Consider the following 108,895-nt stretch of genomic DNA (forward strand, 5'->3'; position numbering starts at 1 on the left):
CTCCCACTCTCCCCAAAGGAAAGAGAGTGCCTTTATGCTGAATTTTCATTTGTTTCTCTCTTCAGATCTCACAGACTTCAGAGCCTTTCTTGCTCAATGAATCCCCTAACAGCATCATCTCCTCCCAGCCACAATAGCACTATTGTCACAGCAGCAGCACAGCAGCTGCGTGCTGAGGCTGAGGCCATGATCCTCCGCTCCTGGAAGGAGCGTGTGTTTGTTAACCAGCCTGAGGAGGAACTTGCCCAGGCAGGAGGTGACAGCAGCAGTGGGCCTTGTATCTCTGCTGGGCACACAGGTCTGCAGGCAGCATCAGCCTGCGTTCATGCCTGTGTGTTACACAATGCCCAGCAGAGCGACCTCAGTTTGCCACATAAAAGAGCAATGACATCCCAAAGAGATTTCTGCAGAATTTAGAGGGATGGTGAGCAGAAAAGCGTGTTTCTCTGACCCTTTGTGACCTTTATGGATGGATGTGTTTTGGATCTGTTGCTGGATGTGTTTTGTCCACAGAGATTGAGTGACCACTCTGACCCTCTACTCAGTCACAAAGAAAAGAACAGGATGCACCCAAGGACTTTCCTGGGTTTCCATTTCTCTGCTCTTCTCTGGAAACAGCACAAATAGAAAGTGTTTAATTTGTTTGTTTGTTGGAACCATTGGCACAACATCATGTACATGGCTAGGATTGTTGCAAAGCATCTTATGAGGATCAGAGTAATACCACACCACTCAGAACAACTGCAGATGTGCACCACATGTGAGGCTGCAAGGCACAGAGAGGGGCAGCAAAACTATAGGGGGAGCCCAGGAAGCAGGAGGAAGGCTTGCTGTGACCACTGCTCTGATGAGCAGGGGGACAGGTATGATGGAAAGCCACAAAGTGAGAAAATGTCCTCTCTCACAGTGATAAGACAGAGGCTTCAGCTAAGATGAGGAATGGACACAATCAGTTCAGGGAGAGAAAGATGAGGCGTGATGAACTCAACACAATGGAGACAACATGTAGGTGACCTCAGGAAATTAAAGCAGTAGCTGAGGAAAATAATAATAATAATAATAATAACAACAATAACAATAATAATAAAAGCTATTTCGTCTTAGATGTAAAAGGGCTGAATTTGCACCTCAGAACAAGCAATGCAGCAGAGAACTGGTGGGGATGCTATCATATGGGCTGAGTCTTTGTAGACATCCTTCCCATGTTCAGGACCTTTCAGATATTGCCAATCCCCATGTAATTTCTTCTACGTTTCCTCTTTCTTGTAAATGCAGGAAGCTAACTATAGGAAAGGAGTGTCCCAGACTGATTTCTGCCTATTATAGCTTATGGAAAGGTATCATAACACAGGTGTGCTATTATGGGAACATGACAAAACAAGGTGGAAGCAATGACCGAATACCAAATGTGGAGGACAGTGGAAGGTTCAGCAACAGGAGGTAAGGGCAGCAGATGCAGAGGTGCTTTGCCTTCAGATGGGTGTCCTGCTCTGTGAGAATTCCCACCAGGGCAGACTAAAGGTTTGGGCATCCTGTGAGTCGTGGCCTCACTAAATTCAGACACTTCTCCTGTCTGCCCAAGCCTCCTGTTCCTGTCTGCTTGGTCACAGAGAGTTTGTTGTAATCCTTTCCTGTTGCCATCCCAGCCAAAGCTCAGAAGGGGAGAAGAAAATAAAGGGAAAACTAAATTTACTCAAACCTCAAAAAGCTTGTTTTTTAACTTGGGTTTTCATCTTATTTGGCTCTGGGTTGGAGGGAATGCCTTTGATCCCTTTATCCAGGCTGGCTTGTCCATCTGCAGAGGGTGTCACTGGAGGCTGCAGCTCCCAGCTTCATCTCTGAAGCACTGGCTGGCCAGCAGCTACACACAGGTGTATATCCTCTCTCCCAAAATCTCTCTGCAGGTCAGACACTCTAAGCAGGCAGTGAGAAGTATATGCAAATACCAGAAGATAGGGCTTTTTAGGGCTCTGAAGGGAACAGGACACTGATAATATTGTCTGCGTGCTTAATCCCTCCAAAATCCCCTGGTTGAAAGACAGCCGTGACAGGTGTGTGCAGATGGGTGAGGGAGCACCACAGAGTGCTTAGATAGAAAATACCCGAGAAAGAAAAGAGCAATGGAAAGGATAGATCTGCAGTGAGGAAGGGAAAAGACAGCTTCAAGCACTCTGATTTGTGCTTATTGCATGGCATAATTAGAGAGAAAAACAGCCAATGGCCCTGGCAGTCTTTTCTATAAGATATTTCACCCAAAAGGAGGGTAGGCCTAGGCCAGCAAGCAGAGGTACATGCTCAAGCCTAAACCATTTTAGCTCTGTTGAAAAACAGGACTGCTTGCTGTTTGCCTGTATGTCCCTGAATAGAGGACTTATGCTAAGGTGGAAGTGGCAAAAGGCTGGATGGACAAAGGAGGGACAACAGACGCAGACACAGAGTGTCTCAACACTCTGACACTCACCTGCAGTATGAAAATACATGGATTTCTCCAAGAAGTGATGTTACCAGCTCTGTGCAGGAGGAGATCGCTGGGTGCTCCAGGTCTCACAGCTGCAGTGAGTGCAGGAATCACAACATCTCCCACTGTGGAGGAGAGCTCTGACAACTCTTGATGAGAAAGATTGTTTATTGCGACAGTCATTAAAAAGAACAGGGGAAGAAAGAGCTCTTTGAATTCAATGTTACAGGCTGAAACAAAGTAATTGTCCTTGTTTTCCAAGAACTGAGTGACTCAATAGAAAAGTTAAAGTGGTGGAAAACTATTTGTCCATTTATAGGGCTGTTCATTCATGCAGCGTGCAGGGACAGTCCCCAGAGAGCCTTGCCATGTCACCTTGGATTATGAAGGATATGAGCTTAGCTCCGCTGGATCAACAAGCAGGGCAAGAAATGGAAGCCTCAAACAGGTTTGCTGAAGGAGGAGAAAAATCTCTGCTCCCTGGTACATGCTGCTCCTTGAGACACGGGAGTAAGAAGTAATAATAGCACAGAGGAGGAACACAGGACAGTGAGCAGCAAAAAGAAATCCAAATCAATGGGACAGATTCTCCTCTGGGGCAGGCTGACTTGGGGGATGAAATTTGTCTTACAGCGCATTGCTGAAGCTGTAGGTTTCTTTATGTATGCCCAGGTGGATCTGGGCTACGGGGCTGGCCTGCAAGAGGAGAGTGTTCGCTGCTAGAATAATGATGGCTTAAGAACATAAGTAGCTCTGCAGAAAGTACTCTTTTTGTAATGCTAATGGAAAGTACCATATATGTAAAGCCAGCCAGAATATTTTTGATTAAGCGTTTTTATTGAAGTGCAGTGTTTTGCCAAAGTTGAAACATTTCATGGAACCACTATTTATAACCAAGGGTTTCTTTTGGCAGGAAGATCTCTAAGAGGCAGTCTGGACCCTCCCATCAGGCCAGGAAATAAGCTCTAGTATGAAAATAAAAATAAAAATAAAAAGTCCTCCATAAGCTTTTTCAGTTTGAAAAGAAATGTCCCTACACAGTTCTTTTATGGTGGAAAAAGCATTCACAGGACTTTTTCACACCCCTCAAATAATAAAAAATAAATAAAATAAAATAAAATAAAAATAAAATGAAAAAGTTACTTCTGAGGCATTGAAGGTGGCCTTAGAAGAGTATTCTCCGCCTCCAGCTGCCTTTGTATACATTGGTCCATGTGCATCTTGAACCCAGTACTTCATATTCCTAGGACAGGCCATAGAGTAGCAGCAAAGCTCCAGCCCTCAGTAATTGCAATGCCTGTGAGGATAACTGAGGTGCAGTAAATGATGAGAATAAGAACCACATGTAGATATATGCAAGAGTAACAATTCCCAAAGAAAGATAACCTGCAGGACACATAAGAAAGTGAAATTTGGGGCTGAACTTGAGGACAGCCTTTGTTCACAGCTACCAGCCTTTTACAGCATCAGCAGTGAAGCACGCCCATCATAGCAGTGACATCGGGTCTTGAAAAATCTACTGCAGGTGCAACTGGAAGTTGTGTTGCTGCCTCCAGGCCCTTTTAACTATTCCTCAGTCTCATCTTCTGACACACTCTCACCTCGTCCTTCATCCTGACCATTTTTCCTTCTTGTTGTCTGTTTGCTCTGAAGTCCTCCTTTTGTTATGTATCTCTTTATTTCCCCTGAGTTTAACACAAACATTTAGAACAACCTTGAGCAACCAATACAGCAAATAGACGGGATGAGATTCATCAAAGGGAAAGTGTAATACCAGAGATGTGTTATACCCTGGTGTGCTTGCCATAACAGCACTGCTGTTCTTTGGATATTTTCTTAGAATGTCTGGACAACACAAAGCATTGCAGTTTGCATTTCAGCATGAACATCTGAGGTTACTTTGGAGAAGAAAAACCTTTCTCCCTTATTTTATTACACAATAGTGTTCATTATTCCAAAGATCAAACAATCACAAAGGTTGTATGAGCATGCATTGTATTGAGATCCCATATATAAAGACAGAGGTTTCCTTGCTGGTAACTACTCTCAAAACTTACATTTTAATGGCTTGGACCCTAAATCTAACAGGCATGAATAAAATGAGTACAAGTGTTGTCAGTATTGCATTTTGTTTAAGAGACATGACTTGCACTCTCTTCTTCAATCTTGTCACAAAGAATTTCTGCAACGTATGAGCAATGCAGGGACCAAGGGATGCAGTCGTGGCAATGCATATGCAGGATGGCTCTCTGCTTGGAAATCAACCCCATTCTACATGAAGAGACAGATTATACCATGGTAAATGATTACTGCAGGAAGGCTGGGACCCAGGTGCTCCCAAGGACTGTCAAAGCCCGCTTTCTAATGCCAGCAGCACAATTCTAGTAGATAGATAAATAGATAGATAGATAGATAGATAGACAGACAGACAGACAGATAGATCTGAAAAGGAGAAAGGAAACTGCTTAATAACTGAGGTTAAGTTACATACATACATATTTTAATGGGATTTATCCCAGATTTTCCTCTAAAGTACTTTTCTTCAAAAGATGACAACAAATTCTTACTTACTACTAGGTGAAGCATACCATCAATATACACCCATGTACAGTAAGTGTCCAAATCCCTATCTGGAAAAGAGGATGGGAATAAATGCAAACAGTCCTGTTTGAAAATACTGTCCCCGGTATCTACTGAAATATCATACATGGAGATGCCACTTCGAGCAGAAGGAAATTAAGAGGTCCTACAAAAAGGGAATTCCACCTCCAGAGCCGGGGGCATCCCCCAGCACCCCACAAAAGGAGTCTGCCCTGTATTTTGGACACAGCCTTCACCACTGCTGGATTGTGCCTATGGGAGAGGTCCCCAGGAGATGCCCAGCACCACTGGAACCCACAGTGCTGACAGGCGGCTGCCCATCCTGCTTCTCTGTGCTCACTCTCTGCAGAGCAAACACTTCAGGCTGGTAAACCATAGCCTGCTCACAGTCCCTACACTAGTACTATCTCAACTATTTAGCTTATTTTTTTCTGTTTAATCCTCTTAACTATGTTCACTAATTCAGCTTTTAATCATAAGCCTATTTATGTAGATACATTTTTTTCATCAGCATTCCTCCACTAATCTGAGTTCTCCAAAATACCTTCTTATTCTACTTAAATAACTCTCTTCATTCCTAATGACTTCTATCTTCCCTGCTTTAGTTCTTTACCATTATTACTATTAGTTCCAAAAAGAGTCTCTTGCCAGGTCCTTTCTAATAGCTCTTCTGCAATAAGCATCTCTGTAGGCTGAGCCCTTCAGCTTGAGAGAGACCGCTGAAGACACTTCAGCGATCCACAGGATCCAATTTGCTCCTGTCCAAGGCAATCCATTAAAAACATTATTGCTATTTGTGTGTACAGTAGCGGGGCCAACACAGATGATAAAATCCCCTCTTGAAAAGCACTGACCACTGTACCAAGACAGGAAGGTGCAGCAGAACACCTTGGGGTGCCTGAGGAAGCAGGGAGGCAAAGGCAATGGTGCAGCACAGGGAGAGGGTAAGGGGACTTCTGTGGCACTGTAATGATAAATAGTGAGGGCAGCATCACTATACAGGAAAGATGTCAGAGAGCAGAGGGGAGATCATGGAAAGCAACATAAAAACATTCTTAATTCACACTTTGGGGTGGAATATTTGTATGTATCTTCATTAAAGCCAGCCCAAAATAGAGCATATTCCTTGAGACAACTTTCAAGAGAAAGAATGGATATTCATTTTTATGAAAAAACAGTCTTCAGGACATTTTCTGTTTCTCAAACTGCTTTTTATTTAAATTGAAGCAGGTAATTTCAGTCATATTCCAATGGGAAAAAAATAATAATAATTTAAACATCTGTACTATTTTTCCTTTTTCATTGTTTTATCCCACTAAAAATGAGAGGGAAAAAAAAAAAAAAAAAAAAAAAAAAAAAAAAAAAAAAAAAAAAAAAGAAGAAGGAAGGGGCATGACTAGTCACAAGACTCCAAGCAGTACATCTTACTAGGTCCTAGGATTTCCCTTTTTACTGGTAGGGAAACTGCCCATGTTCACCACAAGAACCTCAAGAGCCTGTGGTGGAAGCCCATGCCAAGCCTTCAGCCTCCAGAGAGCATCTGTGGACAGATGCTGAGCTGATGCCACAGAGCAGAGTCCTGCAGCAGCAGACCCCTCTATGCCACCACTGTGTCTTGTTACGCCGGAGCACAGCCGCTTTCCAAACCATGGAGCTGGAACCACAGAATTCCCAGAAATGGCCAAGGTTGCCCCAAAATCACAATCCAAAACATTCAGCTCAAGGAAGCTCTCTGAAAACCACCCCTGGATCCCAGTCCTATGGCACAGGTCTCTGCCTAATATCAGCTGATCCCTCTGTTCCCCAGCATTAGGACATGATGCAAGGCAGTGGTGCCTGAAAAATAAGGGAGCAGGAGAATCCTGGCAGCACATCCAGCAGCTGCCATGGAGCCATGCTGCATGGAGGACATGGGCACAGCAGCTTCTGTCTCAGAAACACTGCAGGATTCTGCTGCTGGAAAATGTCAGTGATACCAAAAGGTAATTGTACAGAATCTGAGGAGACCGACAATATTAACATTTTTTTTTAATCCCAATCAGGATTTTTATTTTTCAAAAGTAAAATTAAATTACTCAGTCAGTTTTATTAAATATTATGAAATTCTGCTTAGTCTATTCTGCTGTCAGAGAGAAATATTTCTCAGGAAAATAAACACAGGAAGAGGTACAGGTGGAAAAACTAAATAGCGTGTTTCTCGTGGAGTCTTTAACAAACCATCACCACAGTGTATCACTGCAGACAAGGGGCCTGCTGCTGACACAGAGGCGTTTCAAATGAGACACAAATCCCACGTTTTCTTACCTCTTTAGTATCACTAAAGGCACTTTTCCATGAAGAATATTATTTTCACGAGCTTTCCATGCAGCGAGTTACATTATTTCCAAGCTAAGTTGCCCAGCCAGTTCACTGGATAATCTGTTCTCCTTTGCTTGGACTATTGAGCAGCATTTGCTAGACAATTGTGATTCAATTACTTAATTTGTGATTATATCTGATTTGGGTTAATCGTGCAGCACTTGTAGGACAGGCTGCTAGGAAGGGCAAGGTATACACAACTTGCATAGCCAAGGAGGTGCCTGGTACAGTCTTTCTCTCTGTGTACACAGTTTGTAGGGAGACCTTCAAGAAATAAAACAAACTGCTGAAATGGCAGATATTTATTATTCTCTGAATGTGTTTTGTATTCTAACAAGATCAGAGCCTGTTTTGTTTGCTGAATTGATCCTTCATATTCACCCAGTGCAATTAGGCTACCATTTGTTTCACTTATGCACCACCAGCACTCCGAAATACAAGTGCAAATAAATTCTAACCCTCCAGTGGATTACAATTTGTTGTGGAATGTATTTTAAGAAAGAATCACATCCAAGAGCAAGAAAACCATATGACTTTCCTTTAAGTTGATCCGGTAGAAGCAGACATAGTTAAGCCTTAAGCTCTGGTGCTAAATCTCCATCATCCCTGGGTTTGAAGTGGTCATCTGCACCACTACAAAAGAACATGAAGTGCTACTAAATTGTCTTCTTTAACTGGTGAGGAAACCCTCTCCTTTCCAAAGCCAGATTGCTAATGCCACTTTGGACAAAGACATAAACCTACCAGACTAGAGGGGTCACTCATGCTTCCATCCACTATCGTTTCCCATCAGCTTCCCACTCAGTAAATCCCCAGAAATAGCACAGTTCTTTCCCAGAGCAGCACTGAGAAGTGGGGCAAGAATCCCACCTGGCTAACTCCTCCAGCAGACCAAGTTATTAAATTCTGGTTGTATGATGCCATCGCTGCAGGCTGGAAACTAGTCTCTAGTTTTATTGTCAGCTTGCTGGTGGCTGTGGAATTGATTGAATCCATCAAGGTTTTCTTGAGATGGGAAGGCAGGACTAACTGTACAAGTACACACCAATCTTCCCGTGCTTAACATCTCTTCTAAGAGAAGTGTTGATTGTTTGTGCACATATTTTGCAATGGAGCTGCAGAGGGAGGGCACCTGCAGCGCATCCTAGAGTAAATAATTACAGTGCTTGACAGAAATGTCCAGGCCCTTGTATATGTGCAAGTCACCCTTTGCATACACAGAAAGCCTGACATACCCTGAGATCATAGGTATCCTAAGCAAGATATGTGTGTGTGTGTGTGTGTTTGCATTTCAATCTAAAGCCCAAGGTTTCAATAAAGTTTATTAAAAAGAGGAAGCTTACACTGCAACTGCCCACATCAGCTACTCGCAGGTAGGTGATGTCAAGCAACAAAATTCTTGTGAAAACAGGCTCTGCTAACCACAGGGAAAACAGAGGTTTGTTCTGAATTCCTGAGTGGGTATTATATTGACCCAGGAGTATAATAGAGGGCATTGATGGGTGCCCATCACCCACTCTAAGTCACTGCTGAAACCTTCCATGAGGCTTTGTAGGTAACATCAGTGCTTCCTTCCCCCAGCCAGTGAGATGGGCAGCCAGATCCTCAAGGAGGCAAGGAGGCACGTCCCACTCTCCTGCAACGAAACCCCCAGCCCTTGCAGAGATTTGTTTTGAGGCTTCTCTTCGCTTTTCCACTTCTCAGGCAGTGTTTAATGGAAACTAAAAAAAATAAAAAAATAAAAAAAAATAAAAAAAAAAAAGATCCACTTCGTTGCTTTTCAATTAGATAAAAACTCCCATTAGTGATGCAATTAAGGCGCCGATTTCAAGACTGTTGCTTAACAGCCTCCTTGACATTTCACAGAGCTCATTTGTTTTGCTTTGTTTTTTCCTTTTCACAAAAACAGATGCAAAAAATGATTCACTCGCAGAAATGCAGACAAAGCAGAAAGACTCAAAAGAGTGGGAGCAGGGCAAGGCAGGCACTCTGCAAGAGTGAAGAAGGAAAAAAGAGAGGAAAAAAGTATTGCTTATGCTGTCCTGTAGGATAAGCCCTATGTAGGAGGAATCGGACAGAGCAGAGGAAAACAGAGTTCTCCTGTGATCCTAAAGGGCTGGTAGTTGCTGGATAATAGCACAGGTGCTGAACTTGCAAAATACAATAGCATAGAATAGGGCAGAAACTTTGCTCAGTAAAACTTTCCATTGCATTTCTTAATTAGATTAAAAGTTAAACAGGATGAAAATGCATCAAAGCAGGTTATATTTTTCTTTGAATATATATATGTTTTAAGACCAAATACTGTAATTCCATTTGAAATAACATTTTTAAAAAATACAAAACACTGGTCTTTGCAGTTGAATAAATATCTCTAATCACAATATATATATACATATATAAATTATGTTTTATGAAAAAAATTTGAAAACCAAATTGAATCTGAGGCTTGAAAGATGAGATGTCTTGGAAAACACTTACAAATCACCCTCCACTGAGATGCAGAGGAGGGACAGGAGGGCAGAGCCTACCCGAACAGCAGTACCACAGAGGTGAAGTGGAGCAAGCTCATTGCTCTGTGGCATACAGCACTTAATGCAACAGCGATCGAGAAGCATGCCCCTTACTGCTCAGGCATACCAGACTTTTTACATGTTTATGCTGCTCTTGCACCCCCATCTTTCTGATTGTCATTATCTCCTGCTTTTTTTCTTCATGCAGATGTTTGAAAAGCATTTATTCTTGTCATTCAGAAGGAATTATTTTGCATAAACTATATTTGAGAGCTGATACTTGCATCCCTCTGGGGAAAAAAGGAGAAGAGCCAGGGTTCAGCACCTGCTGCCTTTGAACTTCTCCGGTATTTAAGCTCAATCAGGCCAAAAAGCAGCAAACACAAAAATCCTATTCTGAAAATAATTTTTTTTAGAGTCATAGCCCAGCATCGCCAGAGCAGTTGGTGAATATAACACAGAGCCACCTAGACACAGATCTGTAAGATGGACAAGCAGCTCTCATCCACTTCATGACCTATGGTCCAGGAGCTATGAGGAAAAATGTATTTGTGTGCCAGGAATAACATTCCCCTCTTAGTTTTGCCACTCATCCTTGCTGGTTCTGTGCATGAAATTCCTACCCCAGAAATGCTAACATCCGCTGCCTTCAAAACCCTTCTTAAAAGTATTCACACTTTTGCAAATCCTAGATGGGCCCCGACCCACCTCCAATGCTGAGACTTCAAACCCCAGTGCAGCTCTGGTTCATCTCTCACTCTGGTTAACATCTCAGTGCAAAAGAGCCATTGAATCTGAGCTCAACTCGATGTGGCAAACCTGGTGAGCAGCCCGAGTAAGGAAACAGCCAATGTGCTCTACTCACTGCCTTATTCATTGTCCGTCACTGCAGGCAGATAGTGTTTCAGTGCTGCTGTTAGTAGTTTCCTGGGTGATCTATAACAGACTTGCACCTTCCCTCTCTTTCTACTCCAATCATGCAGCATTCTGATATCCTTCTCTGATTACCAGAAATAGCTGCTCACAGAAAAGGGTCCCCAAATCCCCAGGTGATGGGAGTGGGTGAAGTACTGTGCAGCTGGAAGCATCTCTCTGTTAACTTTTGTGCCTTTCCTGACCAGCAGTGCTAGGAATGCTACAGGTGGGACAAGAAAACAAGCAAACAAACAAACAAAAAATGCCCTCTTTGGAAACAGGAAACTCCTTTGCAAACACATCACCTCTCAGAGAGGGGCTGCAGCAACACAAGGACCTGAGTGAGGCTGCTACATTTCTTTGCATTTGCAGTCTGTTCCTCTGATTTCTCCCACCTCTTTTCCACCTGCAGGAGCTTGCTCCCCTCCTTGTGTTGGCACACAAAGCCCTAATCAGCAGCCACTGCCATCCTCCTCCGCCACCCCAGGAGAGAGGCTGAGGGGAGCTGTGGGAGCAGTGACTGGAGGCATTCCCACCCCGTGGCCCTTTTATACACATGTGTAGCTGAAAGGACTGATGGACTTCTCAAGTGCAGTGCAGTACGTTTGCTGAATGTTTTGCCTGAGGGGTCTTGCCAAGCTTCACTCTATCTGGCTGACTAAATCCAGATTAAAGATGCATGGCTCTGCCAACTGCTGCTTTTCAATTTAGATGCTCACACTGTATTCTTATTTATTTATTTTTAGAATATTGATTTTTTCAGGAGGCAAAGCAAGGGATGTAGGAAAAAGTGATAAGTCCAACAGTCAGCGGTGTTAGACTTTTAAGGGGCTAAGGAGATTTGTTTCTTAAATACAACTGCCAAACACTCCAGTTTATCTAAGCTACAGCATCCTGAGCCTGCTTTCACTCAAGGTCAGTAATAAAGTGTCTTTGACTTTGTTGGGAACAAGTCTGGGGCATGAAGGAGCTGCCAATGAGGGACACCCTGGCAGGAGTGAGAGTGAATTATCCAAGTGCTTGGCTGTTACTTTTCTGGGGTTCTGTCTGGCAAATGTTGTGTCAGTATGGTATCCCCATTAGCTCCTCTGAAATGAAAAATCAGTGTGGATTTGTTGCAGATGTGTGCCTGGTGGTGGGAGGTAACCCTGCGTGTACCCAGGGCTGCCCTCCACAGCAATGCAGGCAGCAGACCCAGCGTTATCAGCACAACTCCAGCCACACAGCATGAGCTGGGGACACCTGGGTCAGTTTGGAGGGGTCCCAAGGTGGCAGGACAAGGAGTGATATGATTAAAGTAGTCCAGTTCTTTTGACATGTACAAGATAACAAGATAAAGAGCACCATTTTACCAATCCCAACAAGCAGCACTATTTTACTTACACCTTTTCTAGCACTAATTGTACAATTACTTCCTTAATCCATCAAGAGCAAAAGAAAAAGTACTTACATTTAGCAGACAGTTTGAATCAAGGTTGTGGGTCTTTTTTCCTTTAAACCTTTAAAACTATATTTGCTTGAAGTGCTTCAAATGTTTTATTGCTCGTACTACAGTACATAACAAAGTAATTGTGTAATTAAGAGATAATGTCAATGCAATAGAACATTGTTGACAAGATAATAGCCTCCTGCTGCTATAGAAAAGCCATGGCAATGCTAAAGAGTATGCAGGAAAAATATACATAGAGAAAATTAGATGGGATTGTTTGTTTTTAAACCAAACTGGCAAGCTCTGATTGGCCCAGCTGTAGTTTAGTATAGGTTGGACTCCCTCTACAGCAAAGTGCTAGTTTGTTCAAAAGAGGGCTCAGATCTTGTTCAGCAAGAGGGTGAATACATCAGAGAAGTGAAAGGAATCCACCCTGGGGTCTGATCTCCCAGGAAGCATTAGCAGAGAGACAACTCCTGAAGCTCCTGGAAGGTATCTCCCTTTGCTATCCTGTTGAGGCTCTGTGATACTGGAGACCACTGGATTATTTGGCCCCACATCTTTCATGCACCTGCAAAGAAACAAGGACAGAAAACACCTAAACTTCAGTTGAATTGCATCCGAGTCTCATTTAGCCTTGGAAATGAACACTGAACCTTGGGCTTAGAAGTTCACTGCCTCCTGTTTGCTAGTTCAACATGTGAATACATGATCCTATAGATACCCAGGGGTGAAGGGGAGAGGGGTTTGGATACAGAGGGTACACAAAGTGACTTGGGAACGAATATTATATCCAGGAGTACTAAACAGGGCCACTTAATGCACAGTACTCTTGGCAAGGTTGCACCAGCACATCACTACCAGCCACATGACTTCCAGCATTCATCTTTTATGTAACAGGACCATTTTCTTCCCTTTTATATATATATATATATATATATATACTTTGGGTACCCAGACACAAATAGAGTAGCTCTTTGAGTTGTGTCTGGGTACAAGAAGGTTAAAAAAAAAATAAATCACACTCGATGAATTAAAAGATGGTAAAGTTACAAGCTCGGAGATAACAATAAAAAGAGGTCTGTGCAACCTTGCTTCAGGTCTCTGTGGGCAAAACATGTGGCATGGTCTTTAATTTCATGCCCACAAATGCCACCTCCAATCACCCTCACCACTTGGAGTGCACAGAGGATCTGCTCCCCGTAGAAGTGGCTGCTCAGTAGTTCATTTCATCTTCATTTTTCTATGTACAGCCCCAGGCCTTATTTATGTACACTCTGAAGACCTAGTCTGAATACAACATTAATCATGAGTTCTTTACAGCATTCATCGCTGTAGCATCTGAGTGGTTTGTAAAAACTGGTTAATTGATATATGCAGCAAATCTTGAGAAAATAAGTGGTATTGTTACTTCCAATTGGATTTGGCTAACTGATGGACTGAGAAATTACCTCTGAAATGTCCACCAGTTCTGTGTGTTTCATATGTAATGCCTGATTTGGTAGGGGACACCAGGTTTTGTAGTACTTTAATTGCTTTGGAGTCCAGTTGCTGATTTCTTTCTTGTATTTTGAAAAGCAGACTCCACAGCTCTCATAGTGTACATGCAGGATATGGAAAACACAACTGTCTGCCTGGGATCACACAAGAGCCTTGTGTCTGCGGCACAGACAGCATCCAGTCCATTCTTCCAGGCATTGCACTGACTACCCAGGTTGATCCTGCCCACCATCTCCTGCAGTTCCCTATGACACTTGCTGTGAACTTTCCTCCCAGCTTCTGCAGCAGAGAAACATGGAGCTCATGTAAGCTGTGTTTTGCTTTAGCTGAAGAGGCACTCAAACCCCTGCCCCCCTGATTATCCACATCAGGCACATTTTGGGGAAATATAGCAATTTTCTTCTTTGTTTTACGTATCAGGGCATGAGAAGGGATGGATATACAACCAAGTCTTTCCCTAATCTGCATTCTAGGCACAAAGTTTATACCCAGACTCTCAGATTCACAGGCCATCTGAGAAAATATACCCAAGGGAACCCCACAAGGCAGGCCTAATCACACTCACTGATGAAGTAGAAATCCAACTGAAAATCACAGCAGACCAGCCTACAATCCATCCTAATGCACAGATGGACCAAATTAAGATTGTAAATCACAGCAACCCTGAATCATTAGGGTATTTTGTCCATAATATTCTTAAGTTTTCATAGGAACTAGGGACATAACTCAGACTCAGGCAGAGTAAATCATGGCAGCTAGAGCCAGCAGACCTCAACCAGGCTTGGGAAAGTGCAGCTGCCTAGGCCAGTGATGATCGGCTGCCAGAGAAGACATGCAGGAGCTTACTGAAAGGACAGGTGATGCCAGCTGTCATCAGTGTCCTACAGGGACATCTGTGTGTCTTGAATGTGAGTTATTCCTGCATGCAGACCAGGCCCAGCAAGCAAATGTGGTTCTTTCCAGAGCAGGGAGCAGCAGACAGTGAAGAGAGGCACAGTAGCTGTGTCCATTCTCCCTGCACAAGTCCCATGCTGGCCACCAGACCTCGTCCAGGATGAGGAGCACGTGGCTTGGCAGATCACAAGTAATAGCAGCTGTCAGACATGCACTGGCCTCTCCTTATATCACCTTCCACTGCAGACCAGTGTCTCTGTAGTCCTTGATGGGAGACACCTCTGTTTATTACTCTCTGCCTGATTTTAACTTCCTTCACTTTATAGCACCACCAGTGCCTATATCATAAGCTGTGTGCATCTAGACAACCTGTCCTCGATGACTGCATTGAATTCTTATTAGAACAACGCAAGAGGTTCATTAGTCTGACTTCCTCCTTGGCACACACTGACTCCTGCAGTTTGGCTCCTAATTAAAGAGAGCAAATGCCTCTCACTCCAGCAAATGACTGAACCTCTTCCATTCCCAACAGTTCACAAAAAGGAGGTGCTGATATTTGTGACCAAGGAAAGATATATGCAGAGTGTTCATGGGACCACAAAAAAAAAAGTATGAAAAAAAAAATAGCATAAAGAAAAAAAAAATAGTGTTTTTAACTTTTTTCCTTTTTCACTTTTCTTCACTTTTTAAATAATTGTCAAAGTTACATTGTTTTTTGATTGCTAAAGTGCAGCAGATCTTCCAGTAGATAAAGAGATTGTAAATAAAGCTGAGCTGGCTTTTCTGCCAAATCCCGCTACGTGAAACACCCACATGTTCAAACTGTAAAAGGATCATCATAAAGCCTGTCCAGATTTCAAAGGTGATTTCATTTCCTTTGTTTTCTTTTCCTTAAGAAACTTATTGCTCTAAATCAGCAGTTCTCGAGTTTCTTAGGTCAGGTCTTCCTACCTTAGCTCTATTATCAGTTTATCATTTTCCCACTTTAAAACATTTTACAATCTCTATAAATATAAACTGGGCAGATATCTAACACCCAGGCTGTGCCATTCAAGTGCCTTTATGACAATAGGCAAAGCCCAAGCACAAAGAGACCAGCAATGCAGTCACAAAGAGCTTCAAGCACAAGGCAGAGCACAAGATGGGAATCCCACAGTATCTGGGGATGGGGGTAGGTTGCACTCACACCAGCTACATCCCTACTTGATGATGGGTATCCCCCATCGCTGTCTCGAGCTGAAGGTCCCATGAACATCCCCTTGAGTGTTGTAATTTTTTCCAGGGGCCTGCTCAGCACGCAATGGGATGCCCAAAGTCTGGCACCACACCTCTGCCACCATCCCTTGCTCACAGTTGAGGAGGTATGGGAGGACAAGAAACTTAACATCAAAGGTGCAGCAGCCAGTGTTCTTACAGGGCAGCCAAGGTACAGTTCCACTTAACCAAAGAGGAAAATCTATTCTAAACGAAGATTGCACTCAGGACTACCTCTGTTAATAAATGTCATCATTCTGTTGTTATGGATGGTACTTCCTGCTTCATTATTTCATATTTAGATTGGATTTGTAAAAGGTCTATTAAAGCAGTAATGAATTAAGTGCCAGTTCAGCTTAACTCCAAAGAGTGGGCTGTAGCAGGATTTAATCATATATTTAAGGGCTCTATTAAGTAGGGATGTCCATAACTGCACACCTAAGTTAGTGTTGAATCAGGAACATAATCACATTTTTTAAGGATATAATAATTATTGCCTTAGAAGTGGAAAAGACCTTCAGATTATAAATTAACTAACCTTGGAACTGACAGATTCATTGCCCAGCCTTTGTATCTGTTTACGGGTTTGCAATTTTGCTTGTGTCTGTCAGAATACAGACTTTAAAAGATGTGCACTTCAGGGACAGAAAGCTCCTCCTGGAGAAACCTTCTTAACAAGGACATTTGTGGGGGTTGCAGCAACATGCAATAAAAGGTGAGGACATGAAGCACTGACAGTAACTCTCTCAGGAGGCGAGCCAGTGAGAGGAACTTCTGATTTGTGTGGCAGCAGCTCAGTGACACACAGCTATGCTGACAACATCTTTGCAAAGGCGGTTAGGGGATGTTAGATCAGCACATTGCCTTGGGCTTCTCAGATGCTTTGGAGATGTTCTTCCCCAGTTGTTCACAATTCTTTTTCCCACTGAAAACTTTGGGGGAAGTTCACTGGCAGTTGGTTCAGACACCATTTCAAAGATAATAATGATGTTTTTGTTTATTAACCCACTGGACACAGCCAACTAGACTACTTTGCGTCCTACAATCAGAAACCTGCTTAGGAAGAACTAGCAAATACAACCCAAGCTTCCAAGTTAGACTATGTCATACATTTCTGCAGTTACCAGTTATGCAGTGTAATTTAAAACAAGACAGCAGGGGGAATATCCAGTGGGTGAGCAATACTTTCCTCCCACATCAGCTGCCATTTTGTGATGTGTGAGACTTTTTCTGTGGCCGAGATGCATCTCAAGGCAGGGGTTTTCAGTTTGATACACTATTAGTCAAGCCGTGTGTCATGGCCAGCGTAATCATGTTTGTTTGATAAATGTGAAGACTACGTGCAGTGGTCTCCATCAGCTCCAAATGAGTCAAGAACTTTGGTGGGTTTAGTAATTAACCTTGGGAATCGTTCCAGTCACTCACACATACACACTTGGACATGAGTAGACACATAGCCAACAGTGGCTAAATATGTAAGCAGGGATTTTTTGAAGAGTGCAATTTACTCAGTTATAACCTTATACTCAAGGGGAATGTCTTAGACTTATTTAGCTGTGTGTGTTATTAACCTCTCCAGACCTCTCTGTAGTCACTCAGGAAGACAGTGCCTCTGCAGACCTTGACTATCATCTTTCAGCTCTATCTCTGTTTCCATCATGAAACTTTCCAGGACAGATTAAGGCAGCAATGTGTGCAAACGCCCACTCCACAAGCTGTGTGAGTGTCTTGCACAAGCAGGCACAGAATCTGCCAAGACACTTCCATCAAACATCTTAGCACTTCCATCAGATCTCTCATACAAACTGGATGCCTGGAGCTGTCCATTTCTTCCAGTCAAATTTATCATACTTCTCCATGACTGAACAAGGGGTTAATACTGTTACCCTTTGCAACCAGCTCAATTGGTACACTAGCTTGCATAGCACAAGGTTGTGCTTATATCATTAACAGTGCAAGAATTAAGAAAAAAAAAAAATAGCAACCATCTGTTACTACCCCATAGCTCCAATCTTCTTAATCTTAAAATTGGATCTTCCCACGAGGCGATCAATACTCTATAGGCAAATGCTGTCTTATGTAATAAGCCACCATGGCTTTTAAGGATTATTTCACTCAGCTCAAGCAGAGGCCCAAATTATCACTACTACTTTCTGGTTGCCTGACTATTTCTTTCAATGAAAACTGGAGAAATGGAGAAGATGTCATTAACCAACACAGGATAACATGAACTAAATAGAAGTTTATTTTGCACATCTAAATGCCTCTTGAGATTTGCACTTGTGCCACAACACTACTTGTATTTTGATCAATATCACCTCTTGACACTGAAGTCACTGCAAATGTGTCATTTATGTTGCTCAGAGCAAAAGGAGGCTCTGTCTTTTCATTTATACATAAACCACTGAGACAGTTCGATCTTCTTGCTCACTTTTCTTGCAACATAATACACACTGATATGTATATTTCACTTTCAATGTTCTCTGAATTGCATCTTTCGCTGTTTCATTACGGAGGCCTTGATTTGATAAACATGTCGATTGCTATGGCAACCCCACCAACCTGGCTCTGCCTGAGGCCACAGCAAAAACACTTCCCCTCTTCTTTCAGATCTGACATGTGGAAGCCCAGGCTAATGTTCCCATTCAATTTCAGGAGATTATTTCCTCATTCTAGGTGGCTTCTTTAGGCTGTCAAGCATCTGTTACCTAAAAGCATGATGCTTTCCAACTAGAAACAAGGCAGGGGGCCAGGGAGGAGCTGGGATCATCTGCAGTCACGACAGAGACTGAAGAGGAATGAAATATTTTGACAGCACACACTGGAAACAGAGAAGAAAATGTCACGAGGCGAATCACCAGAGAAAGAACAGGGATTGGTTTTGCCACTTTTCATAAAACCAGTGTTTTACTTCATGCTCCAGCTCCTGGAGTCCAGAGATGGATCTTTTTTGTTGTTCTTCTTCTAGTCTGCCTAGCTCTCATAGTTGCTGAGATGTGAAAATATGGCCCTCGGTATACACATACTGCTCAATAAGCAGTCCACAAACTATTAAATATCCCCAAAATATATAAGATTTTTTTTAGCAGTAAATAAAAATAATGATTTTAGGGTTTGGATTTTTTTCTTAAAATTTGGAGCCACCCTGGAGAGCTAGAGCTGACAGCCCTCACACAGTATTCTGTAGCTGAAGAGCCAAGAGGAGTTCTGTAGACCTAACTGACAAAGAGACTACCCAGGGCCAGCTTCATTTTTGAAAATTAGCACAGTGTTGGATCTCCATAGTTCCCTTTAAATAATGTTTTCTTGTCAGGCTGCTACAGGATCCTGACTACATGCATTTTACTTATCTGCAGACACACCAGAGATAATTCAGGACACATGCAGGTACCAAACCTACGTCAACCCTACATGTTTTTCTACTGCTTCATTTGGAGATTTTAAAATTCACAAGGTCCCAAAGGGAATGTTGTGATTGCCCAGCATGGTTTCCTGCAAGACAACACACAAGCACAGCCTGGATGTGATGATGGGATTGCTGGGTACCAGTAATTTCTGTTTGGTATAGATCTTTTTAAAGAAATTTATTCTCTGTTTATTCTCTCTTATTTTTCTACTGCTTCTGTGCTTCTGGAATCCAACAGGGACTGGAAATACTAAAATGCCACAAGAAAAGCTGTTCTTCTTGTATTTTCTGGCTAGATTTGAAAAAGGAAGCTCTGGATATCTCATGAGAAAGTCTGTTTTGGTTCCACTGCTGTTGGCTTGGTGTTATAGACATGGGAGCAGAGCCAAGTAAACAATTCACAACAAATAAATCATACAATGAATGTTGCCATTTCTGGGCTTATGAATTGTCCAGGGGCAGATTGGAAAACTCTCAGATGTACCTGCTATTCACAGTCATCCACGAACTTTTTTGGTGAATAATTAGCAGTTGGCAGCTCTTTCCAGTTGTAAGCAGTGCACCGTTAAATTCACAATTTGCAACTCATGCCCTAACTTCCATAATCACATACAAAAGTAGGGCAAGGGTGGGCAGGAGGAGATGCTAAGGAAGGCAGACCATGTTTTGAAGCTAAATTCATAAAGTTTATACAGCATTTTGGAGGTATGCAATAAAAACTGTTCAGAAGCATTAGGAAATACCACTGTGAGCAATAATCATTTTTGTAAACAAAGTAAAACTCATTTTGCCTGCATGGATGCACTGATTTCTCTGAAGGTACTATCTTAGTGTCTAATGCCAGGGTCTCCAACACTAATCCATGAGCCATGACCCTCTGATATAAAGGGTTTATTCCACTGCCATTAAGATAACAATACTCACAGTTTTGTTTTCCTGGCATCGGGTCATTCAACAGACAAAGACACATATGGCCACGGTAAGCTCATGGCATGACTCCAGTGGTCTCTAAGGCATGTCTCCAGTGGTCTCTAAGATCACCTGCAAACCGGCAAGTAGGGAGATGAGCTTACTAATTACTCCATCCAGTCCTATGCATAAGCCTGCCTCCCCTCTGTCCTAGAAGCCACAGCTAAACCATACTTCACCCCTTATATCACACATTTTTATTATGTCCAAAACCACTTGAAAAGCAGTACAGGGAAGGCACATCAGCCAACCCCCATCACTTCTTCCCTCACACCACTAATGAGAATTAGTAAATTGACCCAATCATCCTGCAGCCTGGTTTTGATTTTCTGATTAATGGAGTGATTAGCTGATGCTTAAACAGCAATAAACTGCCTTATCACCCTTTCCTCCCAGTTCCTACAGTTCCACTCTATTGTATGATTTTCATTTGGTTTCCTCCTTCCATCCTTCCCCCATTTAACATCGAGCTGCATCACTGATCCAAGAATGAACCCAAATAAGTATTTTTCTTCCTAATCTTCAGTGAATTCTTGACTAGCCAATCAGGCCAGCAGGTATGTGTAAATAAGTTTAAAGATGGCACAGAATCTTTGAATACATAGATTTCATGGGGTTAATCCCTCATTTCATGAACAAAATTTTAAGGGTTTTGCATGCTCATAAGAAAACATTTTTTTTACATCCCCGTACCACTCATTTCTAGGCAGTCCTAACACAGTTCAAAAGCTTTTCACAAAATAGAGGCAGCACAAGCAGCACCGGTGAAATTATCTCCTCCTTATCCTCTGTGCAACATATTGCTTTTGTAATAGCAATCAGAGGCAATAAGAGGATCATCTCTCTTCAACGATCCAGGCTCTGTATGATTGCAGGAAGCAGTTTCTGTCCAGAAATGTGACAGAGAAATCCAAAGCTAGAAAGAGACAGAGCAACTAAGGGAAATAGGAAATGCCTGTGCCAAGAAGGTGATAAAAGCTCTTGGAATCTCAACGCACTCAACTTGCCTTGCCACAACACATGCAGCATGGCAGAAGCAGTTCTTAGTGACAAGCCAATTGATTCTCAGTCTTCCCAGAAAGCCTACCACTAGGACTCACACTTAGGGAAGTATTTACATGAACCAATTCAGCTGATTAATCCATTTAGGCCCCCTAAAGAGACCACAGAGAGACAGAGGCTTCTCCATTGGGCAGTGCAGAGCCTTCTAACACAAGAGGTCCCTAGGGAGATTAGCAGACAAATTAATCCCTTATAGGAGGTGTGGCCCTAATGATGTGAGCATCCTCCCTCTTGCCCCCAGTGTATACTTCTGTGGTGCAGTTTGCTGCCTGGATTTCTCTCTTATCCTTCCTATCCCTTACAGTTCTGAGAAGCAAAGAAGTTGTCAGATTGGGCTGAATCTGAATGGATGACCTTCAAGGTGAAAGCCTTTGTTCACTTCTATTAATCAGGCCCTCGAACCATCCACTATTATGGACAAAGATCCTTTTCCATGGTCACGGCTTACAAACCCTCATTTACAAAATGACTCTCACAAAAAGCCTGCCGGAAGGTTCAATAAAGAAATCTGTCATAGCCTGGCTTCTGGGCCACGGCACATGGAATACAAAATCAGATTCATTAGTTCCCCAGCTTTTTCCAGGTTCCCCACTATTCTCTTTAACAGGAAAAATTATGACACTATTATGTAAAAAATGTTTTAAAAATCAATGTTGATTAATAAAAGTAATTTCAAGAAGCTGTACCAAAGAGTATTCAATTTTAAATTCATTTCCCCTGCTTAATTGTCTGAGAATATCTGAGTGATGGTATAGGAATATGAATGTGTTGCTTATTCAGTCTTGGATGAGCCTGTCTTCTCTGATAGCAAAAGCCCCTCACTGGTCACCAACCCACCTCCAGTTTACAGCTGGTTCAGGGCATCTGACACGGACAATAAGAATTTGTTGATCCTATTTTAGTTGCAGACATCTTTAAAACTCACTTTTTAGGTGAAGCTCTAGATATAGGTATAGTTTTAAAACATCCCATGAGAAACAAATGAATAAGCACACCTGATAACTTTGGAAATTATAGTTACCCTTAAAGGGTAACTCTTATCTTTAAAACCCTTAAAATCAAAAGCAACAAAAAACAGGCATGGGCCATTTATTACCAAAAGACCAATCTATCAGTGAGTTTCCTATAAAAAAAAATAAAAATCTCCAGCCCTTCCCTAGTACTATGGCAGGTTCTTGTACATGGTCCTTCTGAATGACACGGATAGCCCTCGAGCACTGCCAAGGACCACTGTACCAGCTACAGCAATTATTTCCATAGAAAAGAAATGCTGTGGAAATACTCAGTACCTTTATTAGATTTTCAGGATATTAAAAAAAAAAAAAAAAAACATGAGAGAGAAAGGTATCAACATGAGATCTATGCACAACACTCATGTACAAAGCACCATCAAGATCCTCAGTGTTGAAACCATCCAGAAAGAGTCTCCAAATGTGGACACTGGAGCCAAACATCAAAGTTTTGGAGTTTCTGTCCAAAGATTCAGCTGCTTTTTACTCTATTGTGTTATAGATTTAGTAACATTTGGACTCAGAAGTGCATTCAAAGTCTAGGTCATTCTGGCACAGTTTTATCTCCAGAAATAACTTCTAAAACCTCTCTCTTTTTTTTTTTTTTTCTTTTTTCTTTTTTCAAGAAAAGCTTTAAAATGCTCTACAGTCATTGATACACAGGGACAATTTCACCAGCTGAACCATACCCCTTCAGGAAGGAATGTGTTAGCTGTTTAACAGTACATCAGAACAGTACAAGAATATAAGATAGGAAGGGAAAAATCAGGGAGGAAGCAGAGAGAAAAAAAAAAAAAAAAAAAAAAAAAGCTTTCTGGGGAATAAGGATATGTAGCAAAAGACCTGAACTTCAGTCTAGAGTTATCCTAGAGTTTTTCATTTTCCTCTTTAGTGCCAAAGTTTTCCTCTGTACAATAAATACAACAGTATTATTTGTTCATATTTGCACAATAATGTGAGATCTACAGAAGAAACATGGCTCTAAGTGTGAAGTCTTATTATGATCAAAATCAGCTAAGATAATGATGGTGAAAAGGTTTGCATCTTTTTGTTAAATGTGTTTTAATATATACATGATCCATTGCAGGTGGTACCATCTCCTTAGGGCAAAGTTATAGACTAATATCTGTTATATTTTTCTAAACAGAAATTTGGTCAAGAAAATAAGTCTACCAAGATAAATACAGTTTCAGCAGAGAGTTCATGATCATATGTCTTCAGGAATGGGTCTTATTTCTGAGGTCTGTTCAGTGATGGCCAAAACTATACACCACATGGAAAAGAAAAACAACAAAATCTGCAGTCCTTAAGTTCTCTCTGCAGTTAAAGGTTTCCTGTGTCATTTGGGATCATGCCTGGCCCCTTAGTCTAGCTACAGTGTGAAGCACTGTGTCTACAGAAATATGATCACTTTTCCTGTGCAACAGCATGTCCCTTAGCGTGGCACTTTGTCCATAAGTAATGGGTGAAATGTTGCTTTCAGCACAGGCAGGCAGCTTTTCCTTGGATTGGAAAATGATGCTCCAGATTCTGTTACCAACAGCTTTCAGCCATCTGTATGGGGAGTGAGGGGAGGAGACAAAACACTCTGGAAATAAAAAGCTCTGCTGTACTCTAGTTATCACTCTTAGCTCTTCTCTTCAGATGAGAAATGACTTGAGTGGTTCCCCTTGCCATTTTAACAGGGAATGCAGAAGACAGACAACACCAAAAGGAGTCAGTACAATGCAGCATGGGACCGGATGAGAAGGAAAAGCAGGGCTCAAAGGTTACTTGTGATTGTCAGTGGCATGATGGGGGGGTCACATTTGTGATGAACAAGGTGCCACACTAGCCACACTGTTATGATTGCCCATGCATGTGTGCACTCAACTTTAAATGAGAGGCAGCTCATTCCCTGTGGTAAGAGGGGCACACCCTTCTGCACACACAAAGGGAAGATATCCTATGCATAGGCAGCTGCTGTGAAGTTACTGACGTATGGCAAGACGTAAGGTGTTTGTGTGCCCCTAACCTTAATCTCCGGTGTTCAAAAGCAAAAGCAATGATTTGCTTTGCAATCTGTATCCTTCGGAAGGCTATACAATAGCCCCTTGAAAATTTCCATATGGGAAACTGAACACATAAACCCTTTGGTTTTATGCAGCATCCTTGACCCTCAGAATAACGAGACGCTAAACAGAGAAACAAAAGCTGAGCAGGAGGAAACGTGGGTTCAAAGGAGAGATGAAAGTGCCTGAGAGGGAAGAGGCTACCCAGTGATGAATACCATGTACTGAAAATTTTTCTCAGCTGTAGATAAATTCAAGGACAGAACAGGTGAAGGCATGGCCAGGATCAAAGGATAAGGGGAAAGCAGGAACACAAATAGGTGGCAGTGTTTAGAGAGAAAACTGAATTCAGGCAATGCAGCTGGGCCTCTTCAGCAGCAATTATCTAATCAGAACTTATTCTGGAAAAAAAAAAAAAAAAAAAAAAAAAAAAGATATGTTTTTTTGTTTGTTTCGTTTTCTTACTTTTTTTTTTCCAGCTCCCACTAGTCAGTCTTACCCCCATTCCTGTGCAAGAAAGCAGAGCTCTCCAATCTCCGCCACCCAGCTGCACGTGGGAGGCTGCCGCAGAGCAGTCGTGGCTCGAGAGCACTCCCAGACGACATTATCTGCACCACACCTCCACTTCTGTGCTTGCTGAAAGGAAGAGACAGACAACTATGGAGCTAAACATTTGTGGAAAAATGATCGCTACTGCATCGACAAATTTCAGAAGGGACCGTTTTCATGGGTTCTTGTATTCTTTATTTACAGATGAGAAACAGTGAGACAAAGACTGGCAGTTCTCTGGGACTTCTGCAAATGTGCATAAATCACAAAACACTGAATTTATTTCTGGATTGTTTTAGTCTGTTTCTTTTCCAAGAGTCCAGTGGTACTGAGGTTCCTAGGTTTAATTGCATGCCCTGAACCTCTGGTCATTATTTGCAGTGAAGAAATGTGTTAATAATAATAGCAGCAGGAAAAGCAGTATACCTGAAGTGACATGGCTTGCACCAGAGCAGTAGCTCAGGTTTTGCCTAGGTTCAGAAGACTTTCACAGGTGCAAATTGCAGTGATGTGGCTGCACCAGACAAAAACCTCAACAAAGATACCCTGCAGAGGTGCAGAAAGACGATTGCATTCAGTGTGTCTCACACGATAATTTAATAGTCCAAGTTGCCAGAGTTTTTGCCCCCATCATATGCCAGTTTTGTTCATTCATGCAATCTGTTCCCCATATTTATATACATGGATATAAGAGATCTTAGCAGAGGGGTATACCTCTTACAACACCCTGTAAAGCTTAATCAAATCAAGCTAGGCCTTGGGACAGTGACAGATGTCCTAGTGGTTCAGATTGCAGCAAGAAAGAGCCTAAAACCATGAGACAACATAGCTTTCAGTCATTCATAATATTCAGAAGTTTTCCAATTAAGATTTCCAGGCCCATTTTCTGCCTATGGGTGGCACTTCTATTTTATTCTTCATTAGAACTCCCTGAATAAATTATTCAGCAGTTTTTGAGGCTGAAGAAAAAATGGACAGTCCCTAATACATAGAAAAAGCTTGAACTACAACATTAAAGAGAATTATACTGAAAATTAACTACTAACATGAATCACTCCTTTTGGGTGCAGAACAATTTTGAATCCAAAAGAAGTAAGAGCTTGAACTTTGAGATATTTTGCAAACACTAGAACCAGAAAGAAAACACCTTGATCACCCAGTCCAGCCTTCCACATTACAGGGCTTTCCTGATTCATTTGTTTGGTCTGGTCTTTAAAAAAACACCCAATCTGTATTGCAGTAGTGACGGAAGCACAAGCCTTTCCCATAGCATGTGGTATTTGTGCTTTACAGCTCTTGCTGGGAGAAATGTTTGCTCCATTTTCATATCAAACCTTTGGAGGTCCCAACCTCAGTGCCATGGGGTGCCTCCTGCTGAAGGCTCTGAAGAAAACTTGCTGAGGAATGTACCCTGGATCACACACCAGTGGACAAGGGCAGGCAACAAGCAATAAAAGCTATGAATGTGTGGTTTTCACTAAAGATAAATTTACTTCCAGGAGCACTCAAATCCCATTCTTACTGTAGCAGTATCAGTGTTTTGCAGTCCTGGAGAAATGCTTGCAGAAACATTACTGAAGATCAGTATATTAAGTCTCCCCCCATTTTGTGCTGAAGATGAAGTAGTAAGTAATATTTTTCATTTACTTTCCAACAGACATCAAACAGTGCAGCCTTAAACTGCTGCTATGTGCCACCATAGAGGTGGCTCTGTGCTCCCTTGCTCCCTGAATGCAGTCTGCAAACCTCTCTGGAATGCTCTGGGATAAAAGGAGCCTTCCAACAAAGTTTATTGTTTTTAATTATTGATTGTTTAAAAGATTAATAAAATATGACTCCCAGATCTAGTCATGTTAGGCAACCCAAGCAAACAAAGCTGTGAATCTGAGACTGCCATGTTCAGAGCTGTGACAGGTTCTGATAAAACTGCATTGAATATCTGAGGTAATAATTCCTCCTGGAGACTTGAGGCTAAGAAGAGTCTTGTGCCTGGATTTCCCCTGCTTTTATTTAGGAAAGAGGAAACATGAAAGAGTCCATTGTATGTCTTTTGGGGTACATTAGGACTTCTTTAGATTTCCCTTGGGGCATCAAGTTCTTGTACTAGGTCTGAGATACTAGGCTAGATGTATCTCTGAAGGTAAATCGTTTGTTCCTACATCCAGTACATTTAAACCTACCAAAAATCCTTCCATTTACACACTTAAAGGCATCAAATGGGATCAGAGAGAATTCCCCTCAGTGTGTTGTGCATCTGGTTGTAAAACTAGCTTGTGCATTACAGGCAAATCTGGCACCTTTGAAGCCCATAGGAATTTTGTCACTGATTACACAATTGGCATTTCAACCCTATGCTTTTTTCCCACAAGTATCTGATGCACCTCCTAGGGAAAAGAAAGTGAGTTTTATGTCTGCGTTCGCTTTCTGGCAAAATGCACCTCCTCCCTGGTAAAAAACAGGAGCTATTACAGATCAGCAGTGGTGAGTAGCAGTAGCCTGCTGATGAAAATAACTGCTTCCATCTCACCCTGTGGGGTCAGTAGGAGGTATGTATCTATTGGGATAGGCACAAGTGTCTCAGTATTAAAAGAAATGCATTCAGTTGATATTTTCCTGCTTAAGTATGGTTAATATTGGTGCCAGCTTCCACCTCCACAACCCTGCAAACTACGGAAAAGCAAGAGTAGACCAGAGCAACCTTTGCCATGTTAACCAGCATTCTGCAGCTTGATTCTTAAAGGATGATCTCTAGCAATGAGACGGGAGGTCAGGCACCATGGATCTCTCCATCCTCAGTACCTCCAAGGAGCCTGCTCATCAAGGCTCCTCATCAAGGTCAGGTAGTCCTGTTTCTCCTGATAGATTCTGCAGAGAACATTTGAATCCAGGACAAAAGCAGAAATCAGAGTTTATCTGGTCAGTATCAGCAAGTACATTCAATCAACCGCTAAGAAAAAGCTCTTTCAGTCACCCACCAACTAGGTGGGTGACTGAAAACCAACAAACCTGTATGCTCAGGCTCACACATGGCTTCATTTTTCTGGCTTCAGTTTGGAAGAAAAGTCACACTGGTTGTACAAGACAGGACTCTTAAGCAGTTAGAAGGTGCCTGATTTATTAAGGCCTGATTTTAAAGTGTGTGCTCAAAGTGCACCACCATGTGACCAAAACACCGAGCAATTCTGCAAATCCTTCCTTCTGCAGTTGTACAGAGTCTTTACAGAAATGTTGCTTCAGGACACCAGAAGAGCTCCCAATCGATATGGCTGTGCCCTACAGCTCCCAGATGAGTAAACAACTAAAAACACTTACCAGTGTGGCTCATTTGTGGGACTGAGGGTCAGCCCATCATTTAGAAACAGTGAATCCAATAATGTCTTGGTTTGTCGTTCTGAGTAATTTAGTCCCAGTAAGCACACTGAAAAGTTGCATTTGCATTTGAAACACTTCCTGAGCAGGACTCCACAAAAATCATAGAGCATCATTTAACAGTCCATTTTCCTGGTCTGTTTTCTTCCTCCCCCCCCACCCTCCCCCCAGCTCAGTTTTACTTTTTGGTAAACACATAAATCAGCATCATCTATATTCATTAGGTTACCCGACTTGTTCTGTGCAAAATTACCCGTTTTGCATGATTTTTTCCCCTTCTGATTAATATAAATGCCTTAAGTTAATTATGTTTCTCTTCATAGAAAAATGTATTTGTCAAACTGTGAGAGCATCAATAAAAATAAACATGTAGATTTTACACGGGGACAGATGTGCAAACAAGATCCACATGGATGCGTCCCATCCCCAAATCTTATTTCAGGGGTGGTAACAATCCCTTATCTCTGCCAAGGAGGCCTTACGCTCACTTAGTTGAGAACACTGCTTTGACCAGAGATTTATGAGGTCAGCAGAAAATAATTAACCCTCTCAGTTCTACACCATTAGGCTGGAGCTAGCATTAGCCCTTTGCCTTCCCTGCCTTGCATTAGATCTACAGGAGCTTTAACCTGGAAATCTCCCTGAATCCTGGATAGGTCTGAGGCATCTACAAGGTCAACTTTATTTCTTTGTTCCTTGTGGTTCTAAATCTAGATGACTCCTGAAGCTGTCCCTGGAGGCTTTCTCAGCTACAACTACCTGTTCATTTTTTACTCTCAGGGATACCCCATAGCACAAAGGAGAAAGCATTACAGGAAAACAGTATTTGAGCTTCCTCTAAACTGTTCTGGCAGTTCTCATTCAACATTCCTTTTTCATCTTTCTGAAAAATAAAATAAAATAAAATAAAATAAAATAAAATAAAATAAAATAAAATAAAATAAATAAAATAAAATAAAATAAAATAAAATAAAATAAAATAAAATAAAATAAAATAAAATAATAAAATAAAATAAAATAAATGAGAGGAAAACTACTAATAGACTAAAATGGTAGAATTCCCATTTAAAATTGGGGAGCAGGGAACAAGTCAACCATGGCCAAGTGTCCCTGTGTCAACCCAAAGACAATTCTTCTCTCCTGAACACAGGTGTCAGAGGAGGGCTGGTAATATGGGCTGCAAATATGACCCATGCTTGCCTCCAGATTCCCATGAACTGCAACATAGGAAGAAAAAAAAGTGTATCTGTGTTGCTTAAGAGACATCTCTACATCCTCAGCCCCTGAAAAACAAAGGAAATTAAGCTAGGTTTGTTTGTTTGTTGTTTTGTTTTTGCAGGATAATATGAACAGCTGCATCAAAATCCTTTTCAATATCCCATTCCCCAAAGAAAGATCACCCCAGATTGTAGGTGCATCCCAGTAAGAGTTATGCCCCGTGCAGCAGCATCCAGTGTAAGCTGGAGACTGCAGAACCAAGCACAAAGACACTTTCTTTTCACAGCTTTCACAAATGTGAAAATCAGTACCCAGACCCCATCCATGCACCGAGCAGCATAAAGTTGTGTGACCAGCTCATGAATCTGTTTCTCTGCTTTGAGGGGCAGCACTTGCTTAAGAAGCACCAATGTATCTGCCCACCTGTGGCCCCATATGGGACAAGAAACTTGTGAGGAGCCTTTCAGCCCACAGGATATGCAGAAAAGTGTTTATTCATCTGAAGACTCCTGTAGCCTCCAAACCTTGTCGAGCCAGGCTGATTATTAAATCTGAGGGCTGGGACAGTTTCTATTTGTTCCAGCCTGGTTCTCCCACCCTTGCTTTATTCCATCTGGCCAAAGCAGCTTTACAGTGTAGGAAGCCAATGTGTCTGACATTGAATTTACTCAGCCTGAAGCCAAAATAATTATTGAAATCTATTAAGGGAAAAAAAAAAAAAAAAAAAAAAAAAAGAAAAGTAGGAAAGTATTGGCATCTGATTGACTTAATCTCTGTTCAAGCAAAAAGTCTGCAGACCTGTGTTTGGAAATCAGCTTTGTCTTCTGAGGGAACAAGACCTGGTGTGAGTTGTCAGTCAGGGTCTTAAACAGGAGACTTTTGGTCCAGAAGTGCTTGTTGTAATATTTTAGCATCCCTGAACAGCTAAACGTGGAAGACATAAAGCTCATATATCTGATAACAAATGCATTGTAACTGCTGCTGTCTCAGACATAGGTTTTCCTTTTTTACCATGAAGTGACACTTCTCCATCTCTGCTTGAATAGCTATTCATCACAGGTGTTCAGTGTTTACTGCACACAACTGCTTGCCTTTAGCTGCTCTAAAAATAACACAATAGCGCTGGTTTCTTTTATTATTATTTAAAAAAAAAAAAAAAATCCTATTTCCTTGTGCTCTCATAACTGAACCCAGGACACGATTAAACTGCACACACACCTACCACTGCCACCACAGGCAAAAGTGGGGGCCCAATATATCCCACAATGATTGTATTTCATCTGTACTGCTCCAGTGCCAGACATGCCAGTCTCATTGCACATGTGACATCTGTTCTGGATTTCTGGATGGATGCTATTACAGAATGATGGACATAGAAAAGACAGGAGACCACTGGCCGCACCAGTGGGCTGGGATATGATTTGTAGAAAACACAATCTGGTTTCCAAATCAACATTTACCCAAAATACAAGTTTAGAGCAAGAACTGTCTGACTGGTAACAGGAAAGTGTCTGGGCTGGAGCCAGGAAATGACACACTGAACTTTGAAACGCTACAGACTGGGATTTGAAAACAGATGTTCCAGCTTTTTACCCCTAGTCCTTGTACACTGTTTTCTCTGTACCTCCTGAAGTGTGTTTTGGAGAAAAGTGGATAGTATTACAGCATCTAACAGTGGTGGGACTCTAGGGCACAGCAATGCAGGATGTATTTTCAAAATTACACCTGGGACTGATGCACCAAATTCTCCTTGACTTTCACCTTCCCAGGAGTGACAGGTCCAACCACACAGAGAATATCAGCTTCACAGCTACTAACAGGATCCAGCATCCCCTGCTCCCTGTCCAGAAACCTCTCCACAGGACCATACTCTTCCTCTGTCTGGTTTCTAACACGATCCATACAATGTGTCTCTGCAGGTCTTAGCATCCCTTCAGCTTCTGATGTAATTGATATTAATCTCTCAGTATTGTAGACACTTGCAATGCACCAGATGGGCCATTGTTTAATTAATAGTGCTGCTTTCATTCAGTCTGAGCTTGATTAAATGAAAACTCCATCTGTGGGGAACCAAAACCTGCAGGCAGGATGCCGGAGAGTGATGTTGCTATTAGCTTCGATGATTTTGAGAGAAGAGGTTGTATGGGGCAAGGCTACATTTCCAAATGTTTTGGGGTAGGAATAAGGGATATTCTGTCTCTATATTGACATTAAAAACTTGGTGTTAAAATAGCCTGGGAAAGAGGCAGAAAGAGTGGGTGGCTGGTGTTGGAAGAGAAAAACAATACGGCAGGAAACATTAAGCTGTGCTGTGCCTGAAGTGAAGTGATCCACAGAATAGCTGGGGACAAATAAAGCCAGAAGTCACCTTTGTGCCTCCAACGTCTGGAGGAGATTGTTGAATGAGCACGACCCTGAGCACAACTTACGGAGCCCATTTCTCACTCATCCTTGGCCATGCTCCTTAACAGCCACTGCAGACCTGTCCTAGGGTTAGGGTTCCTTGTCCTGGCAGCACACCCTGCCACCCATCTCAGACACTCCCATCCTTCAGGAGAAGCGTAGCATTACCCTGGCTTCTTCCACACTCAGAAAACCAACCTGAGGCCACCACAGGGTGTGAACACCAGATATCAAGAGAGAGCAGGAAGGAGAAGGTCTGCCAGAGAAGGAGGCAACTGCTGAAGGAGTAGACCTGAGAACACAAGAGCCCCTGCATTATCTGCCAGCTGGGGGAACAGGGCACCTTCTTAGGGTCAATCCATGCTGCACACCCTGCAGTGTGTGGAAGTTGCTCAGACGCTTAGTGCAGCACAACGTTGTCCAGATAGAGGTACCGATTTAGTTGCCTAAAAGTAGTCCTCTAAATGCCTACGGTATCTGAGACATCTGCACAACATATCTGTTAGCTTCATGTGAAAGTCTTGAGTGCATCAAGCAGTACTAGGAAAAATGAATCATGCCCATCAGTGGGCTTTGGAAGTAGCTTTCCCGTAATGCAGAGCACACTCACGGCTTCAGTATCTTTCCTTCTGACCCATCTTCTTTGTTGCAACCTCTTGGTACTCTTCTAAAACAAAACCAGTTAAGCTCTGAGAAAGAAATTAATGTAAGGTGTGTATTTTTTCATCCTCTGGTAACTGATCTGCATTGCAAATCACAGCAAACTAGCGATGCCAGCCCTCAGAGAGACTTCTTTATTCCAAATTACACAGGTCTTCATCCTGAGGCTGATTCAGGCTTGTACCCAAGTCTGGCAATCCAGGGAAAGGGTTGTTGTACGTACTGTCTTGCACTCTTCCAATTGCAGGCAGAGTTTATACCTCAGTGCATACTGGTGTAAGGTGTGCATCATCCTTTTCCATGGGCAAATGAGATGGGACCTCTTTTGGATCTTACTCAAAACTTCTGTCCACCTTGCCCAGACTCTAGATGCTTTAGTCCTATGTTCTCACTTAATATAAGCATATAAAACACTCATATAGCAGGACATTGATATCAGCTGGATTATAATTATAGGGCAGCTTGACAAAACAAATGGTCCTGTCCTAAACTTGAAATATTTTTTCCTGTTTTAAGAAAAACAAGAAAATCTGTTTTATGGTGAGGAACTCCTCAGGACCCTCTGGACACACCATCTTCCTTAGCTCCCCACTACCAGTTTTGCCCTGCTACTTGGGCTAAGGGTTGCCTCAGCTTCACCAGTTCTGGAGAACAGGCAATTTCTTTCAAACTCTTTGTTCAAGACATAATATTAACTAATAATCAGGATCTTTCCCTGATGCTGCTCCCCAGAAGACCACATTACCTGTCTGCATCTGTTTGGTGTTTCACCAGCAGAGAACCCAGCAAGTGAGGATTTCTGAAAAGGTTTCACAGCAATATTGCAAGATCACAGGATCTGTCTGGTGACACTTACAATTCAAGAGGGGAAAAAAAAATGTTCAAAAATATATTGAAAAAGTCCTCACTATCCAAACATGAACTGTTACCAACAAGACAAGAGAGTTACCAAAAAACACTCAATTATAAAGAGAGGTGTTATGATTTCTTAAATTCAAATGAAGTTGAAGGTTTCTAAACCGGCTAGATATCAGAATGATTTAGAGCCAGACATGCTAACATATGTGCAACATGAACAACCAGGAGGTCAGGAGAGAGGCTATTTGTCAGTGTAGCAATTTCCAGAACCTGCTCTGCTTCTGTATCCTCAAAACCTTCTTTTAGAAACCAAACAAATGAAAGTTGCTGCCTGAAGATGATAAACATGGCACAGATGCCTGTACTTCTGTGATGCCTCCCAGGCAAAGCAGGCAACTTAACCTACTACCCCAAATGTTATGCTGAGATCTTTCAGAGCAGCCTCGGTCCTCCCCTCAATGTGTGCAAGGATTTCCAAAAGAATTTGAAATTTCAGGCCTTAGCAGAAAAGTGGCTTCAGCCTCCATTTTGCTTCAGGCAGTTCCCACCTCATGTTGAGCATACTGCTGTACCCAGGCTATCACGTGCTGATATTAAAAAACAGTGAGACATGGAAAAGCAACAGGGAAGAGCAACAGTAAAAATCCTTGCCTGAGCATCTGGAAATATGCAGTTTTGTCTTAGATCTGTCATGAACCTTTCACACAACTTTGATCAAATCTCTTACAAACCTTCTGGCTTGTTTTCTACGTGCACAAAGAGCATTTTGGCTTATTTTTAAACCTCATTCCAATCTGAAAAGAGCTCCAAAGGTGTAAAGCATGTTACAAGTGTTAACCATTATTCAAAAAGATAGAAGAACTAAAGTGAGCAAAGCTCTTTGTTCAGACAGTGCTCGTTTTCCCTGTCCCCTTCAGGTCTGCACTGAGGAGTAACAGGGGTACTTCCAGTGGTAACCCCATGGTCAGCGTGTCCATGGGGTTTCCATAAGAGCCAGCAGGCTACAAACCCCCATGGTTTCCTCAGTACCATCTGTGGTACAAGCACCCCTCAGCAGGCTGCACAGAGGGACTAACAGGTTGGTTTTCCTCTGCATGCTCCCAGAGTCATCCCCTGGGCTTCCCAGCTGGCCTAGTTCCCAACTCTCCTTCATCTTGTTTTCTTTCCCCCTCTTGTGGAATTATATTTCGAAGAATTAATTACTGTCATCTTACATTATCCTTGACTCATTACTTCCAGATGGTTCTATTTCTTTTTGTATTATTATTATTTTTATTTTTCCCCAGCTATACCCAGAAGTGTTGTGGCCTTCATTGAAATGGAAACAGCAACAGGAGGGTAAACAGTCACTCATCATTGCAACAAAAAAGTTAAAGATGGAAAAGCCTTGACAGCTTTTATCCACCTCTTCATTTTGACTTCTGAAAGGATGTTTCTCTTTTCTGTATGTTCTCTGTTCTGGCATTTCCCAGTGTTTTCCTCTGACTGATCCTATACACTGCAAGCCTCCGGTTTCCCTATCTTTTTTGCTTCACTGCTACACTAATTATTCATAAGGTGCTCCCTGATATTATACTAACTACTCCTTAGCTTGCTTTTCACATAGTCTTTTTCCTCTCGCTTCCCAAATGATGGGTAATTGACATTACCTTCATTGTACAGGTGGGTTGGTGAAGACATCATCAGAACAAGCTAGAGAAGAGAAGCCACCAGGGTCAGCAGCAGATATCACAGCTCCTGACCACCAGCAGTGGTATTCAGACACAACTCTGCCACCTCTCACTATCAGCCCTGTTACTGCAGCTGCACAGTGCTGTGCACAAACCACAGCCCTCTAACAGCAGCCTCCTGCCTCATATTCCCTGGCAGCTAGGATGGTGCCTTGTCCTCTGTCTTACCTCGGTGGCTGCCCTCCCACAACACAGTCTTACACACCACTTGTGTGCAAGGGGAGCACTCTGTTTTGCACAATCCCTTGTGGCAGATACATCCCCAACACTGGACTCCATCTCATAAATTAGAAGAAGATGCATGAGATGTTTATCAAATTTCTAGTTATGTCTCTGCTCAGATGTGAATGTAGGACACCTCCTGACCCTCATTTATTCCCATCTCACTCCAGTCCTGCTGGAGAATTTCTGTGAATCAAATTTGGACTGCAAGGACATGAAGAGATTTTCTATCTGGTCAGCCTGACATTATTTATACAAGCTATGAGTGAGGGAATACTCCAGCATTAAAGGGATTGCTGTGTCCCATCCCAAAGTTCATGGGAGGCTCTTCCTGCCTCCAACAGTTCCTGGGTCACTTCTACCTTTTCCTGAAAACAATGAGTGAGTTTGCGAAGAAGAGATGTGATACAACTGTGTTGCAACAGATATACATGAGCAAATGGGCATCCACTGTAGTGCTGTGCTGCAAAACTCTCTGGAGTGTATGGAGGTTCAGAGTGCTGCTGCATGAGAATTGGCTCCTTGGATGATCTGTCCTTCAGGGACTAAATACATCACTAGCTAGTCCTGGGAGCAGAAATAATATCTGAAATTAAGCTTCCCTTGAGACTTGTAGCAGCTACACCTCTCTGGCAATTCCTCTATGTACCTTGGGTTCTGTTATGTCTTAAGGAAAATGGTGGTTAAATAAAACCCATGAAAGCAAACATTTTCCCAATTTTGCTCTGTGTGTGCGCTTGTGCTGATGAATCATTCATAAACTAGTCAAAGCATTCAATATTCATAAGCAGGGATTGAAGATGGGAAACTCAAGTGAAGGAAACATTCTCAAGCTCTGCTCCTCTAACAGACTCATCCTACTTGTAAATCACTGCTTGCTCCGTCTTTTCCTGGTCTTTCATGTGACCATCCCCCATGCACACATTTTATGCAGTCTTTAATAAACAATGAAATACTAACTATCAAAGTGAAATACTACTTTGGTCATCACTGTTCTTATGCTTTTGAAGTTTCACATTCAGGGTTCAACTGAGATAAATGAGATAGTTCATGTGTCTTGCAGAGACGGGGTTATTTGTGAGTTCTGGAATACATTACTGCATTGGCTATATTCTGCTCATATTTTGAAGCGTTTTCTCCCAGTGTCTCAGGAAATAGACTAAAATTTTATGTGTTTATATATCATGTATCTTAATGGAAAGTGAAATTCTTGGACAGATGAAGAAAGCATTAGGGAAAAGCACTGACTTGTTCCAAACATGCTTAGTTCAACTCATGTTTATAAATCTTTGCCAGTTAGTACAGATAAATAATTTTCAAAATGTAATTTGTTCACAAATGGCTCACTTTGATTCCCAGTCACTCATGATGTGTGAATAGTCATATGGCATAACTTTTGCTCTTAGACTCAACGGCTGAGATTTGTATGTGAGATATGTCTCCAACCAGGAGACCACTGAATAACAAATAGCAAATAACTCATTTCCAGAATGTATTCTTGAACATTTACTATTTGCAAACATTTTCATAAATTCCCAGCAACCACTGGGATATTGGTGAATAATGAGTTGCAGTGCCTCTGAGACTATTCAATGAATCTCATTCAGGACAACAGATTCATACAAGTTTTCTCATTAGTCAACCAGCCATGCCACATAATAGCTCTGGAGCTAGCCACTAAATTCCAGAGGCTGATTTAAATTTTACTGGCAATGATGTGCAAAAATGTCTGGGTTAAATTATCAGATGCTGGTTCAACTTAAAGAGGTTGAGCCCAGTTCTCTGTGTTTGGAAAATTAATTTGCAAAGCAGAAGTCAAACATTGCCAGATCAAGCCAAAAGCTTTTCACACTCACAAGTGAAAAGGAGGTAAAAAGGCTTTTTTGAGTTGAGCCTACACAAACTGGCTGTAGAAACCAATGACAGTTGTTTTTGTAAGCCTTTTACTTTTTACATCTACATGTAGATGGTGATAGAAACCCATCATTTTTTCAGAGACATTCTTTATCCTTTAGAAAGACATAATATATTTTGGTTTTTCTCCCTTTTACATAGGTGGGAAGTGTCCTGAATGCACCTTCCTGTTGAGCAACATTAAAATGGAAAATACAGACCCTTTATGAAATAAGGAAGTTTGAACATCAACAAAGAACTGATGTCCAGTGGAAACTGAAAAATAATGATAATGATAATACCTTCACTGACAAGTGATTGTAAAAAGATGAATGTGTTATTATAAAAACATACACACACTAAATCATATTCCCATATCTATCCCACAAGAGGCAGAGGCATCAGGATGCTCCAAGCTTTCTGGTAGTGCTTCCAGAAATTCACCAGAGGCTGATACAACAGCAGTGTTTATTTAATAACAGAAGCACTCAACCAACTGAGCTAGACAGGGTAATTAGCACAGAAACAGCTGCAATCACAAGAGGGAAGGTAGAATCACAGGAGAATGTGAAGCTGCGGTTGTGGTGTTCTCCATGGGACTCCAGGAGGTGACAAGATAAGAATTACAGCTTACAAATATAGGAGCGGAAAAAAAAAGGGGGGGGAGGGGGAGGGTGGGGGTGGATCATTATTACTTGATACTACAGAGACTGAAGAACATCAAAAGTTATTTTGCTAAAGGAAGTGGAGCAGGTGAGTGGACTAACATCACTATTTCCTCTTTTTAGCACTAGAAATAAGAATGGGATGGAGAAAATGGTGCACATCCCCCATTGGAAATCAAGGTGTTTGCAACTGAGCTGAAAACTCCCAGCCTTGTGCCATCTCTGGAAAAAGATGGCAGGCCTGAATGCTCACACCCAGCTCAGCTCTGCTGCACAACTGGCACAGGAAAGGGGATGTGGCACTGGGAGCCACTTATCTTAGGGATATAAAAGAGACAACATGGGCTGTCTGTGCAGGAGGTGGTGAAAGGCCAGTAAGTCCATGGGGTAGCTCGCATCAGCAGAAGTAGACACCAGAGAATGCCCTCACCTTGCCCAGTGTGATCCTGGAAATACTCCAGGCCCTTCTCTGTTCCCATCAGCACCAGCAAACACAATCCTTCTCCACACCCACCTGTTTTTGTAAGTGGAGAAGAGACATCCCAAACAACCCAGCTGTGTATACACATTTTGTAAGCCAAACTTTTCATAAGGGACTCATGAATTTTACATTTCATCTCATGAACACTTTTCTTGCGGTTGTCTGAGGTGCCTCGAGTACCCAGCAGCTGTGGTCTGCAAGTTCAAGAGGTTCTTGCCCTCTTGCAGGCTTAGCCACAGTGCCTGGGGAACTGACGCAGCAGCAGCAGCCTTGAGGCCAGCCACCAGGATGCTCTAAGCTGACATGAGGCTTTTTAAACCACTGGCCCTCCGCAGTTTACACTAGATGGAGATGTGACCCCATAACCTTATTAATGTCTGGTTTCCTCCAGCAATTGTATCTATTATATTATCTGCGGCAGGAGGAGTGTTAAAAGTAGGCTCTGTCGAATGCCACTGTGTGCACTGATGCTCTCTGAGTGCTGGTACAGCTGCAGCTCCTTTGTTTTTGTCAAAGCAAGCCGCTAATAAAGGCTTGACGCTCCATCTACTTCAGCTGTGCAGTAGGGTACATCCCTGGGGTGCTCTCATTCCTGCTGCTCTCACCCAAATAACTGCTTTCACCTCCAAGGAAGAGAGCTATTCCTCTCTCGTTCTCTCCACTTGGTAAGGAGGCAGCGGGCTGGCCATTAATGCAGCTGTGTACCTGCCTGCCCTCCTGCCACACAGCTGACCTGCAGACAGAGGGTTTCATTAAGCACCCAGCTCTACTCAAGCCCAGTGAATCATGCAGTCTGCACAGCAGGCAAGACTCAGATGGCCCCGAGATGCAGGATTAACCCACACACTGGGACCGTGGGACTCACAGAGACCTAGAGAGCAGGGTCAGAATATGGTGCTTGTTTAGCTTAATGTTCAATATTTATTTATATGGTGCCTGTTTAACTTAATCTTTGGCATTTGTTTAAGAGAAGATAAATTCTTTTACAAGCAAACTAGGGGAAACAGAGAGAGAACCCATGCTGCTATACAAAGTAGGTAAGGTAATACAACAGCTACCTTTTCAGGTCTTTCTCGTACACTGTAAAGATAGGGATGGTACCATAAAATGATATTAGTGCCTTCAAAAAGTAGCTTGCATTTCCACTGGGGTGTGGATCTCTTTCATTTTGCATTAAAGCAAAAAAAAGAGAGTGAAAAATATTGTTGTAACTGAAGTCACCTTGCTTTGGGATTAATTTACAAGTTATTATTTACCCCTACTCCATGGCACTGCCTGAAGCTTCCTTTTGTAGTTCAGGAAGAGCAGCAGGGACTGTGGGGAAAGTAGGAACTTCAGTACAGAAAATAAAGCAGTTTAACAGCAGAAGACCCTGATAACTCATCATGGCTTACACTATGTTCTGCAGTGGAAAAAAAAAAAATAATAAAAATAAAAAGTTAAAAATAAAAGCTCTGAATAGCACAAGGAGTTGATCTTGTGCTGACTTGACTTGAAACAAGTGTCCATAAGATTGACAACCAGCCTGTGGGACACAACACAGGTACTGATGGATATAATGGCCATGCCAAAAGCCCTAAGCTCAGAGCATCCTATCACACTCCTAGTAAGAATGAACTCCCTCCCAGAGGACAACATCACATAAACCAAGTGGGAGCAGGCTTGTGAAGGGGCTTGAACACAACAGTGGCCACTTGCTGGACACCATTGCCACCCAAAAACTTAATACAGGCTCAAATCTGTTGTTGCACTGTGGCCCTGAATTTAGCACTATTAGTCTGAAATGGATAACGACACAATTCAACCCCTCTAGCAAGGATATGGCTAATACCACTAAAAAGTTGCTTAAACCATTTTAGAAACTATAGGCAAATGGGCACAACGTTTTTTTCTAAGAGATTATCTGCCTACATCAGTAAGGTGGGGAGAAGGTGGTTTAAATTTCTATTGCTTATGCTGTGGAGAAAGGGGCTAATTTTCCAAGATTTTCATGCTGCTGCTGTCTTCCATCCTGGAAATATTTCTAAGATTTTCTATTTGTCTTCAGGATTGAGATGAAAGGGAATACCGAGAGAAAGAATGGGAACTGAAAAACGTGCTAAGGTCCATTGGGCAAAACACCTTGAGAAGAGAAGCAACAAACCCATTGGGACTTCGTGATATAAAAAGAAAAAGAAAAAAAAAAAAAAAAAAAAAAAAAAAAAGCTGCATTTACTTTTGTCTGAACAGGCAACTTGGTTAAAGCATTGCATGGACTGCTACAGCATCCATACATGTATCTGCAGCTCACTGCCCAGAGTTTCAGCCCATGTCTGAGTGTGCCAGCTCCAAAGGGTTATTCAGCAATTCTTCCCCACTTCTGCCTTCAGTTTTAATTTCCATGTTCATCAGTTTTACTTCGAGGGACTTTCATTTCTCTCTCTGTTGTTATGTGCTACATGTTGTTTCAGAGGTTGTCAGAGGGCTCCTGGCTTTGCCATCTGCCTTCACAGGCAGGAATCAAGAATTATATTTCCAGTGCATCTGAATCAGCTTGTTTCCTGTGGTGGTTTCTCTCCCATTCTGCCTCTGCCCACTGTGTTTTGGCAGCGCCCAGCAATGTGCCCGACGGCACGGTGCAACACCTGGTGTGCTCGTGCTCCTGGGAAGAGCTGAGGTGCATCTCTTCCTCTGAGCAAGGTCAGCATCAGCCTGGACTCTGCTCCTTGCTGCTGAAGCTGGTCACCTTTCAGGTACCCTTGCTGTCCTGTTCAGACCATATACATGCACTCCACAGCAAAGTAAACCTCTCCTTTATGAGCCGCCAGCGATGCTCTGCCTGAATCTCTCCAAGCCACAGGCTAAAAGCCTGGTAGCCAGTAACCCTGACTGCTCTTCCTGGGGGTGAGCACAGCAGGGTGGTTCTATAGCCTTCTCATATTAGACTTTTTTAATTTTTTAATAGGATTCCCTTACAGTGATGGTTTGAATTCTGAGCCTTGGGGAGCACATGTGTAGTCTGCCCTTCCTAGTGATTGAAATGCAGGTGTTTACTCCACCTTGCAGATGTCAGCAAAGGCTTATAACTTGCACCTAGACAACATGAGACAGTGGCATTCAATTTTTTCTTTCTTTGTTATTAATGAGATAGCTTCCTCTCTGGGTATTGTGAGTGGCAGGAAGTAGAGGCCTGCCAATCAAAATGTTAAAAGGACATTGTCAATGTCACGCTTCCTCCTCAGCTCTCCATCGGTTTGAGCACGGAAACGATGTTCAAATTACCGCCCTGCTGTGTGCAAGGTGAGCACGTGAGGTCTGCCCCCGTGCATGCAGAACCTGGAAAAACTCAGGCAGTAGTTTTCATCTGAAAACATCAGAGAATACAAAATAAGGTTTTCTCATGACACTTTATCTTCATAAAAATATAATATTAAGCAAACAGTAGGCAACATCCTGCCACTGGTTAAATCTGCACTCAACACCTCAGCAGCTTCTTCAGCAGAAACATTTACTGGTGGTATACGGCACCATCTGGAGTTGTAAATATTTATTCCTAGGGAAAGAATGGGGTAATCCCCATCACCATGCATGTGGTTCAACAGGCTTGGAGATTTCTTACACTTTCTAAATTAATGGTTAAATGGGTCATTTCCATCACAGCTTGTTCTGCAGGAAGGCTATCCACATCCCTTTTCACAGCTTCATAGACTTGGACACATGGAGAGGAAAATACATATTAATGAAAGGAGGGTCAGAAGCCATATTTGGTGTAGTGTTCTAGACACATGGATGTGGAAAGCTCTGACTCTGGAATAAGCAACACACAGACTTGGATTTCCTCCCAGGGACAGAGATTCATGTTGGGGGCACAGCAATTCCAGCTACCTCACTCCCCCAAGGGGGCACCATGAGAAGGAAAGACTAGAACACAGTGAATGAAAAGGGGCCAAAGGAGATGTGCACGTGTTTTCCAAAAGCAATAGCACCTTATTACAGGCAGGATTGTATAAGTATGTTCAGAAGCAGCCTCCTTTTTCCCCCCTTATCTTTATAGAAATTGCTGTAATTGCTACAGGTTTATGTTAATATGATGAATGAGTTCCCTAACAACCTATTGGTTTAGGTATAGTTCCCCAAAAGGAAAGCCTGGGAGTCCCTGATTTAAGCACAGTTGAGAATATTTTCCATGCAGTTTTTTGTACAATAAGGTAGGAAAGGTACAGCATAACCTTTACGTGCTGTGGTTCAGTCCTCTATTCCAGGCTATGCTGAACAGTTGTTTCTGTGTTGGCATTCTGTGTTGACCCCTTTAACAGGTCCTGAATGGGGTTTTGCAAAGTAGTGATGCTGCCATGGTGACACCCACAGTAGATTTTGCACCAGTCTTACAATCTTGGGTAACTTCCACCCCAGCTGCTGCCGGGTCCCGTTCTTTTCTGGGGACGTGCAGAATTCCTCAGCTGCCAGCACCAGTTGTCACATACTACACACAGCCAAGTTTTCTCTGAGATTGTTGAAGTGACCTGTGAGGTAGCCACTTTACATATGACATTATTAAAAGTAATGATATTTTCTTAGCATCTACACTGCTCAGGCTCTGCAAAACTCAAGGAGGTGTAATCCTTGCCCTTCTTCACATCCAAGTCATGTATGGCTCTCGAGAACAGTTTGCAATTCCTAGCACAGACGCAGCCCTTTCCATCCTGGTGCTGTAGGTACATACCTTAAAGCTGGTGGCCCCCAGGGACATGAGCAGGGTCCCGTCAGGATCATCTTTGTTCCTGTGGGCTTTAATTTATAAGCATTTTCCCTGAAGACAAGGTACTAATTTTTTTTTTGTCTTTTTTTTTAATCCCTATTCTTTTTTTTCTTTTTAGAGTCCCCTCTTTAAAGAAGCAACTCAGCACATCACCATCCTGCAGGCATGAGTTAGTAAACTTTTCTTCCCTGCTTTGTCTCAGACTATTTTTCTTTTTTTTTTTCCCTGACCCTTATCTTCCCCTGAAGGGATTTTAAGCCACTCTGTTCTCTTGTTAGCCAAAGGTGACACACACAGTAGTGCCATTTAATGCCAAACAGCATCGTCCTTGCATTCAGTGAGGCCTATGTCTCTTGCCTATCCAAGCTTTTATGATTTTTCTGTTTTCAGCAAATCACTAGCACAAAGCACAAACATCTTTATAAATAAAAAAAAAAAAAAAAAAAAGTGGAAAGAATTTAAACAGGTCATTTAAGCTGGAGCAAAGGAAGCAGATCTTGAAAACAGGTATCTGACCTAGGAATGGTATCTGATCTTGGAATTTTATCTGTATTTGCCTCCTGCTTTCTCTCAGACCCAATTACACTTCCTTAAAACAGAAAAGTGAACTAAAAAATACAGCATCCTGACTTTCTGCAGTGAGAGAAAAAACAAATGGCATTAACAATTAGGTAAGACTGATCTCTAGGTCGAGGATTCTCATTTCCCATGTAAATCATATCTCCTCCAGCAATGGGACATGCTCCTCTGAACTCTACCAAGTTGTTATTGCTACTTATATTAAGATTTAATTACTGATCAGTCTCAGACAACATCCACCACAGTCAGTCCCTCCACAAGAAAGACTCCATCAAGGAAAAAGCATGTTAAAAGTATTGTATTTGTCAGAACAAACACTGGTAGCCTATTTCCTAAAATCTGTGTGTTTTTAGGCAACAGCATTCAAGGACTCCTAGCTTGTACAATATCGTGATTGATATAGCACAATTGTCCTTTCTCTCAAGGACAAAAGCAAATGGGCGCTGGAGGAATCCTGATGGAGTTCACCCAGCCTGACCACAGTGTTTTTGCTGGTGATTCCCATCCCACACTACCCAGAGAGCATTTGAGAGAGAGAGGGAGGAAAAAGAAAAAAGCAGGAGTGACAATGCTGGTTATATCTGAGGCGGAGGCAACCAGAATGTTGTGAGTTTTAGGTAAACTGCCATGGAGCAGGAACTTCCAGGATTATTTCTTCAATTAAGTCACCGGTTCCTACTGCCCGGCACTGAGAACTTAAACGTACAAGTGTACCGTGTTATCTCCCCTGCTCCTGTGGCTGTCACCTTCCCGGACTCCCAAAGACAGAGGTGAAAAAAAAGAACTTCAGCCTTGCAAGATATGCCAGGTGGAAAGGCAGATTTTGCTCCAGGCTTGTGCTTGGAAATCTACTATTATTGCACTTTGATACTGTTTCTCACTCAACAGCACCTTGGAAGGCCAAGCCTGACCACAATTTTGGGTCAGTGAGTCAAGTTCACACTAGTTTTATTGTGCTAAGCTCTGATCTACCATTTCTGGCAGTTTGGGTGGTTCTAGCAATATATCTACAGTACTCAGATGCCTCTCCTTCCCGTGTTTGCTATTTCCATCTCTTAACTCCTCATGTTGTAAAGTACTTATCCTCAGTTCATGGGAAAGAGTGGGAGCAGTTCCTTTGAGGTTAGACATCTACAGATAGATACTTACAAGTCACCCAGACTTCGTCATCATCTTTTCTGAGGGGAGAAAAAAAAAAAGTATCTTGGTTTTGGATGAGGGTTAATTTTCTTCATGGTTTCTTGTATGGTGCTGCGTTTTGGATTTAGGAGAAAAATAACATTGATAACACAATGTGTTTTAGTTGTTGTTGAGCAGCGCTTACACTGAGTCAAGCTCCTCGTGCTGCCCTGCAAGCCAGCAGGCTGGGGGTAGACCAGGAGCTGGGAAGGGACACAGCTAGGACAGCTGGCCCTGACCGACCAAAGGAATGTCCCACACCACACAGCTTTGTGCTCAGTGATAAAACCTGGGGGGAGTTGGCTGGGGAGGAACTACAGCTGCCTGAGGACAGGCTGGGCATCAGTAAGTGGGTGGTGAACAATTGCATTATTCATCTCTTGTTTAGAGTATTCTTTATTATTGTTTTCCTTTCCTTTTTTATTGTATAAAACTGTCTTTATCCCAACCCATGAATTTTAACTTCTTTCAGTTGTCTCCCCCACCCCAAAGTGTGGTGCTCAGCTGCCTGACAGACTAAACTACAACAAAAAGGGGAAAAAACATAGATACATATCAGGTGAGACAAGGGCTGTGAATGGAGAAAAAAATAACAATTAAAAAAAAAAAACCATTGTCAAGATATTATTTACTACTGCTGACTTCCCAATGGCAACAAATAGCCTTCAAGTGGTCCAGGAAAAAACCCTTCTCCTAGCTTCCTACATAGCTCTAAAACAACCACAGAAGCAAGCTGGGTCTTGCCCTTCTTCTAGACTTTCTGGGGTTAGTTCTTCATTGCTTGGCACCAGAGCTCATCCAGCACTACAGAGTGACAAAGCCCCACATACGCTGTCTAGGAGAAAGACAGTCTTGCTCTGACTTCTAAAGGTGGAGCCTAGAGAAAAGAAAGGGTGAATACATGCAATTTGGAGTGGAGATTCACAGGACCATGTTCCTACTCATTTCTGGTCTGAGAAGGAAAATGCAGAATGACTTTGTGTTTGCCTTGTACATTGATCAGAAAGAACATCATGAGTAACCACTGTGCACAGTGATAAATTTTATTGTTTCTGCTCTGACCAGTCACTTGGAAAGCTGTGGACTCATTGTGAAAGAACCATTAGATCAAGCTGCTAAAATGGGAGACGGTTTATGGGCAATTCAGAGTCTATTTAAACAATGAATATTCATGATCTATCTGGACAATTTCACATTCATGCTTAGATAATGCAGATTTATGCTCACACACAACAATGATTTGTGAATATTTATAGGTGAACACCTGGACAGTATTTGACAAATCCATGAATATTCATGATTACATCTGAAAGAAAGAGAAAGGTTCTACCTGAAGTTTGTGTCTGAACTACAGACACAAGAAGCTAATCCTCAATCTGCATTGTGCCTTAATGGCGATATGCAACAGCCAAAAATAGCATGACGGAAAGAGTCAGAGGTAGGGATCTCATCACTCAAAGGATCAGTAAAAAGCCAGGAAGCTTCTCTGAGCTGCTAGTAAAATTCCCATTGGTTTCATCTTTTGATGGAAATTAGGTTTCTGGTGCAGCACATTTTCTATGCAATAATTATCTGATGGTTGTATTTTGTTTACCTAAGACATTTTTTCCCCAGACAAAAAAGACTGAAATACTCATTGGGGAAAAAAAAACACAAAAGTGTGAGTGGATATGTGTACCCACACATGTATATGCATGTTTAAGGGGTCTTTATACCAACCTAGCCTGTGCCTTCAAGGTTCATACTTAAGTTCATGCTGCTTCAAGCCAGCTGTGAACACTGAACCACTGTGTTTGGTCCTCATAGAGAGGTTCTCAGGGCCAGCTGAGATGAGACCAGATCAATGCCTGAGGTACATGTGAGTCCTGAGAAAAATGATTTAGCTTCAGAGAGGAGAATCACAGGATACGGATCACTTTTTGTGATAAGGAGATTTAAAGGTAGAGATAGAGATTGGGACTCCAGGAGAAAAAAAAAAAAAAAAAAAAAAAAAAACATTGATAGCAGAGACACCAGCTGCTAGGTTCACATGTGCTTATTCACATGAATTATCCTCTTAGGAGATAAAAGCACCCTGGCATTGGAGTTCCCTCTAAGGGAAAAAAAGAGCCTTTTGTTGAGGGGTCACCCAGGCACTGGAAGACTGAGACCTTACCATCTAGCAGATGTGACAGCAACCAGTAACTATCTGCTGACAAAACCCATACGTGAATTCTCAGTCTTAAGCCTGGGTGCCATCTTCTAACTTCCTCTATATCCAACCTCTAAAACTAATCATGATGTCCCCATTAATAAGATCACCAAAATCTCCTCTGTTATTTCCACTGATGCTTAGCTCCTTTTGCAATATCTTATTAACAGAGGAGACATTAAATTTTCTCTCCGTGTTCACTGGGAGCAAAGAAAGCAGCAATGACCAGTTTCAGAGGCTTGCTGGCAGCCAGAGCATGGAGGTTGAGCTGTGTCTGGTCACATTTGGCCATGTTTTGTCACATTTCATCACATCAGAGACTGTCTGCACATGAAATGTGGAGCAACAGAAGTACTAATAAATGCCATCACCCTTACCCTGATGTCACCCAACAAGTGCTCTCTACAGCCTGATATTGTCTGGACTAAGCTGCATAGAAGGCTCTCTGACCTAAATTCATTGAGACAGTTGGAAATTATAGCAGTTGAAAATAAAAGCATCTCCAGACGGGTAAATAGCCCTCTTCTTTCCATTTCCTCAAATTATCTCAGCATCAGGCACTTTTCTGCTGAGACTGCCTCCCCCTGTGAGGAACAGACAACTCAGGTCTCTTGGGATACTCAAATGGAAAGCAGGCAGCACTCAGATATCAGGCCTGGGGACTTGTTCCTGTCCCAGGCAGAGATGAGTTGCCTTGGCTCCTCTCTGTATCTATGTTGGGTTTCTACTCCTGTGTTCCCAACTCACTCCAGCATTACCTCTGCTTTCAGAAAGCCCCTTAAAAGTGTCTGTTCTCAGCTTGTGCTAAATAAACAGTCTGTGAGAGGTATTCGGATAGACCATACCTCTGTGGTGGGCTCTGGAGACTGAAAATGGATGGGTGAATGGTTTTGCCTTGCACAGCTCCAAAATGGGTTCCTCTCAGCAGCAGCTGGACATGGGGCAACTGTTGGTGCCTTCCCGGCTCTGATGGGGCCAATTCACTCTACAGGACATGGCCCAGCCCTCCTACATGCAGAATACTGACATAGTGGGGAACGGCAAAGGAAGGCTGGGCTGGCTGCACCAGCTACTGCCCAGAATACAGTATATATTTATATTTAATCCTATATTTAATACTTGGTTTAATCCCAAAGGCTTAAACAACTGAAAACATATTACACAGACCTCCACAATTACCATTTCAAAGCCCCCTGACTTTTTAAAAGCAGTCTCGTTATCACAGCAGGTAAATCTCAATGTTAGCATGGTCAGCACTGGAAATAAAACACCATTTGATGAACACCATCTTCGCTGCCCCATTTCCCCACAGTTTTCCCCCATGTTTTATTTTCTATAAACAGAAACAAAAATTCTGTATCAGGCTACAGTGCCTTTTGTCCCATCTACCAAAAACACCTGCAACATCAAACAAAAAGTAATGTCTTTGGATATGTCATTATTTACAAGGAAAGTTTCTTCTCAAGACCCTTTTTGTTTAGAAAAATTAAAAAAATAATTTTCAAAAAACAGTATAGAAAAGAAGAAACTACAGTGGCATTTGGCTACCAATACTTCCATCTCTTCTTTGAGCATGTTATGCAGATTTTTAATACCATGCAGCTGGGACTGACTCTCTCCATGTGCCAGTAACAGCATCTGCTGCAGTGAAACCCCCATTAAAGATGGAAGTTCCTCATTGATAAACAGTAAACAAACAGTGGATGCCATCTCTGACAGAGTCAACTCAGGCAAATGGACAACTTTACTTTTCACCAATGTCTCTACCAGTCCTTTGAACCCTTTGCAAAAATCTATCCTGTAGCAGTTAATTCCACAGGTCTGTTGTGTACCATGGAACAAAATACATGCTTTGTTGCTTCAGTAAGTGCTGCCCTTTAGTTTCACTGTGTGTTTTCAGTGTTTCCTGCCATGAAGCTAACAATGGGAGTCCTTGTGTCTTCTGCTAAGGCATTTTCTTCAGTAAAGCCTTTCACCTGACACCTTGTAAATGCTTGTGATCACTCAGGGTTAAATCTTCACCTGGGCATGCAGCTGAAGGCTTTGTCAGAACCCTCTGTTCCAATGCTGCGTAAAGACTGTGCAGTGCAGTGTGTTAATCGTGTTTGTGGAATACAAACACCAGCAAATGCCAAACACTGCTATGCTTTAATGTTAAGGCTCTGCACCTGGGGGCTCTTTTTTTTTTTTTCCTGTTATTCTTCCATGCATCTCAAATGTAAAGAATTAGCAACATTGCTGCAATCATCACAGTATCTTTAGAAATAAATGCAAGGGGGAGAAGGTGCATTCTCATCATGATCTTATCCTTCCAATCCCACAATGTACAAACCATGACAACACATGAGCTTGCATTGATCTCTGGAGACCCCTGAAGACTAAAAGGAGAGCCATTACCTTCATCTTCCATAGGAAAGCCTGCAGAAAAGTGCTAACCTGCAACACTCATGTTCACACCAGCTGCCAGACATCACAACAGCTTCCTTCACCTCTGGCAGATGAAGGCATGGAAAGGCAGAACCACCCCTGCCCAAAGCAGGATGCACCATCCCTTTCCAGCTGCCAGTCCCCACACCCGCTGCTCTGAAAGCAGCAGCAGTTCTAGCTGGTGTTTGACCAAGAGCAGCAGTGACTATCAGCCACCTTCAGCTACTGAGCTCCTGCCTGGATCTCCACAATCACTTTTGGTCTCAAACCCTGCACATCCCTGCTGAGTAGCAAGTAAGCACATCACCTGAAGCAGGAGAAGCTTTAGTGCATTTATCTTCCTGTGACACCTGAAACAAAGCAGGCTGGAAGGCATATATTAATGACTTTGTCCTCACTACAGCTGGTCAGGAAATGTTTCAGTGCAATCAGCTTTTCATTGCAAAATACTGATTTGTCAAAAGCACTATTTTTCATGTATGGGCTTAAACTCAGTCAAGTTCTGGCCTGGAAAAGCTTTTGAAATCTAGAATTAGAGTGTCAGGAGGGAAAGGGGAGAGGGAATGGAGAAGACACAATTATCACCCTATTGATTTCCCAAGGCCAAGCCCCCTCTATGGATAAACATCTGTGTCCTGGGATGCTGACAGGGCTCATTCTGGGGACAACACCAAGCGTGGGGGCAGGATTAGCACACCATGAACAATCAGAATTCAGCCTCCAACTCTGCCAACACACTTTGCGAGCATTAAATTCATGTGCACACCAGGAGAGAGATAAAGTACCACATTTACTCACAGATTCTTAATAAAAACGCTGTTCAAAGTTTAATTAACATACTTTTTGTTTGCAGAATCACCCCACAGCTGCAGCAAAATCTGCTTCTCTACAGTATTCCAGGGCCAAGCTCTGCAGCAGGTTATGCCCAGGTGCATCTGCAGGGTGGCTCGTTCAGACCAAGCCAGTACTTACACCAGCACAGCAGCGCAGACTCTGTCCCCTTAAAGTTCATCAGATATCCTTTCCCTCCCACAGTTGGATTTTTATTTTTAGCTTGTCAGCAGCAAAGGGAAAAAAAAAAAAAAAACACACAATAAAAGCCTCATATTGCTCCAGCCAGCTGGCAGTTCTGCTTCCTCTTGTCTATCTGGCTGTGATGTACCTGTGCTTGTGCATCTGCATCCCCCTGTTCCTGAGGGCAAGATACACCAAGAAGCAGGGAAGAGCAAAACCAGCTGCTTATTGCTCTCAGGGTGCCCCTGCTGCAGTACCCAGCTGCGGCAGATCTCAGCTTCTTCAGCCCCATGATCTGCTCTGCCTGGAGGAGTAATATGAATTCAGGGAGGGGAAACAGAGCTGCTCGGATGAGGAACCGAGATGCGGGTTGATCGTTTCATCCGTATTGTCTGGGTGCCATCAGAATACATTAACTCCTTCATTTATCACGGCGCTATCATTAGAAATCTCAATTATTTCTGAATGCCACACTGACAAAATGTTTAATTAGCTACTTTGTTGCATTAATCACTTTTCGGATACAAGGAAAAACTAGAGGCACCAGTGCAGGGCCCCGTTATTTTTTATAGAAATGTGTGCAGAATGAAGGAAGCTGTAATAAATGTCCCCATTGTTACACAGAGATAAAGGTCAAACATTAACACAGCATCCATATATCTTTAGCCTTTAACAAGGAACACATACCTGTCAACTAGAGCCTTTTGTACCAGTGATGAGAACACTATGAGATGCCCAGAAATCAACATGTAGAAGCAGTTTAGGGGTTGTTTCCCCTCTGAGGGTGCTGCTGCTCTGGTCACTGGGGTATCCATAAACTGAGCAGGTAATCAGTTCAGATATTGCCATCAGGAACCCTTTACAGTTAGGTTTTCTCAGGATATTCATGGAATCTACCTGCATTTTCAGGTGACATTTTGTTTTATAAAATTAATCTAGCATGGGCCTGACAATATTAGGAGTCAAAGACTGGGTTTCTTTCTTATCTTGAAGTCACTCAATCCACTACCGAAAAGCCAACAACCATGGATAAGCCTGACCAATATTCCCACATACATTCCCAGTACAAGCATAGGATGAAGAACAGCTCTTGGATGCCCCATCAGATCTTGCAGATGTAATGCACTACCATGGAGACAAGTTTGCTTCGGAGCCCTAATTTCCAGAGTTTTTTCCTATTTTCTGGCCAGAGGCAGCAGGCATTGCAAAGAGCACAGATTGTTCTGTCCTTTTATATTATACCTGTCTAGCTGAAAATAAGACACAAGGTCACTTCTTGTCATGGAAACACATGCCTCTGAATGGAGTGAGATTATCATTTCATATAAATCACAACCATTGAGTGACTTCAGAAGACAACAAAGTACCTCAGTGCAAGACCATCTGGCCCACAACCCAGTCAGTTTGGTGGGTGGACATTTGGCATTCTAGGCACTCAACACCCTTCACTCAGCTTAAGAGCTTCAAAATCACATCTCCTCTTTGCTAGGATCCTCTCATTTCCAGGCGTCTCCTCTGTTCTCACAAAGAGGAGAGGCAGCAAAAACTCCACAGCCTGTTTCTGAGACACTTCGCTAAGAGGTAACCCAAGTGCCAGCAGTTCCCTGGTGCTGTTCATCGGTTCGTGCACTGAGTTAGTGATGAAAAAAATAATCAATAGGTCTAAGGTGACTGCCTTATGTATTCAGCAGTGGCCAGTTAAGAATTGCCTCACTTTTTTCAAGCCCTGATCATCCCCATACATTTCCAATGCATCTGTAAATGGCTCAGGTTCAAGTTGCACACAAAACTGTTCCTGATACCAGCAGTCCTCTCTCCACTGAGGCAGTAAGGCCTGCCAAACTGGGAAAGGATTTCTGGCTGGAAATGGTGTATCCAGCTCAGGATGGCTGCTGAGTGTCTGAGGAGACCTTCTACAATATGCTTCACTGCCAGTCTTCCTAATAGGTGCTTTTATAAAAAGTCCGTAGGTCCATAGTTCTTATAATCATTTCAGGAGAGGTCCCCAAAACAGTTTGCAGACAGGAAAGAAAAATGTGTTGGTTTAGCTCAAGCCATACTAAACCTTGAATCCATGGAGAAACTTCTAGCTCACTTATTGTTTCAGAAGGACAAAATAATGCAAAACTGAGAAAGAATATGCATGGGGAAAATGGGTTTTGACTTATCAGTCATTTCCACATTTCTTTCTTTAAAGCATTCTCCCTCAAACAACCTCAGAGCAAAGCCATTGAAAGCATCTGATTTCTGCAGCAGACATTTTTAATGCAGGGAGATGTTCTGGCTCACAAACTCCAATTAGTTCTAATATTAGGCCTGCCCATAAAACATACAGTCTCCCTCATTTTCCACAACCACATCGATAAACATTATTGTAAGGGGATATAAATATAACTCATTAGTTTGTTGACACTCAATGGCTTATCTATATATGTAATGTCATCCTGCCATTATTGATGCTTTTTAAATGGCACAGTATCATTAAGGAGTAATGTTGTAATTCTATTAATATCATTTGGGCTGGTTCTTAATAACTACACCAAAGTAACTGCAGCATCATCCACAGGACGTGGATGAGTGCATAATATATCTCTCAACACATCATCTATAATGTTCACCATCCTCAATGGCCAGCAAATCACAATGTCGTTAGCACTCCAGCTGCTCACTCCGGTAGATGTGGGGCTTGTAAAGGAAAATCCTGCCTCCAAGCTTGCCTGCTTGTTTCTTGAAATCCATGACATAAAAATGCAGCAGCAGATTACCACTGTTCAGTGGGCTGAGGTCCGCTGCACCACAATCAGATGTGCACAGGAACCAGCTAATGGCTGGCAGGGTGCTGCTGTGCAGAGGTTCTTTCATGGTGATACACAAAAAAGGCAGCAGCTGGGATATCTTGCTTGCCATATCCTGACTTTCCCTGTGGTCAGGGAAAACTTTCTTAATTTCTGACTCTTCTTTCCTGCTTGTCTCCTGATAGGTCCAAATTTTCTTTTGAAAATCTGTTGTTTTCTTTTAACAAATGAAATGAAATGTTGATTTCTTTTAACAAATCTGTTGTTTGCCCACAAAAAAAAAAAAAGTGGACAAGCAGCACATTTGGCTCCTCTCTTGTCACAAGTCAGATTGCACAGGACCAACTTCTAAGGTTAAGATGCCTTCATGTCCTTACCCTTCTGTGCACTGCCCATGTGTTTTCTTGGCTCCAATGCCATCCTTTGCCAGCTCAGTCAGAGAAAAACTGGAAATTGCTCCAAAAGCCTGAGAAAAACACCCTTTCTGCTAAGTCCTCTCTTAAATGCAAGAATTGAAGGTACCTCCCACCTGTGAACTTCCAGGAACAAATCTTTGCATCTAGCTGTTCACCAGTGGCTGTCCAGGACTTCTGGTGGGAACCAAGAGACATCATGGCCAGAAAGCCCACTCTTCTGCAGGCAGAGCATTCACTTCAGAATGTTTCTCAACTTCCAACAGGAAGACAAATCGAAAGGCTGAAAGCAAAAGACAATCTCCCCCACAATAACACTTCAAATTACGGGAACACAGATTAAATGTAATTGCCTACTAACCATTAGCTACTTAATTACATGCTCTGGGCAGTGTACAAAGAGGTTGATTGCTGATATCATTTACCCCACTGAGCCCAGTGAGTCATTCCTGACCTATACCAGCTTAAATTAAAAGAGTTTTAGGCCTCTTTTACTTTATCCAGGAGAAACATAAGCATCAAAAACAAGCATGTGTTGGGTTTTGTGCAAAGGGGGCTGATCAGAAAGGTTGCAGGGAGCCTCCTCCCAGCCGAGCAGAGCTGAGAGTGAGCCAGGGCACCAGCCACCTGTCAGGACTAGTGGGAGCTGGGAGATAAATCCCTGGACCCCAGCTACAAGGCTGATACTTTCCTGTCTCTACCAGGATCAAAGGCTACTACATAGTAACCTTTAAACCCACCAGCTGTAATGGCTCTGCTGAACTAACAGGTTACTGCAGTTACTTCAGCACACATGTACATGGTGCTCACCACTAAGCCCCCCTATAGCAGCTCTATAAGTGAAGTACATTTTGCATGATATTGGCGCTCAGCAGATGAAAAAAATGCTGTCCAGCCATTTAGATCTGTCATTTTTCAGTGCAACATATGGGTACAGATGATAAAATAACCTTTATTTTTAAATAAAGCTACTTTTTAGTGAAAACATCATAGCTTTATACATCACGTCATATTTCTTTTAAACTGTATGAGAGATAATAGTTTGCTCATGCTACCAGCTGGGGGAATTGCTCTTCAGTTCAAGCTGTAAGAAGATGTATTTTGGTATTACAGTCCCTGTTTTAAAACCTGTTGCTCTGCAAGGCAGTGTGGGATGTCATTAAATAAGTCATTTTCTGTCCCTGAAAGCCAGATATCCAAGCTGATATGAAGCAACAACTACAAGAAATACACAAAATGTCCAAAAAATAGAGGTGATATTTTCCAAATTGTTACTGCTTCCTATAGCAAAGCGCATTTGTAGTGGTGTCAGGCTATGTGCAACTGTGGGCTCAGTGAAGTTAAGAGTGAGCAAGCAGCCCCTGGAACAGCCCAGCAGAGAAAGAAAATCACAGAAGGCTGGAGGAGATGCTTCCCTACCCCATCCTACCAAAGAGCCTGCATGAAAGTCCTGCAAACACACCATTGGCACAGATTTGCTCACTTACACTAAGACAACCTACTCTTGATTGCCTCCACTCTTCTGAATCTGGTCTGAAGTTCCCCCTCTACAGACAGGATAGAAGATCCTGACCATGAAGTGGCCAAGGGATCCAACAAAAAGAGAGGTCATTACCTTTGCAGCTGTTTGAGGTAGCTGAAGTAACTGATCACTAACATTTTTAGTCTCACATGGCTTTTATCTCACCAGCACAGAAGCAAATGGCTTTGTAGCACCCAAGCAGTCATTTATATCCTCCCCACAGCACAGGACTTGGGAGTTTCTTTCCCTTCAGCTGCCATTGCATCCATCTGATTGGCACGTCACAGCATTTATTTACTTTACTGATAGAACCTAATTGGGTGTAATTGCTGAAGCATCTTAAATAATTCTAAATACAGGAATTGATTTGGGGATTAAATGGAATATGATAATTGCATAATTGAACAAAGTAGCTGGAGTCCTCACCCAGCTAAGTGGATTTCGTGATTGTGGCTGATTGCATCAGAATATAAATCAGCCTAATTTGCATGGCTGACATGAGCTTTCCCTCCTCCTCTCTGGAGCTGGTTTTAAGTAGGTCACATCCAGCAGAGCAGAGGGAAGAAATAAAGACCTTAGAGAGAGGCACCCTTGGTGCTGGACTGTAGAGTGCTCTGTGGTTTCCAGTATGCAGGAGCTGACTTGGGCAGGAGTTTTTCTGAAGTATTTGGGGGTGTCACTGGACAAAAGCTGTTCAAGCCCAATCTAGGACTAGGGGAATTCATTATGTTTATTTTTATCCTTACAGTTCTTAATAGTTTGGGCCATGTTTTCAAGATCACTCTGTCAAGGTAATTTTCAGCAGAAGTGACCTCACCCCAAGGGAAGCTGAGTAGCTGGTAAGGCATTTCATGAGAGTCTTTTTCTTTCCTGTGCTTCTAGTTCCAGATGGGTTCATCTGCAGCTTGGATCTGTTACCTTTCTTGTCCTGTTGGAGAACTCCAATTTTCCAGTGGGAGTTGGCCCAAAGAAAAAGCTGGCTGAAGCTGGGATAGGGCTCTTCAGCAGGATTAGCTCTGTGGACATTAGCCAGTCTAATCAGGAAGGCTGTAAAGTGTGCAGTACTTACAAGTGGCTCTACGGGAGCTGTTGAGGTTCTGTGGATTTTTTGTAAATCAGCGAAAGCACACATAATTCTAGGATGGGGGCTTTGCATTGTCAAGATCATCATTTATGTTGTATAAGTAATAACACATACACAGTGAGATTAATTCCATTTGAAAAAGCAGTATCTTTCCCAATACATTTTTCTTTTCATATTGTCTGTGCTTGTGTGTATAACTTAAGCTCCAGCTACTGGTTCACTACCTTACCGTGGCAGTTTATATCCATAACACACCCCACATAAATGTTTATTATCATATTATTGTATGATGGTACTGGCTCTTAATCATTTGTTAACATGGTAAAATCAAGTGTGTAAGATATGTACCTGTATCAGAAGTAATGTAAGGAATTGAATTTCACCTCTACAAATAAGTTGTTTTTAATATTAAGAATGGCACTAAACTCTATTAACTTTATTAATTATGTGCATGCATATCACTTTGTTCTCAGTGAAGCAAGACAGCATTTAGAGGAAGGTGGAAGTTTCTATTGGATCAATCAGTCTGAACTTGTCATTGTTCATTCCCAAGTCTTTGTGTTGAAGGGAAAATTGTCCTTCTTCTCCCCCCAGACTGGCATATTGATTGCTTCAGTACAATGAAGGCATTAATCAAAGGAAATTAAGTCTGAGGTTGTGAAGTACTGAGCTTCTCACTGCAACAATTCTGCTCCTCTTTGTGCTCATACATGACTGCAGCTCTGCCCATGCCAAAGCTGCACCAACAGAAACAGAATTCCCTCCTGGACCCCTGTGTCAGATGGTAGGAAGGACCTGATGTCCTTCACTCTGCCAGGCCTTTCTTTCCAGAGGGCAGGATGTCAAGCATTTGAAGGTGGAAGTCAGAAAAAGTGCATTATTATAGCCTTGCAAAACCATTATATTACAAAATCTCAGACAGGCTAGAAGTATGGACATTTGTAGGGGTGTGAATTCAAATAAAAAAAAAAATAACATTAATAAAATGAAATACTTTGTCTGATGCAGCTAAAATCAACCTCAATTTTTAGGGTACGCTGTAATTTGGACTTAGAAACAAAGGTTTGAAACAGGAGAGGACATGACGGCTAGTTGAGGATCTCATGGTATGCTGAGCTAGGAAGAGGACTGGTGTCAGCAGGGAGATTCACCTCTTTTAGCTTTGGCACGGGAACGGGTCACACCTTTATGTGCTCACAGCACAAGCAAGGAATGAACGCAGTGGTAGGTTCACTAAAAGCAAGCCTGAGTAGCTCTCAAAACCTGCTTGCCCAAAGTGGGAAATGCTGTCAGCAAGGGCTGGTGGCTTATGCTTAGAGAAGGCACTGCTCATCTGTTTTTAGTTATCACTGAGCTAACAGACCATGGTGAAATCTAGGGAAAGTTTCTTCCTGCTAGGCAGGCTACCTCTTGGTGTTTCTTTACATCCTGGGATATATTCATACATATGTATGTAGTAGTGTGCGCTATTTCTATTGCAATTTTTTATTCACTTGCTGAATTCCTCAGCTAACCTTTTTCACTGAAGGTCTTTCAAAACTAGTGTTTTGGAGTACTTGTTTTGGGGGATAAAATTTACTTTCCTTCTCTCAGTTCACAATTCGTGTCAAGAAGGTCAGTATATTCAGTGAAGGTATCAGCTACCCAGCTATCGTTTTTAGGCTTAATTAGGGGTGGTGGATGGGAAGAGGAGGAGAGAGAAAGGTAAATAAACCCAAAAATATAGGTTTCTTGTCAGGTTCTCTGTGGTACCTACCTCAGAGGTACCTAATCAGTCAAACATGATTAATGACACATGATCCATTGTGAAGCACTGTAGAGCAGATACTATCACCTGTTTCATATTTTTAGCTCATAATGGTGTCAGCGCTCATATAAGAGGATAAGAAAATAAGATTTGAGATATTCCAAATTTCTGCTGTGGTACACAGGGCTATTGCAAGAAATCTTAGGATTAACAAATTTCAGGCAACTCTACTAAGGTTTTCATTATGTCTAAGACTGTAGTTTGTGTAGAAACCAAGTACATAGTTTGAAAATGAAAGGGCAAATATTTTTTGGCTAATTGATGAATCTTCTTGATTTCACTGGGTGCTGATGAACACTTGTATCTGAAGGGTGTAAGTGATACTTCAAAATTTTGGTGCTCATTACAAAATTACAAAACCTAGGTTAAGAACTGGACATTTGAAAAGTAAAGAATAAGGATTCCAGTTCTGTGTTGCATCTTTTTCAGAATATGCACCAGGAATGAAGGATGATGTTTGCAAAGGCTAAAAGATTAAGAGGATTTTCATCCGTCTTTTGTTATCCACCCTTAAGTAAACCTTAACTCTAATCTTCAGCTTCACTTAAAACCTATCAATGGTCAGATGATCAATACAGGTACACTAAAAAATCCCCTTGATGAAGTGCCCTCAAATTCAGTCTATTGGACTTAAAGATTTGGCAAGAAACTCATGTTTTTAAGCTCTTACTTTTGAAGCCTTAATACTTGGTCTATGATAGCCAAAACAGAAATATACTTTCCTTCCTACCTGCTAAATTGAACTTTTATACTAAAAATAGAAACCAAAGAAGATACAAGAAGGAAATGGATTCTTCAACGTTTCAGTGTAGAAACTGCTGACTATAACTTCTATTAGGGCTTAAACAGATCAATCTGGATTTAAAAAAAAAAAAAAGGTTATTCAATTATTCCTTTTCAAAACCCTGTGTAGGACCTCCCACACAGGCCATGCTTTACAATTGCAGGGTGATCAGTATAAATGTTGAAATAATAACTCTTCCTACTCTAATTGAGGCACTTACCCCAGTGCCTCAAATATTTTAAGTGTACCATTAGGATAGTGACTATGACTCTGGAAGCAGAAGGGATCCTGTCCAAAGTGGCATAGGCTGGATCCTTGCGATACCTGATCTACAGGATTAGTTTTTGGTTTATTTTCTTGCATAGATCACCTGGAAATTGTTCAGAAGTTGATTACTCATAGAGCTGTAGTGTCTGTTTTACTGGTGTTCTCTGAAACATTTGTGATAGATGAGACTCAGGAATTTGATTAGTTTTAGTGCACCTATATTTACACTGCTTCTGGATGGTCCTACTGTAAGGATGGTCTTAGCAAAGGGCTTGAGGAGAAAAAGGAAGAGTGGAGACTTCTTTCTTGCTTAATTTGCAATAATCTCTGGAAGCAGAGCATCAGCAATCAGCTGTGAAAGCTGGAAAGTTCAGTGGCTGCACTGGTCTTGCTGGAGCATTGATCAGTTCCTGTACTGCTCAGATAAAGGCTTTACTAAGACATGAACCACAACAGGCCTTACACAAGTTTCAACAATAGGTGAACATCTAAGATATCAGCTTAACCATGCTAACAACAACATAAAATGGAGTATAAACACCCTAAGGATGCAGGTAAAACAAAGGGAAAGGATTATTGAAGGAGGTCATATTAATACAAGAGGTCATACTCACTTTTTTTAATAAAATAACTCATCTTGATCACTCCATGGAAAGACTAAGAAATCACACAGCTTTGTTTTGATCTGTGGGATGTAGTTTTGAGTTGACACCTCAGTGTAGGCATCCATGTGTTAACATCTCAAAAGAGCAAGTGTACTTGTATCTTGATAGCTGTCATGACTGAGGTCTGTGAGGCTACAGCATGTATTCAGATTAAGGTTTTAGACACCTGAAGTTAAAAAGGCTTGTTTATACCCACCAATCAGGTTATTGTTGCAATCAGAGTACTGAAAACAAATGACTGAAGACCTATCACTGCTCCATCTGGAAGGGTCCCTGAGATACTATGATGCCAGCTGAGAGCTAAACTTACCTCTGAAATATGTGGCAATTTTTTTAATGCTTAGATATACCTTCACGCCAGTACCAGCTCCTTGACTGACCATTTTTTTCTCTCAGATGGTGTTATAAGCAATTAAGTTACAGCCCTGTGACAATGGGCACAACCTCTTATGTGTGAAAGGTGATATAGCAAGTCCTGAGAGGTAGGGCTGCAGGTTTCTAGGCACTGGGCTCTGATAGCTTCTCCCACACACCACTGCTGTTGGATAAATAAATAACTGTTTTTTCCAAACAAAGGTGGCCTCAGAGTTTTAAGAATTGCTTTTGGAGCCAGGGGCTGTTAACACTGAAGGTCCTGTTCCCATCTTCAGTTAGTGATAACTAAGACCTCGTGTTATCTGTCCACTGCCTTTTCAAAGGAGCTGCTTAATGATGTGTTTTCATATCGCTGTCCACACACTCAGGTAGACATTGTTTATATGCAAATGAGGCAAACTCTCATTCATGGTGCTGTCTTTTTGCTTGATTGTTTTTATAGCGTTCATTTATGTCTTGCCCTAAGGAATATTTGGAGGCTCCTGAACTCGGAATGGGTGCCTTCTTTTTCCCAAGCACATCTCTAAATTCCAGCAAGATCAGGAATTGGTAATGCACAGGTTGCCACTGGGGTAGCCACCAGTGGGATCTCACTCATTCTGCATCAATTTTGGTTCTCATTTCAACCCCTCCAAGTCTCAGGCTGAGAAGTACACCTAATGAGAAGAGATCAGACCCTGAGATTTTGTGACAACTCATTTTCTTGACGAAGACGGTAACAAAAACTGAAAATGACACAGCCCTAATCCCTTTCTCTGACAACTTTAAGGCTGTAATGAGGACAGACAGCTGCTGAAAATGTTTCTCTTCACTTCTGAAACTGGAACCTTGTGTCCCTGCTATGGAGCACTGGTGGCAAAGAAGACGAAAAAAAATATTAGCACCAAAACCAACCCCAGCCTAAGCCCTTCACGAGGAAGGTCACTGCAGTTTCCTTATTATGTATAGCCTCAAGCACAGCTTTGGTGGGCAGATAATAAAGCTAGAGCCCCTGCCTCCAGGTGGAAGTTCCCCATTCCTTGCATTTCAGCTGACTCAAGAAATTTCTTTCCTCCAAGAAATCCTTTCTGTTACTTACCAGGCTGGGGAAGAAGATGGAGCCACAAGGAGCTGTATCAGCATAGATGGGATCTGATGTTAATTGCATTATTGTGGCCTGTGAAGGTAAAATTAACAGAGCAACAAGGCCACAAAAAGCATACTTAAGCAGACAATTTAATTGTCTGTAGCAGATGTTGTTAGAAAGAATGATAAAATCCAGAGAAACTAAAATATTGGGTATAATGTTTGGCAGGTAGGTAGGCTCTGTGAAAAAAGAGATCTGCAAACTGATGGCCTCATTTGGAAGTATACTTAACCCTGGGAAGGGGAGAGGGTTGGAAGGAAAGTTTTGGTCTGGAAGGAGAAGATCAAAACGATAAACTGTGTTAGCACATACATGTACAAAAAGGCACTCTTGGTAGCAGAGAGATGGTCTGGGATTTATCAGGGAGAAGTTTTACACCAGGCCTTTTTTTGATATGTCTTCAGGATGAGATCATTTATAAAAGTGCATGAGCAAAAGGAGTCCCCTATGTATAGACACAGATGAATAAAAATATACATATACACACCTATACACACAGTATGTAATAAATATTTCAGTAGAGTACTCTGACATATGAATGTGGAGATTGGTCTTTTCTCCAATCTATCCAAGACAGTAAACCATGAGCCAAACCCAAGAGAGTGCAGGGAAATAATAAGACAATACTGGTCAGTGCAAGAGGTGGTGGACCCTATAAATCAGGCAGCCTAACCTTTCTGCAGGCTGTACAAAGGCGAGCTCTAATGAAAGCCCTAGCAAAGGATAATGAGTTATTTGTGCATGTTTACATGAAGTCCTCCCTCAATGCAAAGCATAACATGGGCAAAAAAGAGCTTGCTGAGTCCTGTAACCAGCAACAGAAGAGACTGGCTTTGAGGGCTGATCAGAAACAAGATGCAAATTCTCAGCTTGAAAGGGAAGCCAAGTTTACATGTGATGCAGGAGGGCATGGGGGTCGCACAGCTGCCCCAGCATTCTCTGGTTACTTCCAGTGTCTGTGCCCTGCTCTTTTCTTGTTTCACATCCAGAGTGACTCTTCTTAAGTTCGATCTTCGCTCTTGCTAGTCATCATTGCTCTCTGATCCATGAGCTGGATCAGAGATTTAGCTATTTTAGCTATTATTGCACATTTCCTGGGCTCAGATTCAGTGTTTGGGCCCAGATGTGTACATGGGGCCGTGCAGGAGGAAAGAACAGAAAGACAAAACCATGCCTGCAACTTTGCTGGGGAGGGCACATCTCCCAGAACATATAAGACTCCAGTTCATGTCAGCTCCTGAAACACTGAAGAAAACAGCTTCCCATTCCCATTCATATTTCTCTGCAAATATTTACAGACAGTCCAGACTGCTGCAACATTTCTTACTGGTGTTTGCAGTCTGCTGACCCACATAGATTTGGTGCTTACTGAGTTTCACCCAAAGGCTGGGGGTCTTTTCACAGGAACCAACAGCACAAGGATTAATTTAGATGGATCCATAAAGAATCTATCCAAATAATATAAATTAGCCTCTGATTTACAAACAGACAAAGGACTTCCTCAGATTCACTATTGTGTGACCAGACACAATGCTAAAACAAAAATAGCCTGCCTAGATTTTCCAGTCTACAATGGGACAGAATTCACCATGTTCCTTTTATATCGTCCCTATTTTTGATCACCCTCATTGTAATAAACCTACTTAATAATATTAATTATAAAAATATAATATATATATTATTTTATAAAATATATTAAAATATTATTAATATAAACCATACCAGTTGTAACTTCCAGACCTTGGCACTTTTTGTCTCATGGATGCCCACCTGGCTGAAGATGGACCAGACTATAGGTCTGCATCTGGTTGAGCCTCCTGTATTGTCAGGATGAGAAATTGGCCCTTCTCCAGTGTGGTTCACCTCAGCTCTCAGAAAGACACCTCTGTGCACATCTGTACTGCAGAGCCTGAAAATTAAATGACTGCCATGATCAGACTGCTCAAGCCACGCTTTAACCTTCTGTCTTGGAAAACCCAACAGATTAACCTCCCAGAGGGGATGTTTTCTCTAATCATCCCCTAGGCTTTTCTCAGAATCCTTTCCCAACTTTTCTGCCTGAGTTTCCTGAATACCTTTCTTATGAAACACATTGATCACAGAATGCAGTCCCTTGGATTTTATACAACCTGATTCTTTTCCTTCTGGGCATCACAGATAGCTCACTAAGAGATAGATTTAAAAGCTGAAGCAATAGGTAAATAAATAAATAAACAAGAGTATTGCTACAGAAATTGCAGTTGTGGTGAGGAGTCTTGGTATGGCAAAATAAATAACATGGAAGCCAGAAAGAAACTTGAGCCAGGCTCCACGTGCTCAGGGCAATTTGTTGTATTGTACACGATATGTTCTGCATCCACAGGTTTTTATTCCATTTTAAATGCCACACAACTGATGTTGTTAAAGTTAGAAAGGCATGTGAAATAACCCAGAAATCCCTCCTGGCTTTTTGCAACAAGGTAGCTGAGGAGATCAGCTCATCCATAAGACCTCTATCACAGGATAAACAGGGCTGGGATAGGCAGTGCCCCTTTCCTTCCACCTGCCCCCTCTCCTGTGCTCCTTTCAGCCCACTGGTCTGTCTGCAAATGAAGAAAGCAAGGCAGTGCAGATCAAAGGGAAATGGACAGACTTCAAACATCCAGTTTTGCAGAGATAACAAAATTATTTTCATTTAGAAAAGTAAAATCTCACTTCCAAGAAAATGCCACGTGCATCCCCCTGGGGCTCCCCATCTGCCACACCAGCAGAGCAGAGGATCACTCCCCATACCAGCCGCAGCAGCAGCAGGGGTGACGGATGGAGCACCAGCCATCTGGAGCGCTCCTCTGGGATCTGGCCTGTATCAGGTAATTATAAGATGTAGCAGGCTTCATCTTCAAAGCACTTTACAAATATTTATTAATTAGCTCGCACCACTCCCCGGTTAGGGACAGAAGTGGTGCAGTCTCCATATGTACAGAGGGGAGGAGCAGATGTAGACTTGATGACTTTCTCAGGACCTTCTGAGGAGTCAGTAACAGGGCACAGGTGTGCCTGGCATCCAGTCCCGTGTTTGCTCATGTATAAAAATTCGCTTCAACCCAACATGTTCTTACTCCACAATAAATGGACTGGCAGGCTTTGCTCTGCTTCATCACCAGAACACAAGATGTTGCAGCAATCCAAAATCTGGCTTTGCACTACAAACAGCAACAGCAACAAGTCTGCATGTGCAGTAGCATATATACTTTTAGTTATCAGAGCAGAAAGAGTGCCTCTTGCTTCACAGGGAAGTGAAAGAAGAACCTTCTGTCCTGAAAGCCTTTTATCCAGTATAATGTCATTTCCTCACAAGCAACATTAAAGGTTGGGAAAGTGATGGGCAGATGGAGGACTTGACCAGTGCATTGAGCGAGGGCTCTCTGAAGTGCCCTGGTTTGGCAGGATGAGTCTCCATCTTCCTCATATTCTACTTAGCAGTAAAAGAGTAGTGTCATTCACCACTGAGTGTATCCCTGGGGAGAAAGCAGGGCTTGCAGGAACCTGGGAAGAGGGGAATTTTAATGAAAAGCTTGAAAAGGAAACCTGTTGGCCTGAAGTCTTCAGAGGCAATTTAATAGCTGGAGACCAGAGACTCAGATAAGGTAAATCAGATTGCAGCCGTTCACACTGACTGACAATTTTTCTGTACATGTGTGTAAGAATCATACATCTGCTTTAAAATGCAACTGCCACAGCCAATTTGCACAAAGAGCTTTATGCAGTGGCACGTTTTAAGAGGAAGAACCAAGGATAACATTTTTCTTTGAAATTACAGGGGAAAAATTATGTAGGAAGAGAATATAATTAATCAACCCATCGTTTGAAAATAATCTCAGAGTTATATGTAATATTAATAAAAAAGTGAAATTCAATACTCAGCCAGTCACAGCTTCTTTTTCCTATCACACCTGTCATATGGCAGCATCGGTGCCACTGCAGTCTCCAGTCATCTTCCTCAGGCATCTGTTCCTCCCCGAGAAGGCTGTCATCCCTTGCAGTCAGCCCTCAGCTTCACAGCCCCCTTGGAGGACCATTATTCATGGACTCACCCTGCACCTCCTTAGGTTCATAACTCTAGTAGGATCACCTCTGTGACAACCGAGCAACAAGAAGCAGAGACCCAGATAATCCTGGTGGTGCCTCAGGAGGACTCTGTTTCATGGCAGGAATGCACACAGGGGTGTGAAAGCCCACACTAGGAAGATCAGAGGTCCCCAGAGTATCCCTGCCTCTCCACCCTGCCCACAGCTCTCCAGTTCCTGAGATTAACCTCAAAAATCTTCCTGTCACCAAGATTGTCCTGCATATTTATCACCTCTACCATAGCAAGAGTTTCCGTCTGTTACAGCACCTCAAGTTTTAAATGAAGTGTCACAGGTAATTTGAGGGGTAAAAAAAGCTACAGCATCCTCATGATGTTTCCAAAGCATTTCTCTGCTGTGCCCAATCTCTCCACTGAACCCCCCCCTACCACAACTCATGATCAACGAGGTTGTATCTCAAAGAAAAGACAAGATATTTCAGTGACACATGAGGCAGTGCTAGGTGATCTGCTGTCACCGAAACACTCAGAGAAAATGACAGAGGTGTAATTCAGAAAAAAAATATTGGCCCGACATCTTTCCAAAATGTTTTGATCTTACACACCGCTAATCACTTGTGATATCCAGGCCTTTCAACAGCGCGCAGCAGAAGGCTCATCAGCTGAACTATCCATCGGATTAAATTGATTGAATTATATAATAAAGAGGGATTTATTCCTGCCTCTAGACTCCCATTTTGTTGCACGAGCACTAGGCAGTAGTAAGATAATGCCTATTAAGTAGGGAAGAGCAGAATTTCCCTGTCTTCTTTATTCAGGCACAGTTGCAATCAAGTAAATATCACATAGTCTATAAATGTAAATACTGTGCCTGTGCATGCGTCAAATTTGTTTAATCATCATATGCAGTTTTTAAGTCCATTCAAAATCTCTCCCCAAACACCTCATTCTTCTGAGGCACCTGCAAATGTTGTCTCTCAAGAAGCATCCTAAAATAAATGTCAAGTTCACTGAATTATTGTATTTGTAAATAAAATAACTGTTTTTACCAGTCAAGTACTGAAAAACTAGCTCATGCATACATTGTCCAGGACTCTCCTTCTGACCTTAAGAAGAAAACCTCACCCTAAAATGTCTTCCCTGAATGTTAAATGACAAGGTCAGATAATAATATCCTGCACCAAGATATCAATTTCACCACAGAGGACAGCCATCTACGCACACAGGAGGGTCAAAGGCAGCTTCTAACACAACAGAGAACAGCAACCTGCAAATAAATTGTGCGCTGATAATCCGTCCAAATCCACTGGAAGATCAGAAAGCAGAATCACTCCTAGCTGGGAACTCTGAAGGGTTTGATCAGCTGAAGCATCCCCTTCAAGACAATGTGGATCTGCCTCCCCACCCCTTACACCACTGCCATGCCCCAGTACTGACATTGCTGCAGCAGGCTGTAGATCAGAATTTACACATTAAGCTTAATGCTTTGCAGCTTGTGGAGATACATGTAAGAGCTTTAAAATGTGAACACCCATCATCACAAAGTCCCCATGGTTTAGAGATGGCTTTCATTTTAAGAGAATATTTTACATTTCATTTTACATTTCCTGTTCAGTTCTGTTTTCACTTCAGCTGACAAGAACCTTTGCTTAAATTAATAACGAGAACACTGAACAGTCCCTTGATGTTTTCCCCATCAAGTCTTTTACAGAGAAAGTTGGTATTCTCACACCTGATTCAAAAATCATTATCCCAGTCATACATATGGGCTCTGTCGGAGTCCCTCTATAAACCACATTTGTGTGAAGGGATGTCATCAAATAAGTACAAACACACTGGGAGAGGTCTCAGTGTTAGCTACTAAGTGATATGGTTTATTTCCAATCACAAAGACTTCCAGAAAGGTTTCTGCTAAAGCAAAGACATCTTTTGGGAGCTTGCATTGTGCCATGTTGGCATTCATGCCTTCAATAAAATTACTCCTCGTTTACACTTCTATAAGTGATAGCGGAATCAAGAGTAAAATGTTTGAATTGATGTTTATTGGGAAATCTTTGAAGTGTAAATCACTTGTACCTGGTTCTTTAGCCTTGACACTAGGCTCGGATTTCCTGCAATTAACTGCAAATGTTTGCACACAAAGCTGCCACCATAATACAAGCCTTTGTGAAATCATAGGCAGTGTTTAGCCTTGAAGTATGCCACTTTTGAAAATACATAGGTGCAATTATCAGGTGGAAAAGCCAGCCTTCCTGAAATACCAGGTTTAATAACCACCTTTTTTATAGAATTTCTTTGCTCGGTGCAAATGAAAAAGAGTTGCACCAACTGCAGTGAGGGCCAAAACCAGGCTTCTCAAGTGGTGTAAATCAAATTATCACTCTTGAGTTTGTTTCAGAGATGAGATAATTTGTAGCTGAGGTGTCCATCTTCCTTTCTTTTTCTTTTTTTTTTTTCTCCTGTCCTGTAAGTTAGCAGACATTGTTGCCTTTGCAGTGTGAACACAAACTTCCTGAAGTTTCTGGGTTGAAAGATATAAATGGATACCTTGTGGGTAAGACCTGGACTGAGATCTCCCATTCCTTTTTGCTTTGCCTGATGTCCTTTTGCACAGGACATGAGCAGCCTGGATTGGAAGAGCACCATGACCAAAGTGTTGAATAAAACTTGAGGGTGCAAGTTTGAGGAACTCAAAAATCAGAAGTTAAATACCCAGAAATCACAAAATGAATTGTAAAAACAGTGAGACTCATGAATAAATCCTAGTCTCTTTTTATCTCCTTTCTGAACTGCAAGAATTAACAAACAGCTGCATCAGTCTTTCAAGCTTATTGTTACAACCTGAGTAGATCAGACCTTAATTCTTGCTTGATTTCATTTATAAGGATGGCAGAGGCTCTCATGTAATGGCATGTCTCCACCAGCTCTGGCTTGGAGAGGCACCCTGCTGATCACAAGATTCCCAATAAGCTCACCAGTGATTTAAAACTTAAACCTTGGAGCTACTCAGTTCCTGGAAAATTATCATTAATTAATTAGGTGGCAGGTGGTGAGTTCCAAGGGTTTTATTACTATTAATTCAAACTGGAAATTAGAAATAAAAATGAAGGAGCAAAATAACTGAAAATCCAGAAGAGAGGTTTTCATTAATCCTTTCAGTTCAGTGCTACAGAAGATTAATGAGTTCTGTTCAAGCTGAGATAGGCATCCAATACAAAACCTTCCAAAATGTATATTTCAGAGGTAAGCTGGAGAGAAACAGCTTATAGAAAAAAAAAATCTCAAAATACATTTGAAAATGAGACCAACACTGCTTCAGATTTATAGTGATCACCTGTATTTTCATATGTATATCCAGTGGTTATTACTAGCAACATAAAACAAAGATTCTTCTCCCCATAACTCAGCATCACTGTGGGTTATATATAAGATTGAAGGAAACACTAGGGACGTTTCCCCCAGAAGTTCCCCCATGGGAAAGTCTCCTCCTTTTTCCCTGATTTTTTGACCTCTGACTGTTTTATCATGCTTTGTTTCAAAAAGGGCAATTTACCTGCAGGTAAGTTTTACCTAAGATTTTATTTCAAGTGCTAGTATTTTGAAGAGGTGGAAATCAACTGAAATATGGGCATAAAAATACAACATTTCCTTTCTTTCCCTTAGGTGCATCCAGAATAGCTCAATGGAGTTTGTCAAAATTACAGTTCACTGGTTTTGTCAAATCTAGGATACAGTAGGCAGCTACTGCAAAACCCATTCAGGACTCACATCCGAAGTAAAACTCCAAAATCTTCTAGCTGAAAATGAACAAACCTGACATTCCTATTGAGATTCAAGACTCTTTGGTTCCATGACATCCTATTCATTACCAGTAGCAGAGTAGTGCTCTTCTTCTTCGTGTTTGTCCAGAGTACTTGTAGAGCAGCCAGGAGATGACTTCCCGTGGAGGCAACGTCTCTGCGCAAAATGCTGAATGGTTCCTGGGGGCTTGTGGCAACTCTCTCAAAATAAACTTTCCTTGCAGTTTTACTTTTCACAATAAGCATGTCTCCAAGAAACAGAGGACACATAATGAGATTCACAAACCAGGCAATAATTTAAATCTTAAAGAGCTGAAAGAGAGTGAAGATGGAGTAAACAGGAAGACAAAGCCTGGTCTGTTGCAACAGAATCAGCTATTCACAAGTAGACTCTTAAAGTTACCTTGGGTCACCTCAGGGAAAAAAGAAAAAAAGAAAAAAGAAAAAAGAAAATAAAAAAAGAAAAAAGAAAAAAAATCACCTGAAAACTCATAGTAAAATAGGGAGATGATTTATTTAATACCATGCAGCAAACCCCTTGACATCAAATGATGCTGTCTTCATCTCCTTAGGCAACATCGATTTCCATAATGAACTTGAGATACAAGTAGCTAAACATTTCACACTTCATGCCCTGCTCACATCTCTGCTCAAACCTCCTGCCATGTCCTCTCTCAGCCCCTTCCTCACAATCTTTCTCGCACTTGTAATGCCATCTCAGTGACTTAGACACTTCTCTCAGCTGTCTCCTGTCCTTGTTTCCCCACCTCTGCATGTATGTCCTCCAAGTAGCGGCCATATTCTTGGTTCAAACATGCTCCTTCAGCAATACCCCCTGGAAGATAGCCAACGTTCCTGCTGGAGCCACAGGATGGTCCCAGGAAAGGCAACACTACCAAGAAGTACCACAGCTTGTAGCCTTGTTCTCCATCACTCTTATTGCACTTCTTCTGGTCTCTCTGTATCCATAACTGGATTTTTAGCTCCCGTTGCCATTATTTCTCCATGGAACCCAGAGCAGCCTCCAACCTGTGAATATAACAGTGATTAATAACGGAGACATGCAAAGGGGACTACAGGTGAAAGGAAGAAAAGTGATTCCAGATTCATCCTCTGTGAGGCTTCTACTCTTCCCTTGAAAACCTCTCATACCCATGAAAACCATTTAGTACATTAATCATAACGTAGTCCTGACAAGGTCTGACAACTTCTGCTTTACTACATGAACAGATAAAATGATTTGAAAAACCTACTCATAAACACTTCATTGCTGAATATCCCTGAACATTTTCACCAAAATGCAAGGCCCTCTCCCCATTCTCTAGGAAGGACAAAAAGCAGGTGTGGGATCATGGGGTTTCAGACTCCCCTCACAATATAACTTGTGCTTCAGTGGATTCACTGGCTCACTGTCAAATATTATGAAACACAGGTTAAACAAAAACACCTTGTCAAGTCAATTCCTAGTATAATACATCAGCTTCAGATACAGTTTTCTTTAGGGGTCGCTGTATGTTTTCCCATGTATATTTGATTAATCAGTTCACGAATGTGTCAATGTGCCCTTGGACGTCTGGTCACCAGTGGAGTTTAATAAAACTCTTCTCCATATAAAATGAACATTCCAGCCAGCAGTAACATTATTTAAATCAAACCTCCAACACTGTGTGCTTTTGAAAAATACTTGGCAAGCCCCACGTGGAGAATAAAGAAAAGAAGTTCAAATCACAGATCCCTTGCCACATTCAGCTGCACTTAGAAAGCTCCCACTCTCAAGTATTTTCTTTCCTTTTTTTTTTTTTTTCTTGCTTGCTCTCCCTTTTGCTGACATGGCAGACTAAGAGGATATAAAAATTTCTGTCTTTCACCAGCAGAAGAGTTAGAAGTGGTTGCTCCCAGCAGAACACCTGGCCTTGAGAACCTTGAAGAGGAGCTCATACCACCACTGGTGCTGTGATGCAAGGAAGGATCTGAGAACACATGTATGTTGGCAAACTGGATGTCTCTCCTTCCCCTACAGAGAACTTAAGCTGACAACAACAAGCTGCTTCTCTTGTCAGACACTGCATTAACTCAGGGGGCAGATGTGCATGCTGTGCAAGTGAAATGCCCCAAGCCTTGTGGTGGTTCATATGCAGTACTGTATTGCTACATGATGGAAATCTTGTTTTCAGTTACTTTGTTTTTAAACTTAGGAAACGGCACACATACTTGCATGCATATGTGCACACCCATTTGCAAAGAACATTCTTATGGCTTCAAATTCACACATGCAAAAGACAAAAAATATTAGAAATGAAGGTGCTCATGCAACCTGTTATGCACAATTATAAAACAGTCCCTAGCTTGTTAATTTAATTTGATTTTTTCAACTCAGTAAGGATTTTGCACAAGGTCTCTTACGCCCCTTCATTTTCCCTTTTCATCCAAGATTTTTGTGTGAGTTTCTCTATCTTTTTTTTTTCTCTCTCTTTTTTTTTCTTTTGGGAAAAAAAAAAAAAGTTGAAGATTTGTAGAGAATGAAAACAGTGATTGCAAGCACGAAAGGGCACTGCACTGGAACTTAAAGTACTCTATACGCATGTGGATATTTCCTGGCTCCTTGGTACATTATCTGAGAGCAGGAGGTTGGATATAGTTGATACTTAAGGTCCCTTCCAACACAAATGATTGTATGATTCTATGAATTACTCAGGTCTCTTGCTCCAAAGAGTGGAAAATAGCGCCCCAGTTCAATTCATCACATCATCTGAAGACAATTTACAGAGAGAAGTGTTTGGTTACATCAGTAGCAGACGCTGTTGAAAAAAAGAAAAACAAAACAAACAAAAAAAAGTGGAAATGATTCATTCTGTCTTCAGAGTAGGGTTTGATTAGCTCCCAATAATAAGGAAAGAGGATCTGTCTTCAGCAGCGATGGTGAAGCAAAACATTGCACAGCTGCTCATTAAATGGACACTGTCTATCCAGAAGCCTGAAAGGGATCATAGGACATGAGGTGATGTGATTAAAGGTGCACAGACAACCAGAGGAAGTTGTCTGGGCAGGTTTAATTCCAGAATTGCTTCCATTTTGACTGGAGGCTTTTGTAAGCCTGCTAATATTCTCTTGTCATGGGTACGATTGTGTACAAGCATACATACGTGTGTGCATAGCTTTTATCTGCAGACATAGAGGTAATGCTGTCTTCATGAGGTTTCTAATGACAGGTGAGTTATGACCGTAGTTAAGAAGCAGTTTCATAGCTCCTACTTCCAAATGGGGCAATTATGATCATACATCAAATAAAACAGACCAAAGAGATGCACTTAAATGAAGGTGATTACACGCAATTACCATTATCCCCTCTTGCCCTCAGCCAGGGGCTCTGCGTTTTCAGTTCAGATGGCTGCTGGTTGAGCCAGCTCATGCACGGCTTGGCCCTTCTCCCAGCAAAGCAGTCCAGTCTCACGGGGCTGCAAGACACAGGCACAGGCCTGTAACCCACACGCACTCCAGGACCACATTTTTTAAAGCCAGCACTCAGCTTCCCTGCCTGCTGGTGCCTACTCAGACTACAACTGCTCCAGCCACCAAGTCAAACCACAAAGTGCTTCCCATTGTGGCACAAGGCACATGCTGGTTCGCTGCCGTGGCTGTGTAATGCAAACAATTTCCCCTTCTCCAGCTCACTGACTCCTGTTGCAGGCAGGGAGAAATCGAGGCTGTCTGAACGTCAAAGCGAATTTACACAGCTGTAATGCGTAGCTAAGAGCCATGGTGCCTCTCAGGGCTGTTTCTCTAATTAGTCAGCAGAGAGATCAGAAGAAATGACTTGAAAGAGAGCACAGCAGCAAGGGCAGGTAAAGGAGTATGTCAGGGAAGGAGGGAGGATGATGCAGGGAGAAAAGCAAATAAGAATTTTTGGATGCCATGCTTCAGTTAAATGCTAAATACACAATTGCAACTCATTGGGCTGTTTTATTAGGTAAGAAATTTTTATTTGGCATTAAAGGCATCCCAGACTCAGTAATAACAGTACAAGCATGTTTTCTCAAACACCATGTAAAAGGTAAAGAAGATCTCATTGCACAGGGTATATCACAGCTTGGCAGTCACCCAGCCTGTACCCACAGGTGGCCACTTTCAAAAGTGACAGGGACTTGGGGGACTAAGGCCAGCCCTGCACTTTGTGGGGTTGTTAAAACCAGGCAACAAGCTACCAGCTCAGAGCAGCAGTACCTGGCTTATGTTTAGCACTGATGCAAGTCACTGCATGGTGCTTGGTACCAAAAAAACACTCCAGGCTGCTTGACTCCAGGTGGAGTAATTAAGTCATTTAACAAAGCCCGGCTATCAAGGGAAAATGTGGAATTGTTTGTTTCCCACACCCCCATTTCAGAAGTGATCCTCCTGACTATCTCTCAGGGGATGAAAAGCAGGTGGCTCCCTGTGATCATGCTGGGAGCCCCAGGGAGCAGCATGGTCTCTACAGTCCATCATCCAGCTCCAGCTGTGCCATGGCCCATATCTACATACCTTAAGGTCGATATTTAGGTGACATCACAGGCATGAGGAAAATTGTACTCTCAAAATAAATCACCACTGCCAGTGGTCTTCCAAAAGCCAAGGGGGGAAACCTGCTCCTGCTGAAGGTTGAGGAATCCTACCCCTGGATTCAGCTGCTCATACAGAGCTGCACAATCCATGGTGACCAAACCATGACAGCAACAAGCAGACACAGGAAAAGGGCAAAATGGGAAGAAAGAAGCATTGGGGTACGTAATGAGTCAGCTTCCCAGGAGAGAAGAAACAACGTGGACGCAAACTCTGTGATGCTAACTCTTCTGGCTAGTGCCTATCAGGGTGGAATGGTGAACAACTGTAGAGCTGTTCACCACTCTTGGGACCAGCTGGGCTCTCCTCCGGCTGCCCTGTGAGCTGTGGCCCATCTGGCTGCTCCCAGCACCTCCCCGTAATGAATGTTATTGCTCTGAGCATCCCTTCTCTGTCCTCACTGCAGCGTGGGTACCAGCTCACCAAGAACATGACAGGTGAGAAGTGCCTCTCACTGAAATGAAATACAAAATGCTCCCACAAAAGCCCAGCCCACAGCTAATGACAGCACCTTGTGCTGACAGCAGCTGCTGCAGAGGGAAATGTCGATGGGGCTATTACAGCCAGCGATTTCGCTTAGCTGATGGCAACCCTGACCTTTGCTGTACCCAGCGGCAATTTGTTTTCCTGGCTGCTGGAAAGCTGGAAAGTACCAAGAGACATTACAAAAATGGTGCGTGCCCTGACCCTGTCTCATCATCATTTGCTGTGAGATGTCTCTCTCCCGAATGCAGTGGCTGCCAGCAGCTGTGGCACAGTTTCCTGCTGGCTCCATGGGGTGGGCACGATGGGGACTCGATGGGACCGTCCCACTGCTGAGCAAGGAGCAGGGGGACTGCAGGCAGCAAGGTTCACGGATCTTGGCTCTTGGCTTACTGTTTAGCTAAGGCAACTTTTCATTAAACTCTGGATGCTTCTGCAGAAATGAACAGTGAAACGTCAGCTCTAAATGGCAGCTAGATGAACGCCTCCCTTCTGCTGTTCCCAAATAGCCTGAAGGACTGCTCACCACAGCCACCCAGAGGGGATTATATAGGTGTGGGCCACTGGGAACATATTGCTTATGAGAAAAAATGCTCCTCCTCTTGACAGACCTGATGAAGAGGTGCTGAGGGAGAGGAGAGAGAGAGGTCCTCGTCATCCCATGTTTTTCGCTCAGTGTCATGTAGAGGATGACTCCCATCCATCTGTCACTTGGGGTGCTGGTATAAACCAGCAACATAAACCAGCAGCATTAGGTCTGACTTCAAGATGCTACATCATTTGTAGCTACTGAGGGTCTGCGTCGCTCATATTCAGCTCTAGCTTCTAAAATTTGGATGTGAAACAAAGAGCTGCAGAAGCAGGGGTCTGTGTGAGCAGGCAAGATCATCAACAGCCACGAACAGAGCTGGAGAAACGTTTGGCTAAACTTCACCTCTGCTACAGGAAGTTTGAGTTCCACAAGCCTGTTTCTAAAGCTTTTTTCCTGACATGCTACTTTTAGTTTCAGGTATTGGACAGGCTCCATCAGACTTCCCATGCTAAGTCAGCCTTCATCCCATTTCCCAGGGAGAAATACACTTCTACCAGAATTAATTTTCAGAGATTTTGCTTATGGGAGCAGGACTCCCAGCAGTGTGCGAACAGCAAACCCCACAAATGCTGCCTTTCAGTTCTGCTGACGCTCCTCAGCTGGTGGTATGCAGGGCTCGTTGCCAAACCCAAGCCTCCTCAGCACCCTCCCCACCTCACGGGCTGAATTCCCCACTGTGTCAGATCGTACTTGTTTGCTGTGTGCCAGGGTAGCTTCTGAAGTGAGGTCTCCAGGACAAAAAAAAAAAAAAGATACTTCCCCTGCCATTCCTACATCACCTCACTGCTATATTGCATTCAGCAAGGACAAAGGAGCATCCTTGCCCAGGTACTGAACTATGTTTACTCATCCTAAGATCAATTGTAAGCCATGTCCTTAAATAGAGCAATTAGTCCTCTGCCACAGGTGAAAAAGAAGGGAAGAGAGGATGGGTTTAGCCTCCTGGCTAAGCTCTGAAGATGTGTGTCACAGGCAGGAGGTGCAAGGTCTGGTATCGATACTTGCAGGGATGCACAAGCAAGCCCACACTGTTCCTGGGAGAATAAGCTGCTTGGCTCCTAAAACTCTCTTTCCAAAGAGCTGTACTGGAAGTCTCAGAAGCTGCCGTTAGTTTTTGGTTCTGATTTCTCAGTCTATAAATGGCAGAGCTGTAATCATTACTGTTCGCTCTTACTCACGTGCCACTGTATGCTGCTCAGGGTGCCCTGCCTGCAGAGCCTGTGCTCTGCATGTGCAGCCAGCCAGCTACAGCCCTGCACAACCTGCAGCGAGCTCTGATCCCCTCCCTGTGGTCAGCCCCTGGAGGGGTGTGTGTGACAACAGGAGTGAGAAGGGGAAGGCAAAACACTGAAAGACTGATAAGGCTCCTGTTCTCGCTCCCTTCAAGCACGAGGTAACACCAGACCATCGGGATGCTATTGCATGAGCAAGTAACATCTCCCCAGATCTATTTTCTGCTTGGAAAGTGGAAAGAAATAAACAGGCAGAAGGCTTCAGACAACAGCAATATGCATGGTGGCTGTGGTGGGCACTTCAGATTATTTTTTCCTTGCTACTTCTATGTTTTTTTTTCCCAGAGGAAGAGTTATATGACTTGAAGAACCAGCCCCTGTGGCAATCAGCTCCCTCCTGCTGGACACGTCCCACAGCTTCCTCTGCCATGGGGCAGCAGGGCCCGTGAGGTGTCCTCCACTCCACTTCCCAACCCTGTCCTCACATCCCTGCAGCAAGAGGGCAGATCACCACCTCCTTCCCAGCTGCTCCGTAAGAGGGCACTGCAATTTTTTCCTGGAGCTGAGGTGAGCTTGCTCAGGATAGAAGCTAGAAGCTCTCTGGGATGGCAGAGTCTTTTGCCATTAAGCTGTCTCACTCGTTGCAGAGTAGATCCAGACAGATCAAACGTTGTCTCTACTTACAGAGGGCACCAGCACACCTTTTATGTCTGCCATGAAAGCCAGTTCTCTGTGGCCTTTTTCTGCTTAGACATTGACTGGGGAAGAATATGTTTGCTTTAAACAGGAGTGCATATAATGAGAAAACATTGCATCATTTTCTCTTATTTATATTTTAACAGAAAAAAAGAAAAGTGGGAGAGGTTTTTTTTGTGTTGTTTTTTTTTTCATGAGGGCTGTCACATTTTCCTGGACCTTTGGCAAATGTAAAGCTTCAGTCAAGGCAAGTATTGGTGAGGTGAAAAACAAAACCAGCCTAACAGCCCCCACAGCTGATGGCCCCTTGCCCCAGCAGCGTAGGGCAGGCTGAGTGGGAATCCTTACAGAGCCGCGCCGTGCTCACGCACGTGAACCCTGCAGGATGCGGGCACGGGAAAGGAGCTGTGGTTTAATTGCTCCCAGAAGTGGTGCCTGTTGGGATGGGGACGGGGCTGGGAGTGACAGGTGAGGAAAGATTTATTAAATGAAAAAGCGATGTCTGAAACCTGAAGCACTACAATGAGACTTAACGAGCTTTGGGCCTAGCCTGGAATGACCACGTGTCTGTACAACTGACAGGTCTTAAATTCAAGCCCAGAGAAATGAACTCCTGAGCTACCTCAGAAGGAAACATTTGTTTTCTTACCATCAATCTTTGCATTCAAGGCTACTGGTCTGTCAAGCCCTGCCATGGCAGCGTCCCCCTGTACCACCCCTTTCAAAGGACACTGATGGTCTCTGAGGATCTGCCCTGAGGGACGTGGCCAAGCCACAGGGCACACTCCAGCATCAAGGCAAAGAAATGACCCAGCAGTAGGAGATCTCTACATTTTTGTGCCTGGATGGAGCCACATATCCATACGTAATGGCTGAGGCACAGCAGAGCAGCAAGGGCTGCCCCAGGAGTGAACAAGGTAGGACTGCACACCCTCGGGCCTTGGAAGAAGGAGGACACGTGTGGACCCAGACACTCACCTCACCATCTCACCATAAGTACCTCAAGCTCCCACTGAAGATAATACATGCCTGATACCAATATTGCCTTGTTTTTCACTGATGGAGGGGCACATACTGGCTAGAAGTCCCTTTAAGACAGAAAGAAATAAAACAATACCAAGAAAAACATCATCCTTCTGCTGCTCAGAGTTTGGTTTGCTCAGTCCTGATTTTGGTGCAACCTACATGACAAGAAGAAAAACCTCCTTCATCTGACAGCCTAAGGGCCAAAGCTTCTGCACAAGTACTTTATTCTTCCCTGGGAACAAGATTGTCACGCAAACACAACTGCCTCCTGGAAGCTCCCGGAGCTGCGAGGGCATAAGTATTCAGCAAATAAGCACACATCTATACATAACAAATCTGCATCTATTCAAGACGAAGCCAGGCTGCTGGCTATCCACATAATACTGCATTCATGCCTACGCAAACCACTGTCATATTGCTGGCACTTTCACGCGATCTCAGAGCCGTGTACAACTAAATCTGTATAAAATCAGATAATCCGCTCTGAAGGGAAAGCAGAGAAATTGAATGCAGCTTGGTGGGGGAAGGTAAAAGAAGGCTGCAGAAAATAATAATAATAAGATAAAATAAAAAGAAATGTAAGCATATTCAAATAACTGGCATTCTTTTGGAGCTGTAGTGGGAGAAAAAGGAAGAAATAACACCCTTCTTTGGTAACTTATACAGCCCGTCACCTATCTCCCCCATTTCCTCTTGCTCAGTTAAACACTGGCTCCATCATTTCCCATTTTATCTATATTTAATTGGGACTGCTCTATCTTCTGATTTCTTCACTGTTTTGACCCGTTTGCTCTTGCGGACACCCCTGATAACTGCCAATAGCTAGCACCAAGGTAAACAGTGTAAGGAAAGGATGAAAATAGAGCAAACCTTTCCCAGTGACGCTCTCCTCCCTCCAGCAATCTGCTGTTTAGAAGTTCCCTGTGACATTTGCATTTAAAAATAGCCTGGGACAGAATTTATTCTCTAACTTTTTCTAACATTTGGCTGCCTTCTGTGCACGGTGCTTAGGGAGAGCGTGGCCAGGCAGCAGCAGAGCCAGGAACCACTCACTACCTGGGCTGTGATTTGCATGAGAAGGAGCAGCTCTGACACACGATGCATTCACTTCGGTCACTTTGGAGGTGAGCAGATACCTGGCAACTTCGAAGCGAGGGGGAAACTGGAATTCAGATGGAGTACCCAGGCTGCAGACGCACTCAATTAATTTCATTAGACAAGGGATCCCCCCCAGGCTAAAAGGCTTCAAAGTGGCGGGGGAGATAAATTATCCTTCCAATTCAGACTCATGGCCATCCTTCGCTCGGGAGCCTGCTTGGATTATTATTAATTTTTTCCCCCTCAGTAACAGTGAAAGATGTCTGCAAATAGATTCAAGAAGAGGGGACATTTCCAGAATATAAACTCTGAGCTTTCCCTTGATTGCTTTCAGACTTGCTCCTGTAACATCCTCAATTCCCCCCTCCCTGCCCAAGCCTATCAGGTTTTTCTTGATGTTTCTGAGGACTTGTTTAAAAAGGCTGCCAGACATAATACTGCCTCATCATTTCCTCCACTAGATGAATTACTTTTGGGGGGCCAGAGTACAGTGATTTTCCCTGACCTTACAAAGGGACAAAGATAAATAGCCTTAAAGGGGAAAAGTTAGCGTTCTGCCATAAGATGACATCAAACCACTTGGTAAAGTACAAATTGATCTGAAGTTAGGAGGACAGCATAGATGTGGAATGACAATCAATATCTGTAGGAAGGTATTGTCCCATTTTTCAAGGCACAGAAAAATTCACCTGTACTGATGCACAAGCATCTAAACATATTTCTCCTGCAGATGGTCTAGGATCAAAACAGTGGGAAGTTAAAGACAAGAGAGGGAGGGCTGTGTTTCTTTTTCAGAAGCTTCATAAACTTCTTCCCTTGTATTTCATTATGAGACAAACCCTGGGGGAAAAGAGGGTGAGATTCTCATCCTGTTCTGGCTGCCCAACGTTCAGAGCAAAGGCCAGGCCAGGACTAGTGAGCTGGCATGGCTCCCCTGCTGCCAGCACGGCAACAGGCAGGGGAGAGGGATGTGGAGAAAGACAGGAGGGCAAGCGAGGGCTGTGCCCTTACCTCTGCAGGGCTGTGATGACCCCAGCAAGTGCCAGAGCCCTGAGGGCAACCCTGCCAACTCTCTCTTTGCTGTAGGTGAATAAACCAAAGCAGCCACCCTGCCTTCTCTGCACGGCTGATACCTCACCGGCTTGGCAGCAGCTGCCCTGTCCCTCCTTGCTGCAGGAGACCAGCAGGGCAGCCTGGAGGAGGTTAATTATGTCCCTGCATTCCCTGTGGGAACAATGGGACACAAAACCCAACTGTTGTGACTTGCAGTCCTGCTTATCCCCCCTTCTCTCGGGCTGCATGTGTGCAATCTACAGGGAACCTTGAAATGGGGGTCAATTTTGCATTAGTCACATGCACATCACATCAACATCCATTATGCTATGATAGCACCAAAAGAATTTTGTTGTTTTATTTTTTTAATCCTATGAGCTAGGTTGCTGCTGAGGAGCTGGGAGAGCAAAGCAGTTCCATCACCCATGACTTGGCCAGCCCTGTACCACCACTTTGCCCAAGAGGAGGTCTAGCATGTAGGCAGGTTCCAAAAATCGAATGGTTCAGCTGAAGATCAAAGAGTAAAGACCAGGAGAGAAGGGGAGCAGAGCTGAAGAAGGACTGAGCAACAGCAGGCAACAGGAATTAGCTTCCCAAGTCACAGACAGACCATGCAGCAGAGGATGCCACAGCACTAGGGATCGGCATCCTTCCCAGCAGTCAGCTTCAGCTCACTTCTGCTCCTGGGGGAGGCAAACCCAGGCAGTGCCCTCCAGCCTGTTGTCCCCAAGGGAGGAAGGGAGAAGTGGCCACAGCGGCTGCTGCATTCTGCCAGCAGATCTGTTGTCTGTGGCCCAGGCTCCCTGGGGCATCCGCACAGGGCCACACATATATGCATGCACACACGCGCACAAACGCCGAGGATAAGCTGCCATACATTAATAGTGCTATTAGTAATATGTAATGGAATTGTCAAAGTCGCCCAACGCTGGCATAATAGGTAATTCTTCATCATTAACAGGAACTGCCAGCAGAACAGCTACCAGCATCCAAATGTTTAATTTTCAGACGGAGGAAACACAAAGCTCTCAGTGGGCAGCTCAGCAGCAAGCCGACCCCGTGGCCAGTAACTCTTGGAGGCATCAAGGAGGTGTCACTGGTGGAGAAAATTGCAAACTCATATCGACCAGATCAGAGCTAATCACCAGACCCCAAAGTGAGACCTCACTAAGGTGGGAAGAAGTTACACCTACAGTAAAAATGAAAAATAATGAACACTTTCCTCACCTTGTCCATGCCTCCTGGTCATGGCCATGACAGCGACGTGGCAGTACTGGGACACCTGCACTGCCAGCTCAGCAGACACAGGTAGCTCAGCAGCAGGACTGCCTGGCAAACCTAAATATATCACACAGTCCTGTAGGGAACAGGATTGTACTGCTCCATCTCTCACCCCACTGGATTGATTTCCTCTGCCCTGTTTAAACCTCTCCTGGAAATGCATCAGAAAGGCAGAGACAAGAAGAGAAGAAAGTAATGCTCCGCTTAGCAGTACTTTGAGTATGGATATTGGTTTCTCCTTTTCTTAGTTCCTTCCTCCCACCCTCAGAAAAATAACTGCTCGTATTCATAGAAGTAGGGATACAATTGATCTGAGAATGAAAAGGGCAAACATATTTACCTGGCTTTTTGGAATGCAGCTGGTAGCATCACAGGACCTGTAAGATGGGTCCGGGCACCTTCTGGAATAGCTGGTGAGAGAAGGTAAAGAAAAAGAAGAGGGGTAAATTGTACTTATCCAAGGGAAGTCACTAAATTATAGAGCTGGCTAAGTACTTTATATCAAAGCCATTTTACAGAAAAATACACATTTTTCCTGAGAAATGTAATTTTCTTTAAGTTTTAAGGGAGTTATTGTAAACAAATACTGGACAATTTCCAGAAGAGGAGAAGGAAAAATAAAAAAGAAAGTGGTTGTTTTGTAAACCGAAGCATTTTTAGTTTATTGAGAAACAATAAATTTCATGGCAGACACTCCAATGTTGAGGTTTTATAGATCGTGTGTGAAAAACAGTTGATAGTTTTGACTCATTCATTGCCCTTTAGCTACCTACAGGACCCAGTTCTGCTCCCAGACTCACACAGATGGCTGCAGGAAGGGTGCATCCACAGCATAAGCAACAAAAGCACATCCCGCAGTCTGACCTTCCCACGTGTGTGTGATCTGTGGTCCCTACGTGTTCGGGAGCATGAGATATAGGGAGGAAGAATGGCTATGACAACACATCACTGGTGGTGGTCACAGCAGGGATGCTGGGGTGGGAAGGTACGGACTGGCCAGGGTGAAAACAGGTGGAGGAGTGTGGAAGGAAGGAAGGAAGGAAGGAAGGAAGGAAGGAAGGAAGGAAGGAAGGAAGGAAGGAAGGAAGGAAGGAAGGAAGGAAGGAAGGAAGGAAGGAAGGAAGGAAGGAAGGAAGGAAGGAAGGAAGGAAGGAAGGAAGGAAGGAAGGAAGGAAGGAAGGAAGGAAGGAAGGAAGGAAGGAAGGAAGGAAGGAAGGAAGGAAGGAAGGAAGGAGGGGAGAGAGAGAGAGAGAGAGGGACAGAGAGAAAGAAGCCAATCAGTGAGTTTCCTCTAGTGCAGGAAGGACAAAACTAAGGATGAGACAAAGGGAGAGTCCTGCTGCACCCCATCCCAACAAGGAAAACCTGAAGCTTGGCCTTTTTGCATTTAGAAATTAACAGATGCAGTAAAAGGGCAGAACTGCAGCTGGCAATGTAACTCGAAACATTAGAAAAGGAGTAGAACAGAGACAGGCAGCGTGCCAGGTTGCTTAAATGTTCTGGGGACTTGTTTCAAACAGTGAAGGAAGGTGCTGGTGGAGCAGCTCCTCTAGGCTTGATTGCAGTCAGCAGGTAGCTAGTAGTTAAAAATCCCAGCTGGAAAGTCATTTGGGTGCAAATAATTCAGAAATGTTGGCACCCTCTGGTCTTCGGGAGCTGGGCAGAATTAGCAGGAGCCCAAAGGAAATGCAGGTTCTCCCTCCCACACTCCAACAAACTCAGCAACACGGCAGAAGAGGTCTCCAGAGAAAGGAATTTCTGCATGGAGGAGCAGAAGAAAATTGGCAGTTACTGAGAAAGACCATGTTAAAGCACAATGGTAACCTATCCTATTGTGTTAGAAAGATGGGAAGCAGAATAAGTGACCATTAGAGCTGCATGAAGAGCTCTTTAGGGACCTGAAAATCAAAAAGAAATTACAGCAAAAGTGAAAACTAGACCACATAGCTAAGGACCAGCGTAAAAGAATAATAGAGGCATAAAAATCAGAATGGATAAAGCACAGAATTAATTACAATTAGTAATGGACATCAGACCACAATAAAAGTGCTAAGGTATCAGCAGAGGCAGAAGAAAAGAGAACATGCAGTCTATTATTTAATGGAAAAAGTGGAAACAGAGGCTGATATAGAGAAGGATGCAGTAGCCTCATCCATCTCTGCTTCAGACTTCATAACATACTTCAAAAATTAATTCCAACAAGGAGACAGAAACACAAGCCAGAGCACAGAAAGAACAAAATCTTGAGATAAATGAGATATGGTCAAATTATCAGTGCCTTCTGAAATCCACCCTCAGACATTGAAGGTACCCGCTATAGAAATCTCTGATCCGTTCAGAAATTATCCCTGAAATTCATGATATAACAGTGATCCCAGAAGATTCAAGAAGGGCAAATATAATATCTTTATTTAAAATAAGGCAAAAGGAAAACATGGAAAAACACATACTAGTTAACTCTCCCTGGAAAAAATACTAGAACAAACTATTACATGATCAATATATAAAAACCCAAAGGAAAACAAGTGGATAAAAAAAAAAAACCTCAACATAATGAATTTATCAAGAAAAAAAATCATTTCAGTTATTCATTTCAACAAAATGAACATTGAATCAGTTGTTCTTTTCTGAGCAAACTAATTTTCTTCTTTGACAAGGTAACTAGCTTTGTGGGTAAGGAAGAAGTGGTAGAAATATGTTTTAGCACAGCTTTCAATATTGTCCCACATGGCCAAGAGCAAATTAAGTCAGTACAGCCCTAGTTTTGCAGTACTTTGGCTTTTGGGGTCCTTGATCATAACTGGTCGTAAATTCTCTTGCAAACACTGTCTGGATTTACTATCAGACTTTTAATAGGAAGGAGGAGTGCTTCCTTGGATCAAGTGCAGGGCATGTACTATGGCTTTGCAGCTCATCAGCAATTCAAAGATGATAATGTGGAAGTCACTGGCCTACATGAAATTGCCTATAACTGCAATTAGGTAGGAAAAAAAAAAAAAAAAAAAAAGAAAAAGAAAAAGAAAAAGAAACCACTAGTGAAGAACTATTGGTGTAAGATTTCTTGTGAATCCTGGAAGAATCCGTCCTCCTCCTGGCTCTGTTCCAGGTTTTTACAGTAACTTGAGTAACGGAAGACAGCATGAATTACAAAATCTGCAGATCAATCCAAGGTAAGAGGACATTTGTAGAACAGGACCTGAATTCGAAATTATCTCAATAAATTGGAGAAATGGTATGAAATCAACAAGTCATAATTCAATAAATCCTTCAATAAAATATTAAACTAGGAAAGAAGAAAGCAAATGCTGAGCCTTCAGACAGGGAATAACTGCTAAGTCAAAGGTATATATTTGAAACTACAGTGAAATACAAACTCAAGATGAACACAGTCTCATTTTTGCAACTGTTACCGAGCGTCATCTCCAAAATCATAAGGAATTTTTTCTGTGCTAGTCCGCTTCAGTGGGGCTGGGCTGTGGTCTTGTATTCAGGTCAGTGCACCTGAGGATACTAAGAGAAGAAATGTAGAAGACAGCAACATTAAAGACAAAGGCTAAGGAAGTGACACCAAAGTTGATGGGTTGATGGTGAAGGGCACAGCATTGTTTGGTCATAAATAAAATAAAATAAAATAAAATGAAGGAAACTTGGATTTGGAAGGAAACTGGATTTGAAAACTGGGAAATCCTTTGTTAAGGGTGAGTCCATCACAAAGGACAAAAATAATGCCCCTCCTTTCCATTGCCACCTTCTTGTTTGCAAAGCAGTGGGTGCTCCCTGCAGGGCTGGAGAGGTGTTTTGTGGTGTGCATCATGCTCCAACAGGAGACAAGTGTTGGGTTTGTGGACCACTCTAGGCACTGAAGGGGCAAAATCACAAAGTCCAGGCAAAGAGAAAGTGACCAATGTCAATAAGGGAGAATCACGTCTGAAGATCAGGGCCATGGGGCAGCCATAGGGCCGCTGGCTAGCCAGGCCAAAGGGTGTCAAACCCTGGTGTCACCCTGTCAGCACCTTCCCTGGGCATGGCATCATCTGCAGATTCCCAAGCATTGCCTACCCCCCAGCATTAAAATTTGTCACCACATGTATTCAAGTCAGTCAACATTTCTTTTTTATATTTTTGAATGATAACTCTAAGAAATTGGCTTTTTTCACCATTTTGGGTGCATTTTCATTGCTCGAAAATAAATAAATAATACATTTAAAGATACGCATTCTTTCATCATCTCTGATGTAGACCTCAGTGGAGGATTAGAATCAATCCTCTATTATTTTCCCTTCACCCAGCTGAGGGGGAAGAAAAAAGGGATGATGGAAATGAAATGAGCAGACGAACAGGAAAGAGACATTTCAAACAGTTGGAACTAAAAACCTGGTATCATTAATTTTCAAAGATGGCAGTCAAACATGAAATTTAAAATAAATATTGTTATTCACTTTTCTTAATTAAGGAAAAAATAAGAGTAATACTTCCAGTATTTTTCATGAAAGCTTAACTGGTATCTTTCACCATCTCTGTACATTCTGTCCTTCATCTGCCTCAAGAGCTGAGACTACCCAGCCCTGCCACCAAGGACGAGAAGTGCAGATGTCACAGGTCCTTCTCCATGACATGCTCTCCTCAGCTTCCTCGAAACCCAGCTGAGACTTTCTGGCAGCCACATGGTAGATATTTTTTTGCCATCATTCTGTATTGGTTTGGTCACCCTATTAGCAACAATATAGTTCCTCATCAGAGCTAATGCATCGTCTTTGATCATTGTCCTAGTTTACATTTCTCGTGTCTTTTACTCACATATCACAACCCTCATTATTAAACACATTTCCAAACTTTCATCTCCCAAAGGTCAGAGAGGGAATAACGGGGAAGTTGGAATTTAACAAGATTTGGCACTAAGCTTTGATTTATTGAATCAAAGGCTGGCGGGAAGGCGCGCAGAGAAAGGAAAGGGCAGGAGAGGAGCAGCGCACAACAATAATTTGCAAAGATCTTAGGTGCCAGTGAAACCTTGCTTGTTAATGACTGGCTGCTTCCTGTGATATTGATGGACAGGAGAAACCTCCCCACCTTCCTGGCTTCCTTCAGCACAAGGAGTCCAGCTGGCAGCTGAGGTAAAGCCCAGCAAGCAGCTTGAAGGCTTTCACCCTCCCTAGATGCAAATGCTCTCCCATGGGAGGGGGACACCACAGGCACACACTCCCTCTTATCACCTCCTGCTCGGCCCTGCTGTGATTTCCCCCTCTGACTAACAAAGTGACACAGGGAAGAGCACCACCAAGCAGCCTCCAGGGAAAGGAGCCCCCAGTGCACCCCAATGGCAGTTAAATAGGGCTACACAAGGGGTGCTCAGATGGGGCAAGAAGGGGTGCCCGCTCCCCATCACTCTCCCAGCTCCCCAGCAAGGTTGTTGCTGGCCCTGAACAGCTGAAGATGGTGCTTTTGACATGAGTCTGTCCTCCAGAAGTGCGCCAGAAGAGCAGCAATATTTAAGGCACCATACAAGCATCTTGTTTATCTCCTGGCAGGAGTGGGTGCTCCCCACAAAAGCTTGCCGACTTAAGGCCAGCACTTCTATAAAGTAAGGATGCCGAAACTGAGCCCTACTTAGAAATGCTGCCTGCTCCAGCTAAAGGAGCAGCAAAACCCGTGGCTGCCCCACACCTTTGAAGATGTCAGTGTGGAGGGGACAGCCACCAGGAGCCCACTGCAGGGCGGCAGAGCAAGTCAGTGTTGGTGCTCCCTCTTGTACAGCTATCAGCCAAGGAAGAATAATAACAGCTCCATCCACATCAGCCCTCCAGCTGTTAACTCCTGCAGATACACAAATGCTTTGCAAAAGGCTGATGCATTTTACAATTCACAGATACCTAACCAAGACACCAGAGGTACAGGCAACCAGCCTGCATGGCAAAAGAAGAGAGAAATAAGCATAAATTTATCAAAAGCTTTGAGGTACTCTGCACAAACTTACTAACAAAATGTGAAACATAAAGGATAGGCTGATCATGGGCAGAGATGGCATTACTGCTGCTTGTGCTGTCCCTGTTTACTGGATAAACAAAGGACTCCTGCAGATAAACAAAAGATTGTCATTCTAGCACTTTTCCCAGTGCCAGATTTGGAGATAAACACACAGATGAAAAGGGTTTCTTAGAAAAAGCTCGACTGTTTTGGCTCTTGGCACTGGAAATGATAGGGATTTGTGTCAGTGGGGCATTAATCCTTTATAAATGTTTTTTTAAATAATACATGTGCCCTGAAAGAGTATGTGAAGATTGCCTTATCAAACTGAGATCTAAATTTAACAACTTATTTGGGGAAAGGCATCATTTATTAAGCTGTTGCCAACAACCCCTCATTCCCAACACAAGCATCCCCTTCCTGTCTGGCTGAATCTCTTCCAGCCCCAGCAAAGCCCATGCTGTCCTACTGAAGACAAAAACAGGAGATCTGCATGGCCCCAGGGCACTGGGATGGTCTTCCCATGGCTGTGGCCAGGCCAGAGCAGCAGCCCCAGCGTGGGGAATGCCTGCCGAGCCTCCTGTCCACAGTCTTGGTGTGGAGCCCAGCAGCAAGGGAGACTGCAAGCAGCCAGCTGAGCAGTCTTTGCTTCTGCCACCAGCAAGTCAATACACAGAGCAGTGTGCACTAAGACATCCCTGTGCCTTTTGTCACGGCTTTTGTTGTCATCAGCTTTGGCTTCTGAACTTCCAAGCCAGCAAACTCTGTTCAGCACGCTTCTCTTCAGCACCATCCACAGTTTGCCTTCCTAAGCATGCCCCATCCCTCACCAGGTGAGAGGGACACTCCAGGTGACTGAAGCACACCTCGTGTGATCTAGCAGACTACGTCTGCTTTTCAGATGCTGAACCTTCCTCTCCCTCACTGGGGTTGTGGAGTCCTTTAGCAGCAGGCACATGGGGCTGAGGACTACCTGTGCCCACCTTTAGTCCACTTGTAGTTTACTGAAGCCGCAGACCCACACAGATTGATTAAGGTCTGGTGCCACTGGGAATTAATCCAGGTGGGGACATGGCATGGATGGACCTTCTACCTACCACTAAGCCATACTGATGATTCTCCTTTATCTCTGGCATGTCCAGAGGGAACTGGGGCCTCCTTTTCCTAGAGAAGAAGCCTCTGGGCAGAGGTTGCATTTGGGGATCTCCAAGGGCTTGGGCTTTACCCCCACCAGACTGGAGGAAGCGCTAGCCCCGTTTTATTCTCCAGGGATCAGAGCAGTCAGCACCCAGCTTCCTGCAACAAGGAGGGGAGCAGAGCTTTAGGGCTTTGCACTGCAGGACCTAAACCCCTTTCTTGCACCGCTGCAGGGGCTGCCCTGGCCCAGGGCTTGCTGACAGCACCAAGCACCTTGGTTAATTTCCCTGCTCAGTGACAACACTTTTGACAGCTTTTGCTATCAAATGAACAATCTCAGACCCTAAATAAATAAAAATAAATAAATAAATAAATAAATAAATAAATAAAATAAAATAAAGCATTAAAAATAGAGACAGAAAAAGAAAATCCTGACGTGGCCTAATTTGAGGTCTAACACCAAACAAGTCTGCAATAAATTGGAAATTTTCTTCACATAGTAGAGATCAATAAATGTAATTATTTGGACTTAAACCTCATGAATTCTGAAGAGCTTCTCGGATTACTTGGAGAATAAGTGCTATTTTATACGATGTCAAAGCTGATCAGAATAACAACGCTTACAGCAAAGACCCCATCAAGAGGAATGAAACCTTACAGTATCTCACTGCGCCTCACACTTCTTAAAGGAACATTACCAGGGCAGAAATCACGTTAAAAGAATTGATGTCTCCTCTCTCAACTTATTAACAAAGCAAGCCGGGCTTGTAAACCTCTCATTGTTGCAGTCTACATCTCTTATCTTAAACCTAACACATTCTTCAAATTTCATTTGTTTCCCTCGGAGGGTCTGGCAGTTAGCTTTTATGCTTTTCTTTGAGACGGATGGTGAAGTTAGATGGGACCGAGTGGCAGAGATGGGGCCCAAATCCAAACCGTATTTCCACAGACCTGTGTTCTGGGATTTGAGAGGAAATAGGATCAGCACTGAAGTCACCCTTGGTACTGGAAAATTAAAATGTCAGCAGCAAGCTAAGTCAAGCACAGGTTTGGTCTCTTTCCAGGACCTTCTATGTACGCTGGTGTGAATTGGGGTAATTCCACTAAAGTCAAGTTACTGCTCAGCTGGAAAACTGGCATTAGAGGAGAATTTCTCAGGCCTTAGGGTTGAATCCCTTTCACTTCCCATTAATCCTCTGCAGTTCTCCGGCACTGCACAACGTGGCTGCACTGAGCTCACAGCAGTACAGGAGAAAGTCTGAAAGAAATTCATCCCCAGCAGCAGCCTGAAAGCCCAGAAACCTATGCATTTTAACCAGGACTACATTTTGGAGCCAAAATCCCATCCTTAGAGATCAGAGCATTTAGACCGCACTTGCCTCAGATGCAGCAAACAGGATTTTGACCCATTTAGATGGCACCCAACCCCAACTAAGCAGAAAAAAAACAGCTCAGGTAGTGAGCCCAGACCACTCCTTGCTGCCAAACCTACGTGTCCATCCCTGCACACCACTCCCAGGCCCTGGCACCACCACTGCCCCAGGGGACTGATAGAGCTGCTGTTTGGTTAATATTTAATTGGATATAAGACATGATGGCTTCTGTGGTCTCCAAAGGGAGGTGACAAGGCTCCAGAGAGACACTCTGGAAGAGCTGTCCAAAGACTTCATCTGCTCGTGTCCACTTGTCCGCTTCAGCAAGCTTTCAGAGCACTACGGGCTCTCAATCAGGTGGTGCTCTGACTGATGCAGGGTCTGTGATCTACACCCTTCTCTAAATTATTGCCTTTAGGTCCCAGATTCACCAGGGCAAGCTTTTAACTAGGTTCCTCAGCTAGCAGTGTACTCATGGTGACACAAGGCTCAATGTGGGTGCGTACTGCCATTTTTTCTGACATACTTATTTCCACAGTAGCTAGTTTAAAATCAGTAGCAGCAAATACAACATTACAGCCACTGGTAGGGCTCTAGTGCAGATTTACACATATTCCAGGACAAGATCTGAAACACTCAAGCAGAGACCCTGGCTTTTATAGATCTCATTAGGCAAGCTTCATGCCATGCTATGTGTTCTTTTCTGCTTAACTAAAACACATGGGAAAAAGTGCTTCCCAGTCCTTTGGCTAGAGCCCAAAGAAGCTGTCACTCCACACATCTGAAGGCTTCATGTGCAGTGACAGGGGCTGGTCAGCATAGGCATGAAGTTGTAAATATGCCAGCAAGTCTTGCTGGTAGAAACACAGACTCTCTTCAGTTTTCTCTACCTGTGTCAGAGGCATTCCCAAACTAAAATAAGTGACAAAATCCACAAAATCCACTTTTTTTCCTGGTAAAATGGCATCATTGGCTTCATTCATCCTCCCCACCTGGCTGCAAGGACAAAGAGCACATCCCTGTGAGGCGAAGAAAAGGCTGGAAATGCCTGGAATTCCCCACACTTCAGGAAGCAAGATTGAAAAATCTTCAAAGGAAGAGCAGACATGAGGGAGAAGCAAGCTAAGCAGTGCCCATTCATTCCCAGCCACCACAGGACAGGCCTCCACACCAGGCTGCTATTGAAGGTGCAGGCAGAGGAAAGGCAATCAATTTACTTTGTGCCAGAGTATTTATCTACCCCTGGGAAGTCCTTCATAGCTACGATACTGTGGCAGCTGATGGTGACCCTAACATCCCCTCCTCGAGACTGGACATATCTGCACATGTAAGTTTCACTCCTTGGGGCCAACACTCAAACCATCATCCAGGGTTCATAAAGTAGCAAGGCTACGTCCATGCTATCAGAAATCCCATATAACAAGGAGCTCTGTGAAATGCCTGCTGCTCACTGGCACTTGGCTCTGAGATGCATGAGTCTGTATTCAGCTCATTTCAGGTTTCTCATTCAAAAGCAAAACAGAGAATGCTCCTGCTCATTTTAACTTCCTATAGCCTTTAACCTTAACCCTGATGTGCTTGGACGCGAGGAGGTGGAGAGGTCAAGCAGGCATTTCACCCCTGTGATGCTAAAGCTGCCTGGTGTCCAAGCAGCTTCACCTGGCATCTGTTTACCCATTTCTATCAGCAACCTTTTCACTTTCTTCTCCCCAGTGCACACTGCCTGCTGCTTTACATGGTTAGTCGAGAAATTCCTGGTGCCTTGTCCTCTCCCGTGCACTACCGCAGCCTTTAACCACTGCCAGGTGGAGGGGTCCTGCCCTTCAGCACATCAAGGGCACCAAATTTAAGCACTCCAGTCAAACTCCTCCAGTTTTTACTGTGCATTTTAGTAGGGCTGCCCCAGGCAGTTGGTACAGTAGAAGTGGGAACAGCCCCTCCATGCAGAGACAACATGATGAGGGATTTTAGAAGGAAAAAAAAAAAAAAAAAGGAAAAAAAAAAAAAAAAAAAACAGATTCAAAAGAAATGTAAAAGCAAACACAGGAAAGAAGAGTGTCCAAGCAGATAACATTTCTCCATAAAACACTCTGGCAAACGCATGCTGTTACTGGTGTTTCTGCTGGTTGCACTAACTGCTCTTCTGAGTCACCAGCTTATCATCTACAAATGTGCCTGATAAGTCAAACAGTCTGAAATGCTTGGTTACAAAAGCCCTCAGGAAGCGGGAAAACAAATTGGGTAAAGCAAAATTAATGGAAAGGAAAAGCTTTCTGATTTTATTTCAGTTTTAAAAGGAAGAGACCCAAAATGCCACAGATAACCAGACCAGGAACTTCCAACCTTGTGCGCTGCACCAGTTTTACCACATTGATCATATTCCTTCCAGACTTGGGCAAATGCCTCCTGTAATCAGAGAAATGTGAAAGATGGTCCATGACCTGACTGCCCAAAGCAAGCCCTTGACAGCCCAAGGGGAGATGCAGAGCAAAGGTCTCTATTTTTTAATGTGGCTGAGGTGGGAATCGGGTCCAAGGACTGACACAACCAATTAAAACACTCTGATAAAATTAAAATATGACAGCTGATACCCATCATTAGAGATTACATCTCATAGGATATCCACAAGGACGTCCAGCTGTGTGAAAGGGGTCAGCTTTCCCAAACCTTGGAGATGGCAGGAGGGGGGAAGAACATCCCACTTCTCCATATGCACAGTTCTTTCTGTTTCTGTTGTGTTTTTTTTTTTCTTTTTTCATCCCCAAACAAGTAAATTGAGTTTTTCAGCAAATAATGACAGAGCATCATTGGGGGATAGATGTCAGTAGCATCTCTTTATGTGTGTGTTATGCTCTCCTTTCTATTATTTCTCTTCTACATCTACTGTTTCAACCTGTCTGCATTACAGACAGATACTGCGTTTTGTTCTGCGGAGATCATTACATTTGTAATTGGAAAGCTCAAGAAATTTTTCCCTAACCCCTTTTCAGGAACAGCTGACAATAGAAACTTTGGTGTTAGGCTGTCATTCAGATTCTGGGAAAGGAGATACAGCTATGGAAACAACCTAGATTTTTTCCCTTTCTCAAAGTACAATTAAGAGCTGGCAAAGAGGTTACATTTAAAACCCTGAGTAACTGGGACCAGGGTGAGCACAGCAGTGGTAGACAGAAACAGATGTTCTCATTGAGTGAGGTGCAATCTTACATCCAGCTGATGTTTAAATGCAGATGATTTTCTTCTTGCTGTCCACTGTAGGCCACTTCTGCTCCAGGGTTCAGCTGAGAAGGAGAAATGTCCTTCAGCAGGGGAGTCTCCCATCCCTGTGATGCTGAAACCACAAGCACAACTGTTTCATGGTGTCACCCCTCTCTGCGTTGTACCACATCATATAAATGGGGATTGTTTGCATCTGGCATCAATAGTTGCCATTTTGCCCTGTTGCTGTGCAAAGCATGGAAGGGGCAACTTTAGCTGAAGACAGGGTCTGGTGGGTGCTCTTGTTGTGCCAACAGCTGTATTTCATCAGCCTAAGTAATCGCAGTAACCATTAGTAATAGTGATGTGTATTTGGTATTCCTTCCATTACTGGTTTCACCACCTGCAGCTAAAAGCCTCTGAGGGTATCAGTGGAAAAACAGAAACAGTGGAGTATGGAGAGGATCCTAATGGAAAGGTCTGCCCCAGGGGAGGTAAGGCAAAGAAATTCTCCTGGGTATAAAAAGGAAAAGGTGGAATGGAAACAAAGGTATAGGAAAGTTTTCAGCTTTATGAAGAAAAAAAGAAAAAAAAAGGAAAAAAAGAAAAAAAAAGAAAAAAAAAGATTAAATTAGGGCTTTAGAGCCATTTTTATGCAAACTAAATTGAAAATTGAGGGAAAAGAGCTCTCTGCCTAAATGTGGTGGAAGAACAGTGGAAATACTTAAAGACTTCTGTATGGCTGAAATGTAGCATACAGACTGAATTGAGGAAAAGAAGAAAACATTACATAATAACAGAGAATTTTCTAATGGGAAAAAAATATGAGAGACATTATGTAATAACAGAGATTTTTCTAATGGGAAAATATAAGAGTTTCATCAGGAAACAGAAGAGAGGGGAAGTGAGAAAATCTCACTGCATCACTGGCCAGCTTAGAAATCTTCTCCAATACCTGTTGTATTTGTAATTTCTCATTAAAAGTCCTGTCCACTTGAAGGATAGCGAGCCACAACTTGGGCAATGTTCCCACTGTCTCTTCAAACCAATTTGAAGCCCAAGCTGCAACCCGTTGTGCTGTACTTATTTATCACATGTTTACAGCAGCCTGCCACGCGTGCTGAGCAGTTTCCAAACACTGAGGAAGGATGGAGCCAGCTCTCAAAATATCATATGCTGAATATAAGCAGAGAAGATGACAGAGGTTAAGAGAAGAATAACAATTTGCAATTTAGGTTTAAAACTCATCTTTAAACTCAGGCCATCGCTTTGGCAATGTAAAGATGACTTCACATAGTCAAAAACGCAACCTACTGTTAATTTATGGCTCCTCCACATTTCCAAGAGAGCAAAAAGAACTTTTTCTGTAACTGAAAACAATCCCCAAAGTACAGATCTTTTTGGTTCAGAGTGAACAACCCAGCAGAAATGTGTCTCCAAAAGGATGCTAAAAGTAGAAAGAGCAGTGCTAGCATGCGTCCAATGTTTCTACACATCTTTGGGTTTTTCTGCCTTCAGGTGTGCCCTAGGCAGACTTTCTAGCTGTTTAGCTAGGATTTCTGCTTTGCCGGCAATGCCAAGATGTGTTCTTTGTGCTCAGAACCTGTATGATGTGTTACTCCCTCCGGGACCAGAGAATGCTGAGTTCACATCAAGACAGGGCTAAGGGGATGATCTGCATTAGGCACACAGCCCCCAGTGGGCTGTAGGCTCCCATGCAGATGATAAACTCGCTCTGATGGTAAATGCACCCTGATGTCAACAAGCAGGAGGACATCAGCTTGCACACAAGCATCCAGACATGCTGGCTCTTCACCAGAGCCACTGGGAGGAGGGTGTACAGACATCACATAAGGCTGATGTAAAGTCCACATGGATCCTGTTCACCTTCCTATGGAAAGGGAAGGAATCTCTTGGAAGGGACCATCCCTTTGGGGGATGGAAGGGATTGAAGGGACCATCCCAACACCACACCATGCCCAGCCCTGCCCTGCAAGGTTGGCCCTTGCCTCCTAGCTCAGCAAGCTGTGACACTGTCCTACCGTGGCCCAAATCCCATCACACCAAGCAAATCTGCATGACCAAGCCCTGTCTCAGAGTATTTTTCTAGCATATGCTGCTGTAGCACGTGTGGTTGTCAGCCTGGGATCCTTGACAGGAAACCAAAGAATTTCACTGTGTTCTCTAATGTAGTGATTCATCTTTTCTCAGGTTTCATCTATTATTAATTGTTATTATTTCTATAATTTGTTAAGCACTTACAGCATATTTCTACATGCACAAGTCTAAATTATGGCCCTGCACTAAGAGGCTGTATTTTAAATAGACAGATTTTCTCACAAACTGCTGTGAGCTCACCATCATTTCTGCAATATTTACAGTGTGTCTTAAAGGCCTACCACCTAGATCTCTGGCTTTCTTTTTTATTTTTCAAGACATTTCTTCTCCATGTGTTTGCAATGAGATAAAACAGACTTAGAAACCTAATGAATCTTTGAGAAAAAAAAAAAAAAAAAAAAGAAAGAAAGAAAAAAAAAAGCACTTTCAGTGTTTTTTTTTTATTAATCATATGATTTCCCAGCCGATCGCATGATATCTGAAGAACTATGGCAGTCTCATGAGAAAACCTGATGAAAGCTGATAGCAGTGAAATGGGAGCACTGCTGAAGCACGATGAAAGGAAATACCCCATGTTTGATCGATGCAGTCATGTTTCCTATGGCGCAGTTCATGCTACGTGAGGGTGTGTAGAGGTAATGCTCTCTGGTATCTGCACTACACCCTCCGTCAGCCCACATGCTGTGACTGATCTGGACAGATCCACATCCATGGCTCTGGGCTGGGGGGGACCAGCCCCAGGGGGTTCCTGCCCACCCTCACCGGGTGACCACGGCATCTCAGGATGCGTGCAGTCCTTGTGCTCTGCGAAGCAAAAAATGACCCAAGCTCTGAGGCAAGAAGCACGCTCATGAGTAGGTGTTTTAACTTATTGCCTTCACAGTCCCTGCGCCAACTATTGGAGTTTCTGGTTCAGAGGTTCCCTTTAAATGTAATGAGTAGAGGAAATTATTTCCATGGCCACAGACTGGGCCTGCTATGCTAAAATGTCCAGAGCAGAAAAGGAGCTTGTAGCTAGGAGTAATGATGAATGTGAAAGCTGAGGTCAAAGAACGATATTGCAGCGGCTCCGTGCATCACCCATGGGATGCGGGAGTTCTTTCAGTGCCTGGAGGCAGGAAAAGCACTCACACCACAGTGCCTGTTCCTGCTGGCCAAACAGCCCAGCATAGCGCCTCTCGCTCTCCCAGCCAAGAGTGGTACTATAAATGAGGCAGGAGAGAGACCTGTGGTTATTTATCGTTTTAAAATGAACTGGGAATATTGATTATTTTTCCCCCTTTCTTTCTGAAAACTCGATTAAGTCGGTATAACAAACAGCTCTGCTAATGGGCCGTGTCAGTAACTGATGTCCATCCTGAGATGAAATGAACTGCATCCTGCTAGGCTTGTTTCACCCCATTGCTTCCTGCTCCAGCAGCAGTCCATGTACTGACTCGTGAAGCCTTTCCAGACTCACTCCTGCAGGGTTCCTTGGTCAAAGTGTGTGTCAACATTTTTTTCTGAAGGTCTGTGGTGCATGTAATGAGCCGAGCTATGTTCTTGCATCTGGCAAAGACTCCTGATCTCATTTAAATAGTGCAGGGCAGCTGAACACCTGCCAAAGGCCTAGAACTTTTCATGGGCAATCCCTTCCTGCAGATACTCTACTCCTCATGCTTTAAGGCACCTCAGAAAAGTCATCCCCTTTCACCCTGAAATTCATCCCCAGCCACCAACTCTTTGGTGCCCACACTGCAGTCCCGTCACAGAAATTGGTCAATGTTTTCTGAGCCCAGAAATGGCACTAAACAGAGTGGCCATGTGCCTAACAAAGCTACGAGAGGTGAGCAGGCTCATTGTCCTTCTCTAACTCCTGCCAAAACCTCCCAGAAGCATATCTGCTGGGTTCCTTCACATAGCTGTGACTTCAGGCCTGTGTTCAGCATCCTGGAAGGGAAGCAACTGTCAGCCTCATAGAAAAAAAAAAAAAAATATATATATATATATACACACACACACATATATATATATAAATATATAATATATATATAAATATAAGATGCTTCGTGGCATGGACTGGCTTTGTACTGTCCACAGCTGCCCCAAGGCCTTCCGCTGGTTTGTGATGTGAGGCTGGTGGAAATGGACACAACCACAAAAAGAATCACAAGCTGGGGGTGTTGCTTGCACACCTAAAATTTGGCACGAGAACCAAGGGCCTGAGGGAAGCAAGGAGCACCTGGCTACCCTTCCTCATGACATTACGGGGGACAGAAGCAGAGAAATGGGTGCCAGGCTGAGCTGGTGGGGCTGAGGTTTTCAGTCATTTCTCTGAAAGAATTACAGAGAATGGCCTTGCATATAAATTACAGGAACATACAAACCAGGGCTTTCTGTCTCTGTCAGACATCCCTCGATAAGCAGTTGTGAAAAATACAGCAGCCACACAGTAATAAAAAACAGGCTTACATTTGTCACCTCATTGAATCCAGAACAACACATATAAAATACGATGCATCCTTTTCCAGGAGGCAAAGTCTTCCATGGCACCTTTGGGCCAGGTTCAGGCTCAGTGAAGCCTCTGGAGGCAGGTATAAGTTACTCACACACCAGATACTTCCACTAGCACGGTGTTCAGTGAATTCCCTTGCCTGCAGGGATTTGGCCTGCAGCCATTTCCATCCCGATGGTGCCAAATTCTGCTGTCTTCAGCGAGAACCCTGAACACATTCTCAAAGGCAGAGTTTGGCCTAAAAGTCAAGATTAAAATCCTTTGAATGCAAATATTTACCAAGGAATGCATAGATTAGGTCCCTAATTTATCATTTAGGAAGTGATGCTCAGGGCTCAGAAAGCATGGAGACCTTCCAAACTCACTGAAAGAACATTTCTCCTATATGTCTTCAGCTCTGTCAGCACCAGAAAAAGATGCTCCCTGGATTAAGTTACATGGCTAACTGGCCTGCTTTACTCCAGGGCAGTGTGTCTCCCTCAGGGGACTGATCATCACTGAATGATACCTGAGAAACACTTGTGTGTGCTTAATTTTGGTTTCCTATGGGTAAGGCTTCATGCTGTTATCTCAGACATTGCAGTGCTCCTCAAAGAAATACAATGGAGATGATTTCTATGATTTTAATAGAAAAGGGTTTGAATTCCTTGACCATATATTTCAATCACATATTCACAAATGCTTCAGCAATGTTAATTAGATCAAGTGGAGAAATAGTTATGTAAAAATCACTTCAAACAAAAATCCAAGGCTGTCCAAGACTACACAGAAACTGACGGATGACCTCCATTGCACTTGACACCCACTCCCCACATCACTCGGACCCTGAAAGTCCCCAGTGCTTCCATACCCTAAGATCAGACCCATGTGTCCCCTGCCTTAGCCACGCATCCTTCAAAGGACCTGCTGGGGATGGAGAGAAACACACTTCTCTGGGGAAGAGAGGCATCAGAACATGTCAAGGCCAGGAAGGTGGGAACACTGGACAGGTGTTTCTAGAAATTTTTATGAAAGTTCAGTTTTCCATTTGAGTAAATATTTGTGTCAGTACACAATCACAGATGTCTTCCTCCAGCGCTCCCTGGTAATGCCATCATTCATATTCCTCTGCACTCTGCTGTGTTTGATGGTTAAGAGCCTCCACAGGCTCCTCTGCACGTACCACTGAAAAGGGGTTACTCCATGCTCTGGCAGAGAGATGGCATTGTACTGTGTATATTTACATTTTTTAAAAAGATATTGCTAATGCATTTCAGTAATGATAATTTTAAAAAAAATAAATAAATAAATCTTTCTAGCCATTACAGTAATGGCTTTGAGCTAATTGCTTGCATTTGCACTCCAATATGGTACTCCCCTCTCTGACTCATTTCCATTTTTATGCAGATAAGCTCTAATCAGCTTGCTTACTAGACTTTTATCTCCCAGCTCTTAAGGACCAGCTGTTGCCTGCCTTACTCACTCAGGTAGGAACTTGCTCCATGGACTGCAGTATGGCCACTTCTGGAGGAAGATGCTTCTTAGCACAGGTAAAATTTCCAGACTCCATCTTACGCTAGATAGGCTGTGCTGGGAGGTGCTGGGTGTGTTCAGTCTCTGAGGAGGCCCGCCCTAGGTGCTGCAGGCAGACAAAGAGGTATGAGAATCTGCTTTCACACAGGGAGCCTGGCCTTCGTGGTGGGGTGACCCTGTCCCCGAAGCCACCAGCTGGTGAAGCATGAGGTGCTGGTTGCCATATTAGCAGGCCACGTTCTCCACAACGACCTGTGCTACACTTGGCACAAATCAAAAAGGGGGGCCCAAGGTTGCTTTAAATTCTTTTGAATTTCCCATTCGACGAGTTATTGGATCCACAGGAAAAAGATAAAGGTATGAAGCTAGAAACTTGTTTGGCAAGCCTACAGATAAGAAAGCCTGTTCCATAATGGATAAGCTGAGGCCGCAGCCTGACAGGATCCATAGCAGCTGGCAGTCCTGCTGCAGTAACTGTGGGATGACTTCTTTTCTCTTGAGCACCGAAGCAAAAAAAATGTGGATAGGACATACATTTTGGAGTCACCTTCGAGCATTTACTGATGAACACAGTGACTGATTCTGGTCAAGGACTGTTGCACTTTTCACGGGGAGCACAAAGCCTATCAGAAAGTGTCGGCTGGCTAAATGCTGTAAAGCTGCCTCTGCTCAGAGAACACTCATACCAGCGTGGAAAAACTGCGAATGAAAAGCAACAGCCCTTGAACACATGGGAGGAGAACTCTGAAACATGTGGGACGCTGATCTGCAAAGGAGGGGGAGATACTCCACCGCCTGCCTGAAGTTCACGTGCTCTTTTTCCATACACAGTCAGGCCACACAGAATCAGAAGGCAGGAAGGAGGACCTGCCTGAAATGAAGGTGCACATGATACTGGTATTTTTTCTTCTCCAGGGTGATTTCTGTGGGGTCTTGGCAGTCTGGCATCTTTTACTGTCTGTAAAGCAGGGATACATATGGAGTCTATCAGTTATAACTAATTCATGCCTTCCAAAGACCTCCAAGTACCCAAGCCTATGTAAAGCATTGTGACTGAATGCAGAAATAACACAATTTGTCATTTTTGTGGGTTTTGTTTTCTGTTTTTGTTTGTTTGTTTTGTTTTGTTTTCTCTAGAGGTCTCTGAACCTTTCAGCACTCACAGAAATCATCTTATAATTTCACCCATCCAAATAAGCCATGGAGCCAGAGGGGTGAATGTTGTCAGATTTTTGACTCTGCCCAATGGCAGCCAGAGACCTAATGAAACACATTGTTTTTCATTGCCCTGCCCAGCACACATGAAACACAGACAAAGTACAGGAAATGTGAACTGTACAAGTGTAAGTCTTCTAGCCAAGGATGTAACTCTGCTCATGAAGGCACTGTTTTTCACAAAAGTCTCAACAAGATCTGGTGAAATGTCCATTGCAATTGTCCTTTTACTCTATCTGCTTTTATCAGTTCCACCAATAGCAGAGAATTATTAACACCTTCTGAGCACCTGTGTTGCATCTCTACTTGGCCACTGTGAAGTCCTAGTAGCTACCATGGGGAGGGGATCTGTTCTTGAAATACCTGTCCATGTCTCTGTCAGACGTGAAGCTCAGGCTTGGGCTTGAGTTCTCATAGCCAAATGACCACACTCAGGTGGATATGTAGCATGTTTTTTCTGTCAGGGGAATTTCCAGTGACGCCAGAAGAGCAGGGTTTGTTCTGGTCACCTTCCCTTTCCTTTCAGCAACTCAGCTGTTTGTATTACTAGCAATATATTCCTAATATCCCGTGCTATACTCAATATTCTCCCCATCTATTTGCACATTATTTACCAGTTCTTTCCTCCTTCACATTCATTCATGACTTAGAAAAAGCCTTCCAGTCCTTCTTCAGGCAAAACACCCACAGATGTCCCCGGGAACTTTGTCCAAAGGTTGCGGTGTCTGCTTCAACACTGGACATAAACTACATGACTGTACTCCTGAAGTGCAATTACTTTATTCCTGTGCCCAACTGCAAGCATGTGACCTTTTTTTTTTCCACTTGTGAACCAGCTAAGGGAGAAATTAAATGAGTATCTCATCGATCTACATTCCCAACGCAGAGTTTGCTGCTCCAGGTCCCTAACTCTGTATCTCAGCTTCTATCATATATCAGGGCTCTTGCTGCAACAACGGCACAACCATTCTTAAATTAGCTTTCCTTGTTGGTGTTTAAATGAAAAGAGACATCTAATTTGTGAGTGAAAACATTTGTCATTTCTTAGGGGGATCCAGACACACAAAATACAATTAACATCTCTGAAGAACGCTACACAGAGGTTCAGAAGCAGCTGACAGGGAAAATGAAATGAAAACAAATAAAATCAGTTGTTCTAATACCATAACTCGAGTGGCAAGTGTAATCTTCTCCTTTTATCTGAGGTTGGAATTGCTTTCCTGCAACAGCTTTCATTATGAAAATGTGGCACTTCTCAGCACCAGAATATTAAGACAACACATGCCCACAGGGGCCCAGATCATTTTAACGAGGAACAAACAATACAGAATGCAGCTTTTATGTTTTTTCTGAGCTAACACCTGCTTTGCAGCAAATGAACAATGGTAATGATAAGCACGACAACTCACACATATCTAGGCTGAGATGCGTGTCGCTGGCATCTTTCTCTTCCTTCCAGCATAAGAAGGGTCTGGTGATCAGTGTCATTTTTAGGGTAGCCAAAACCCTTGGCCGTGGGCTGAGGACAAGGTCTGTGTTTCTTGGAGATGTGAATCTTGTGGGGTGGTCCTGAGCTTCCCAAGGGACTGAGGGACCTTCGGTAACCTGACAGCTTTACAGGTGTGGGGAGGAGGACACAGCAGGGGCACCGAATGATTTGCATATTGGTGATCCTGCCTGAGACAAGGCAATGGGCTCCAGGACCTTTCTGCAGCACTACCAGCTCTGTATTTCTGTGGAGCTATGAGCTAGACCTGCTGCAGGATGGCACTGTTGCTGCACAGGGGATTCCAGCTGGGGTATGGGAGGAGGAGGACTACCCAGTTGATTAAAGGCCTGGAAATTAAAGGCCAAAAGCATGAGATGTGGGAGAGCCAGAGGCACAATTAACCTGGTAACCACAACAGAAATATTACTGTAGAACAAGCCCAGAGAATTTGCAAGTAGCATCTCCAGAGAATCTAAGCAAATAACATGATCTAAGGATTATTTTTCCTCTAGTTTAGGACTGAATCACAGTTTTTGATATGGCCAGTAGGGTGACTGCCATCACCTAGGTAGTGACTTGCACAGGATTTGCAAGGCTATAAAGCCCGGACACTTGGAAAGGGCTCGTTCTTGGAGGAAACTCATGCAGCTGAGAAGGCAGCCTGTGATCCAGAGCTTCCTTTTCATGTCCAGACCCTAGAGCTTACAGGTCTCTTACAGACTTCATGCCCCCTGCTCACGCTATAAAAAGGGTCATACTTTTAAGCTGTGGAAGTTCCCCGGTTCAGTCCCTGGTGTTAGCCAGCAGAGCAGGCATCCCAGGCACATTGCTGCTGTGTTATTTTTGTTCTGGGGATGAAAAGAGGATTAAAATCTTCAGAGCTGCCATCTCAGATTCTTTTGGTAGGAGTCTGCTCATTTATGCAAACAAAACCTGCAAAGCTGGAAGGAGATTGACGCATAAGATTTAGAGCAAAGTATGGAATAATGATGCTGTGTTTTGCCAGATAGCAAATCTATGTGCTTCTCACTTGGCAACCAAGCAGAGACCTTAAAGAAGATGGAGGAGAGCAAAAAGGATGCCACAATTCACCCACACTCATTGAGACGGAAAGGATAGAAAGACCCTCAGGGCCTAGAACTGACAAGATAAAGAGGGAATATAAATAACTTCAATTAAGGACAGGTTTTGAAAATAAGTCTAATGATTTCTGTGCCTTCATGTTATTTCTATTTCCCTTAGGCACCCTGCTGTATTTGGTGGGGTGGCATCAAAAGTAACAGAAGACAACGAACACTATTTTCCTGTTGCAGGACTCTCTGGTTTTCCTCCCTCAGTTTCCTTGGAACAAAATCTTGACACTTCCATTCTCCACAGCCCGTTCTATTTCTCCCTTCTCAGAAGCGGATTTCAAGGTTTTCTGGTTATATAAATTCTAACAAGGAAACTAAAGTAGTGGAACCCACTTCTGAAGCATGCACTATAGACGGCAGCTCTCTCTCTCTCCCCTTCTCCCTCTCTCTTCTCCTTATTAAGGTAGGAAACCCTTTGTTCCTTTTGGAAAATTATACAAAAATATCTTTGCAAGACACGGGATGCATTTTTACTTGGTCTCACAAAAATTATCACTCAGAAATGAAGATCTGTTTCAGGACTGCACACTGAATATCTACATGTAAACCAGAGAATTTCAGGGATAATTTTGGATTTCTCAGAAATGACTTGAAACAGAATTTTTTGTAAAAAGACCAACTCTTGCATGTGCTCTGTTCAGTACGCCAAGAACTTATTAACTTTGCTTTATCCATCACAAGATATGACATAAAAGAAAGCATGCCACAGCTTAAATGAGGGGTGTGTGTTCTGTAAAAAAAGTCAGGCTTCGTGCCATCACCCACCCGTGCTCCCACTCCCCTCATGTCCCAGTTTGCCTCTCCTTTCTACCAGGGACCAGATCCTGCCCAGAGCACCAGGCTACACAGATGAGCATCCATTAGCAAAAAAATTTAAAAATGAAAATAAAAAATGTGGCTGAAACCAAATCATTGCTAGTGGCTAGCAAGCTTTGCATTAATTTTGTGTGGGCAAGCTCAGTCCTGACAGAGCATGACAAGAGTAACAGCCCTAGATTTTGAGAGCCTCTCCGTAGCAAGACCGGAGCACATAATATGATTGCAGAAGTTGTTGTATATTCATGGGCTGTCCCAGGAACGTGCGGCAGTGCCGTTTGGTGGGAAGATGGGCCTTCAGCTTCCATCCAGGCTTTTCACATTTCTCTGAGGGTAGAGCAAGGGAACCAATTAGCACTAACGATGGCAGAGGTGATTTAGTGATATGGACACTTGTGTATATGAAAATGACGGGTGCTGTCAGATCGGTGGAACATAAAAATCATTCCTGGAGCAGCCCAATTGTGCCAGTTAGCTAGAGGCATCAGGTGCCCAGAGAGATGAACTGCAGATCCTGATGTAAATTTAGCACGATGAGCTTTTTTTAATTTGGCTTATTACTCTGCTGTACAGCTCTTATCCAGAAAAGCATTGAGGTACACACATAATTCACAGCACAGCCACACCCTGTCGTGCGGATACCTAAAATTATGTGTGCTTATCTGGATTGCTAGATGAAAAGCGAGGAGCACCACATGGTTATCTCAAGCACCCAAAACCCTTGTGGTCACACATCCCACAAAGCCAACGTGCTTACAGAAGAAGGAAGTATTCAGAATCCTTTAGGAGCTATAAATGATAGGATGGTAACTGCAAAGCCACATATATATATCTGGTAGGTACATCTCCGCATAGTTAAGTACATACACAAATACTAACTGCATCAGCATTTGTCAAATACATACCTACATAGATTGCTCTCTCCTTCTCTTCAGTTTCTTAGGTCACTTTGAATCACTGAAGTCTCAGAGACGCAGCTGGATTCAGGGCAATGGGGGATGGAGAAATCAAAACTTGTCATTTTTAACTTTTACAGTTCCTAGAAGAATTTGTCTCATCTTTCTCTCTTCACTGCCTTTCTTTTCACTTTTAGATCCTTCACCACTGTACGAATTTTCAATAGGCACTCCAAGAGCTGATGCTTTCCCTCCGAGTGAGGCTGCTCACAGATTTTCTGTGCTGACTGTCACCGTCTCTTCCATCTGCCTTTCAGAAAAAGGAACTTCAGCTCTTTCACAGTCCCACACTGGCACTCATGGGTACTCATCTACTTGCATCATGACTCTGCAAAATTACCTCTGTCTCATTAAAATATCCTAGAAGTACCCACAGACAGCACCCTCGTCTGTATCCATAGGTTCTGAAACTACTGAAGACTCTGTAAGATGCCAGGCTCATGCAGAATTTATAAAACAGAGTAAATAGAGTCAATGCTCAAGGGTCTGTGCCAGGCCAACAAGCATCATCCCTTCTGGCCTGCAGTTGCAAGGCCAGGCATCTTGAATTCCCTATTGCCTCGGGTACACCTGGGAGGACTGGGCCATTAATTAGTGCCTTTTGTAGGGAGGATTCTGTTCCTTTTGCACCCAAACCAAGAAGAGCACAGCTTATCAAAACTGAGAATGCCAACAGCATCGCAAGGCACAGTGAGAAGAGGGAAAGAAATCATTGCTGAGAGCTGTGGAGCTCCCACGGATCTGTTGTGCAAAGCTCATTTTTTAAAGATTGGAAACGAGTGCAGGGAAGTCTCTGAGCTTTAGGCTAGCGGATCTGAATACATAAAGGGGAGCATCTTTTTATTCATTTAATTTCTACAGTTTCTTTGAAGTCTTAGTGGAAGATTTGGATATAAAGAGATGTATCTGGTTTGCTCACTCTTTTCCTCAATAAAATCAATTCAGTAGACAAACGATTATGGTTTATCCTACCTACGTGTTTAAAAATGCTCTGTATTATGGGGCACCTATAGTTAATAGAGCTGGGACATCTCAGCCATAACAGACAAATTTAATTCAGATAGCACACTATAAATGCAACTACTTTACTTTCAATGTGGCCATCCATGATGCGGGGAAGTCGAGTTGCATCTTTGTTTTTTTATGAGCTATAAGGAAGTCTCAGAAGATGGTTTCAGATACCAAGCTTTTTAGGTTAGAATTATTCCATGTTATTTTCTTTAGTCATGAAGAGTAACCAGCAATTGGATTCCTTGTTTCTTTTCTCTGCTAGAGAAATTCAGGACTGCTGTACAATAGAAGAGTTTATATTGACTTAAATAATAGCAAAATTATGGTATTACAAGAGTCAAGAGAATAACAATGGGGGAAGACAGTGTTAAACTGGTCTGGTTGCATTCATTTAAGTCTTTTCAGTACTGGGCTTTGCAGATGAAAAGGGGTTTTGCTAAATGTTCAGCATCGCTCTCTTCAAAGCAGCTGCAGCAGCAGCAGACACGTCCCACTTACCAGGAACACTAAATTTCCTCCAGCAAGATCAGGAATGCCAAAACCAATATTGTGGCTGCTCCCAGGTTGGAAAATAATATGAAAAGAAAAGGGAAAAAAAATAAATGAATACAAGAAAAAGGCTGCTTTTCCTATTTGCTTGTTTGTGCTAGTATTGACAAACGCTGTCATTTTTCCAGCCTTTTTTGCACTGCTCTGAAAGCGAAGCCCAGAAAGGCCAAGCTTCTTCAGTGTGCAGATCTTTCATGGGGTTACTGCTTAGCAAGAGCCAGCTGTGGGGAAGTGTGTACAGGGTGTGCAAGCTCCTCTCCTCACATGCTGAAACCTTTCATTGCCCAAGGACTGCGCTCCCTGAGGGATGCTGGAGGAGTGGCAGCTGGGTGGAGACATTTTCCTGAGTACAACCCAATGGAAAAAACAGACCTTTAGTTATAAAATGTGCCCCAGTACTTAGTGAAGAGGAGAAGGAGGTGCAGTGGCAGTCAGGAGGCCTTGTTTTCTGTTTAGCAGATCTTTCCCAAAGAGCTTTGTCAAAAAGGGAGACTGCAGGCCCCAGCAGAGCCCCTCCAGCCTGCTGGCCTCTCCCTGTCCTGCAGCATGGAGGCACCAGGGATGGCACAGCCTCGTGCTGGAGCTGGTAGCCACACGCTGCCATGCTGGGCCACCAGTTTGTCCAGCTTCAACAAGCTGGAGCGGCTGAGAAGAGCCACCAGCACTCACAGCAGGTCCTGGAGGTAGCTGCTCGTTTCTCACCAACCTCCGCGGCCTCTCACAGGTCCATCAGCACGTGCTCAATGCTAGTAACAGCCCTGATCAGCTCAGCACATGACTTGAAAATTCAGTCTCCTCACAGCTCACTATCCCACCCGAGGGTGAGGCACAGCTCCAGGGGCAGTTTGGGCTTAGGGGCAGCAGCCAAGATTTCAGGGAAAAGAAAAACACAGGAAGAACACCAGGGCCCTGCCAGGCACCAGAAGCAGAAAGAGACCCCTCACAGCATCCAAGCCACTGGTCCAGCTTGCTGGCAGGGCCCTGTTCTTGTTGCAGTGACCTTCCCAGAGCAAAGGCACACGTGGCCTTGGCGCAGAAGCGATGCACCTACTGCTCATGAGCTGATTTTCAAGAGAAGGGGCTGCTCCAGCAGCAGGGGCTGTTTCTGACCTGCCGAGCCCAAAGGGAAGAGCCCGAGAGCTCCGCAAACCACAGAGGGTGGGTGCAAAGGTGGGCAAGCACCCCCTCACCTCCCCAGATCCCCACAGCGGGGCTGGGCGTCCCCTCGCCCTGCAGTAAGGGCGTGGGGGCAGCGAGCCCACCCCGAAGGAGATTTCATCGTAAATCATAATGAGGTCGTTTTCTTTCACTCGAGCGTTCCCATAGCAACAAAGAGAGGCGATTCTAATCTCCGATATAAAAGACGCCGTGAAAAATGACATGGTTTGGGGTTTGGGGGATTTTTTGGGGAGGGGAGAGGATGCTTCTGCAGCTGCTGGCAGCCCCCCGCGCGGCGTGCGGCCAGCACCACCATGCGGCCACGAGCCCGGCAGACCACCAGCCCCACCACATCTCAGCTGGGCAGAGGGCAAAAGTAACAGGCACAAGAAAGCTTGGCAGGTGCCCTGCTGAGACCTTCCCGGCCATCCCTTGCTCTGCCTCACAGATGCTGGTGGACTCAGGGTTGCAGCAGCACAGCCCAACACAGAGCCACTCCCTGTGCTGTGGTACTGGAAGGGCCCTCTCCAGAGCCGACAGGGGCACACTGCAGGACAGGGGGCACCTCGTGTCAGGCTGGTGGCCACAGGCTTAGGTATCTTCTTCACAGCTGCAGGGCCTAGCCCTGAGTTGCCAGGCAGCAGAACACAGCACATTTGAAAGGGAAAGAGGAACACACACACATTTCCCCCCACACAAGATGTCCATGGGGACATAGCTGAGAGCACCTTCCATGACTCTGAGGATCACCGAGAGCCTAGTGGCTCGAGGACAGAGGTGATACAGCACAGGGACATTCAAGTCACTAGAGTAAAGGGACATAAACCTGGGACAGAAGGAGGCTCATGCTTTAATCCAGCAGGGTGCAATAGGAACTGGTGATTACTGTCTTTTTCCCCCCAGGCACTGTCAGGGAAATGCAAAGCATACCCCAGGCTCCCCTTGGACAGGTGAATTAATTCAGTACTGCACGGGTCAGAGGACAGCAGCTGTGTGGACAGACTACTTTCAGGAAAAGGGGAGATGGGCAGTGCTACTGTTAGTGCTCCCTCTCACCCAGTCAGGTACTGTCGGCCTTTATCTGAAACATCACTCATCAGCTCTACTGCAACAGGCAGAGCAGAGGGGAAAACACCCTCTTCTTCAGTCACTGCAGTCTAAATCAGACTTTTTTTTTAAAAAAAAAAAAAGAGTATGTAGAACAAGTAGACTTGTACGTAGTCTGATAATATAAGTAGTAGCTGTTGTAGAATATCAAAATGTTTATGCTAGTTGAATGCCAACACTAGCATCGTGGTACCAGTCTGTCTTCTGGGGCTCACTGGCAGTGGCACCCATGAAAAATAAGACTTCCAGTTTCTCTGGCTCCATCCTGGAATAATATCTCACCTGCCTAGTTGTGATATTAACACCAA

At 43.2% G+C, this 108,895-nt stretch overlaps 4 long non-coding RNA genes across 7 annotated transcripts; 1 reads left to right on the top strand and 3 right to left on the bottom strand.

Annotated features, from left to right (window-relative positions):
• Nucleotides 1–12,357: 12,357 nt before the first annotated feature.
• On the bottom strand, nucleotides 12,358–55,520 carry LOC140002000 (uncharacterized). Of its 2 annotated transcripts, XR_011807841.1 has the most exons (4): nucleotides 55,420–55,520; nucleotides 24,920–25,056; nucleotides 20,253–20,369; nucleotides 12,358–12,845 (listed from the first exon to the last, which is right to left on the bottom strand). It is a non-coding gene; the product is annotated as an uncharacterized lncRNA (long non-coding RNA). The 2 variants fall into 2 exon arrangements; XR_011807842.1 differs by lacking the exons at nucleotides 24,920–25,056; nucleotides 55,420–55,520 and adding an exon at nucleotides 21,416–21,506.
• Nucleotides 55,521–55,807: 287 nt separating this feature from the next.
• On the top strand, nucleotides 55,808–57,723 carry LOC106016141 (uncharacterized). The gene is made up of 3 exons (XR_001188635.5): nucleotides 55,808–55,989; nucleotides 56,075–56,117; nucleotides 56,209–57,723. It is a non-coding gene; the product is annotated as an uncharacterized lncRNA (long non-coding RNA).
• A 12,072-nt stretch (nucleotides 57,724–69,795) lies between these two features.
• LOC140002001 (uncharacterized) lies at nucleotides 69,796–81,801 on the bottom strand. Its single transcript, XR_011807843.1, has 2 exons — nucleotides 81,698–81,801; nucleotides 69,796–70,329 (listed from the first exon to the last, which is right to left on the bottom strand). It is a non-coding gene; the product is annotated as an uncharacterized lncRNA (long non-coding RNA).
• Nucleotides 81,802–100,382: 18,581 nt separating this feature from the next.
• LOC106016147 (uncharacterized) lies at nucleotides 100,383–105,450 on the bottom strand. Of its 3 annotated transcripts, none has more exons than XR_011808178.1 (3): nucleotides 105,103–105,450; nucleotides 104,712–105,008; nucleotides 100,383–104,133 (listed from the first exon to the last, which is right to left on the bottom strand). It is a non-coding gene; the product is annotated as an uncharacterized lncRNA (long non-coding RNA). The 3 variants fall into 3 exon arrangements; XR_011808177.1 differs by having other exon boundaries at nucleotides 100,383–102,798; nucleotides 104,712–105,012; XR_011808176.1 differs by having other exon boundaries at nucleotides 104,712–105,012.
• Between the last annotated feature and the right edge of the window lie 3,445 nt (nucleotides 105,451–108,895).

Source organism: Anas platyrhynchos, chromosome 3, assembly GCF_047663525.1.
Source record: "Anas platyrhynchos isolate ZD024472 breed Pekin duck chromosome 3, IASCAAS_PekinDuck_T2T, whole genome shotgun sequence".
Classification (NCBI taxonomy): domain Eukaryota; kingdom Metazoa; phylum Chordata; class Aves; order Anseriformes; family Anatidae; genus Anas; species Anas platyrhynchos.